General features: G+C 41.9%; 7 protein-coding genes across 8 annotated transcripts; 3 read left to right on the top strand and 4 right to left on the bottom strand.

Annotated features, from left to right (window-relative positions):
- The first annotated feature begins 16,290 nt into the window (after positions 1–16,290).
- Positions 16,291–18,142, top strand: LOC115354224 (nanos homolog 1-like). Its single transcript, XM_030044503.1, has one exon. It carries the CDS (start codon positions 16,398–16,400, stop codon positions 17,076–17,078), a length of 681 nt encoding a protein of 226 aa, XP_029900363.1. The 5' UTR covers positions 16,291–16,397; the 3' UTR covers positions 17,079–18,142.
- A 2,937-nt stretch (positions 18,143–21,079) lies between these two features.
- neff2 (neuronal intermediate filament family member 2) lies at positions 21,080–24,951 on the top strand. The gene is made up of 3 exons (XM_030044502.1): positions 21,080–22,218; positions 23,397–23,521; positions 23,751–24,951. The coding sequence occupies exons 1-3, from the start codon at positions 21,211–21,213 to the stop codon at positions 23,809–23,811; spliced, it is 1,194 nt and encodes a 397-aa protein (XP_029900362.1). The 5' UTR covers positions 21,080–21,210; the 3' UTR covers positions 23,812–24,951.
- Positions 24,952–26,594: 1,643 nt separating this feature from the next.
- On the top strand, positions 26,595–30,374 carry mrps26 (mitochondrial ribosomal protein S26). The gene is made up of 4 exons (XM_030044504.1): positions 26,595–26,966; positions 27,940–28,086; positions 28,619–28,742; positions 29,274–30,374. The coding sequence occupies exons 1-4, from the start codon at positions 26,746–26,748 to the stop codon at positions 29,403–29,405; spliced, it is 624 nt and encodes a 207-aa protein (XP_029900364.1). The 5' UTR covers positions 26,595–26,745; the 3' UTR covers positions 29,406–30,374.
- A 2,691-nt stretch (positions 30,375–33,065) lies between these two features.
- On the bottom strand, positions 33,066–62,882 carry loxl3b (lysyl oxidase-like 3b). Of its 2 annotated transcripts, XM_030045064.1 has the most exons (16): positions 62,665–62,882; positions 57,947–58,315; positions 57,419–57,582; positions 54,289–54,506; positions 50,518–50,583; positions 48,429–48,485; positions 47,312–47,519; positions 46,294–46,474; positions 41,891–42,045; positions 40,593–40,763; positions 37,933–38,092; positions 36,720–36,963; positions 35,540–35,655; positions 34,390–34,526; positions 33,743–33,854; positions 33,066–33,610 (listed from the first exon to the last, which is right to left on the bottom strand). In XM_030045064.1, the coding sequence occupies exons 2-16, from the start codon at positions 58,308–58,310 to the stop codon at positions 33,537–33,539; spliced, it is 2,427 nt and encodes an 808-aa protein (XP_029900924.1). In that variant the 5' UTR covers positions 58,311–58,315; positions 62,665–62,882; the 3' UTR covers positions 33,066–33,536. The 2 variants fall into 2 exon arrangements, with proteins under 2 accessions (XP_029900924.1, XP_029900923.1); XM_030045063.1 differs by lacking the exons at positions 48,429–48,485; positions 50,518–50,583.
- Positions 62,883–63,631: 749 nt separating this feature from the next.
- On the bottom strand, positions 63,632–73,444 carry pank2 (pantothenate kinase 2). Its single transcript, XM_030044350.1, has 7 exons — positions 73,053–73,444; positions 72,177–72,529; positions 71,075–71,328; positions 69,387–69,563; positions 68,952–69,075; positions 66,040–66,165; positions 63,632–65,918 (listed from the first exon to the last, which is right to left on the bottom strand). Exons 1-7 carry the CDS (start codon positions 73,264–73,266, stop codon positions 65,868–65,870), a joined length of 1,299 nt encoding a protein of 432 aa, XP_029900210.1. The 5' UTR covers positions 73,267–73,444; the 3' UTR covers positions 63,632–65,867.
- A 233-nt stretch (positions 73,445–73,677) lies between these two features.
- mavs (mitochondrial antiviral signaling protein) lies at positions 73,678–80,875 on the bottom strand. The gene is made up of 5 exons (XM_030044349.1): positions 80,789–80,875; positions 78,934–79,056; positions 77,479–77,659; positions 76,211–76,944; positions 73,678–75,364 (listed from the first exon to the last, which is right to left on the bottom strand). The coding sequence occupies exons 2-5, from the start codon at positions 79,054–79,056 to the stop codon at positions 74,744–74,746; spliced, it is 1,659 nt and encodes a 552-aa protein (XP_029900209.1). The 5' UTR covers positions 80,789–80,875; the 3' UTR covers positions 73,678–74,743.
- An 8,799-nt stretch (positions 80,876–89,674) lies between these two features.
- On the bottom strand, positions 89,675–91,393 carry LOC115354436 (probable G-protein coupled receptor 151). Its single transcript, XM_030044831.1, has one exon. It carries the CDS (start codon positions 91,215–91,217, stop codon positions 90,081–90,083), a length of 1,137 nt encoding a protein of 378 aa, XP_029900691.1. The 5' UTR covers positions 91,218–91,393; the 3' UTR covers positions 89,675–90,080.
- Positions 91,394–114,296: the final 22,903 nt, after the last annotated feature.

The following is a 114,296-nucleotide window of genomic DNA, read 5'->3' as shown; positions in this document are numbered from 1 at the left end:
TAACAAGTTAAAATAGCACAAACCCAATTAGGGAATTGATTGCTTGCTTTCATTTTCCTCATTTGCATCAGGGTCATATAGGGAAGATAAATTAATGTCTAGTCTTTTGTCCACCGTGTCATTTCTGATTGTGGAGTATCTATTACGAAGAAATGTGCAAGAGAAAAGTCTTTTGTCTACCCTTGAGGAAGGAATCTGCAGCACGTCCTGTGCAGAAACCTACAGCAGATATAAAAGCAAGAATAAGTTGTTCTTGCTTTTCCATGCGGCTCGGGAAATGGCTTTTATGTGGAGATAATTTGATGTATCATTTCAACAAGCCTGTTATCAAGACCGTTTATGTGCATATGGGGCAAGTGCAGTAAAATGATCCTGCATCCTCACTGTACATCCCTGTTTTTGTGCACTGAATCAGTGATTGAAGTGTGCATGTTTTTTTATGTGTGTCTCTGATATGCATACACTGATCAGGGTGACAGGGAGGATTATGGCGGACTGTCTTCGTCTTCCCTGATAAATTGCGGGTTAAAAGTTTAATGTCACATCTCTTTCATCTCCCTCAGAGTTGCACAGGCCCTGTTTCTGCGCGGTGTCGTAACATTTTGCCTCATAAGTGTGATTGATGGAGAAGTAGCCTCCATGGAAACACTGTCATTTACATGATTAGAAGGTTGTAAACAAAGGGCCTCTGGGTTTTCAAGGCACCGCTGCACACAACATGATGTAAAGCTGGGCATGCCTCAACTTGTGTTTTCTTCAAGTATTTATGTGACTTAATGGGGAAGAAATATGTGGCCTGTGTGCATTGTAATCATTAAAAGCTCCAGTCAGGTTGTATTTCATCTGGCTATCGACCTACATTCCTGGAACATGTTCAAGGGCAGGGAAAATGTTACAGCTTGTAAATCCTCTCATTGTTGCCTCAAGGAGTTTGACTTCCAATAATTGATGCCCGTTTCCATGCATCACCAATCTTCTTTCCTCCAAAACTCTTTATGCAAAATCTTAACATGGATTCCCAGGGCCCCTTTTCGCAGATGGTCCAATGGCGAGCTTCCGTTTTGTGTCATTCATTTTTCAAAGCCGCAGATTAACCTCTGCGACACCGAACGAAATAACGCCACCATTAATCTGCGGGTTATTGGACGGACAGTGATTTACAACAGGAGACATTTGTAATAAAACTTTGCCCTCCAGGCTGTAAACTGCCTGCTTCCTGTAGAAATGAAACCTGCTTCCTTTAATACAGATAATGCGGAGTGGCACGAGTGGCTGCTCAGCGATGGTGCGTCGAGTATTGCAGTCAGTTTGGTAAAAAGGACTGGTTTTATGGATGGACAGGGGGGACATCCTTCACTGCCCGTCTTCGTCGCTCACTCCTTAAAGGCACTCTCGTGTTTATCTTCATTACTCAACCGATTTCCGCCACGCCAAGCTTTATTGTTCAAACATTTTTGTGTACCAGCAAGGCTCGGCAAACAAGGCACTTTGCTGTGTAATGTTTACCAGCCATTTGGAAGTATTTAGGAGGGTGTTTATCTCTGTGCCAGCTATAGAGGTTGCATAGCATTCAGGATATCTGGGATGATTTAAGACTTCCTTCTGCTCGCTTGCTTGCTTGCTTGCTTGCTTTCCCTGTTTCAAAATGCTGCAGAGGATCCATCTATTCCTCTCGTTGTAATGAACCTCCCCGGGGGCCCGGGCGCACCATGTGAAGACGCCTTAGTACCAGAGCGATTCATTACCTCGGAAATGTGAGCTTTTGTTCCGTTTTCAGCAGAGCCCCATTAATCTTGGGCTGCCTCCTGGCATGCAGTCCAGGTACTGCTTAGGTAATTACAGTTAATCATCATTCAGACGTGCACATGGACCAAGGGCTCCTCAGTGGCTCCCATGCAGGGGCACATCCACCCCCCTCACCCTGTAGTTTCCTCCTTCCAACGGTAGCTCTGCGTCCCTGTCGCACCTAAAGAGGCCTTTTCCTCCCTGGTAACCGAGCTGCAAGTGTTTTTTGGAAACTGTGTCCGGCAAGATTTGGCTGCAGCTCCGTAGAAACAAGTCAACAAAAAAAAAAAAAAAAAAAACGGGCAGCACCTCGCCACCGTCTCCACCCCCGAAACACTTACACCATCCAGCTGTCACCGTCACACAGTTATTGAAGCCTACTGTTCACCTGCCGTTTATGATTGTGATTAATGGAGAGATTATATGAAGGATGATTTTCATGAGCAACAAGCAGAAAGAGGCCATCTGCAGCTCGGCTTCCCTTAGCGGAGGGCCGCGTTGAGATAGATAACTTCATCAACCAGGGGTTCCGCTGTCACTGAAAACCTGGAGAATTACAGAATATGAAATGCTGCAGTGAATGTTGGACTATCCCAAGCCCCTCAGAACGTTGTGTAAAACAATAATCACATTAAATCTTGGCTGCTGGAGGAGCTAGTTATGTACGGCAATAACAACCAAAATTTCCTGTTGGTATAAATACGACTGGGTGCTAGAGTTTATTTCCAAATGTCCATTTTGGAAGTAGAACATTGTTTGAAATTCATCACTCAATGTCTAAAATAGCCGCCACCAGACTCGTACAGTTTGATGTCACCACTTTGTGACGCTCAGTGTATTCCAGGACTTGTCATTTGCTTTTTGCTTCATTTTTTTTTTTTTTGTACCCACTTTCCCTCAATCTGCTTTTCTTCTGCCAGCAATTTTCTACATTTCCCAGAATACCTTTTGACAACCTCCAGAGAACATGCCCTCGCTCGGTGCATTCGGAAGTGGGTTAAAGCACCACGGCAATAAGAGCAAGAGAACAATTTCTTCCTTCCTTTTCATCACGCTGCGGTCTACTGAGGCTACATCAGCGGAGACGCCGGTATCTTCTGCCTGCTCTGTGATGGATTTCTCCCCCTTTTTTTTTTTTTTTTTTTTGAATGTCCGTGCAAAATGGCGGCTCTAGAAAGCTGACACTAACACCTGCGTAACTGAATAATTTTCTACTGGTATCGTAACTCCGTTGTGCTGGAAATGTCTCAGCATGACATCGCCTCGTCCACACTGGGACAAAATATCGACGGGAAAAAGGAAAAAAAAAAAAAAAAAAAAAACACCACCTAAATTGCCCAGAAGTTCATGATACGTTCGTAAACAATAACACCAAATTTCTTGTTCATTTTCCGCTGAGTCATTTTATGAGTAGGTGTCATTTTTCTATAAGGAATGAAACCTTTCAGTTGCAGTTTACCAAAAAGGAGATGAACCATCCAGTCATCCATTTCACACACGAACAACAACAAAAAAAGCAAAAGAAAAACATTTTAAGTTAGACACTGACATATCGATTTTGGCAACTGAGCTAAATGTCACAGACGAGTCATAGAAAAGGACAGAAATGGAAATCTGATGGTGATAATGTCTTGAATTCTCAACCGGCTCCTCACTGCACATGCCGCGGCACCACCGCCAGGAGCTTTGGGTGTATTGATTAACATTTTAGATATGAGCGAATGAGGAGGATCAATATGTGCTGTTGTCTTTTATTAGCGAGAAGCGCCCTTAGCACTTTGTTGTTGTGCAATTTGAATGAAGATAAAGGCGGCGCTTCAAGGCTGCCACAACAAATGGCACTTGTCTCGTCGACCTTCTTGAAGGAGAAGAAAGCGAGCTCCGACTAACTCAAGACAAGAGGAGACTTATCGTGTTGTTTGCTTACTCTGGTTTGAAAAAAAATATATATATAAAAATGAGAAAAATCCTGTGATCGTAATGATGGCAAAGTGCGCTGGAAGAAGACGTTTGGGTGCTGTCTGCTGGAACCGAGAAATGGATGAGGGCACCGCTCTGTTATCTGATGTTAGTCGAGAGATCAAAGCCTTCCCGAGGTTTGTTTCCCACCTGCTGGGCTGTGCGTCGGGAGGTGGAGAGAGCTGGGAAACACAAAATGTCCCGACAATATCATCACCCAGTGTTGCAGAAACGGCTCTGATTTTTCCTTTTCCTTTTTTTTTTTCCCTCCACAAAGAATCAAGTCTATTCTGTGCATTTCTGTGCATGTCAGCAAAAAGCAATGGCGAAATATCCAGCTGTTGAAAAAAAAAAACCCTTTTCAAAATTTATGACGGCACAGAACAAAAGCTCTTCTGCAGATTGGATCATCACAATTTCGGGCATTTTGAATGATTATCGCTTTGTTTTTACATTAAAGAATGTGTATACTCTTGTGGAAATAAAGTGTTCAGGGCGGTGCGTGATTGATGATCGCATGCAAATACAAGCTTCGAGTAATTTCCGCGGGCCGAACAATGCAATCACAAAGACTTGGGGAGCGCACCTTTCTCGGCGAGGCCTGCTTTTACCTTTGTGCCGGCCGCATCGCTGCCACCTTAAACCGCGAGACACCTGTCCCTTTGTGTGACACTTTTCCTCGCACACATTGAAAATCTCGGGGGGTTTCTGCCCAGTCATTTGGCACATTTTTGATGTTGAATCAAAAAAGACAAAATGAGAGAGAGAGAGAGAGAGAGGGGAGGGAGGAGAGGAGAGCAGGGAGAGGGAGGGAGAGGGAGCAATCTAGGCTTTCCACTCCAGTGAAAGGCACTCTTTGTTGAGCACTCCTGCCCTCCTCCTCCCTCCCCAAAGCCCGGGCGGATTTTTCATTAAATGCTATCAGAAATGTGACTGGTCCTATTCATGGGCAGATGGAGGGCTGGCTGGGCGGCTGGAGACCATACCTTCACTGGAGAATGACAGGAATCTGGGCTGTAGGTGAAGGGCCGCATGGAGAGAGCGAGGAGATGTACAGGACATGACAGAGGAGCACAAAAACAGAGGGGGAGCTGCATCGCCTCTATGGGTTTTTTCCCCCCTCTTCACATTTCCAATGGGAGGCAAGGTGTTCTTTGTGTGTCAGACCCCCTTGTCCCGTACTTAAATATTTCTAAGTTATTCCTTTGGACCAAGGTGTTCTCTTTCCAATTTGCTAAAGCTCCAAGCGAGTCCGACCTTCCCCAATTTTTTATTTATTTATTTTTTTTTCTTTAAAAGAAGTCCCCGCCTTTGCCATATTCACCGGCAGCTCAGTGTTTTCTTTCACTTGGCTCCTCCAACTAAGACCTCCTTGTCCCCGTCTTAAAAAGCTATTTAGGAAGTTAAGAGCACTTTCCCTGATCCTTAACAAAACAAAACAACATATTGTGCCACTGTTTCCCCAGACAAACAAGGTGACCAAATCCGTCCGTTGTTCATTTGTCTCCGCGGGGAGAGATGAACCTCTCACATTGTTGGCGACTAGTCGATTATATTAACGGGGACAATGGGAGCCAGTGGGCTGGAAGAAAACACAAACAATGATTTCCGCAACACCAATTTAATCCGCCGGCGTTAATACCTGACACAAAGTGGACAAAGGCGAGTGGGCTGGTACTGGAAAAAAGAAAAAAAACCTAAACTCTGAAGATTAAGCAAAAAATGAGGATCCTTTGTGTAAAGGCCCTTTATCTGCTTTTGAAGTCGGTGAGACCTGCCAGCCGTCCTCAGCCTCTCTTTGTAACCGGCCCCCATGTCCCACAGCAACCCACCACCTCCCTTTCATCTGCCCGTCATCTTAGGGGGCAATTAATGCCATTCAGCTCCACACTGGCTGCCCACTACAGAGCGAGGGAGAGGGAGAGAGAGAGAGGGAGAGAGAGGGATGGTGGGAAGGCTCATCTACTTGTTGAAGCACAGACTTGACAACAGTTTAGTGTAGCCTAATTTGCCGCATATAAGGCGAGTGACATTTCTTGATCTAACAAAATTCCACAGTGTTCTCTGCTCCCGTTATTTATTTTTTTGATTGGGCCTCTGTTTACAGGCAGGCAGCGTGGAAAGCAGCCAGGCTGTTGCTTAATGAATATTTCACTCGCCTTCGCACAATAGGCCTCCCATGATAGCCCTATGAATAACGCCCGGCTCTGCACGGCAATTTCACCGGTGCAAGGCGCGCAATAACTCCGTTCACTCATACTTGATAAAGCTGCGTGCGGAGGAGCAGCCCTGGGTTTATCATTGACCTTTTCCCTCTCTGCTGTAGCTGCTTTACTCTGGGGACTCCCACTGTTTCTCCTCTGCTGTTTTAATACAGTGGCCCGGGCCTGGTGCCGGTGAGAGGCAGGGGAAATAAAGCCTCCATTTGCATTACGTAATTTCATGCATTATTCAGTACTTCAGAGAATCATTTCACCTAGACAACTCCTCAGAGGGCAGTGAGGAGATAACTGTTAGTGACAGGACGGCCTCATGAAATGCAGAGTGACTTAAACACCCAATCTACAGATATTACCCCAGACTGACTTGGAAATAGACACAGACGCTCTCTCACACACACACACAGATGCGCTCTCATAAAGTACACACTCGCTGTTATTTTCATTTTTTTTTTTTTTTTTTTTTATCGCTGAGAAGAAAGTCACTGAGGAGGAACAAGTGATATCAGATGCACATTTTACAGTATATGTGTTTTATTATACTCTTGATGTTTCGAAAGCTTTTCAAAGACGATGGAAAATGATGGCGGAGATGAACGGTGCTTTATGGGGAGGAGTTGGTCAACCTATTCCTATGTTGCATGCAAGAAAGAAAAAAACAAACAAAGAGGCAAAGGTTTATTGATAGTGGTATTTAAATAATGCTATTGCCTTTGTGCTTGCCTGTGCCTTTTTCAAATGCGGTGTCTTGATATTTTATTGTCTTGGCAGAAGTGTTGTCAAAACGGGTGATATGCTAGGATTTTATGGAGTCATCATCTATTTTTTTTTTTATGGGCTGCTTTAGTTTGGAAGCCGAACTTATAGCAGCATTGGGTCCGCCGTAAAGGAAAGGGAAATGAAAACGGGGACAATTAGTGCAATCAAACCGTCACTGGAGCACGTTAGTCGCATCGCAGAGCTGCTGAGAGGAGAAACTGGACATTGTTGCTTTATTGTCCATGGCTCATATCAGGGTAGAGCATGAAAGCGCTCACAGCTCCATGGTACATTTGTTATCACAGCCTGGGAACAGTGGTACACAAGACCACAGAGAAATAAAGCTTTCTCCTCCTAATCACAGACAATAGAGTGTATTTCATTAAGCCAGATAATGGTGTGTGCATTTCATTACCATAGATAACTAGGAATATTTAGATGAGGGATGAGGTGCTCATAAAGCGCCAGTTGGTAGCCATGGTAACCTGGATCTTGGCAAACAAAAGAGTCGGGGAGAATGTTTGCAAGGGGATCGAAAGAAAAGGGGAAACAGAGAGAGAGAGAGGGAGAGAGAGAGAGAAAGGGAAGGAGGGAGGCTGAGTGGCACCACGGAGCCAAACAACGTCCCAGGCCAAAGGAATCAGGGCGAACACTCGCATGTTATTTTTTATTTTTTCTCCCCCCCACATCTTAAAGAGACTCAGGTGACCACGGTGCTCATTCTCCTCCTTTGTTCTCAAAGTTAAATTTGCTTCTCTCTGTAGGGTACCCGGTATAATCACATGCTAATGTAGCCGCGGGCCAAATAATAAACTTAATCACCCAAATGTGGAAATCAATGTGCGGTAGGAAAAGCTATCCATCCATCTTGCTCCTGCTCTTATGAATATTACAACCCCCACGTGCCCCGCGCGCACTGCCAGTCAAACCTGACTTTATGTCGTGTGAATTTCAAATGAAGACGCTTTTGACAATAAGGAGGGCCTCGCCGCCCAAATCAGCCCGAACCCTGACCTTGACCTTGGGAGATTGTTCTCGATTCATCCTGTTTCAGAGCTGTCACTTTGAGGACAAAGACCAGGATGGTTTATATTACTGTGAATGACACTATGCTAATGAAAATCCATTTCTTTTTGGCAGGATGCAACATTAAGCTGTGCTCCAGAGATATAAGTCTATCATTAGCATTGTAGAAACACCATTTTACAGCTGGAAGATAGAAAATGTGAGGGGATAACCAATCAGCACATCGGATTTGGTATTTGCAAAATATATTGACTGCTCCCATTCTCATACACTGTAATTACAAGCCAATTCCAACTGTCAGTTAACTGATTAAAATACATATTTTGCATCACTTTGTCACCGCAATAAAATATCTAATTTGGCAGACTGTGTTTGAAGAAAAAAACATGTCCAGCCACACCGATGATAGCATAATCCCAACCCCTTTGTTGTCTTTGTTTTGCACGGCTCATGTAATTGCACTTTTATATTGACTTAATCTATCAATTTCTTCTTTTTTTGCCTTTTGTTTGAGCCTGTTTCAACTTCCCCCTCTTTTCCCGGTAGCGTGCGGATCGCCGTTTCCTCGTCCTGCAGGAACACACAACAACAGATGATGCTGAAAACAGAAAATAACTGCAAATGACCTGCAAATGGAGCACAGCCATTAGGTGAAAGCAGATAGCACTCCATATGGACAACTATGTTCCTGCTGATCCCTGGTACTCCACCGTACCAGGAATGTGGCACGGCTGTCAGATGCAGAGCTTGTATGTCAAAGAAAAAAAAAAAATTCAACTTCACTAATCTTTATTTTTACAGGCCTTTGGCAATTTTTAGCTGCACTCTTTGCACTGAGAAGCTGCAGGACTGCTTTATTCACCTTTTCAGGAATCATTAACCAGAGATTCCCATTAGCAACAACAGTACACAGCATATAGGCTGTATACTGTTGTTACTCCCTGACCACATTCAGAAGGAGCAACTCCATTTTTTTTTTATTTTTTTTTTGTGCGAAAATGGAATGTTTCATTTGTTTAAGTTATTACGTAATGGCATAAAATATCAGCTATCAGCAGCTTTACCATAAAAATATTGATATCAGCCGTTAAAAACCCATATTAGTTGAGTCCTAGTTGGAAATATGAGCTGCACCATGTAGCTGGTCACATACCTAACATTCCCTAATCCTGAGAAACCTGAGAGTTTGCTCGGGGATAAGACTTTTTTTTCCCCAGCACAGATCTGATGTTCTCATTTGTTGTCGTCTAAACACAGGAAACCCTTATGGAACATGATTTTTGTGGTTTGGACAGCGATGAAGATGAAGATCCGACACGTACCGCGCAGGTGAAAACAAACAAACAAACAAACAAACAAAAAGGAACAGGATTTCTTTTCCAGGGAGAATCCAGCCTGTGACAGTCAGGCATGATGATGTGGACTCCCCCGATGGTGTGTGTGTGTGTGTGTGTGTGTGTGTGTGTGTGTGTGTGGAACCAGACTCCTGTCTTGGCCCACAGTAATAAGATCAGCCTGCCTGGGCCTGACAGGCTGAGCCTCTCTCAGGGTGGCCCATCTGGCCAGCGCCCAGGCCCAGGCGCCAGCCACCGGCTCCACCGTGCAAGGACCCATCTGTGGTCCTGTGTGGTATCGACCATTACACCACCAGGCCTGTCCTGATCTGCACATGGGTCCACTGGTCTGTGTGTGTTCTGCAGATGGCACAGGGGGTCAAACAGTAGTGGCAAATCACTCTTCATGATTGTTTTAGCCCGTTTCAAGTGCCAGATGGGCGGGATTCAGCCCATCGACAAGTTTCAGATAACATAAGGTAAGTTCACTGTTGCCAGAAAGTGATTAAAAAGTGACTTTCAGCTTCATTCTTGTGATTGTTTTAAGGGAAAGTCTAATCTAAAACACTGTCGCACTGTTTAAAATATCAACTGGCAGTAGTTTCTTGGATTTCTGGGGCCTTTTTACTGTGAACCTCTGATGGCATCAAACCATGTCAACATATTTCCAGTGCAACATTTTTCAGCTATGCAAAGGATCGACAGTAAATATCAAGTCGGGTGCCGGCCCCCGCAAAATCCTCAAAATCAAAGAGCAAGGGCTTCTCTCTGGATTTTGATATTCAACAACCATACAGGGAGAAATCCCCCGCGCAAGAGGCAGGAGAGACTTCAGTTTAATCAGCTCGACATATTACAGTTTGAGCGAGGAAATCCATATGTAATGCCATATGCGATACTCACCTGTGATCATTCTCCTGCTTACTTACCTGTGATACTTACCTGTGTGTTGTTTTTCCGGATTATTCCAACTCAAACATGAACAGACGCTTGCTGCACTGCTGAGTTGGGTTGAATAAACAGAGTAATAATATCTCAAACACTAAATTTATTTCTCATTGTGCCTTATTTTGTCCTGTCAAACACCTTTATCCTCATTCCCAATTAGATCATTTCACCCCGACCCCGTCCTGAGGTCCCGAACCTCTGCATGTATTTTAGAAAGAGCAAAGCGAGCAAAAGCCAACATGCAAACAGGTTTTGTTTCCTTTCTTCTTCGGCTCAGTCACATTATTGGATTTTAAAAAGTGAGTATACTGTCGAATACACACACAAATTGAGAACGGGATTGTCACCGAGCCGCGCGGTACAAGCAGGGGACTTATCTAAATATGTTTCATCAGTTGTCCCACGGTGTGCAGTTTCTTTTTAATTCAGTTTCAGGCAGCTGAACTTGAGATGAGAGAAATGTGGAGTCGATAGCAGCTGCATAGCTGAGAGATCACAGGAGACAGCCGAGCATGCTAATATGAGATGAGACGCTCACATCTGCCTCGGAGAGCCAGAGCTCTGTGGTAGAATTACACGCCGTTCACTGCACATTTTCAGTGGACCACAAACAGCGATGTATGCAACTGGGACACACGGATTTTCAGAATGGAAACACGATGAACGTATATTATGCAAACATTAAATCATAATCGATTCAGCAGGAATTTGTCTTGGCCCGGCTGACACAATGAAAACGTACAGAGTTACAGGGTACGTGCTGCTTTTTGCATAGTTTTATTTATATAAACATCTGTAGGAGGCAGAGCTGCCTTGGAGGAAGACATAATGTGACTGGCTGAGTTAAAAATCTCAGTATTTTTGTTTTGTTTTTTTGTTTTTTTGTGGTAACTTTAGGACAAAGCCCAGTGAAAAGGGCAGGGAATGAGGCAAGGTCTTCCTCATACAAAGTTATCCAGGTTAGCTCGAAACAGTAGTTCACCTTTTCACCTCAAGATCATGGATGTGTGATAAATGAACAAAAACATTAGTAATATTTTTCACTCATATTTTGATCACAGCGCTTTGCTATTGAGGCCAGTTAGCTAATTTGCGATGTAGTTACACAAATAAAAAAACAAACCTTCACCTTGTGTTTAGAAAGAAACTGTTACTTATGAAGAAAACTCAAGCATATCATCATTCATTGAAATGTATTACTTTTCGCGACTTTTAATGAATGCCATTTCCCATAAAACCGAGACCTTTAATGTCGCCTAGCTATCTTGAAGGCCCAAAATCTCTACGTTAGCAATACTTCTTCGAAGTTAAAATACTAATTTTGGCCTAAAGAGGGCTGGCTAACTTCAGTCATCAATGATGTGCTTTTTAAAAAGGCAACTGGATGTTTCCCAATAGCTATTATTTTAGTTTTAGTGTTTTTAGTTTCCAAACCTCCTGGTAAGTGCAGTTGTTGCTAAAAAAAAAAAAATAAATATAGCCTACCTTGGTTATTTATTTATTTATTTTTTTGTTTCATGAAGACAATTATCTAGTATTTAGCTGTGAACATGAGCCAACTATCATACCTCTGCTTTCTTGAAGTGTCTACAAAAAATTGCCTCCTATGGGAAAGTACAGCGAGACAAAGCTTAACAGAGCAAAGGCTAATTAGCAAGTGGAGGTGGGACTGAGAAACTAAAACTGCAATTTATGGTGTGAAAACGGGCAAACAGTGTGTATACAAGCTGCAGCCGGACTCTATAGGCTCTGGTAGTGATGGTGCAGTCCTCCGTCTATACTTCACATGATGCCAACATCAGCATCGGTTTGGGTTTTTCCGCCGCTCGCAGACCTCAACACTCCTGCGCTCCCCTCGCCTGGCTGCACAGTTTAAAAGCTCGACGTGGTGTGTGGGACAATGGCCGCCCTCGAAAGCGCTGTGGTAATCAGGGCCGATGGAATTTCCCCCTGCATCATTAAAAAGGGATTGGTCCGTTCAGTGCGTTCATGGGAAGTGCCGTTAGTTAACCCAACAAAGGTGCTCTCGCTGTGGACCCCCAGAGATGAAGGGCATCATGGGGGCTCAGTGAATCCCGCTCTAATCCCCTCTGCCCCATTGTACCGATACACTCTAAGCCCTTTGACCACTTCCCGCTCTAATCTCCACAGATCTGGGTGAGTTAAACAAGTTTCTGATCCATGGGCCCATAGCTTCCCTCCTCCTCCTTCCTCCTTCTTCTTCCTCCTTCTCTCCCTTCCTTGCAGTGGTGACACATTTGGTGCGAGCAACAGGCCACACGAGAGACTTACAGTTCCTCTTTGCACGTTATCGTAAACATAATTTAAACAGCTCATTTTAAAACGGGGCTCGCAACGTGCTTGGTGAGCAGCACCAGTCAAAAAAAAAAAACAACAACAACAACAACAGCAAAAAAATGCAAATGGAGGACGCTGGCCATCAATTTAAATGGTTTCATGAGAATAAAACAAACAGTAAGAATTAAATTGGCAAGCAAATTAAAAAGCTATCTGTAAAAATGCGTTTCGAGAACTAATTTAACCGGGAAAAGCATTAGACGGGCGCAGAGGGAGCCATCATACTGAGAGATTATCATTCTGCACAAAACCGGTCTCATGATGTTTGTTTTGATGCTACCCCATGAAACATGATGAAACATTAAAGTAATTTTGTGACTGAAATACCGAGTGAGACACTTTTTTTTTTTTTTTTTAGTAACTCAAAAACCTTCTGACTGGTGAGGAGCTCAAGGTTTTCTAAAATGTTTCTAGCATGGATCTGACCCAGATCAAAAGTGGAAAAAAAAAAAAAAAAAAAAAAAAAAAGTTGAATCATTCAGTTTTAATATTCAAGCGTGCACTTTGGGTTTTCTTGGCTTACCACTTGGATGCAGCTCTGGACATCGATCAACATTCCTTTCGGTCCTAATGCTTTCTAAGACGTCCAGAGGATATTGTGTGTGGTGCGTGCGTGCATGTGTGTGTTTGTGTGTGTGTATGTGTATTCATGAATGCGCGGCGGGGGAGGGTGGAGTTAAGTAATAGTGGGCCGCATTCAGAGAGAGACGGCGGTCGTGACAGAGCACTTGACAGGCCACAAGACACCCCCTAATTTCAGGTTGACCTTGGCTTGTTCGGCATTCCCCATTGCTGCTGGTGACAGTGACACGTGTCTGGGGCTGGGTTGACTCTAGGCGCTGAGATCTGGGGGGGGGTGTGTGTGTGTGTGTGTGTGTGCAGATGGCGGGACCGTTAGGGATGCAGTCCTATACTCCCAGGAGAGGAGGCAGAGGTCAGGGATCAAACCCCCGACTGACTCCCCACCCATCTCTGTGTCTGGGGAGGTGCAGAGATCCAGAATTAACCGCTGCTCTGGCCGGCCACATTATGCAGTTTATGCAATTAATGCAGCGACAGGACTGGCAGGGGTCGGAAGCAGTGGAGGGCTCTTTATATAGTGAGTGTGTGTGTGTGTGTGTGTTGTTGTGTGTGCCTCTTGTGCAGAGCCGTTGTCGTCTGCACAAGATAGCAGTGCAGCTGGCACGTGCTACACACATACACACACACACATACACGCACACTTGCACAGTCTAGAGAGGTCTTTTAATTAAGGGATTTGTTAATTTTCTATTCAACTTGACAGTGATGAATGGGGGAGCAGTGTCTGCCCATCTCAGCCTTGGCTGTTCAGCAGCTAAACCTCTGGGTGTGATCATCACACTCCCAAGCCTTATTTACACATGAAGATTTTTAACCCTTTAGAAACCACATTTAGTGTTTCTTTTTTTTTTTTTTTTTTTTTTTGAAACTGGAGAGTGTAAATGGGGAAAATAATAAGATACGGTGCCGATTCCTGCAGGGGAGGCCGGTGAGAAGGGAGGAAGTAGAGTAGAGGAGAGTAGGAGGAAAGCATTGGTTACACGTTGCATGAACAAAGGAAGATTTGTAGCTGCAATTGTCTCGCCGCTGTGGCTTTGACCCTTGAACTGTTGGTCGGCCAGCGACGTATTTAAGCTCCCCCTGTAATCACACTTAATTTAAGTGGCTGTACAGTAGATGAGAAGATCAGCTGAAAGACTAAAACTGAAAGGAAGGGATTCATTCCAAAATGCTACACAATCCAAAAAAAAAAAAAAAAAACAAGTCGCTGAATGTAATTCTTTAGTATTTCAGGGGCTTCTTTCAAAAAACAGCTGATCCTATCAACCAACATGCCCCCACTTTGTGAGAAAGACGTATTAAGTTGAGTCAGAGCTTCACTTAATCCATAACATGCATCGCTTTAATGCCAAAAATGTAAGATGAGCTGGAGGAGAGCGAAATACTTCAAACGTAGAGGCATATTTCACATTCAATACCAATGCTTTCTTTTCTGCGGCAAAACATGTATTGCATTAAGAGCAATATCGGCGGCGCCGTCGCTGCAGAGCCACATGTCATATTGGCCCCCATGCAATTTATCTATTGTGATATGGCAGCCATTCATCTTTTAAATGCTCTCTCATGATTTCCTTTGTGCATGCAGAGCCGGAGGTGACCTTGAAAATGGACCATGTGGTGTATTTTGATGATAATTTATTCTCACATACAAGACTCTGTGTCTCTCTAACATGATTTTCTTCATGCTTTGTGCTATCTATGATCGCTGGCAACTTTAATGGCTCCAAACAACACATGCCCTTTTTTTTTTTTTTTTAAAGGCCCCATTCCACAATTTATTCAGCCATGCACATAAATTGTATAGGCTATATTCAAATTTTTTTGAATAGAGTTGCCTTGACTGAAAAATAAGCTTGTTGTCCAACTTTGATTACCTATTATAACTCAAAATACACATTTGATCTCAATCTTTCCGTAGATTATACTTGTAAACAAACCTTTAGTCTCAGAATACATTAAAAATGTCTCCCTGGATGTTAAATACTGAATAAATATGAGTTTGAATCCACACATACAACACAGGAGCTGTATTGCAATTACTGACTGAGGCTTTTCACATGTAACATAGCACTACATAATGAATCTAACAACATTTCCGACTGAAGGGAAATAGATGCTTTTGCGAGGTCTGTGACAGCCTGATATTGATATATGGTATGAATGGAAAAATCCAGCATAATAACAGGCAGGATCTCAGCCCCAATATTCAAGTATAAGACACAGAAATTACTTTTTCCATCAACTTTGACTGTCCTTAATATTTCACCTGAGTGTGTGACAAAAATAGTAACATCATCATTGTTCCAGCAGTCAGGTCAGTTATCAACCTCGCTCTCAGTGAGCCTGCCTTATTGGACCTTGACTGACACACGCACGCACACACACACACACACACACACACACACACACACACACACACACACACGGCACACTTCGTTTTAATGCATATTAATGAAGTTAAACGGCTCGCTGTAGAGAGGAGACAATGGAGCAGAGGAGGGCTGGTTCTGAGCACAAAGCCCAGGACCCAGGGGAAGGAGAACAGGTGCAGGCAGGACAGGCAGCTCCATGTGGAACGCCTCACTATAGGTTCATCAGTGCAGGAAAGATCTTTTGAAGTGGTCATCTGCCAGATACTGATTTTTTTTTATTTAATTTTTTTGTCCACCCAGAGATCTCTTGTCAGCCAGTGTGTTCAGCACCGTTTCTCCGTAGATTTTCTCTTGATGAACTTTGAATTTCTGCTCAGTGGCTGTCGCTGCTCAGGCTGAGGACCCAGCTCTTCTTCTGTTCGTTCCAGACAAACCCTCTGCTGCTGAAAATGTGAAACACATCACTTCCTCCAGAGGGGTTTTCCCAGGAAGGACCTACTGGACACATGCTGTTTCGAACAGCAAGTGTAAAAGCTTTCAAGAACAGATTATGAGATGAAGCACTGCTGTGCTACACAAAATAGGGACTATCTGAGCAAATAACTGTTGTTGATTACTGCTTTAACTCAACTGGGAAATGACCTTTAACAGCCATAATACTAATAAAACAACATGACCTACAAAAATAACCATGAGGAGAAAACAACAAGGCAGTGTTTCATCAGGCAAGATTAATCATTTACCCCTAAACATCAAAAAACTCTTTCAATGATAGAGTCATATTCTGGGAGGGAAAAATCATTTTCTCAGCTCAATAATTCCCTGCTCTGGCTCAGTAGGCCCTCCTATGGGGCCAGCCAGATAATCAACTTGAACCAAACCACGCCCCCCTTTTTTATTCTAGGGGAATTTATCAGCCCCTCTCCGTTGAGAGCTCTGCACACAAGACCGAGCAAGAAGAGAGAGCAGATCACCTCCACACCCATGCTGAAAACCACATTACTCAAAATCTTCATTCACCTCCGTGGACCCTAAAACTCCCCAAGTCTGACAGGATGGATTTTTTAGACCATGGCTACTTGGACGCGCGGTCGCCGTACGATTACACCTTCAATTTTTGGAACGATTACCTCGGCCTGTCGACACTTGTCGCTAAGAATAAGATCAACAACGCGTCCCTAAGCCCCAACTCTATCACCGAGTCTCTTAAAGCGACCCTGGGTTTGGACGATGCACCAGTTTGCTCCTGCGTAATTGGGCACGGCGGAGACAGCGATGGACACTTGGACTGCTGCTGCGCGCCGCCGAGCTCCCCGCCGATCTCCATCTACGATCTCAAGGAGCGCATCTCGCTTCTCAGGCCGTACGAGCATCTCTCTGGAGACTCGCCGCTGGCGGACAGAGATTCACCTGCCTACAGGGGAGGCTTCGGCGGCCTCGATCTGCTCTCCATGGACAGAAGGCGCAAACAGACTCAGAGAAGCAAGCCCGAGCCGAAGGTCTGCGTCTTCTGTCGGAATAACGGGGCACCGGAGGAGGTTTTCGGCTCCCACATCCTGAAGACGGCGGATGGCAGAGTCCTGTGCCCCATCCTCCGGGCATATACCTGCCCGCTCTGCAGCGCCAACGGAGACAATGCGCACACCATCAAGTACTGCCCGCTTTCTAAAGACCAGCCGAGCCAGAGAGTGGCGAAGGGAGGCAGAGCGATTGGCAAGAGGCTGAAAATATTCTAAGCAAAGAAATTAACGAATGAAGTTTTAGCTGATCTGAGATTGCACTGTCTTCAATTACTATTGTGTATGGCAGTCATTTTGCCCCCGATTCATGCACAGGACAAGTCTGGAAAGCGTCTTAAAGATTTTAAGAAAATGAGATTTTTTTTTTTAAAGGTGTCACTGTTTCATTTGTATTGATTTTCATGGGCACATAGTTTACACCTGGACGCATTGTGCGCAATAGGTTTTCCCTTTAGCATCGCTCTGAGGACTTGGTGATCAAAATGTTGCTCCACACCTTGACAAATGAACCAAAGTACTGTACAGATCGACATGTGAATGACTACTTTCATACTGTAATCGCAAGTTGTTGCGTTAAAGCGCAGTGCCAGTGAGAACAGCCCAGGTTGTGCATGTCAGCGGGCTGGTTCGGTTTGTAAGATGCCAACATATATGATTATGCAGCGTTCCTGATATGAAATGAATGTTAGTCCCATAGTTCATTGACTTATGGATGTGAGTTTGACAGGCCATGCAAAATGCAAGATATACTTCTTTATATCGAGCACATTTTCTCTGAGATAAATGTTTTCTACCAAAGGAGTACATTTTTGTAAAGAAACTTAGCCTAAAGGTAATTTCTGTATTGTTTCTATGTTTGATGTCTTTTATGCTTTATGTGCTTTCTTCTGGATAGTATTTTACAGAATTTTACAAGATTTCACCTGAATGTAAAAGAAAAGATGGCGTGAGATGCAGCTGACCCACACTGTTGCTGAAGTGGGTCTACTTGCAGAGGATGAGCTGATCTCCACTGTTTGTATTCACTGTCATGGATTCACTAACACAGTTGCCTACAGCCTGACTCAGTTGATTTTCAGCACCCATATTTCAAGTGGAAATGTGTATATTTGCAATTCCTGTAAATGTAATAAAGGAGTGAATAATTTTAGCTAAGAAAAGCCTGACATTCCAAAGTCTTTATCTGTCAATAGAAATGTTTTATGTACTTATTTTTACCTTATGTATCACTGGGAAATATATTCACTGTATATGGCCTCTGAATAAACATGTTATTTGCATTTGCTTTGGCAATGGGACTACACCAGATTTGTAAAACTAATGCAAGGCTGACAAATTTCACATCATTTCTTATTCCATATGGTCATTTCCATAAGGTCATAAGTGAATAAGACAGTCTAGCAGCGGCAGTTCTTTTTCTTAGGAAAAACAACAACAACTTCTGATTTGAGATAAACGCATGAAAACACAACTTACTCCCCCCAAACTGTTGCAATCGCTGCAGTTCTCACACTGTCCTGCGATGCAACAGCGCCACCTTGTGTCTCCAAGTCTTCACGACAACGTCTCCAGAGAGAACCTATTTAAAGCTCTCCATTGTCTTTATCTTATTCAGGGGTATCCTGTCAAAGATAAGACATGCCAGAGCTGGATTATAAAGGGGGGGAAATAGCACCTAATTTAATGTGATGTGCAAATCAATTTCAGTAGTGCAATTCATCTGCACACTTGCTAATATTGCAACAAGAGCAGACTGACAGTGACTTGTTGGATAACCAATAAGGCCTAGATTATTTGTAAATGGCTTTTATAATTTATTAAGGCACACGATGGGGGTGTTTCGCCACATAAGACAAGACAGTGAGTACAAAATGCAGGCCATCACAGGAAACTGCCCACATGTCTGAACTGTAAACACACACACAACACTAAACACCATCTCATTTGCCCAAGTGTGTTAAACCCTACGTGTCCGGGACCAAAAGCCAGTGAAAACTCCTTGTTATGCCTGGAGCACCAGCAGCTCATGTGAGGGCAGATGCCCCGGGACCCTGCCTGCACCACATGGAACCCTAAAAGTTCCTGCAAGTTTGCATGTAGATCCATTTCTAACATAAATTAAACTTCCACTCTGATGTAAATTTGCATTTGCAGCTATCGTCCATGGTTATTCACTAAGCAACTATTACTACAATTTGCTTTACTCCTAATTTGTGACCCTTATCGACTGCTATTGGTGGGCTGTAGGAACTGCAGCATTAACAGAGCTGCGGGTTTACACCAGCAGCTCTATTATTGGGGTTCGGGGACCCCCAGCGGTCCTTGAGGCACATCCAGGGGTCCTCAACAAAACGAGCACCCCTGCAAATGAAAATTGAACTGAACGAAACTTTTACAGTATAAAAAAATGATAAATGATTATTTTAACCTCATCATGTCAAATATATTTGGCATTTAACATTTTAACAATTTCATATGAAACAGAAAGCAAAAGACCTTTTTAAATTAGCATCCTTCGGGCAAAATCCCTTCAAATGAAGGCTTGTGGCTTTCATTAAGCCACACACCCCGTCATTATCCACCTCTGATCCGTTGTAAATGTGAGTAGGTGTGTGCGCATGTGTGTGTGGATGTGTGAGCAAGGATGTGCCTTTAAATGCCAGTGGGCGGGGCGTTTTTACTCTAAATCAGAGTATGGGCCAGAAAATGATTCTGAAAGCCAGAAATCTCAGCAGCCGGGAATTATTGAATCACTGGTATCGATCAACAACCCTATCAACCCCAGCAGACATACTGGGGCCATTTTGTGCGATGGAGGAGTAGAAATGTTATTTATCTGAGCTGATGCTTAGGTCCATCCTGTCCCATTTGACTGGACTATATCTAAAGGGTCGGCTGGTGACTGATGGGAGTGCAGCAGGCCAAGAGACCCTGTTTTCCCATAAGAGCCCCTGGTGGGAAAATGTGGGCATGCCAGTTTTTAGAAAGACTGTCCTGTCAACAAAAATCTCACCAGTGAAATCCCTGCAACAGCAAACGCGTCCATCACCTTGAACGAGACTCTCAAGTCCTTCCTGGGCCGCCTAGGATACGAGCATCAAATCAATGTCTATTTTTAAACAAACGCTAAGGATAATTTGCAGGTAGTTTGGTCTGGAACCCAAACGGCAGGAGCGTTTCTCTGTGTCAGCAGATATAGATAGCAGTTTCCTCCTCAGCGGTGTGTGTCTCGATGCCCAGAGTGTCTCCCACACGCTGTCAGGACGGCTGAAGAACATCAGTGACTCATCAATTTGTTAGCTAAATATATTAAATACATAACACCTAAATAGATGCATTGGGAACACAAACAACAGCAGCTATGCAGGGTATCTCTCAGCGATACAGAGAATAATGAAGACAAGGGATGGCAGAAAAGGGAGATGCACAAATAGGAGAAGCATTCTGTTGCCTGTTCCTTGTTTTAACCGGAGCTGAAGTGATAAGTAGAGCACCATTTTTCTGTTTAAATGTCCAATTCCAAGGAAAACAGTGCACTGATGTTTGCATGTAGTCGATAAAGGTAAAGGTTATACTGTAGGTTGAAACCATACCTCATATTAATTCTCAGACAAGGCACTAGGCGTGCACCTATCACATAAATCTGCCTGGGCACTATGCAATCCATGCAGTAATGAATTTATTGCTTTTTAGAGTATTATACCCTTGTGTATGTCTGAGTGTTTTAGATATATACTCCCTCTCTCTTTCTCTATGCATCATCTATCGATTCGCACTCAGGGGGTTTGTGGAAAAGACTTTGTTTCAAGTCACCTGTCACAAGGTTTGCCCCGAGCTTTTTCTCACTTTGATGGATCTGTTCACGATCCGGAATTGCTTGAAATAAATATGGGAACGTGTAATGGGAGTCGGAAGCAAAGCAAAAGACATTCTTCGAAATTAATAATCTGAATGGAGCTATAATTTGCAGGACGATTAGCATGGCAGATAAAAAAAGACTGCTCTACCACATCTACTCTGCTTGCCAGGGTTGAGAGGGAGTCTGAAAACCAACCTCCCGTTACTTCACTGCAGCAGTCTGCCATTGGCTCAGTGGATGCTGACAGTACTGATGTTTCTCTGTGGTGGAGAGTGGTGTGGTGGGGAGGTGTGGTGGGGGGGGGGCTGACTCGCTGTATAAAAGCCGGGGATCTGCAGCATCACTGAGCTGGTGCAGTGCAAAAACGCTCGCTCATCCTCACCGATGGTGTGCAGAACAAGGGGGACATTAAAAAAAACCTTCTGAAACTAAAACATCCACATCCTTTTCTAAAACAAACAAAAAACTCCAACAACAAAAAAATTCATCATGAGCTACGACTCCTACATCTCCTACCGCCGCCCTTGGGACAGCTACAGAGGCTCCCGAACCACCACCAAATCCTCCATGTCTTCCTCCCTCTACTCTTCTCCCCGAGCTCCTCCGACTGGGAAGAGGATCCTGAGGCTGGGCTCCTCTCCCCTGCCAGATGCATCTGAGCGGATGGACCTGGCTCAGGCCAGCTCCCTCAACACAGAGCTGCTGGGCCTGCGCTCCCAGGAGAGGGAGCAGCTTGTGGATCTGAACGATCGCTTTGCCACCTACATCGAGAAGGTGAGGCACCTGGAGCTGCAGAACCGGGCCCTGCTGGCCGAGCTGGAGGCGCTGAGGAGGCGGCAGAACGACCCGTCCCGCCTGCAGACGCTCTACGAGGGGGAGGCGCGGAGTCTGCGGGCCATGATTGACTCGGAGAGCGGGGAGAAGATGCGGATGGAGGCGGAGAGGGACTACCTGCGCGATGTGTACGAGCAGCTGAAGGAGCGCTACGAGGAGGAGGCGAGGCTGCGCATGGATGCTGAGGAGGCCCTGCAGAGGGCCCGGGAGGAGGCCGGCAGGGCCGCGGTCACCAACTGTGACGCCGAGGCCAGCGTGGTCTCTCTGTCCGAGGAGATCGTGTTCCTGAAGAAAGTGTATGCGGAGGAGCAGGCTGAGCTGCAGGCCCAGCTGCAGGTGGCCAACATCAGCGTGGATGTGGAAGTGTCCCGGCCTGACCTCTCCGCCGCCCTCCGAGACATCCGGGCGCAGTACGAGCGGCTGGCAAACAAGAACATGCAGGCCGCCGAGGACTGGTACAAGAACAAGTTTGCAAGCGTGGCAGAGATGGCGAGCAAGAACAACGAGGCGGTGCACGCCATCCGAGAGGAGACGATGGAGTACCGGAGGCTGCTTCAGTCCCGCTCCTCGGAGATCGAGGCCCTCCGGAACGTCATCGACTCCCTCAATAAACAACTGGAGGATCTGGAGGAGACGCAGGGGAAGGAGGTGGCAAAATACCAGGTGAATGAGGCATATCTAGATCCTGGTCATATGTGCGTGAAGACTAGGGCGACAGGAAAAATGGGCACTGATTTACTGTCCCTGATGAGGACATCTCCCATTTAGCATTTTAGCTCCACTATAATTGAAGCATTCCAGACTCCAATCATCAATCCAATCATTTTTTCGTTATTTGGTCCAGCCTTTCCTCAGGATTACATAGTATACCGCGGAAAGTGGCAGGGACGATAGCATGATGAACAAATGTGACCATAAAAGCTGTGATTCATATTTAAAACCATGCACATGCCAGGATGTCCTTGTGCAATCCTGTTGTGAGATTCTTTCTTTGTTTTTTTTTTTTTCTTTCCAGTGGATACTGTATAAACCTGTTTGACAGAGAGGTGAGACAGGACAACTGTCAGGTTATATTTAGCTAATGTGACTGAAAACATTTACAACCAGCAGTCACAATGAGAGGGGGAAAAAAAAAAAAAATGCTCTTCATGTGAAAAGCGAAGGAACAGTCGGCGCAGCAGGACACCGTCTCAGAGCACAGCAGGGTGTTTTTTGCTATGACACAATATGTAAAATATTCTCTGCAGCAGCTGCTCCCTCCCCTACGCATGCACACACACTCACACTCACACACACACACACACACACACACACACACACACACACACACACACTGGTCTACTGCTCAGCGGGACATGATGAGAGGCTCACAGCAGAGGTGAAAGTCTGCAAGGTTACAGTCTGTGAATCAACGAAGGAAACAGCCGACCCACAAAAAAAAAAAAAAAAAAAAAAACCACAAATCGGAGTTTTCCCAAACGCTACAGCAGATATTCATTTAAGAGAAAACACATGCATTACTTCAAGTTCATAGTATTTTGAGAATATTAAAGTCTCCACTTGTAACAGTGGCCTCATTTTGTCCACTAAGAACTGAAGTTACTTTTCCCCATGTGCAAAATACCATTTTTTTGGTTGTAGTTTTGCATTTTTTGTCAGTCAAGATGTCACCGTTTTCCACATCGCTGACGCCTCACTTTGCAGCAAATCTCTTCAAGAACAAAACTATAAAATGACACCACCTGAACGTCTCATGTGTCACTTCCCTGTGCCTAATAGTGTCACACCGGTCCTTGCTATTTTTAGCATCTGTCCCTAACCGGCCTTGTTTCCTACCGCAGATGAGGATAAATGAATTGGAGAGGGATATCTCTGAAGCCAAGCAGGAGATGGCTCGCTACCTGAGAGAGTACCAAGACCTTCTCAACGTGAAGATGGCCCTTGACATTGAAATAGCAGCGTATAGGTAAGGCTCCACCGGCTGCTTTCACTGCCGCCCTGCAAAATCTAACACCAATCCTCGATTTGAACACATCCAATCTATGATCCCGGCTTATTTTGCTGACATTCAGTCTCCGTTAACCGATTTATTTTTGCATATAAGCTGTGTCTTAATCTGTGCATGTATTTTTTCATATGTGCGAGTAGATTAACGGTTAACTGTGGCGTGCTCTGTTTCCTTTTTCTTCTTTCAGGAAACTGCTGGAGGGGGAAGAGTTTCGGCTGGCCTACCCTCCTCTTCCAGTCCTAAACTAAGCTCTAAAGTCGAAATGCCACAAGCCTGGCGTAATCCTGAATACTTCACCCCCCCTTCTTCCTCCCCTACCCTGACCTAAACATCTCCTCCCCGTCTAACGCCTCAACTTTTTTACATTCTCTCCCTCTCCCTCATATTCTCACCTTATACTCCCCCAAATCCTCTTTACTACTCCCGACCCAAACCAAAGCTCATTCTTCCCAAGACAGATGCGCCCTTGTTCTATACAAGAGGTCCACCAGGAAGTCCCCCTTCTTCTACACACATTCTGACACCATACATTAAGAAGATGGCAAACTGTGAAATGCAGAGTGGCTGCACTGCATTAGTTACATAGCTACGCCGGGCAGCAGTCTTCTTTTGGCTGAGTTCCTCCCTGTCGTCTAATGCTTCGGTCCAAGCAGCGAGACCCCCCCCCCCCCCCCATTTGACCCCGTCTGACCTCCACTGAGCAAACATTTAACCAATTGTTTGTGAGGGAGGACAAAAATTCGTTTCGCCTCTTGATGCTTGGACTTTGTCTGTGTTCAAAGTGACACCAGAAACCCGCAGCATTATTGATTGGGAACTCGACCAATCGATTACGCATTGTCCCGCTCCCCTGGTTCTGTAGTAGACGTCACGAGCCAGTAACCTTAAACATTTCTTTTCATTATCTTAGAGAGCCATTTGTCTTCTTTTTCGGTTATTCTTCCTTGGCATTTGCATACACACGAACACCACAAGCTTTGGTTGGTTGAAAGTGGGAGTCGGTTTTGGTCTTTCTATTTGGCCGGTTATTTCTTTCGCAAAATTTCTAATAAAACTGTGCTTTTCCTTCCGGATGTGGAAATGCCATGGAAGACTAATTGTTACTGGTTTCTCCTTATAATCATGCAGTGTATCTATCAGCCTATCTGCATTAGAGTTTTTCTGTTCGGCAAGTTCATTCGACGCTCAAGCTAAGCGATGAAACGACGAAACTGAAAGGGAACTGCGACTTGTATGGAAACAGGAGCTCCATGTTGTTTGTATGCTGATCTTAGACCTAAACGGTGTTTTACACCTGTGAAACTAATACAAAGTCTGCACCTTTACGCTTGGTGTACCTGTAAGAGCCGGCAACATGCTGAATAAATACATAACTGACCTGCAAACCAGTGCATATGTCGTGTTATCATTTGGTGAAACTTTTGTTTAGTCAGTCTCTCAGGGCATATTTATCATGCCTGATTAAAAAGGCCAAATCCTCTATCATCCAAACAGTTGACTGATAAAACACACATATCTTCAGATTGCTTACTACTACACATTTTTGTTAATCAATCATGGGTTTTAAACAGGTTTCACAGGCACTCGAGTAATTAAATTTCCATTTTTAGTGTGCTTTTGCCACATTGTGTTGATGTGCAGCAGCAAAATAAAAAGCGAAAGCAGCTGATGTGCCGTTAGCATCTCATGTGAAACTTACGACTACACCAGCAACAGGGGTGTTTCACTGTTTGAGCCGACATCCCGCTGAATCACTCCTTACCTTCACCTCTCAATGTCAGGTGAGCAACACACAGAGCAGCACTGCACCATTTCCCATGATGCCGTCTTCTTGGCAGGCCGAGTGCAGCTGTAATGTGTTTGTGCCTCGGCTCAGCAGGACATGCAGTCAGCAGACACCCCGCTCACCCGTGCTCACACCCTGAGGACACACATCAAACACACAGGTGGATGTCTGACAGCTTGGTGTGTGTGCAGAGTGTTAACATGAAACATCTTCAACTTGTGCTTGGACAGGAGTGACACGGTCATGAGCTGCTGTAAACCAGCAGGGTCGGGGTACGGGTTGTCATGTTTCTGTCCAAAAACAGGTAAAAAAAATGACTCTGAGTTAAAGCTACTAGAAGTGGGCTGAAAAATACAACCCAAATTCTGGGTTATCAGTATCACCTGGGCTAAAATTACTTATTTTATTTTGATATTTCATGCCACTTCTGCATTAAGAAATGATGAAATTAAATTGTTAGGAAATGTGGAAACGATTAAACAAGCACATCATGTCCAAGCCATTATTTTGCTGCTACAAGCAAAAAACAAAACAAAACAAAACAAAACAAAAAAAAATTAATCACATATTTCCAATCAATCAATTGAATATGTGATATGTGTGTAAAGGGCACAAACTATGAGACGGTTATAGGAGGTAGAAACATCTCCTGTTAGTTACATGGAAAAAAAATCTCCACCTTCTTATTCTTTAAAATAAAGGTAACAACCAAACATAAAATAAAATAAAATAAAATAAAATAAAATAAAATAAAATAAAATAAAATGACACAGCAATGACTTCTTAGAGCTTTCTGTTTTTGTTTTGTTTTTTATGGCTAGCACTATTTTTTCCCCATCATTTTCTTACTCCAGTCATTAAGTGCGGCTTGCACAGTGTATTGCCTACATCCTAGTCTAACCTGTTGCGTCTTTTTAACTGAGCTTTTGCGCACACGGGAGCAGAAAGTGATTAAGACAAACTTTGCCCAACACCTACATGTAACATCAGAAAACTGGTTTGGCACTTGGCGCTGGCTTTAGCCACCTGGCTTAGAGTCCACCGAGGTTTAATGGTTTAAAAGCAGATTGCACTCAGACTTTTTTTAGACAGATAAACAACTGATATTGCAGCTAAAGTGACATTATAAATGCTTTGTATTTAATTAATGTATTTAAAGCTCATACTGAACCTGGGAGGCGTGGATTTGGTGCTTTACCACAACCTAACCTGCAGAGGGCGGTAGATTCCCAGAATAAAATAAGAGTTAAATCACTTCCTGTGGGTCAGGGGTTACCAACATGGCAGCTCTCTTGTAACAGCAAGACTTGTGCCTCAATGTTACACAGTTTAATGTCCGCCTCACATTAACTAAACCAGCTCGTCTGCCCTCCTGTTTGCGCTTCCCCACGCCGTCATGTTCCAGGTGATCAGCGGGAGGAGCGTGTCGGCGCTGCGGCTCCTCGCCCCGAGGCAGGCCGTGCTCGTGGAGGCCGTCCGCGGCAGAAAGTCCCGCAGCGACCCGGTGGCCAAGTCCAAGGAGGGCCGGATCAAAGTGCCTCCGCCGGTCGACCCGGAGGAGATGGTGGTGCTGCGGGAGAGATTCACCGAGTACGACCTCATCATGCGGGCGCTGCGGTACGTCAACATGGACATTTTCAGCTCCAATTTGAACGCCTTTACCGACGATACATCGTTATTATATCGTTATCGTGCGATTAATATCTCAATTGCAACGATATCACATTCAGGATGAGCCTAAGACACTGATTGGTCTGTTTTGATCAGTAAAATACTTTGTGAAGTCACATTTTCCACATCCATTTGGTGTTATTTTTTGCTTTTTGATGCTTAAAACTTCAAATAAATGTGAACCCGTTGTCAAAAATCGAGATATGGCATTGTTTCCATACCCTGCAGCCCTACTTTATGCGAGGGAAGAATATTGCATTGTAATTATAGTGTTGTGGATTCAGATGTTAATGTTTCTCCCATCATAGCAAATGCTGAAATATTTAAGGCTGCAGAGGGATTTTACTTGTCTTGGTGCTCTGTAATTTCATTTCTTTAATACCATGCACTCTTGCAAATTTCTAGTAAATACTGATTAGCCTACTGGTCTACTGGTCTGCTTGTATTTCTAATTTTTCGCAGTTGTAGTGCTGTTCCAATCAGCTCCTCGACCCTTCATGCTTAATATATGGTTGTTTCTGTCTGCCAGCCCACCGTCCCTCCAGATCTTTTTCTTTCTTTCTTTATTAATCAGATGTCAAAGCTGCAGCCTTTGGAAAGAGGCACATGCTGCCTTTGCCAGACAGCTTCAGAAATGGAGCTGGAGGATTATCACTGGCTGACATTTTTAAAGGAAATGTCTTGCAAGTCATCAGTGGAAGCCTAACTGCTGCTTGTATGTGAATAAAAAGACAGAAAGAAGCAAACATGCAATCACAAGGGCTGTGTCTCTGCTTGGTTTGGCGTTCAGTTTGATCACTTCAGGAAATACATTCCTTCCAGCCAGTTGATAAATAATTGAAAATGAACACTCCTTCCGCAGAGAAGGAGTTGTTTTGTCCCGCCCACTGAGTTGATCCTTCTTGTCTGTGTTTCTCAGACTGGAGTTCAAGGAGGAGGTGCTGCGCAAGAAGTACGAGGAGGAGACGGGCTCCCTGGCCGAGGAGAGGGCCAAGCAGGAGGCCGAGGAGCACCGGGCCCTGATGGCCTGGAACGACGAGGAGAACCTGCGCATGCTCAGACTCAGGTGAGGGAAAGGTTTCACAAATTAAAATTTTAAAGAAAACAAACTCTCATGAGGTTCATACAGCAACGAAGGCCTATGCACAGATTTAAACAGCAAAAATGATGCAAAAAATACTGTTTTAGGACATGGACTTTTATTATTTTTTAGTATTTTAATCTCAGGTTTATCTGCCTTTTTATGTCTTCTATTAAATTGATTGGCAAAAATAGAAGCTTTTGATTTTTAAATTTCATGCCATGTCATTCTAGCACTTGTGCATTTTATTAATTTCTATGTCTTGTTTGTTTTTCATTGTTTTTCATTTTTTCCTTTGGTAAAGCTCATTGAATTGACCCTCTGGTCTGAATTTTGCGATACAAAAAAATAAAATTGCCTTTTCCAGAGAGGGAATTGATCATGATCATGTTCATGTTCATGTTTATGTATTTTGTCCTCTTTATGTTAAGTTTCCTGCTGTTGGCTCCATCCTCTATCACTCACAGTGCATTTTAAAAAAGTGATGCTTATTGCTCACTCCTCTGTGCCTTTTTAGACAAGCAAGGATCCAGAAAGAAATGGAGGCGGCCGAGCTCAAGAAAAGAGAAGCAGCTATGCGGCGCGAAGAAGCAACGCAAGAATTTATCAAAGAAAAGGAGAGGGAAGTTTTGCAGCTGCAGGTACGATGCTCCCAAGCTTTGAATTCACTGAATTAACTCAGTCCACTGTGAAGCAGACTGTTTTACTCTGGGTCACCATTGTAAATATATAACATTATCAAACCTCGGGCCAGTATGTTATGGGTGTTTTGTGCTGAGTAAAATTCAGACTTACTGCTCCTTCAGGATTTACTTGGAATTGCACATCCAGTGATAAGATTATAGAAATTAAGCTGTCAGGTGCATTTATAGGCAGAGTTGTTGAAGTTGAAATTATTCAAAGGAGCATTCACTTTGGGAAATTAATACCAGCCAGAATGTGAGGTGTGACAACTCAACCACCTGCAGCATCCTTTTCACTTGAAACTTGAAATTCAGCTGCTGCTGCTACGGCATGTAGTGCAAAAAAAAAAAAAAAAAAAAAAGTATTCGTAAATAATGGCTTTACATTTGCATCACAAATCAAATCTCTGGCTGAGTTTGACTCTTTTTTTGTTTGTTTGTTTGTGGACTTGAGGCTGATGTTATCCATTGGTTTTCATTGTGATGCAGGAGGATGCAAAGAACTTCATCACCATGGAGAACCTGGACCAGCGTATTGAAGAAGCCCTGGACAATCCAAAGAATTATAACTTTGCCATCGACCGTGAAGGGAGAGTGGTCAAGCAGACAGTATTGGAGTGAAACTGTGGGCTGATCTGTGTGTGTGTGTGCCACCGAGGTTAAAAACACCACACAGACGACTCAGATGAACTTCATAGCGCTCTACTCGGCCGTGTGGTCTGGGAAGTGGATTTTCCTGAAACGGTAAACGCTGAAAAACATTTGGTGGAAGGTCGGCGTCCCCATCACACTGAGAAATTTTGGAGAATGAATGCACTTTCATCAGCAGATGAATTCCGGTTTTCCTGTGCATTTTGAATCGATTGAAGTTGACGAGTGTTACTGACATCATGTTCAGACTCTGACCGAAGCTCTAATTTCTCAAACGTGTTTAACTTTTATTCAGAATAAATAGTTAAAAATACAGCAACAAGTTCATCATTTGACTATTAGTAATTACTCCGGGGCTCGATTCAGCTTTTTAAAGTTTAGTGTTAAACTCCACAAGTTCTGTACAGTGAAAGTATGAAGAAATTGTCAAAATTCAATCATTTGTGTATTAAAATAAAGCCATTTTAGACTAATTTCCAATGTGACAGGGCTTCAATGTCACACTCAAGTACACTCGGAGGGATCGCACCTGTGACCTTTCATGTACGGAACGGGACAGTTTAACCACACAGCCACTTGCCTTCATTTCCATTTCTCTGTACGAAAGGAATTGATTAAGCTGCTTTAGTAAGCATAACTATTTTGTACAAGAAATGTCTCGTTTGTCTTCAGTTTAGGTTTGTGACTGTTGATGTGAGCTCATGTTGTGTCACCGTATTTAAAATAAATCATGTATCGTGCTCACGTTTCTACTGTATCATGATGCCTGAGTCATTTTGGTTTCGACTTACATTTTTAATTCAGTATGAATACCAAAATGTCTGTGTCCCAGTTGTTCACCACAGCATACTGTAGATAGGGCATTAGGGAAAATGTTGTTTAATTCTGCCAGTGATGAAAGCTTATACATTAATAAATAGTTAGTTGTACTAGAAAACAGTAATGGTACAGGTTATTCTAAATGTATGCAACACCTTGACCTCGGGACGCTGAATGGATTTAGGAAGAGCAACTTCGAAACGCCTGCAAATGCATGGGAACAGGAGTTGTAAAAACACAAGAGACTAAATCTGGTGTCCCTGAACATTTTCATTCATTCATTTCGTTTACAGACGCTGTACTGAATGCCATTTTATCAGGTTGTGTGTTGAGAAGCATTACATAAGAGAGTTTTTTTTTGGTGTGGAATTTCATAACTGAGAAAATAACAGCTGGATGGGGGAAACTCATGATAAAAATGCTGTTAATCTGTGATTAAAAAAAACAAAAAAAAACAAACAAACTGATTTCTCATTTCATTGGTGATGGGCCCAACCAAACCCTAAGCCACTGTGATATTGAGTTAAATATTGAATCCCCTCCTGCACTCCTGCACTTACAGAATCTGTCCTCTAGGAGGCACCGTGGGCAACTCTTCCCACCCTGTTTGTGGTGTTTACTGTAAGACTGGTATTAGGCCTCTCATGTATGACAACGTGCTGCTAAACCAGCGATAATCCTCTCCTATCAGGCCGGACATGCAGGTGACATGATGATGGAGATCAGCGGTGCTCAGGTGAGGAGCTCAGGGAGAATCCAGCAGGCGATCTGCAGCACGACAAACATCAGCGGTGATGAAGCGAGCAGCGACTCACAGGCCATGAGCTTGTGCAAAGTGATTTTGAAAATCTCCTCGTAGATTTTTTTTTTTTTGACTCGACAGAAAATGACAAAACCTGATCCTGCCTGGACAGATTTACTGGTCACTCGGGACAATAAACAACATTAAAACTCTCCTTTTACCTTGTGAGTCAGCTGAATTCAAGTCTACACCACATCAGCAGGAAGGATATGATATGATACAGGAGTGACTATAAATAATAAGTATGTCTCCTGCCCTTCATCTCTATCTCCTCTTCATAAATGGGATTAATGCATTTTAACTGAAATCAATGAGGGACTGTGGTCATGTCCATGTTGTAGAGCATAAACCAACTCTATTATAAAATCACGAAAAGTAGCATCAAAATCACTTGAATTATGTCAGATTAGGGTGATTAGAGAGAATAAATTCAGTGCAAATGATGGATTGATCCTTTTCTAGGTATAACATCAGTGATATTGTTGCTTATTGGCCGTGATGTTCACTGTCTGGGGGTCAAAGTTCACCCCGCCTTTTGATTTACCCACATCGAGTCGTGCTGCATATTGGATTTGGTGACCTACATCACGGGATGCGAGGTGAGTCGGTGTAATGCCGTGCTCACGGTTAATGTGATCGCTGCCTGGGGTTAATAGGATTGTTTAACTGTGGCACCGAAGGTTGAGATTAGCGGCCAAACGCCCCGGGGAGGCTGAGACGATGAACTCTGAGCTCATCAACAGATAACTGGGAGCTGCTCTTAACACAAACAGGCACTGTAAACATTCATTACTGCCCTATATCTTATTATTGCAGGATTTTAAACCCCTTGAATGTTCCTCATCTGACATTGTTTTATATTCTTTACTTGGTGTGTCTTCAGATTGTAAATTTAAATGGGAAAAAAATATATATTTCCACTGTATAGATTCTTTTTCAACCAAGCAGGACTCAAAACAAAATGCTGTTGTCATGTATGGCCCTGTAGCAATAGGCCTTCAAGTCATTGTGCTTGTCAACCCATGGTTTAAAGGAACAGTTCACTCAAAAAATGAAAATTCAGGCACTATAATCCCCCATGCCAGTCAAAACTCAATTTAAGTTCATAGAAACACCAAACACACAGATTAAAAAAAGGGATAAAATGTCCATCGAATTTCTCCAAACAGCTCGTGCAGCTTAATGAAAGGTTTTTGTGCCGGTTTTTGTGGAGGTAAATATTATTTTAACTTTTTGAGCATCAAGGGAACAGAGGATATGGGCTAGGAATGCAACAAACACAAAAAATGCAATGCTGCATTTCTGTAAAACCTCACAGGGTATGACTTTACACTGTGGATTATTTGTAATAATAATAAAAAAGCACATCTCTTCGATACATCACATTATTTCTTTCCTTTTTATTTGGTGCAGCGGGTGTGATTAGATTGGCGTACATACAGCGATTCTTGAGGGTAATCGTGGTGATCTGGCTTTGCCCTTTCCTACGTCTCGGCCCTGACTGAGTATTAAAATGCACACAGACTACGGCTACAGGTGGTTTCAGACTGATTCCAGAGCAGTTCATACTGATAACAACACTAATGAACAATCACTACCATTGACACGGATTGTCCTCGAGCACCTTTGATATTGGCAATAAATACATTCACAAAATAAATGATTGTGTGAGTGGAGGCAGGAAGGTTATAGCTTGACCAAGTGGTCCAAAAAAAAACAACAACAAAAAACAAAAAATGAACCATTTCTGTGCACGAGATGGCAGTGAACTGAGTAGTGATCTTGTGTGAAAATCTTTCTGAAGCCTTCCTTTCTCCCTCGAGTGACATGCTCATTTACATTTTCAGTATTTCAGTGTGATTTGTCCAGGTTAAGGTCTCGGTGTCCTGCAGGCATCACAGGCCTCCCTGCCTCGTCTGCAACACAGAATATCAACATGTATTCAAGTCCAGGAAGACTTCCACAGAGCTGCACCATCATGGTTTTTGGTTTGTTGTTCGATTTCTACATCTTAATAACACCTGTGATAGTTCTGAACCTGCACCTGCACCTGCGCACTCCACGTAAAATAAAACTGGCTATAAAAAAATAACACTCCATTCATAACTCAGAACAAAAACATTCAATAGAAGGCGACAGGCGTACAAAAAAAACAGACTTTTTAAACTTGGTAAAAAGACGTTTGACCGAGAAAAAAAAAAAAGTTCAGAAAAGGATTAGCACTCGAATATTCAAGTATAATAACTCAGACATACGACACATTCACCGGAGGGAAATAACACTGGGACTCGGCTCCTTCCACGAGCCGTGCAGAGCGTCAGATGACCGGATCGGATGTGATCAGACGGGGTTTTGGGTGGGGATCCATACGGGGAGCGGACAGGGAGGGGTGCGCGCTTCACTTTTTGAGCTGGAGAGGAATGTTCTTCATACATGCGACCCCCACTTTGGTTCTTACATGGTTGTGAAAAGCTTGTGGATTAAGAAATTTGGTTATTCAGCTGTCCGGGGTATTTCTCAAACCTCCTCTCTGCCTCCTCACTGAAGGCATCGCCTATAGGGAAAGAAATAAAAATAACCACACTAATACTAATATCAAACATATTAAAAAAGAATAAAGCAGTAAACAAGATAACTAGAAATGACAAGATTGGCATTAGCACATTGTACTTTCACTGTTTCTTACCAATGTGACAGTTGTGGAGCCAGATGCGATGGCCGTCATATTTGCAGTTACATTTCATGGCGTTGTTGGTGAAGTCGCTCTCGGCCACTTCAAAATTTGGATTTATCACAATCTGAAGAGGTGGAGTATACAAAAGAATATAAAGAATAATATATAACATAACAGGTGGATGGATTTTACTAACATAATAATGGAATATTAACCGGAAGTAACTGAAGAAAATAAAACCTTGACACACTTGCATTTAATAATAAGTGATGGTTTTCCATGTTTAATCAGGACTTTGGGAATAATTTCCCAAACATTTCCTGCAATCACACATATTTGAGAGGTTAAAGGTGCATTGCACAAAACTGCAGAGAGTCAACTGAGGTGAGAACCATTTAGACATTTAAGTAAGCATCGTTCTTTTCCACATTTTTTCCCCCAGTTTTTTGTCAATTAATCCTGAATAATGTTACCAGGAGTGTGTCTTTAAAGCTAAAATTTCTTATCAAAGTGTGTGTGTATGTGTGTGTTCATTAGATTAGGTGATATTCAGTCTGATCGATGCCTGTGAAGCCCTTTATAGTCACACAACTGTATGTTTGGTGTTTGTGACTCCTTGTATTTCTATGTATTTTCATCCCTACCCCCTGGCTGCTCACCTGCATGATGTAGTTTCCAGGCTTGACGTCTGTGATGTCGATCCACTGGCAGTCGATGTCGTGACGGTACAAGTCCCAGCAGCCCACGGTGATGCCTTGCTCACCAAAGTTGGCACACTCGTACCGCTTGGAGACACCTGGAGAAGTATTGTGAATGAAATGCTAGGCTTTGTGCAGGAATGATGCTATATCATGTATTTAGAAAGCTAACTTCAAAAACAAACAAAATTAGTACATTTTTAGAGCATGAATTTGTTATGCATGTAAAGCCAGTTTTTGCATTATTGGCAAAAAGGACAATTGGACTATTTAGAATGGAAAGAGATGGGATGGGATGGGAAAGAGGAATATGACATCAAAGATCCAAGGCAAAATTGAACCAGGACTTCATGACTACATGGTGCACTGTATGGACAGAAGTATTGGACCACCTCCACATCACACCTACAGGAGCTTTTCTGACCTCCCATTCTAAATCCACAGGCATTAATATGGAGTTGTTCCCCCCTTTGCAGCCAGAACAGCTTCCACTCTTCTGGGAAGGCTTTCTACCAGATTTTGGAGTATGAATTTTTGCAATAATCCCACTTCCAGCTGATGGTGGAATATCTAGGAGGGAAGAAACTTCACCAGCTGACTTGTTGCAGCGGTGGCATCCTATTACATGACTATTACAGCAGCACGCTGGAACTCAGTGAGCTCTTTAGAATGAGCCATTCTCTCACAAATATCTGTAAAGGCAGACTGCATGGCTAGCTGCTGGATTATATACACCTGTGGTAATGGGACTGAATGAAACACCTGAATTCAAGCATTAAGAGCTGTGGCCCAATACTTTTGTCCAGGTAGTGTATGTTGTATTTGGTTGTGAAAGAGTATGGATTCATCACCAGGCTAAGAGAAGCACTCCATGGCGCTTTATCTCCATCATTCTTAATGTTTGTTTTAATCTGCTTGATGCGCCTGATAAGTGGACTTTACTATGTGAGGACCGTCCACATTGCAGCACTCCTGTGATTATTTCGACGTTCTGGGACTTCTTGTGTCATGCTGCAAGGCGAACTCCACCCATCTTCTGCTCCAAACACATGAAAACTAACACTATTACTTGACCCAGATCTGACAGGTCAAGGCGACGTGTCCGACTCACCCTCCTGGCAGTCTGAGTCCTCCAGGCAGAAACTGGCTTTGTGTCCCTCGGCCACTTTGCTCCCGTTGGCATTCAGCAGGTCGTAGTGGGTGAAAATATCCATACTGTGGTAGTGGCTGTAAAATACAGAGCACAAGTTGTAATGTGCAACACGAGCTTGGTTCCAAATTAGATAATCCACCACAAAGTTATCGACAGTAGGAAAAACATGGCACTTTTTTATGAAACTAATACTGAATGTTTGTTTTATTTTATCTTTTTTACCTAAACGGATATACAGTCCTCATTTGACATATAAAAAATACCCCTCCTGTCATTTTTTTACTGTCATTTGCTAAATCTCAAGCAGGCTCATATCTACTCCAGGCATTTGAATCTCACCCATCCTCCAGATACTCGGTATCATTTAACACGAAGGCAGAAGCTCTTGCCAGAGCAGCTGTTATACATATTTCTTCTCTCATATCATCACCGTGTTGTGCGAGAGGCTGAGGAATGATGAAGGAGGTTTCACTTTTTTCCTTCCCATTAGTTTTAACGGCCTCTTTATCAGCTGACACACAGAGAAAAAACGGATGGGAGGAAATCTACAGAACAGATTTATGGGGTCGGGCTGGGTCATGCAAGATAACCAGAATGAAGGAAAAAAGTAGAGTAGCAGCTAATAAATTAATTCAATAAAGGCAAAGCGGTTGAATAATTAGATGAGGGAATGGCTTAGGTGAAACTCCTCCAGCAGAAACAGCTGATGATACAGATTTGCACACCATGCATGCATATCTATCTTGTTGCACTGGACTATAAATGTATAAATCTGACAGTGATAGTAGCAGGGATGCCTTCATTTAAGATGAAGAAAATGTATCTTTAATCTTTCATATTTATTAGCTTGTATTTCCAGCTTAATCATTTTATTTTCTGCTGCAATGACCCAATTTCCCCTCAGGGTTGAATAAACTTTATTCTGAGTTTATGATGTGGAAGGAGCTGGATTGTTCTCACTAAAGTCAGGTAGAGGTCAGTTTTAGTCATATGCATGTTTTTTTTGGGGGGGTGCAGAGGTGGACTGAAGAAATAATATAACTGCTTGAGTTAAACATTAGTGTGCAAACAGTTCTTTGTCCTGGATTTAGGTTTTTAACTCCAAATAAAATCACATCCTAACGGATGCGAGCCTTACCCATGGCAGGCGTGCCAGACCCACGAGTGCCGCCCGGCCTTGGGTCTGAAGTCAGCCCGGCCGATGTTGTGGATCTGGGAGGAGAAGCGAAGGAGGCGTCGGTGTCCGTAGGGCCAGTTGGCCTTGGCAGCAGATTTTGACAGGCAGTCCTCTTCGGCGGCGCAGTAGAGCATGTGCAGAGGCCGGTCCTCGATGTAAACCGTCTGCTGGACCAGCGGGGCGTTCAGAACCAGGTCAGACGCCGCTGCGCACAGAGACAGAATTAGTTTTCACTGAAAACCGCAAGGAAGCTGTCCCACATCTTCTGCATCTGTCTGTGCACAACACCACCCTGCTGCCGGTGAGGAGAGAAACGCTGCACCCTGAATGATGATGCTCCACTTCTTCTTACATCAGAATCACAAGCTGACAAGATCAATAAATGTGTAATAATAATTTACAGTGCAGACTGACACAAACGGTATGAGAAGCACAAACTATATACAGCTAATTGGACAGTAATGGAGCAGCCACTTCCATTTTCCAATTCAGATCTGATTTTTCCACCCATGTTATACAGACAAGACTTGTGCAAACTGATGATGATGATGATGCAACATCTGCAAAGTAATAGAAGCCCAAAATAAAATAAAATGCCCCTTTAAGATGATTCAGAAAGTAACAAAACCTGATAACATAATAAACTGCCACATAATACAATAAAATCACAGTATTCCATTAACTGGCTTATGAAGTAAAAATCATCAGTTAATGTAATATTTTTTTTTCTTTTTTTTTTTTTTACATTTTCAACCCATTCAGATGGACATTTTTATTACATTGTGACAAGTTATTACATTATCTGGCAGATACTACAAGGAATCTGACATTTTATGCTTTGGCAGCATGGAAAATATTAGTTTCTAGGCAAGTAAAATAACTGATCTGAGCTGGCAGTCCTGTTGTTTCACTCAATTGTTTCGCTCATATATTTTTTTATTTTTTCCTTTGGAGTGAATGCTTTTTTGAGGCCTGTCTCCAAATACTTTGTCTTTTTTCCTTATTTTGTCACCTTCATTGCAAGAAATGGGACCCCCAGTCTTGGCAGTGTTATTGCCTTGCCTTTATCTATTAAATTAAAGAAAGAATGGAGCCCCTAATTGCATACGACTTATATGAGCGAGTAAACTAAACGTGCTGTAAAACTTTGCTCAGGCCTCCCGTTGCGACTCACTCTCGGAGCAGATGACCCCCGCGGCGAACTTGGCGGCCGCTTTCTGACAGCTGACCGTTTTGTGATGCTGGCACTGAGTGAGCGCCATCTCGTTTCCCGTGCACTTCACGCCGCTCAGAACCATGTCGGTCACGTTGCTGCTGTCCCAGTACCAGGTTTCCTTAGACAGGGACAAACACACAGGCATGCGAGGAAACACAAACACAGCATATCTGTCAGGAGATAATCGTTCACAAATGGAGTGAAAGAAAAAAAAAAGAAAAAAGGTTCAGTGTGATGTCTCGGTCCTGAAAACCAGATGGCCATGACTCATCTTGGCTGTTCGCTGAGGACACAACGTGATGCAGAGTTTACGGACAACAGGGAGCAATAAATTTCTTCATACACAGAGGGTGGCTGAATAATCCTATTAGTAGCTAATGTCTGCTTCTAGTGCCCACTTTCCTGTGAAGAGTCCACTAATTTCCCAGTTACTTTAAACCTTAAATCACCTGATCATGACCAGTACAAAGACACTGAATGAATAATTTTGGTTTACAATTTCTTGCAATCTTCCTTAGAAATAGCAAGTATTCAAACACGTTTTACATTTGAATAGGTTAATTTCCCAAATGCTACATATTCATTTACATACCTACATATTTATTTATTTATTTTCAGCATTTAGTACCAAGTAAATGAAAAATACACCCTTGGTTTCTGTACACTGCTCTGCTTTCTTGTGTGCCCACTCTCCCCTCAATCTGCCTCATCCCGGTAGTGATTTCCTACATTTCCCAGAATTACTTTCAGCAAGCTCAGGAGAACAGGAATGACTGTTTCTTTCAGCTGTGGGCTGTATGTGTAGGTGGAGAAAGTGTTATTGATTGCAATACCAGAAGAAGAGTTTTTCCAGTTGAGAAAATGGGAAAATAGCACCTGTTAATCGTAACACAGCATGCCTAGTGGCTGAGAAATTGATATTTCCCTGTATTTGTGTATGACCAGAAATTAAAGGGCCCAGAAATACAATTTACATCACCAATAGCATTTTTTAAAATTGTTAAATGGTTTTATTGTGGATTTTTATGCTTTAGGAAGTATCTTAATTTGCTTTCATGTTATGCTACAAATCATTTTACAGCACAAAACTGAAGCATAGGTATCATTTTTTCAATATCTCAAGCAAAACTCTTCATTTACTGAACGTCATCGGTCCTACTTACAGTGATGGCATGCATGGAGTAGCCCAGCCCTAGCTGCCTGCAAACCACCATGGCTTCCTTTGTGGTCCAGCCTGCGCTGCACACTGTGCCCCACTTGGAGCCAACCTGAACCTCCACCCGGCCCTCATAACTGGTCCGGCCGCCCACTATCCGGATCTGCACACACGCCCTGCTGGGAGTCAGTGAGGGGACAAACTTCCTGTCCTGTCTCTGAACCGCCTGCGCTCATTCTGACCTTTTTCTTTCTTTCATTTTTTTTTTTTTTTCAAACCGTCCCGAGGGGCGGCGGTGCTGGCATTGTTGTTGTTGTTGTGGAAGCAGCGGTGGGGTTAGTTATTAGCCGAGGTGAACGCCGACATGGTTTCCAGATGAAGTCAGCCGTTGGCTCGGTGCTGAATGGCGTTGGGCTTTATTAGAGGTTTGCTGTGTGGCTGGTCTGTCCATGTGGAACAGAACAAAACAGGATCTGCTCGTCTCATGTAGGAAACCAAACATCTCTTCCATATGGAAATTATGATATACTGTCATGAGTGAATCATGTGCATGCCTGTTCAAGAATAATCCAAAACAATAGCATTTTGGAAGACATATTGGCATGATAAACATATTTAAGGAATATATTTACATGTTTTACCAGTACTAGTAACAGTTTAGTATTAGTAAAAAACATATTGTAAATATATTCAATATATTTATCAAGAATTATTTAATTTAGTCACATGGATGGCGTATTAGGGCCAATGTAGGGATGAATCTGAGATTAAATAGGTAAATTTACAAGAAAAAAAATCAGAAATTTATGAGAAAAAAAGCTTGAAAATTCTTACAATATAAATTCACAAAATTTACGAAAAAATCTGAAAATTTGTTTTTTTCTTTTTCTTTTCTTTTTTTTTTTTGGTCAAGGAGCCAGATGGCTTCACTTTGCAGGGCTGGATCAACAACAGGCTGCAGACGCAGATGCTTGCCAAAAAAAAAAAAAAAAAAAAAAAAAAAAGAAAGAAAAAGAAAATTTGAACCTGAGAGGATTTCTCATTTTTTTTTCACGCAAATTTGTGACTTTAAAATCTCAGGATTTTTGAGTTTTTTTCTCATAAGTTTGTGAGTTTTTTCCTGTTAATCTACCATTTAAATATCAGAAGTTATCTGCGCTTTTTGTAAATATAGGACTTTTTTTCTCAGAATATTACCCACCTACCCGTGGCTCTATAATTTTTCCCCCCTACAATGGCCCTAATATGCTGTCATATTAACTTATGTGTGACTGGCTAATTTTTTTTTTTTTTTTTTTTATATATTTGAACATAGATGCACATACAGTATATGTGTGGTGTACTTGGTGCACAGTACAAGTCGGTGTATTATATTTACATATGTCAGATATGACATATTCTTTGGTCATGGGTGAGCTCCACTGCAGTGTTAGTGTTGCTCTACCTGGGGTTAGTGACCTACTTGCAGGCCGTGGTTAGCGTAGCCCAAGCCCAGCTGCCTGCAGACCACCATGGCCTCCTTGGTCCCCCAGCCCTCTCCACAGATGAGGCCCCAGCTCTGCGTCCCGTTAGAGTCTGAGACCGTCACCTCCACACGGCCCTCGTAACGCGTACGTCCACCTGTGATCCGGATCTGTGATCGGGCAGAAGAGTTAGGAGGCACAAGGCGGAGCAGAGACACACAAGGATCAAGCCGGCAGCTGCAGGGCAAACACTCCTCATGTCTGGGATCTGCTGATAATGCTGGAGATTTTATAGTCTGTTGTACCACATATGGCCACATTTGTTAAAGGAATACTACAACATTTTGGGCAAAGTACCTTTTTCACCAACTAGGAACTGAACCAGAGAACATACAGACGTGAAACTGGTGTTGAACATCTTCTCTCAGTCTGGGGAAGTCGAGAAAAGGGTATCTTGCCCAAAATGTTGGAGTATTCCTTTAAAATCGAGATGGCTGGCATCATGAAAGGTAAGCAAAATCAAATAAGGATTTTTAGATTCCACACAGTGGTGATTTAAAAAAGTGTGTGACTGGAAATAACAAACAGGGGATGAGTGTGTGCCCTGCTACCGTGCCTGTTCATGTGTGTATCTACTGGAGGCCGAGGAGAGTATGACCCGGTCGAATACAAACTGTAGAGCCAGGCATACTGTCTGTTAAAGGCATATTGCTGCTGTCAGGGAAACAAAACAACATATCTGCAAAGAGTCAGCTTTTCAGGACAACAAAATAAAACGCTGATTTTCTCCTTGACACCCATGTCATTTTCAAACTGCACAGTGGGGTTTGCACTGCTCTGTAGGGGACAAAGTGTGAAACTCAACCCATTTAACTACTAAATCTTTCTCTTCATGTTGGGAACAGAAAAGCTGATATGATACAGTTGCTCTTTTTTCACGACAGCAGCGATATGAAGCTCTCTGGTCTAGGAGAAATGCTGGTTGAGAGTGAAGATGTGAGATTTTTGCACACTTGTAGCATACCTGTTAGACCCAAAATCTCACATCTTCATGCAACCAGCGAAGTTAAAGCAGTAAACAAACAAACAAAAAAAGAATGAACAAATAGAGTGATGCAATAAATACAATATAAACATGATACTGTCAAGTTGCTGTAGCTATCAGTGCAGTTCTTAATGAAATCTGATGCTGTAAACCTCATTTTCATATAAGTAGTTCTAAACACAGTAATGAAAATGAATCAAATTTTACAGGAAAAGGAAAAATCATGTGTTGGTAGGCAGGTTCAGATCTGACCGAGTGCTCCAGTCCCATGTAGGGCACGTTGCAGCGGACAGCGGCGTCCTCCACGTGCTGGCAGTCCTCGGAGGTGATGTTTTTAAACGGACAGTTCCAGATGGACTTCTCCGTCCCGAGGCACTTCACCTCGTTCATGTAGATCGGGCCCATACCTGGACAGACAAAGACAGGTGGACAGGGACACGTGGCCCGAAGACGAGAGGTTAGAGAAGGTGGGCTTGTGACTGAAACGATTTCTTAAAGTCTTGATCCTGGCTTAGAAAATCTGGCCAGGGAAAGTGGACAGGTACCCGAAATCAGTGATTCCCAAACTTTTTTCAATAACATATCCCCTTTGAAATAGTTTCTCAGCCAAGTTCACCCTGACCAGTGTGTGAAACAACAACCTGACACTGAGGAAATCCATTTCCTGGATTTTTGTCTCATCTGGCTTCCCGGTCATAATGAACAAATGTCCTCTCTTGACGTCCCACGACAGCAGATTTAAACCACAAACGCACACATTTTACACCTTCGGGAACCCAGAGGGGATCCTGAATATAAAATGTGGGTTATCAAACTTACAGTTACATTTTTATTGAAACTATTATAGCATAGGCTAATTTCACACACAAAAAAAAAACCTTGGTATACACGTGCTCCCATTCGAGAACCAGTGCCATAAACAATACTATTAAGGTGCCTTTGAATTTATCAAGGCACATGGTAAAGGTTAAAATGGTAGTCCATAAGATGTTAGTGTTTTTTATTGTACTGCACTTTAAAGAGATCACCTGTCAGTCAAACAGCAGGTCTCATGTGCAAAGACACTTGCTATCATCTTGTTACGTCGGTGGGAATTTTTCTTTTTTTTTTTCGGGATATATTTTGTCCAAAAACTTAGGCGCCAGCGGACTTTTCCTTGGAAAGACCCACAACTTTTTAAATTTTATGAAGTGGTGTTTATGGTCTTCAGTCACACTACATATACCTCTTAAAGCTAATTACCTATGCATCGTGTGTTTTTCTTTTTTAACTTATCCAAGGGAGGTTTCTAAGCATGCACGCTCAGCTCCACGAGACGATGCATTATATAATTCCTGTGAAAGGAATTCCTTCAGTGGTACAGTTTCCAGCTTCTGTGACGTGTGGAAACATTTCCTGGCCTTGAAGTGCATCAAAATGCAGCAGGGCGGCGGTCTGAGAGCCATTTGGGTGCACAGCAGGTATGCTGCTCCCTCAAAGAGATTCTGTGATGAGACTCCTCAGCCGACTTCCTCTGCGGCAGCAAACATAATGTACACACACGAGAGCGGACATCCCCGCCCAGCTGCCCTTTAAAAGGCTGCTTGTTTCCCCCGTGGACAGGGTCTCGAGGCGGCTTGCCTGAATACTGTACACACCTCAGTGTTTTTGGGGAGAATACATAATGAGGAACACACACATCAAACATAAACACTTCACATTGCAAGCAGTTAGCCGGCGCTCGAATCCCGAGCGACTTACAGGAAGAGATTCAGTGTCAAGCCGACGACCTTCTGGGGACGAGACAACCTCTGTAACCGCTGGAGCTTGCAGCTGCTCACAAGAACCAGCTGACACACACACTCATGTACACACACACACACACACACACACACACACACACACACACACACAAACGTCCCTTCTCACAGGCTCTGCAAAATTACTGTATACAGAAGTTACGGGTGTAATTTATTCACAGGCAGACGTGCCGATGTCTGCGTAGCCACTCACTTACACATGCATACACACACAGATGTGCACACACACACACACACACAAACACACACATGACACACACATACACTACTTCATTCAGCTCTAGGTTTTCCCTCCTGCCTGCTTTCAGCAAGCATTCACCCAGGAATTTGAGCCAGATTAACCTTTCAGAGAAAATTTTAAGCAGTTTCCAACCAAATGAAGGAGATGAATATTTTGGCAGCTCTGTGTGTGTGTGTGTGTGTGTGTGTGTCCAGAGGGGATAACCTAAAAGATGACCTGAGGAGTTTTCTTCTTTCTTCTTTCTTCCTTACCTATATGACTTGGTAAATAACATTTCAAAGGAGATAATAAACTATTTAGAGAATATTAAGCAGCAATTTATTACCAAACTGCATATATGGGCTTTTAGACTGGAGTTTTTCAGCTTGACTTGTCTCGGGCAAAATGACTAGAAAAAGTCTTTTTCATCACAAAAAATAGATTAGCTGTCACTCATGTGGAGGCCAGGCAGCTCTTTGAGGCACACGCTGAGCTTATTAAACGTGCTGCACCATTTTAGAAGTGAAATGATTCGTATCTTATCTTTAATAACGCAGATGGTACTCCACGCTCAGATATGCCCGACTGATGCATTAAAATTAGAAATAGGCCTGCTCTCGCTGAAAATAATGAATGGGAGTATGCCTCTGGAGAGCGGCGAATCAATTTCCCATCTTATAATAAGAGACGCAGTGGAGGATAAACCCAGCTAATCTCAGTTTACGCATAATCTGGTTCACTTGCTATCACAGGATAAGTGATGGGATGTAGCATTAGAGGCAAATAACATGGACACAGCATTCCTTTACATCTTAAAATAGGCTCGAGATGAGGAATCCCTGCAGGAATGTGGGCGTTTTTTTTTTTTTGTTTTTTTGTTTTTGAGGGCAGATGCTCTGAGGAGGAGATGACCTGAGAGATTAGCCGGGCCGCTGATGACTGAGCTGCTCAGTTACGAACACTCATCCTGTCTCAGGTGCTGCATTCAGACGGACTGAATACAAAAGGACAAGCACAGACTCCAGGAGAATATTTTCCCAAACAGAAATAATACAAAACAGATTGTGTTTTTTTTTTTTTTGCTGGTGAAACTTACATAATCAAGTCTCAGCATTTAGACACTGACATTATGACTGGATACACTGCTGCCAAAAGACACTTTATCCAGTTTGCATCGCAGTAACATCTAATATGTATTAATTTGATATTAGATATAGAGCTGACTTCGCTGGCAGGCCTCCATCTGTACTGGAACCACAAAAAAATTAACTGGAAAACAACTTTTTATGTGCCAGTCCTTGTCTATGAGACTTTGAAGTTTTAGTTCTGTAATCATTTCTCAGAGGCGGAGCTTCTGTGCAGATAGATGTAATCTTATTGGCTGAGACAAACGTTCATTGTTTTTTTTTTAGCTGCCAGGTGGGTTAGCTCAGTTTGTCCATTTCTATCCCTTTGGCGGCCACAGTTTTTGACCTAGGAGGCTGAAATTTGGCATGGAGGTCGAGTGTGTCTGTGTGTGTGTGTGTGTGTGTGTGAAGGTGTGAAGGTGTGTGTTTTTGTGCATGCAATTGGCCTAAAAGGACAGTGGCAGTAGGAGTGTCCTATTGCAGAAAGGCACATAACTTCCAAATGGATTCATGTAACATGGCCAAACTTTGTAGAAAGTTTGCTCCACCCCCTATATTTTAGCCACACCCCTTTTTTATGACTTATTAACGGTTTGTTTTAGGCACTTGTGGGAGTCGTCATTGGGGTTTGCTTTTCAGTGGTGTGTGTTAAGCCCCGCTATCTCGTTTCTTGTAGCTAAATGGAAATTGGAATGGCAAAGACAAAACTCTGGTCAAAATATAAATAAACTGAATTTTTTGGTGATTGATTTTTTTTTCTTCATTACCCAATTACCCAATTTCCCCTAGAGGATCAATAAAATATTTCTGATTCTGATTCATGTGTGTACGTGGCTCACTCACTACCTGGGGTGACTTAACCAGGTAGCTGGTTAAGTCAGAAGTTACATGTGTAATTTAGCATGACTAGATTGTATTTTTTAAGATGTAATGAAAAAAGTTTGGTTTCAAAATATTAGCGCACTCCTCTCTTCCTTATTGCCTTTTCCACTTCATTACAATATTACACTGCCACAAAAAAAAAAAAAAAAAAAAAAAAAACTGTGGTTCTTTATCTCCGGCGATTACCATTTAATTAAACCGGCTATTAGTTTAACTTCCGAATAATGTTTGTAGAACTAAAACTGCCATAAGCGACATGTTAATCTGCACCACTTTTCAACTGTCTTCCTAAAACATATTACTTAGTAGCTTATGAAACGATCTGCTCTTATTTGTTTTTGATTTAATATTACCATTATCATTATCATTATTATTGTAACCACTGATTTTAATTGGTCTTTTGAGACTGTAAACAGCGATATTGGGCTTTAAATCAACTTGAAACTTGAATGTGGTCTTCTTCTTCTTCTTATTATTAGAATTGTTGTGGCTTGGATGTCAGAGATGCACTGGTCAGATGGAGTTCAGTTCCTGACATGGTTGGGAAAACTAATACTTCTTTATTAAAATGGATTTTCAGTGGTGGGTGGTTGTTCCCGAGGAGCGTCAGAACCGGACCCTCCTCACCTTGTCCCATGCGGGCTCCGGTCAGAGCCTCCTTGGCGCTGCCAAAGCCGAGCTCCCTGCAGACGACGCTGGCAGACAGCAGGCTCCAGCGGTCGTCACACACCGTCCCCCACTCGCCGCTCTTCAGCACCTCCACCCGGCCCTCACCCATCTTCGCCCCGCCCTTCAGCCTCACGTTGCTCTAAACAACAAAACAGCATCACAAAATACATTTTAATAAGGACGGTGCATTGGAGTTCATCCTCTTCCATTACCATTTTCAGAGCTGACATTGCACCGTTTTTTAATTTGGTGCGTAACATGAAAAAGTAGAGTTTATTAAAGCCAGTAAGTTTGACAGTAGCATTTTTTAAGAGTTAGCACAAGCCGGGCGTGATGCCTGAAATAACTTGGTAAGATTTACAAACAGTGTACTAGCTATTGGCTGATGTGCTGACTCCATCCATGCTTCATTTTATTTTAAACTAGAATTCCACTAATATGAGTATCAACTAATATCAGTTGTGTGTTTTTTTAAGGTTTATTTTTGGAATCAAGCTGTCAGCAAACAGTACTTTGTGGAAAATTCAGAGCCTGTCAAGATGACCATTTTAATGCCAAAATACACACAAATACTGTATTTCCCCTCTGAGTTTTATTCTTGTCAAATCTCAGAAACAGTAATTTTGTCTGCAACTAAATTTACCATTTCAATAAAAGGGAAACTTTTCTTTAAAAAAAACAAACAAACAAACAAACAAAAAAAAACATTTAATGAATTAGTACAAAGTGCAAATGAAAATCATGCAACTGCAATCATCTTATCAGCAGTGGACACATAATTGGCTGATATTTGAATTTAATAAAAGGTCAGTGCCAGCTTGATATATTTCATGATAAATCAGAAAGTTAAAGAAGTTAATGAGGTCTATTTCCTGTGGAGTAGATTAGAAATAAGTTTTTTTCACAGAAATAGCCCAGGGATGCTGACTCCTCGTGGACTGCGCCCTGTCAGCAAGCTGTAGAGAGAGACTTTTACCGAAGTCTTCAGTTTCTTCTTCAGGCCGCTGTTCTGCATGAAGTGGGGGCCTGGCATGCAGCTGACGACGGCCGGCATGCCGCCCTCGCAGGACGAGGTGGCGTTTGGCTTGGCGAACTCCATCGGGCAGGCGGCCAGGTGGATCTCTGTGCCCGTGCAGGCCACAGAGTGGATGTAGTAGTTGTTCTTCTGACGCTCCAAATACAGCCTGGAGGGCAGAGACAGGGGCGAGGAGGGACGATGACTGAATGGCTCCCGAATGAATGAATAAATCCCTCACTTTTATTTACACAGTGAAACGTAAAAGGGAAAATTAAAGGCAGTCAGTATACAGTAGCCTACTCACAGGTAACTTCATTCATTTTCATGGGTCTGTCGCTTAATGAACAAATGAGTGAATGAATAACTAGGTAATGTAAAATGTAAAATGTAAAATGTATGTATTGGGTTGGTTTCAGGTCATTACAACATCCATCCATCAATCAAACGTCAGTCAGGTTCATACAGAATATCACAGGATATTTTCTCACTTTACAAAACCATCCAAAATCATCATCCCCATTACTGCTGGGAAACACAAAATATTCTAATGTCTGAGGAGCCAAAACTATGACCTGGATGACCACCACTGCCTGTGTTCAATAAAGCCAAAGAAAAGAGGAAATTAACTAAATCTGTGAAGCCAATTTTTTTCAGAGTTTTCTGCAGCAAAACGGCTCTTGGGAAATCAGCTGAAAAAAACATATGGGTAATGTGTGTGGTGCATGTGCAAAGGCTAAGTATCCACAACTATTTTAAATTCCTCTGCACAATAATGAAATAAGTGAATTAAAGTGAATGCTGCAGCATGTTTTGCTTTTTAATCTGAAAATTCCTGTGCAGAGTTATGGACGTCCTCCCCGCGTCTAACAAGCCACATGTGCAATTTTTTGGAAACAAGAAACTTTTTTTGCCAATTTAACCAAGTGAACAAGTATTTTTTTTTCATCCCCCACAGTTTCCCATCAGTTTGTGTGTGAGGCACGTGGAAGCAGTACTGTGTGTGTGTGTGTGTGTGTGTGGCGGCTTATTCCCCTCCATATGGATTTACCCGTTGAATTGTTTTTCCTCAGTTTACCTTTTGCCAGAGCCGCTGTGTTTAGACTTAGAGTTAGCTTTAGCTTTGGATGTCTGCCTGCAAGGTAAACACGGGTTAGACTGCACAGTTAGGAAAAGCAAACGAGCAGACAAACAGTGAAACATCTTAGCAACAAAGGTTACATGATGCACAATTACAGACGGCTGAAAACAGACGCCGCGCTCTCGCGGCGGATGTGTCATTTTCAGCACATCCACGTTCAACATCTATCCACAGTGATACCACCTCTCATCAAAAATGGCTGAATTTTAATAACAATATGCTCTGTTGAAACGTAACACTATACTACATACACAGATGTGCTGAAAATGACACAGCCTCCTTAAGAATGCATTAAGACACACAAAATCTGACACGTTATTTTCACACACTTCATCAGCAAACATTTTTATATTACATGTACAGAATATTCATAAACATGATGATTAGTAGTGAAAACTATGTTACCCCGACCGTGCTACAAGATGCAACAAAGTGTCAATGTGAAGTTCGAGTTACCACATCGACTTTGTTCCCTTATGACATTTCTTTAACTTTTGGGTGGGATAGTACAGTAGGCATAGAGCTGGAGGGGCTCTATGAATGAGGACATGATGTCACGTGGTCATATTATAAGGTGTAATGTGTGAAGTCAGTGGGTTCTTAAACTGCTATTATTATTTTTTTTTAAGGACAAGGCTAAAATTCATTCATTCATTCATCTTCTAAACCGCTTATCCTCACTAGGGTCGCGGGGGGTTGCTGGAGCCTATCCCAGCGCACATAGGGCGAAGGCACAAGGCTAAAATGAGAAAACATAATCTCAAACATACGGCCACGCTTGTCCAAACCTGGGTCAGCTGTAATCTGCAAAGTCTTATTATCTTTTATTTGAACTCAAATGGAGCAAAGACAATACAAAGTCCACATGGATTCATAACAATATCAGGCCTGGGAAAGTTAGTAGTTCACTATGCTCTTTTATAAAATAGGAGGGATTTGTATTTTATCATATTCCAATAAGGCATTTTCAGACCTTTGACACATTATGTTGCCAGACAAGGTCCTTATATGCCAGTCATGTGTCTTTTCTTCTTATTAAATATCATTATTTGGGTGTTTTTACCTCCATGGTGCACATGATGGGCAGGGTGTTATAACATCAGAATTCAGATGATGTCAGATCAGGTGTCAATCACAGAAACCCATAACAGATAGACTTTCACGGAGTCTGACCTTTCCTGTGATTGCCAAAACTTTCTGACACTCTTCCTCCCGTGCGGTGAACTCTGCCCGTCTTGCACTCTCCAAGCAGGCTGCAAACGAACGCTGAGGATTACTTGTAAATGCTGCCAGACCCAGGTCTGTTCCCGCTCAGAGGGCTCCAAAAGAAGCATGCCTGTGACCGTTTTGGTTTAAGAACCCAGGATGTACGTTACTGACCTCCTCCAAAAAGCATGCCATAATAGGGAATGGGATTTCCAGCTGTTGCGTTGGGTTAGGTGGACTAATCCACGGGAAATAATCAAACCCCGGTCACTCACACCGCACAGACGGACGACATCTGTCCCATCACAAGGGCATTAACAGGATCCAAATCTAAATCTAATCTGCTTGTTAATGGTGTTAATGATGTTAATAATATCTCTGTCTGCACCAAAGCTACAAACACAAACTCCGGCAGAGTTACTGCTCTTGGTAATTAACGATATGTTTATTCTTGCTGGTTTGTGTAACAGATGCTTGGAAAATTTTGCAAATATTTGGGAATATGCCATTGATCAGTCGACAGCATGTGCAGTCTGTGAGATGTCAGTGTCAATGTGAAAGAAGAAGAAGAAAGAAAACACAAATATAAGACAAGTCAACCTCTAGACAATGCAAACCTAAATTATAACTGGAAAACAATGTATGCAACCTCATTCACATGCTGCACAGAATCATATACCTTATTAGAGAGGGGTAGGGAGGGGTTTACCAAACAAGAGCGACATGGTTATTTTCTACTTCTACAGGAAACCCACTGTCACAAACACAATAATGCAGAGTGAAGAGGATTTCGACGGTGGGTTGTCCCGCTACAATATACCTTCCAGCGGCTGAAACATTAACCTTTGGCTTGGAGACCTTCTCCGCCGCTCGCTTTTTCAGACGTCTGCAACGGTGAAACAGCCACATTCATCACACACAGGCGAGAGACTACAGGCACACACACACACATGCTTCGTGCACACACGCTGGATGCACACATTTTTCTCTACACACAAGTGAGTTACTGTAGGGTCAGCTTCAGTGAACAACATTTTTGGCATTCCTCAGGGCTGCAGAGCTCGTATTACCAAAGCTGCTTCAGGTGACCAAAATATTATGTGCAGCGCAATTACAGAGCGATTTAAGCTTTCCAAAAACCCAGCCCGGCGTTGGCCGCGGCGTCTCATTAAGCAGCTAAAATGCCTCGTATGTAGCTATGCGTGAAATGGAGAGGTAGGGAGACAAATCAGACAAAAACAATGAAGTGACTAACATTTCGATCACCCGTGCAACAAAATCTTCTCTCACAAGTGTCAATTTCTAATGAATTTAAGGTTTTATTTTCAGAACTAATCTTCTTGAACATGAAACACAACTACCTGCGGCTTTTAAAAAAAATGCCTGTATGCTTTTTATGTTATCCCAAACTTCATACTTCTACATGGAGATGTGTCGATGGAGAGATTTGAGCCAGAATGACATGCATGAATGACAGAAAAAAAGGATGTAAAAACATACACACTGATATTTTGCATTGATTCGGTGAGCTGTAAAAAATCACAACATGAATCATACGGAATCAGTTTGGAAAGGTGTCATGCAGCAGGATGATTAAGTGGTATGATTATTATTGATTATTAGGAGTATTATTTGGAGACATTGTTTGGAGAAAATCTATCTATTTCCATCTATTTTCGGTATGTTAGATAGCCGACGGGAAACTGAATATGAACCTTGTATTCAAGAATAGCTGCATTAATAGCAAGGCTGCTTATCTTTTGTGATGCCTGCAGAATTATTTATTTTACAGTTTGGTGACAGTGGACACAGCCATGTACAAAAGATAACCAGAATAACAACCTTTTTGTCCAACTGACTGCCAGAAGTCTTAAATTAAAGCCGGACAGTAACCCTTAAACCCTTAAATTACTATTTTAACCATAAATAATTTCATTAGTTTGGATTTCAGGAGAGAGATTCAGTGTTCAGTGAAGGGCTGACTGCTGACTTAGAGGGTTTCCCACCCTGACAAAAAATAAATATCTGGGGGAAATACTGAATACTTGAAATTTGCTGGCATAAATGTTAAATTTAGAGAAGTCATGGCGCCACATATTAGCTATTAGTGACTTCAGTATGAAAATAAGAACATAAGCCTTTAAAAACCCATAACCCCTTCAAAAATCACTATTATTTTGAAGTCCTGGAGTAAAAACAGCACTTGTAATGTGAGTCATAAAAGGTCTGGGAAATTATGAAAAAGGTTATTTTTCAAGCCGCAAATCCTGATGTTGAAGAACTCCTGCACACACACACGCACACACACATCAGTTCCTGACAATAAAGGAGAGCTGGGTCTTTACAGTAGCTTTGACAGCACAGAACAATTTGACTATTGATGCATGCACGCTGGCTTCTCTCCAGCTGTTGTAGCCTGTGCATTGTTTAACCCCTCAACACACACACACACAAAACCCTCCTGCCTTTCCCCTGAGCTTTAGCCTTCACACACGACCGAGAGAAAACACACATTTCCCCTCGTACTACTGTGAACCATCTGCACGAGATGAATAGAAAGCCTGGGACTGGAGCGAAGCCCAGAATGTGTGCAGTCATACTGGAGGGACAAACTGGGAAAAGGAAGCTGGAGGTCTGAGAGAGAAATCACTGTCCTGACTGTCCTCATCCACCGTGACGTGGCCAAATTTCATAGCATATCCCTCACTTCAAAAATGATCCATCTAAACCCGTCTTTGAGTCTCATATTCGGTCTTAAATGTTGAATTTTCTTCAATCACGTGTCGTTTTCTTGCTACTAACGTGTTGATCTGCCTTACTCTGCCTTGCTGCAACATATTTATTGCATGAAACTGAAACTGGCAAAAATGCAAGTGGGATTATCTCATCCAACAGGCAGATTTTTTCATAAAATCTTAAGAAAAACAAGATTTTAATGCTGAATATGAGACTAAATGACTAAATGTTAGGTAAAGTGGAGATTTTATTTGGCATCTTATTCTACAGCCCACTGTTTGAATCTGTGCAAATCTAAATAAATGAGATTTGACTGTACTCATGGGCAGTTTTACCCAATTCTCCTGTGTAATCTGTTATTTTTACCCCATGTACATGTGTTTCTGCACACGGTGGACTGACTTTAGGTGGTTAAATGTGACACAGTGTCTTAGGTTTTCTGCTAAATATTCATCTGCACAGAAAACAAGCTGTGGTGCATCATCATTCAGATCATGTCTCTGCATTATTCATAGCCTACTGATATCTAGCATATCTAATATTTTCTGCCTTGAATTAACAATCAGCCTGCACCAAACAAAGAAATGCTGATGCGAAAACTCTTCGGGGAAAGGCGCACAGTTGCCGGTAATTTTCCATCACTGCAGGCAGCTGACAGTGGCTCTTCAGCTTCCCCCGCAAAGTCATAAACAAAAACCGAGAACATGAAAAACGTGACCCAGACGGGACACAAAAGAAATGTCCCATTTCTGCTTATCCCTAGAAAAACAAAAACATCCTCCATAGAAACCTTAAAAAAAAAATAATAATAATAAGCAGAGGCTCATCCAAATGCTTATGCTCAGGTCACGTGTGCTGGGCTGCAGATTACAGGGAGCGTCTACATGGGCAGTCCATATCATATCATGTCTTTTCATATCCAGTCTTTATTGAACAAAGACCAAGATCCTACTTGTGGTTTGGTTCCCAGACTGCAGAGACACAAAGGAAATGTCACACAGCACCAACAAGCTGCAGCAGCTCAGTGTCCACTGCTGGCACTGGGAATTAAACCATCAACCCTTCAACAGGAAGCTTCTCTAACCCAGTGGTTATCAACCTGAGGCACAGGATCCCCCCAAGGTCACAAGATACTACACAAATTTATCAGAATACCTATTTTTTCCTATTTTTCTCAGTTTTTTTCTTGTCAAATATTGAGCCGTTTCAGTCCTCAAGTGTTCCTTTGATGAGAAATGAAATTGAAAAGGGAAAATCCTGCTACACAAATTTATTTATGCAAGCTGAGAGCAGACATTGATTTTCGTTTAATCGCTCACAAGCCAAAAAAAAAACCCTGCAAAACAAGAGGTTCCTGCACGTTTTCCATTTTAAATTTCTCTCCTTCTCCAGACCTCACCTTTCACCTTTATTGCTCATTATTTTATCGCTTTAACCGCAGGTGAAGACTGTTATTACTTATTCAGGCATGATGGCATCGAAAGCAGCTTCTGTCAAGGACAAAGCGATTCGCAGAGTGATATTCCACGTGAAGGGGATTTTTCCAGATTTTTTGGAACTTGCTCGACCTTTTGTTAAATTGTTAAAGTCATTCTGCCTGTTTTTCTATTCTTTCCTGCTCAGGAGCCATAGAGATGAGCGATAACCTCTTTTAAAGAAGCACCAGGCACAATTTTGATTTAAAAATACACCTATCTTTGCTTAAATCACACAGTGGGACTGGAACAGAGACACTAATTGAGATTCGTCCCATTTGCCCAAGTGAAATTCTAGTGTGCAGTTCTCTCAAACTTAAAAAAAAAAAAAAATGCAAAATCTAAAGTGTCAGCAGTGAGAGGAGCGCTCGTGCACTTACTTGTAGAAGTTTTTGTTGACTTTCCTCTCGTGTGGAAATCCCAGCATGCCGCAGACAACGCGGGTGTTTTTGGGCGTCCATCCCAGGTCGCAGATCTGCGCCCAGCCGTCCTTGTGCTTCACCTCCACCACACCCTCGATGACGGGCAGCTTCTTTTTCGCCATGGCAACCACGGGACGGAGCCGCACCTCCTCCACCTTGTTCTCATCGACGTGTGCCTTTTCACGGGATCGGGGATTCAAAATTTTAATATCTCTCATAAAAGGTGGATCACATCTATCATGAAATAATTCACAGTCATCAGTGAATAAAATGGATTATCAATAGTCATTTGAAAATTACAGATTACACATTAGCACCAGAGGATGTAAAGGAGGGACAATAAACCTCAATTAATTTCATCTTCTTAATCATACAGGTGGTCATTTTACGATTATTACACAGCTGACCTACCTTATTTACATCACTCCCTCCCCCCAACCCACCCTTTCACCTACACACACACACACACACACATACACACATTTGGATGCTCAAATGAACTGAACCGTGGGTTTCCATTCTCTCATGCTGTCTTTCATCTATTAAACACTTCTGAATGAGCCGAGCAGATTATCCATTGAGTCATAGTCATTACACACGGCTATTTTCGACGCAGCGATCTGATCCCCTCACTTGCAGCTCATAAGTGGTAAACATGACCATCCTTGATTTCCAGATTTGCAGTGAGTCAGTTAAGTCGTGGTTGAGTGGAAAAGAATCTGGCTGCGGTTTCAGATTGTAGTCTGGACGCCACATTGACAGAGCCTGACTCGCAGCAACAGGCAAAAAAAAAAAAAAAAAAAAAAAAAAGGGGGAGAAACTTCCCAATTTGGAAGCCCCTCCCTCCCTCCGACGATCTCTTACGAAATCCTTTCCTTTTTTTTTCTGATATGTAACAGAGGTATGTTATCCAATCACATCCCAGAGCTCAAGCTGTTCCCAGTGAGCCACGGAGGCGAACCCCAGTCTAACCTTGTTCACCTCGGACCGGTCAGTCGTAAAAAAAAAAAAAAAAAAAAAAAAAAAATGGACAACGAGGAGGACAAACAGAAAACCGTGGGCAGCTGGAAACTGCTGTGCTGGAATCTGGCCCAGTGCTGTTTCTCAGAGCAAAAAACTGAATTTTTTCCCTTTAAGTTATTCAACCTTGATTTTTCCAGGAAGTTTTTTTTTTTTTTTCCTGAGCATGCTTGGTCTTTTTCAGCAGCACCCTGCTTCACATTCATTCATTCCCATGTGGGAGCTGCCTGGGTGCGACCACAGGCTTCTGGGCAGCAGCTGGCGGTTTACTAAAGAGCACCAACAGTAAATCTGGGCAATAATCCAATAACATCATGTATCACCTTTCAATGTAATCAAACAATGACTCAACACTGATATTGATTTACTGTTTACTGCACTGAAGTTCTGAATATAATTTTTTGTTTCTTGTCACCCCATTCTGTTTATTTGTCTGTTTGCAGAGAATCTAAAAAAAAATCTGGGTGGATTTGCATGACACTTTGTGGAAAAGAAGATCGGGGAGAAAGGCAAGAACTTGCATACTCATCACCCATAAAGGGGCGTGGCAGTGGGTGTGTCTCCTCAGTGAAAGACACACAACTTCCAAATAGATCAGCAGGCAAAAAAAAAACAAAAAAAACAGGCAAACCCTGCATTACTGGCCCAGTCAAACAACATGCGGTCTGTAGAGAGCTCATGTGCGGTGGAGGCATAATCATTCTGCCAGTTCCTCCAAAACTTGGCACAGTGTACAAAAACAGCAGCCCTAATGATCGCTGCACAAATACAGTGCTGAATGGCCGCATTGTATTGTGATAATTGGCTGTTATACTTAACAGAGGCCAGAGTTTGAACGGACGTACAGCGCCCTGACAGTGAGCGCATCTTGTGTTGTGAAACATGTTGGTAATTGTGCATGGAAGAAAATCCAACATGTGAAACTGGCATAACTTTACATATCTTTGACTCTCTCAAATGCCATTTAGTTTAACATGTGATTTTCAGTATAATTGCAAGTACAAAACTAAACAGTAAAAAAACAAACTGAGAGTTTTCTAACCATGATTGTTCAGTATATTTTGAACTGGGAGGTGAAAAGTGCACTGCTACACCCACATCCACTGTATGAGAGCCACACAACCACACACTTAGCTGATGAATTAATGAAAATATTTAAAATATTTTTGTTTCTTTTAAACAGCCAAAGCAGCACTTTTGCCTTCTGTTGATTTCATATATTGTCATAAAATCTCCATGGAAAAAAGTTATTTTTGCAACTAAAATAAAATACTGTTATTGGAAATGGAGATTTTTTTTCCCTCCCTGATATACAAAACGACCAAAACCAAAGTCGTAACTGGAAAACTCAGTACAAATGGAACCGTTGGGTTTGTTGAACGGTTATACCCCTATATCTTTATAATTTGTCATGATTACAAGGATATGAATATTCATCCACATGGTTCTGCCCTCACTGCCAGTAGCTACTGAAGGAGGGAACAACACTACTCGGCAATTTTTTCAAGTCCAGAGTTTCCCAGTTGGGATCTGAACCGGAGACCTTCAGGTCTTGACCCCACTTCTATAACCTCGAGGCCTCCAGCACATCCAAAGTCAGTGTGTCCGAGGACGCGGTGTTTTATGCACCGGCTGTCAGGTTTAGTCTGTAAACTCTCTGCTGGCCACACCTCCCCGAGACAGTAGACTTGGAAACCCTTCAGCTTTTAATGGGTTCAGACACATCGTATAGACCAGAGCTAATTGACACCATGTGTGCAGCAGGAGGAGCGACCACAGGTGGAGCTGCAGTGGGCTCCTTAATGTCTCCCATGTGGGTTTAAGCATATAGCGTCTATAGGCCGTGGAGCAGCAGGGGCTGTTAGTGCAAAGTGGCAGCATAAACAAGATTTACAGGCTTACAGCAGCTTCTTAGCCTAACTAACTTTTATGATCTATGGGCTTTTACGATCATTGTTGCTGCAATTATGGCTTGGTGTGAGGACGAGAAATAGTGTTTAAACTCTCACACAGACCAACCAAATCATGAGAAAGCGGCTGTAATCGTGCAGTATTTTTGGTAGCTTACATCGATGACGTTTGAGTCCACGAAGCCGGGGATCCTCTCGTCTTTGCACACCACTCCGGCGTCTTCGTCGTGAGTGCAGTCGCTGTTTCCCCAGCCGCGAGACTTACACAGCTCGATGCTCTTTTCTCCTCCGTTGCACAGCACGTTGTCCAGCCAGATTTTCCCTGCAACGGGAAGAGGACAGTCAGTACGGATCCAGCACGATAAATCAGTAAGTGTGGACCCGGAGGACTTGCTTGCTTCCAACACTGATTTAAGCTTCCTCTAATGTTGCACCTAAGAGCATCAGCTAAATGCCTAAAATGTAAAGTGTGGTCTTATGTTTCAAAATATGCACAAAAACATGAGGGTTTTCATATTTCACCATATTTTGGTGAGAGTTTTCCCAATGCTGGAAATCAGGTGGCTGGGAAATCAAATGAAACCATGCTGAAATATGTGAACAACACTGCTCTGCCAAGAAACACCAGCAGGGTATTAACTCTGTAACTGAATCTGAGGAAGTGAAGTGGCTGACATCGCTCTCACCTTGGCCCTTGCCGTACTTGGCACTGTGGGTCCAACCCGTGGCTGAGACGAAGCCCAGCTGGCGGCAGAGCACCTGGGCGTTATTGATAGAGAAGTCGTCGTCACAGATGGTTCCCCACTCTCCCTTGTAGAAAACCTCGATGCGGCCCTCATTGTGTTTCCGGGGGTAACCAGCCAGCCTGAACTTCAGACGCTCCGTCTGGGCCCGGGGGGACGGGGAGGGAGACGGGGAGAGAGACGGGGTGGGCGATGGCGTGGCCGAAGCCGAGGGCGGCGGTGTGGTCTGGGCGAAACAGCAAGGCAGCCACACGCCAAACAGCAGACTGATGGTTACCCGTTGCAGGCGTCGTGACTTCTCCATCATGTCAGCTGCACACAGAGAGGAAAAGCAGGGGCAAAGTCAGACTGAACCCAAGGATACACTCTTAAATAAGGAGACTGTCTGTTGTGTCAGCTTTTCCATGAATCAAAAGCTCTTGGCCACATTTGTGCACATTTTAAGAGATAGATTTCATAGTCATCAGTTTAGTGAGGAACACAGAGCCGAGCCAGGTCGTCATGTGTTTCAGATGCTGCTAGTGAACAAGATACCAGCAACACCAAGACAGGTGACTCCAGGTGGAACCAGGTTGGATCCATGAACCACTTCACATGCTGAATTTGCTTGAACCATGAAGGGAGGTTATAATACACGATACGATACGATACGATACGATACGATACGATACGATACGATACGATACGATACATCACAATACATGTTTTGTCGCCATGGGGAAATTTGCCTTGCATTGTCTTGGATCTAACCAAGAGTTTAAAACCTTGCTTAGACAATTAAGATACATAAAATAAATGTGATTAATATTACGGAGAAAGACATGATGAAGAGGAATTTGTGGGGCCTGTTAGGGATTAATAAAATATTAAAAAGGTGTTGTTATATTTTGTATCAGCGCCAAGCCATAACTATGCGTTTAAATTTGTGGTCAGATATGAAGCAAATGTCTTTGCCAGGTCAGGAAACTAAGCTTTCCATTCACTGATGACTGTGGCAGGGGGACCCAACATTGAATTAGACACTTTTGCTATTTTCAGATCTAAAACAGGCGTTTCGAATAAAAAGAAGAAGCTCCAAAACACAGCTGTCCCCGTCAAAGTGGCTGGTAGAGTAGAATCATTTACCAGGCACTGTGATCATATTTTTGGCTGGTGGTAATCTCCCACCCTGGACTGGACCTTCCTCTCACTCGGTTCAATACATTTTGCAGACAGCTGGAGCGAAAATCAAGAGGGCGAAAACAAAAGGCATGGGCGACTGACTTCCCTCCCAATGTACGATTGATGCAAGAGTGCAGGCCCGCTCCAGCAGTTTGATTCAAACCATCTGGTCAGTGTTTACTTGACTCTAATGAGGGGAAGAATAACAGAGAACATTTAAAAAATACACAGGCCCGAGTGACCGCAGAATTAACATGATCATTACGAAGGTCATCTCAGTGTTTACGATTTCTGCGAAACCGACAGCTCCGTTTTTCTGCTCGTCCAGTTCCAGGAAATTAAGGAAAACTGACAGCTCTGGTCAACTTTTTGCATAATTTTCATGGATTTATCAGGCCATTTTTAACAAATTCTGTTATTTTTTCCAAGCATTCTTTGATCCTGGGAGCCTTAAATTCACTTTTAGAGTAAATATAACACATTTGCTTGTCTGCATGGTGATGAAATAGCCAGATCTTTCCAAAAGGCTGATCATCTGCTGGTATTTCTGATCTTCGTGACTGAACAGCGCACCCGTACCCTAAAAAAATTATAAAATGCTGAATCTCTGTTTTCCTGACCTTTCCTGTGCAGCTCTATCAGATCCTGAGTGCTGCATAGACTTGCTATTGATAACCTGATAGCTACATTCCTTCTCCGAGGCTCGAGCTTTTAGCGAGCGGGGGGGTTTTTCTCCTCCAGACACACAAATACAGTAGTGTGGAGTGTTTGTCCAGAAACCACAAACTCAGGTTACACTTTCCAAAACATGTCTGAGACTGACTGCATCGCCTGAGTCCAATTTCACACGTATGGAAGGACACACACGCTCACACTCGGGGTTTTGAAAGCTAATACAAAAAGCTGTATTTCTGGGACACAGTTGCAGGCAGTTGATGTTTTGTGCAAACAGTCAACATCTTTAGACTTGAATGTTTTAAATTCGTTCAGCGTTTCCCCAAGAATTTGATTCTTGGCAGGGTGGAAAAGCCTTTGAAAGTGTGTAAACCAGCATTTAGAGACCAAAAACCCCCCACTGAAAGCCAGGTTCATGAAATTCCTTCAGGGATGGCAGCTCATTAAAGGAAGAATCCATCCAAAAACCATCTAGCAGTGTTTTAAAAAAAAAAAAAAACAGCTAGTATTATCTCCATTAAGCGGCAGCCTGGAGGGGATCATGTGTTCATGGTTGTGTGTGTATATGTGTGTGTGTGTCTGACCACAGCTAATCTCACATACTCCTGGGCCTATCAGCCTAATAATATAAGTGCACAGTTATGACTATGATTAAGGATGTCTTGTGGTTGCGGTGAGTAAAGACCTTTGAAAAACCTGTTTTATATCAAAATGAAGTGCTCACTCCTCCAAACACTGGAGAGAAGGAGATACGCCGGTGGTGTGTCTGTATTTTCCAAAAAAAAAAAAAGGGTGGTGGTGTCGCCTAAATCTGAGCACGAGATACACCTGGTGGGGATTTGCGCTCTCTTTCTTTGTTAATTCTTGTGGGGAAAATGTCCAAATGTTGACAATATGACATCACTTTGAGACATTTCCAACAGCCACAGTGGAGTCTGATGGCAGGAAATGTTTCAGCCATCTAAAACAACAACCAAAGATCAGGGCCTTCTTTCAAGAGCTGCCATTTTTCACTGACATTTTTCAACAATCACACAGGGACAAATCCATCGCAGGTTTCGCAGCGATGGTAAATCAACAGACCAGAATGCAATGCAGCCAGAAGACGCTGCATTTTGGGTAAGGGGTGCAAACGCAACCACTGACATAAACCAACAGTCACAATAGCAATATATCTATACCAAACAGCCCAACTGTGATTGAAAGCAACAAGTTAAGGCATTCTGGGAAATGTAGGAAATCAGTAACTGAGGTAGAGTTTTCTGTGGCATGACGAGGGAAACTGGGGACACCAAAAATGATAAATTGCAATTTTATTTCAGCATAACTCCTGGAATTCACTGAACATCTCAGATTGATGATACTGTATATAACAGTGGAGACGTAGTGACCCTCCTGAGACGGAAACTCTGGGACACATTAGACATTTAAATGAACTTTTGGTTTGAAGAAAACATTTTCAACATTCAATCAAATAAATAAAATATATGATTTTGGTATTGCAGGTTTTAGGAACTGTTTCATCCAGCTGTGGTCAGGGGACAAACCTCCATCATAGCAGCGGTGGCCAACGTGTGATTAAATAAAAGGCCAATATCAGCAGACCAATGTATCAGTCTATCTCTAATTCACAGAGCTTCTCTCTCTCTCTCTCTGCCTCACACTCAACTGTTTCTCTTCCTCTCTCGCCCCTCGCTGAAGCAGAGACCCTCCATAACAATGTGCTCATGGATCAGGTCGTGTGAAAGGAGCCGGAGGCTCACCCACTGCCCTGCAACCCCAGTCTGTCCACACGTTTGCTAATCAGCGCCAGGAGGACTCTGCATCTCAACGTTGTTTGCTTTTGTAAACTGAAACCAAAATTCCTTAGTGGGACGACATCTTTGACTGCCTGGCTGCAGCGTTTGGTCCTCGAAGGAGGTTTCTGTAAAAACCGCCTGTCACGTTTTCATGCACATCAGCCACATCCTCAGGAGGTGGATGATGGAGGAGCATAAAGGAAATGTAGATCGGGATGCATCAGCTTTCAGACAAATAGGAGACCAGGAGAGGGCAAAAAAAAAACTTAAGTAGCTCAAAATAGAAACACACAGTGACTTCCCCAGAAATTCCCAGATAATCCGCCTATAGTTTTAATTTTTTTTTTTTTTTGGCTTTTGGGTGCAAGAAAGTGAAGCAAGCATTTCTTAAAATACAAAAAAAAGAAAAGGTTCAGATACAGATTCTAAAGCCGAAATGCAAACATGAAATCCTTTCCCAGGCAGCAGTGAAGTTTAATCAGTTGTCATTTGATTTGCACAGCCGGTCGCCCTGTCAGACACACCAGGTAGAGCAGCTCATGCTTCTCTCTCAGGTCTGAGTCTGGCTTTGGCAAGATTTTTTTTTTTGTTTCCTGTTACATTCCTCACATTTTTATCTCTAATATTCTGCACCAGAGAGAGAGAGAGAGAGAGAGAGAGAGAGAGAGAGAGACTGTCTGTTTAAGTAGTTGGCTGAATATAAAATAAACCCTGCTGCAGATGGGAGTTGGATTTTACATGAAGCATCATTATGAAACGATGCTGAACTGCCTTAGCCTGTAGTTACCAAAGCCCTGTGGTGATATAATGCTGCTCTTTTTAATAACCAGACCCTGGGACGTGCTTATTATACTGTATCTGTCTTGTTGTAACTCTTTTCTCTTGTATAAAGAAGTTTCAAGTGCTGAATCATACCGAAAACAACTGTGGGAAAAAAATTAGACAAACTAAATCACGACTCCACCGTGCCAATTCGCGTCACTTTGATTAAATCTGCCTGAATAAATACCCAGTTTATTCACTTACCTTATATTTCCAGTATAAGGAGGTTATAACGGTTCCACTGAGAAGGGAAGTTTTTTTTTTTTTTTTTTTTAGTTATCCAGAGGTTCGTAAAGGAAAACAAACCCCAAAGACAAGGGGAAAATAAATATCCCAAATTTGCGCTAATTCATCTCCCCAATAAAAAAGGGTCCAATTTGCGGGGCAGAGGTCCACCTAACAGTCAATTACGCCTCGCAGCCTTTTTTGTCTGTAAATTGCCAGCTGTACAGCCCTCAGTGAGGAGCAGGAGGAGGAGGAGGAGGAGGAGACTTGTGGCCTACAAGGGGGCAGGATTTATTCCCTGGAAAGACACTCGCTTCTTTCATGCACGGTTCTGTAACAGGTTTTCTTCTTGCATAACTCAAAACAAAAGCAGAATTTAACGTGTTCGACACGTATGGTGCCCGAGAAACCATTCAACGTGTCCGGAGGCGAACATTTGAATGGAAAATACCCGGAAGGACTGTGTTAAGTAACTTCTTTTTTTTTAATGCAGTTCCGACATGCAGCATCAATATATTCTTGGGGATTTAATGGTGGATAGTATTCTCTTCATATTCCCAGAAATACTTTACTGTGTACCTGAACTGGTACAAAATGTTTATAGAAGTGTTTTTTTTTTTTTTCATTGTGATCAAAAATCATTGGAATAAAAATCTGAATTTTGAAAATGTTGCATGGTCCAAGAAGCAGTTTAGCGATAATGACCCATAGTTAGTAGTCACCCAAATTCACAGTAGAGGTGTTCATTTAAAACTCAAATCATGTGTATTTGTACTTATTTCACCGAGTCTTGTGTCATTAATGGAATATCCTATGATATAATATTCCCATACCCAGATTATAGCTTTGCCAATTTAAGAGTAACTTTTAACCTTTTTTTTTTTTAAATTTCCTAGTGAAACTCAAAAGTCTCCTGAAAAACAAATGAAATGGCCACACACAGTCACAAAGTTAGGAAAAGTCTGTATTTAATAAAGAAACTTCAGTTACAAAGTTGAAAACTGTCATAAAAAGACAGTTTTCTTTGCAATGTGCAGACTACCAACAGAGGGAAACCTTGAGATTTACAAACTGTCCACATGATCACATGAATGTTTTAAATACAAAAACATTACAGGCACTTTATTTAAATCAGTTTCAACTTAAAATCCAAGTGCACAACCATTATCTTTACTAAGTTGACAAACTGTGTCCTCTTGACTGACTGACTGACTGGTTGACTGACTGATAAGACATGGTCCCCAATATCCTTCCATGGACTGTCCATTGTAAAAATGCTAAAATGTGCTCTATGGGTTACTGAAAACATAAAATTCGTCTGGACCAGAAATATTTCAATTAAAATGACTGGAACACATCAAACAACACACTGATATCACACACACATACACACTGGAAACATGGGGCTGAATGTCAAGTTCTTTCTGTCCTGATAAACTTTTCTTTGTGAAAAGCCTGAGAAGGGATTACTGACCATTAAGGAAGGAAGGAAGCACGATATCACTTTTCCACCAATAACACATTTTCTAAGAATACTAAACTATAGAGTGTAGTACAGTCTGATGAACAGCACCTCTATGATCCATGGACTGATCTGGTCTGGAGTGACCAGATAATGTGTTTTTTTTTTTCTTTACTGGACGAATGCATTGGACCTAATGTATCTGACACAACTCTTGGCACTAAACTTTAGTTCTGGGTAAATAAAGCTATATAATCTAACTTTTTAACCGTGGTTTCTCTGTGTGTGTAAGGGCTCATCTTTTCACCGGCTCAAAGAGCAACAGCAGCCCTGGAGCTGGCAGGGATTCAGTGTCGTGCTCAAGGACACTTCAGCAGGGCAGATGCTTGGGGCTAATATAGGATCAAATGTAGCAATCCTCAATCACAGAAAGATCTCACTAACCACCCTGCTACTGACTGTCCTCATTTTAAATACCAGCTCTTGTAACAAATGCAAACCAACAAAGGTTTGGAGCAGAGGGAGAAAAAGTGGAAACAAGGTTTGTAAATCATGAAGGTGATGAGATTTCAGCTGGGTGGGTATTGTAACAGTACAGAAAGTCTATCTTTGATAGAAGCAGAAACAATTCACAAATATACAATCATTTCATATGAATCAACTAACTGTGACCTACTGGTGATGGAGAGTGATTATTTTTTTTTTTGTCAAAGTTTAAATAAAAACCACCACCCAGGTCTGAAAACTCACTCACTGTTTGTAACAACTCAGTGTTTGAACATCATTTCTCATTCACATCCATCCTAAAATTTCTGAGAATGGATATTAACTCACAGATAAAAGCAGACCTTAGTGGTTGCAAGTAATGCACAGTGCTTGTTTCAGCATACCAAGAGGGGCAGATGGGTGGAGCTTGCAGCATCAGGATAATGACAATTTGCCTGGAAAGACTGACAGTCCAACTTTGTGGACAAACTATTGTGACTATATTGTCTAAATCTTTAAGGAAACAGTTAAACACAATGTTTAGACTGATTGACCGAAAGTGTGTCTGCCCTCTTGAGCTCTTAGAAGCTCCCTGGCTCTTACAGTCTTAAATCTGGTTTATATTCTGATGCTTACAGTATCATCAAATTCAGCAAACCCCGCCCAGCTGGGACCTTGGTAGGACAAAACCACAGAAAGTATTTGTACATATTATTTGTACCAGGTCCCAATACCCACTGAGGGGTAAGTACAGCTGACAAAACTGTACAGTTACAAGTTGTTTTAAACTGAAGCATTTCAGGCAATCATGGTGAATTTCCTTGAGAGAAGACTGTGTTTGGCCTGGCTCATTTCCTCAGTCGCTCACGCAGTAACACAGGCTAACAAATGTGACACACAGCGGCTTGGACCAGCTGCAGTGGCTGTGAATACAAACTTGGTCAGGGAAGGAAAACACGTGTTGCTTGCTGACCACAATGACAGACATGTATATCAACATTTAGAGGCCATGTTCACTATCTTTACTAGCTTAGCCACTGATTTCTGAGAATTGAATAAGACTTCCAAAATATTTAGAGTCTAAGATACCAGAAGCCTGGACAACCTTACCAGCCACAGCCAAAATTTACCAGTTTGGCTTGTGAATGGTGTTAAACCTTGCCTCGGTATTGATTTTAAGCAGTCTAAAGTGCTAATGATTTGCAGCAGATAGGAAGTGCTTCTCTGGATGCACTTAGGATGGATTCAGAAGCTCCAGCAGGGCTCCGACTGCACCGAAGTATCCCTAAACAAGACCAAAACACAACAGAGAAAACAGGATTTAAATTCAGAAGTATTCTACCCATGATGGTGCAAGGACATTTTTGGTGTACAGTCCGTGGTGATTGCGGGACAGAGCTGCTCACCTCATGCCGGAGGAAAAGGGCCTTCAGCTGGCCTTTGGACCAGTAGTCCATGGCGTAGGCCAGCAGCTTCATGGAGAGGGTGTTCACCCGCAGGAAGTTGCCCACAAACACCACTCTCTCAATTTTCTTAGTAAGAGAACAAAACACAAAGAGTTGATGTAAAAAATCAGGGCACATGCTCTCATCCCTCTAAAACTGGTATACATATCAATTACATGAAACAGAGCCAATACACTGCGTTACACAGCTAGATCTACCACACTCAAGTTTATAAAGTTATAATTATTTATAATTTATAATTTAAAGTCAGTGGCTCTAAAGCTCTTGTGGTAACTAGAGGACTAGAAAGTTATCCATTTTATTCCGTCTCTGTAAAAGCTGTGTGTGCCTAGCATTTTAACTATTGTACCTAAATATTAGTAGGAAATAGCACCCTCTTCAGTAGACGTGTGCAATATTGACAAAATCTAATATTTGTATTTGTGTGTGCCGATGGCAATAATTGATATTTTGCATCCCGTTGAAAATGCGACAAAAAACTGTCTTTGTAAAAGTCTTGTATTGCACTAGCTTGCTCTTCTTAATAGTATATTAGATGCTGTTAACTCAAATCCATTGCAAAATATGAAACCCTCTGCAGTTTATGCTCCAGAGCTTGGCGACATGAATTATACAATTTAGGCAGAATATGTGCAGCTAGGCAGGATGTCCAAAGAATTCAAAGTGGTTTGAAAGCATCTCTCTCAGCCGCTTGAACAGACACCATATCCCCTGCAATGTAACTGGTGACAGCGTTTTTTCTTGCCATCTGTCGCCCCTCTCATCCTAAGGTGCTCTTTTGCCGCTACCTTAGCTGGTCGGTTTGTGCTCGACTGCTGACTCCTATTCATATTCTGTGCCCTGATTAATTTGCAGATGGTGAAACAAGTTAGTTGCGGAGCTGTCTTTAATGGAAACCGCTTTCCAACATACACTGCAAAAACGCAAAATCTTAACAAGATTATTTGTCTTATTTCAAGTCAAAAATGTCTTATTTCTAGTCAAAATATCTCATTACACTTAAAATAAGACATGATCAAATTGTTTTTAGACAATTTTCACTTGTTTCAAGTGAAAATTTACTTGAAACAAGAGAAAATTTGCTTGTTTCATTGGCAAAATTTGCCAGCGGAAAAAGTGAAAATTCACTTGAAATAAGTGAAAATTAGCTAGAAACAAGAAACAAATTTTGCCAATGAAACAAGCAAATTGTCACTTGTTTCAAGCAAATTTTCACTTGAAACAAGAGACAATTGTCTAAAAACAAGTTACTTCTGAGGTGATCATGTCTTATTTTAAGTGTAATGAGATATTTTGACTAGAAATAAGACATTTTTGACTTGAAATAAGACAAATAATCTTGGTAAGATTTTGAGTTTTTGCAGTGTAGTTTGCAGATTGGCATCTTGTGCGTAATATTTATCTTTTCGACGTCAAACCTCCTCCATTCGAGTGGGGATGATCCACATCTAGCAGGTAAATCTGACGAGGTCGCTGGTGTTTGTGTTTTGTCTCCTGACGCTGTTTGTTCACTCATTTTTCACTTCAGCCATGCAGGCAGCTCAGCCTGTTGTGAAGTGTGAATGCTGCATGCATTTTCAGTTTCATGTGCACTAGTCTGTCCTACCTGGCTTAATCATATGCAGTGAATGTGTGCAGAAGCTCAAGGCGTGTTTTGATTGGTTTTTGCAAAAGGAGTGCCTTATTACTCGAGTTTGTTATTTCACACACCTCCTCTTAGCTCAGTGTTCAGGCTTTAGAAAATCTGTGACCAGAGACCTTAGTCAATCACTGGTCATTTCAGAGAGAAGGCGTTCCTATTGGCTGTTCGACAAATGCAGATGCACTTGTATGCGATCTAGTCGCATCTGCCCTGCCCTGTTTTATTTTATTTTTTAAAAAGGTCAACAAGACTGACTCAAAATGGCTGATTCATATGAACAGTACTGGTGTAACTAAGAGATTTGCTGTTTTTTTTTTTGTTTGTTTGTTTTTTTTAACATGGTTGGATCAAAAATTACTATACAAGTTTCAAGAGTCTTGCTTTGACATTTCCTGGCATGTACTCATCCGGTGGGACGGGCTGAGGACAGAGAGCTTTGGCTTTTCCAGATAACTGCCAACCCCAGCTTTATAACACAGTATCATCTCTATTTTGGCTAACACAAAACAGCTTTGTCTGGATGTAGTGTAACTATAAACAAATCACCACACTGGATACACTTATTAAGAGTTACATTCTGGAAATAAGTTCATATGACTGCTGAATAAAGACATCCATTATCCCTGACTGCTATTTATCTGGTTTATTTTTTAATTATTTATTCTTTTTTCTTTTTCTTTTTTTGGTTTTTGAGCCTGTTTTGCTCTTGACTTTGTTCTTCTTCGATTTTTAAGTCGGGCACCTCCTGCTTCCCACTGTAACGTAACGATACATGGAGTAATGCAGTGGACCTCCTCTACGCCTTCATAGCCCTGTACAATGCTGCTTGATCAAGACGCCACAAGGCAGCACCGTAAAGAGGCTGAACGCAAAGAGGAAACTAGAGAGCAGGGACTCTGGAGGGAACCGATGGCTGGATGGAAGTTAAATACAACCTACTCAAAAAACCTTCATGTCAGTGGTGTTACAGCCCTACCATTTTTGGGTTTTTTTTGTCTTTTTTTTGGGTTAATTTTGTGATGTGCGATATGGTAATGAATGATACAACTTTTTAATCATTCCTTAAATACAATGTCACTCTGCCCCTCCCTGCACACTGCTTTGGCATCATTCCTGTCCCTGTGCCACAACTAATGAGTAAGAAATGCCATAAAAATGAGTGCCAGACCAATATTAATAAAACAGTAATAAAAAATAAACTAAAACTGACCTCGTTGAGCGCACACATCCTGGTGATGGAGCCGATGTTGTTGGTGATGGTGACCAGCGTTGCTCTGGCCAGGTCCTCTTTGGATACCGACTCCCTTTTCTCTTTGAACATCATGTTGCCAAAACTGCCAGTACAAATAAATAGTCAACAGCTTCAAATGGATGATCTCTATCTTTTTTATGCACTACGCATAATTATTCCTACTGAAATATCCCCAGTTTTCTGTTTGGACTCACGGAGCCTAGCAAAAAAATCTAATTGATTATTTCAGCCAAACTGCCTATAGGATAGGAAATTAAAACCAGCCACCGTCTAAATCCTGGCAAAGTTTGACTGTGGTAACATTTTTCTTTTCTCCAATGCATTCTGGCAGGTAACCAGCCACCTTCCTGAGGCTATATTCCAATTTCATGGTGAATAAGACATTAACTGTACCTTGAGGCCACAGCCCAGCCCGGCAGCCCAAACCGCTCGTAGTCTCCACCATAGATGTCCCGCACAAGTTTGTCCACGCGGGTGCTCTCCCCCTGAGAAGCCATCTCCAAGGCTTCCTCAAAAGTAGAGCAACCAGTCAAGAGGCAACACAGGCCCAGGAAGGTCCCACCGCCGAGGCTGAGAACACACACAAAGAGACAGACAGACAATAATATGAGATCTACAACCCAACAAAATAAAATAAGCAAATAACATAATCTGTAATAATAGCTGGCTGCTCTACAGATAATTCCCAAATCAACAATCTTAAAAAGATTTAAGTGTACTCTTCAGTGTCTCAATTAAAGTACACTTATCCTGTACTTCTCTGACAGCACAAAGGACAAAAGGCCATTATGTCGAGGGAGGACTAAGCGTTCATGAGCCAGACAGACAAAATCAAAGGATCCCTTTCAAAGCCTCCAGACAGAGAAACCACCAGTGAAAACAAACCAGTGGCGAGAGCAGGTGGAAAATAATATCTGACCAACAGTATCAACAGTGAGACCTTCAGTTGAACTAACTTAATTCAAAATTCAACCTAAACCCAAATTAGAGTATGAGAGAGAGCGCAAACAAAGGCTGCGGCTCCTAAGCAAACAGTTGGTAAAGGAAGTGGTCTGGACACTGACAGCTTCAACAAATCCTGTTACTTTTAACACCACCGCACCAGGGAGACACAGAGGGCAAACACTGACCGCACTGTAAAACCCGGCATCACCTTCACCTGGACTCGCCCTGTGTGCTGAACTCGTACTGCAAGATCTCTGGAAAGTTGAGTCACATTAATGAAAACTGTGACCTTTTGCTCTCATTTTGGGCCACTGATGTGTGAAGCTGGTCAGTCTAATAACACTGTAATATTTTCTGACATTTATGTTATTTATTGCAGACTGCATCCTTATCTTGTGTCAGTGTTGGGTGAAGGCTTGGGCATCACAACGGCTTTATTTATCAAGGAATAAAGTGATATTGCTCTTATTTTAGACAAGGTCTCATGTTTTACAACTGATTTGTAACTAGGTTGCGCAAGATTATGACATTTCTTCTTCATTACACACTGCTTATGCCACCAGAAACGTAAGCCGACACATTTGACATACGATGAGTCTTAAACTTTGACACAGTTAGGTATTACGAAAAACATGAGGCTGATTTTACCCGATTATCCAAATATACACATTTTATCTTCACATGATGCTCATTTTTACTTAAATAAAGCTTGAATGTTTGATTGAAACAAGGAGCCAACGGCAGGGGGGAATGTCGTTACCACATGGACATTTCAGAATTGCTCACAGGTTTCGCGGCTCAGTCAACTGAGACGATAGGCAGTGATTACTAACAACAGCACCAAGAGAAGAGACGCACAGTTGTAGTCGGTGCCTGGTAGTGGAACACAATGGTTGTAGCTGCTATATATGTGCAGTCCACTCAGTTTGTCATTTTCTATGTGACAGGCATTATAATAATAATGATAATAAAATCCAGGAGACACCATTAGTCTTGAGCCCTGGACAAAAACAGATAAATTTCAGCTACTGCCATTGCCGAGTGTCATTTTATTGGCCGTTAGGTCGATGACAGTCAACAAGGTTAAGATCAGTCAATACCAAGATTCTACCAATAAATCAGTGAATCCATATTACCTGGTCCCAGTGACTCGTTTGTAGTTGTTCTCAGAGTAGACGGCCAGGATGCTGACCCCGGACCCTATGTTGACCAGCAGCAGAGGGTAGGGGTTCTCCAGTGTGTAGGGCCTCTGGACGCAGCGCTCCGGGTCTGTGGGGTTTTCAAAGTAGTAGCACTCCGACGGGCCGCTGGACACCACCGAGTCGATGTACAGCACCCCGCGGATCAAACAGTCCAGCTCGTCCAGCTTGTGAAGCTGCAGGTCAGCCATCTTTATTCAGACGAGACAAAACGCACAAAAGGATTCAGGGGATGTGGTCAGGACGGCACACAGAGACAGGAAATAGTGGGAGGAGGGAAAGACCAGGGGGAGTAGAAAAACAGGAACCTTCATTAGAATTGAATGGGAGTTGTATCTTTCATAAGAAAACTCTCCGTGATCACATCTCTGAAATATGAAAGCTGCCTTTTCCTTAATTATAGTCACTGGCACTGTGTTTGTTTTTTGTTTTTTTTTTTGGTATTTTCTTTTTCATTTATCAGATACATTCCCTAGTTTCATGGGAAATTAATGGAACAACCATGATTTACTTCCCTTCAATCATTTCCATAAAGATGAACATATCAATAACATTCTGTTAGGGGATGAAAAAAGGGATATTTAATGATGTGTAAACAAGTAAAAGAAGGTGCTGCACTTTCTGACACATTACACCCAGTTCTTTAAAAAAAACAAACAAACAAACAAACAAAAAAAACAGGGCACTAGTGCATTACTATTTTTTTCTTTACATTTTTTGCCTTTATTCAGGTCATAGTAGACAGTGACAGGAAACACTGGGGGTGAGCGGGTTGTGCAACAAAGATCCCTAACCAGAAGCAAACCCAGAATGCCGCAACTGCATGGAACAAGCCAGCTCAGAGTCAGTTTTAAAGAATTATACTACCAATATCCATACAGCTCTTACTGTGCATTTGGGTTGCTCTAGTGGTCGTGTTAACTACTGCACTAGCAGCTATGCTCAGACTCCCGCTATCAGACTCATTCACCATTCTCTCTCCTTTCCTTCCTGTCTATCATCACAGTCTAGTCTGTAAAAAGCACAGCTGCAAACCCACCGTGCGGAAGTCAGACTCAAACTTGTACGCCCCGCCTCCGGTGGCGCAGAGGGTGGTGTGGAGGCTGGAGAAGTGCTTGTTGCGGCCCATCTGCAAGAAGGCCGGCAGGTCGTGCGTGGGGAAGCGGATGAAGTGCAGGTTGCCCGTCCTGCCGCACATGGTCAGGTCCTGCAGCTCCAGGTGCACGTCCCTGATGCCCGTTTTACCGTAGGCAATGTTGGAGGTCAGGTACCTACGGATGCTCTTCAGGTTCTCCACCTCCTCCTGCTCCTCCTCTGCTGTGATGTCTTTAGGTTCAAAGTAGACCAGCTTCACCAGAGTGCCTCCAATGTCCATCCCAAACCAAGGAAATGCTGCATAATGTAAAATTAAAAAAACAAATAAAAAAAACCAAAAAACAAAGACATATATCACTGTGTAACATAATAGCCAAAACCTAATTTTTATAATGAAAAATAAATAAAAAGTCTTGGATAAAGAGATGCTGAGAGACAGTGAGGACAATTAGCACTGATGTCTATATGCTGGCCCAGATAATGGCAAGCAGCTACATCCTTAAGCAACAGTACAGTGTGTACTACAAACGCCATCTTGTTGCAAAATAGGTCCTGGCTATTTACTGACACTACTGCTCATTGATAGTAGTGTGATGCCGATGCAAAATATTTTTTACTGCTTGAGAAATCGTCATAGCATATTAATCAAATCCATTTTGATTTCATCCTGTAGTGTTTATGTGTCCCACTACGGCGTTTTTGCTCCCGGTCTGCCTTTTTGTCAACTGTCTTTAGTGGTAACGCCTTCGCCTTCTGTAAACATGCAACGGTGCCCTTTCCACTAAATACACTACGCCCAAGCTGGTAACGTTACACATACGCGGCCTGCTTTTCTTCCCGGAGTCCATCCGATGCCTCGCGGTCGAGTTGGAGGTCGGCCGGTCGGACGTGGCGCTTCCACCGGGCGTGGCTGCCTCATTTTCGGTGTCGTTTCTCAAGTAACCGGGCATCTCCTTCACGGACCGCAGCTGCTTCGTGGGCGTTTCACCGTCGTCGGAGGCTTCATCTTCGCGCTGGTGGCCATTGTACGCCATTTGAATTCCTAATTAGCAACATACATGCTGTATTTTGGGCTAAACTAAATCGTTATAACATTGATTATTTATTTAGATGATGCTACCGACGCTCGATGAACTGGCTAATTAGCGAAGTAGCCGTGTCGTTTTAACGACTGTGGGTACATAACGGTTCCGATAATGCCCAGTCAAAGCCAGAGTGGGCGGGGCCAAAAGATGATTGATGGAAATATGAACCAATCGGAGTGCGATTACGCTCGTCAGTCAACCCTTCATGAAAGGCTTTAGTGGAGATTTTCCCTCTCGACATTTTTTTTTTGTATTTTAGATGCAGAAAAGCAGAACCGATAGTCAACAACTTTGCATAACTGACTTGGTTTCTTTACAAGCAATTACTCAGCAACAGCATAAGAGGAAGCTCCCGCTCGATTCAATTTCATTCAGTTTTATTTATTAAACTGTCAAGTGCATAGAGACAGAGCATTGAGATTTAAAAATCAGCATTACACTCACCACAGTGAAGGCATTGCGCCTTGTACTGGCTGTCCAAACATCCCCCTTGACATTCCTTGTGTACAAAACATCCTAATTTACACTATTATTTTCTGACATTTCTTGTATAGACAATGGTTTACAATAAAATGCATAATCTCTCACCTCACAGACCTCATCACACATACACCCTTGGTTTTTACTGGAAAAAACACATCTAAAATATCTCCATCGGATAATAACCAGACATTTCTATAAAATAATTTGAATAATTCTGCAGAATTTTAAATGAAATTATACAATATTTGTCTGATTGGTTCTTAATGAATGTTCTGATTATAATTTGGAATAACATGACAAAGCTTGAAAATATCGCAGATATATCACTTTTGTAGGCATTATTATGAATACATTTATATACAAATAAATACAAACAGTGCATTAGCTATTACCTCTAGGCCCAATTTCAACTAACCACAGGGAAGCTAAATTATGGCGTGCTATGTGGTTAATTTTTCTTTCACAGTGCACATCCAGTGAATTTCGTGGCCTTGATAGGAGTCCTTTGCTGGAGCCTACAGCCTTATCGAGAAAGTGCTTATCAGACAAGTGGACACATAAATAGTGCTATCATCAATACACAGTACCAGTGTACAAACTACACATGTGCAGCAAGTACATACATGACCTGAGATCTTAACCCAGTTTCAACAAGTTCCTCAAGTGAACTAAAATAAAAAAGCATGTGTTTTTGGTCTTTGCTCACTGTAGGGCCATCTCTATTCAACATTCAAGAGACAAAACATAGTCCAACTTAACAATGAGCTGATAATCAATTACATAATCAAAGTTCTGGAAAGTTAGCTATAACTATGGGTAAATATTTAACAGCTACCTCACGCCGTCACAGTCCAGTGACCACGATAAGGCATTGCACCCTTATTATCCTCTTTCAGAAGCCTTAAAACATAATCTTGCCTTCCTTTTAAGCAGTAAAATCCCCTTACTTCTTGAACTTCCACGCCATCATCAGTGCACAGACACCCACCCCGGCAGCTGTCAGATAGTACTTTGTATTATCTGACATGCTGGTGGGAGACGTCTTGACCTCTGACTCATGCAGTGCAGACGCAGCGAGGTGGCAGTTGTCGCCGGAGGGGCCACCAGGTGGTGGTGCAGAACCGGGTTTTGTGGTGGCCTGGCCGTTGAGGATTTGAGCGGATGGTCTGAAGATTTGGCCGTCTTGATTCTGGATGGACGGCTCCTCGGCCACCTGAACCACGTTCACCAGCACCTCCTGCTCCCCCAAGGAGCTCTGGCAGACGGACTCGTAGTGGTTCTCCTCCGGTTCGTTGTGGTGCAGGGGCTCCGCCGCCACGCCGTTCTCTTGGCATGGCAGCTGAGGCTCACTTATTTCGAGACGGTCACTGTTCCCTGAGTAGGGTTGCTGTTGGGAATTGGGTGCAAGGATGGTGGGACTGTGAAGATTTGGTGCGACGCTGAGCAGTTGGCCAGGCTTGCTCAGGCACACGTCGTCATCGATGAGAGCGGCGGCCGTCCTGTCAGCACCAGCCGCTGGGGAGGGTGTGCGTCTGCTTTCTGTCTGCTGAGTGTTGTTGATGGCCTGCAAGAAAAATCAATGTCATAAATTTTTTTTAGCTTGACAGTTTAGATTAATTTTTAAAACATATCTGTCCCTCTAAAACATAGATGGCACATTATCTGTTCAAAATTAGTCAGGTGTCAGTTGAAAACCTTGTGATGCAATTTTTTTAATGTGAATTAAAATTTTGCATGATTGTGATTTTTGGCCTTACATTGTTGGTATATTTCTATCTCTATAGATAAATGCCAAGACATCAAATTGAGAAATTTCCAATGGAGTTTGACAGTACATCAAGTTTTATATATCAAAAACATCAACATAAACCATTAGCTTCTTGCTTCAGTCCCTCAGAGTCAAAGAGATTCAAAGAGGATCAAAGAGCAAGAACTTCTCTCTGAATCCGCCTTTTTTTTATCATATCATTTAAAAAATTTTTTTTTTTTTATCATTTTTATCATAGAAGAGGCAGAGATACCAATTCCTCCTAGCCTCAACACACAAGAGTCTAATGCAACTACAAGATATGTTGCAGTTTTAGTAAGAAGCATGTCAAAATTCTGGGAAACTAAAAAAAAAAACAAAAAAAAAAACAAAAAAAAACTTAAAATAACAAGGCAGTTTAAGAGAAAAGTGGGTATGCCAAACCAACAAAATTCACTGCTCTATCACATAAGTTTTACAATGCACTGAACATCAAATATTGAAGACATCTAATAGTGTAAGAATATGCATTGGTGGATATTTCCTTTACATAATAAAATGCATGGGTTTCAATCAGAAAACCTTACAAAATAAATAGTTTTCACCTGCCAAAGTTTTTTTTTCTTAAAGTAACATTAATTATCTTGACTTTCTGAGATTTACCTGTGCGGCCGTGGGATCAGACATTTCTTCAGGCTGCAGGACAGCAGGAACTACTTTGTCCACAGGTGGGACTGTTTCCTGGACTGGTGACCTCTCTGGGGTGCTCATGGTGAAAGCAGCTCCAACTGTCTTAGCCGGGCTTGCCTGAGCAGGAGCCGGACTCTGTGGTGCTCTGTCTTCTCTGGTTGCCGTTTGGACAGGATGAGGCGAGGATGGAGCAGCTCTGTCACCCTGCTGGACGGGAGGTCCTGCATCAGTGGTCACCTCAGAGTTGAGCCCCGACACCTCTCTGTCTGCTGCGTTTGCTTTGTCAGAAATTGGATCCTGGTCACCGGAGCCCTGCTGGAGATCCACCTCCGAGTTTTCCTCTGGCTCCATGTGAGCGTTAATCCCTTTTTGTGTCGGTGGTGGTGTGGCGGCCTGACGGCTTTGGGTTTCAGGAGAAGGAGGAGGTGTTGATGGAGAGGTTTGGAGTGACGGTGGAGGTTCTGAGGAGGATGCAGCCTTGGGAGCTTCAGTGGCCGGGCTTGGATGTGCTTCTGGCTGCACAGTGGCTTTTGGAGGGGGTGAGGCCTGGGAGGTGGGTTGCGGAGGAGCTGGTGCCTCAGATGGGGGAGAAACAGCAGCTTGAGTGTTGCCATTCTGCTCTGGAGTGGCCACCGGGCGAGCGGCAGGAGGTGCTGGATGGACATGTGCCTTGATGACGGTGGTCGGAGGAGACGGTGGTTTGGGATCTAGGATGAAAAAAATAATGCTATCATTTCAATCGGTTTTGACTTTACACGACTAAAGCTAAACAGGATAACGAATTCTCTTTAAGGAATAGCTCACTTGAGGTGAAACTTCAGACATTATCTACTCATCTTCATGTCAAAGTTCACTATTTTTTCTCCAAAAAACATATTTCAAGTGTTTTGTAGGCAAGTGACTGCATTTTGGGTCAAAAAGTAAATTATTTTCTCCTATAAATTAGAGTTTTGACCTACAGAGTGTGAATTATGCTGCAAAAGCAGTTCGGAAAGCTCTAAAAAGATGGACAATGGTGGTCAATAGTTTGGAGAAAAGCAGACTTTATCACAGTTACAGGTGATAAATCACTGTGTAGTTTGGGTAGTCCTCAAACCCCAATGGATTTTTGACCGACATGCGGGTGAATATGTAATGACTCAATTTCTTTAACACCACACCCAGCAAATTAAGCACAGTGTTTCTACCTTGTCTACTAGATCCTCTACATTACATTAAACGAGGTCATAGCCTTGACTTACTGTTGGAGCCTTTCAGAGAGTTGTACTCGGCTCTGATCTCAGCGGCTATATCGGTATGCTCGCATGCCTCCAGCGCTGTGATGAATTCCTCCGGCCAGTTCTGCCTCTTCCGCAGACAGTCCAGGAGTGTCTGCATGCCAGTGTAATTCCCGCTACTGTCTCTTTTCGCCTCTATTTCCTCCTAAAGACAGTGTGTTTGGAAAAGATGGGTCACAAACAGATAAATCAACCAATAAAGGTCATAGTCCTGACACCTAAACAACATTAAGACCATATGTTGTTATTAAGCAATGTAATATGTGGCAACTCATTAACTAATCATGCTGATAATTAATTGTATGACTAACTGTGATTTTCTCTTGTGACAAACAAGGAACTACATCACTGTCTTTCTTGTTTTCTACTGGTTCTTATTCCTCTGTGTTTCCACTACACTACAGTAAATTGTTCAGTAAGTGCACTTGCATTAACAACGTATTAAAGCCATAGTACCCATCAGTGTATTATCTGCTGTCATTATGAATACTTTAATGATGCTGATGGCCAGGGTTGGGTAGAAATGGAATACTGGTATCCATGAATAGCTTCTAGTTTTAGTAATAATGGCACTATTATAAATACAAAAAACATGCAACTGCGCATGTGTTAACTGTGTTACCTGTTTTTTTTTTTGGTTTTTTTTCTGTTTTATTGTGTGCACTGCCTTGCACCCCTTTTTTTTTTTTTTTTTTTTTTTTTTTTTTCCCGGGTTAGGGATGGGGATGGAGTAGGTTGAGGGGAGGGGGGGACTGCAACAGGGGACACATACCAAGGGTAACTTATCTTATCCGACATGTACTGTAACATCTACTGCCCCCTGTGAAAATCTCTTAATAAAAAATTGGTCAAAAAAAAAAAAAAAAAAAACATGCAACTGTATTCTGTTATATTAACTATAAATGATGCACTCTTGTTGAGGACACATTAAAAATATAGGGTTACTTCTGGGGGGAAGAGAGAGCGAAAATGAAAGTGAGGAGCTCAGAAAGCCGTTTTTAAAGGTGGCAGGTGCATGCAAGAAAATCTGTGCCTGCATGCAGACAGGAAGTACATTTCCTGAACGTTGCCATCTTTCGGTTTTCTGATTTGTAACATACTATCTTACCTCAGATTTCACAAAATAAGATGAAACGCATAAAAAAAATCAGAATACATGACAGTGTTTTGGCACTCCCTTGGATTAAGTTACTGACAGCAATATTTGATTAAGTAATGACTCACTGCAATGAAATGTTTATCTGGGAACGAGTTACACCCGTCAGCACCCACCTACACTTTGTATCTAATGCGTCATAAGTATATACTTAATCACAGTACAGACCAACACTTTGGTAACATAAAACAAATCATCCAGAAATCCAATTAGTGTATTACTGTCAGAGCAGGTATAATCAATAATGTCCCAGTGAAGCTCACCCTGTCAGTCTGAGTCAGGCAAGGCAGGTGGGGCACAATTTCTCTCGTTTTGACGTTGCTCGCCAGGAAAGGCATCTTCCGCCTCAAGAAGCCGTTGTACAGTTTATCGCTGGCGAACGACATCTGCGAAACAGAAGAGAGAGTGCATGTTTTAAAACAAAGAGGCAATAAACTCTGTGACACAATCTGAGATTATTCTGCAAAAGCTGTCATCAACTGTGTAAGGACAAGTTTGACTACTGACATTCACTTTCTTGAACTGTACCACTATTCCTTGGCATTCACTCCATGTGAGATACACTGACAAGGAATGAACATTTTCATAAAACTATCTGGAAATTCCAGTGACGAAATCGTCTTAATAGAGCCACTGATTTTATTTTTTACACTCAACAGAACTAGAAAGTGAAAGTGAAAGTGATAACTGGCCAGCATGGCCTGGTAGCATTTCCTTTCTCTTTAGCAAGGGAGAGTTGGGGGATTACCCATTTAAGGATAAAAGCTCTCTAGTCAACCTGAGACTGTCTGCACAATCACACCCATTTATTCTCTTCGAGGGGAGGAAAACACCGCTGCATTTCAAGGTTGTGAATGCGGCCGGTCTGCAGCAGGAAGAGGCTGAACTGGCCCTGACTAGTAACTGATTAATGATCTCCAGACCGTGGTTTAATATCTACAACTGCTCAGGGAGTTCCAGAGGCTCAATTTCAGTGTCTTCATGTTACTGCAAAGACACCCCCAGCATATTTCAGTGGCCTTTCAGGGCCAAAAGGAAAAACAAGGGCACATTTTGTATTGAATACAGGTTAAAGCCCTCACTCTGTTGATAGGTACACAGCCAGCTGGAGTAATCTGTTGTCAAGTTCAGTCAGGGGGAACTTTTTCCAACGGGATATCATTTCACTACCAGCCTGCGTCAGACTGAGGAGCCGTGTTAAAGTTTAGTATGATGTGAGACAGCGGCAGTCTGGCTTGCGGTGACTCAAGACGAAGACGTGAATGTCAGAAGGCAGTCAGCAAGGAGCAAAGTCTTCCTCATTGTGTCATTACGGGCCTAGAAGCTGTGACTTACGGCTTCACACACATTCTTCCAGTTATTGTGAAACAGATATTTGAAGTGTTATTAATTCTGACAGTGGAGTGAAGTGATGACAGATTGCAGATTAACAGGACAGATGAGGTGGTGGGAGGGGGGAAAAATAGAAAAAAAAAAAAAAAAAAAAGAAAAGCACCTTGACACAAGGGCAAATGAAGCACAGCTCTGCCAAAAGAGTGACCTCTAAGCGGGCAGGTCATTAATGCATTTTCTTGCCAGACTGCTTGGCATTTTTTACACCTTAGATCATATTTCATGCATAGCAGCTCTGTTTGGGTCAATTCTTACAGCTCCTGCTCCAGTCTTACTCTGACTTTACCTATAATAAAATAATAACCTTCCAGTAAACCAACAAGACAAGACAATAAACTTGTATATGCGGTATGAGGAAATTACAGTCATAACTTCTCAAGCCTGTTTTAGGGAGGAAAAAAAAACATCTGACTAAGAAAGTTGGCAAGAAAGCACACAAAGCTGCACACAAACCACAAAGACGACAGGGAAGTCACTGTAGCATGTATGTCACTCAATAAAAAGTGCGTATGGAAAATTGTACCCACTTGTGCAACTATGTTTAAAGCTATTATCACACCCAAAGTTGCTGCGTGCTATTTAAAATCAAGTAACACGATGCAAAGTTGCCAATGTCAGTGCTATTTCACAGGCTGGCGGGCTATTACTCATTATAACATTCAGTTGCACACAAACTATGTGTCATTTCGCACAGGATTTAGTCTCAAATGTCAGTAGTGGGCTCACCTTTCGTGTCTCGGGGCGTCAGCAGGTCGTCTTTCCCTCTGAATCGCTACTTGTTCTTTCGCCAAAGCCTGTGCACAGCGGTCTGTGTGGCCGTGAGTGCAGCGCACATCTGCGCAGTTTGCTTCACCCGCAGACCGGGGGATCTCGATTGCCATTGGACGACCGCGCTGTCTGTCAAAGGAGACGACCAATAGGAAAGCTGTGGTCCCCCTGCTGGAGGCGGGAGCTGCTTAATCCCAACCACAAACGTGACTTTTCCTCCTCGGCGCTGAGATGCCAGCTAAACCCCCAATAGAATTAGACTGGAGCGCGACTTCTGGTTTACATCTGTCTCTAATCCCTAATCTCTATCCCTTCACATGCAGGGTGTGTGTGTGTGTGTGTGTGTGTGTGTGTGTGTGTGTGTGTGTGTGTGTGTGTGTGTGTGTGTGTGTGTGTGTGTGTGAGGCAAAGTGCAAACTGCTTTTTCCTGGCATAAAATAGGACATAAACCAGATTGAATAGATGACCAAGTGTATTTTTAGTTGTTTGTGAAAAAAAAATCTGGTATTTAACAAACAAACAATTAAGAGGCACTCAAGCAGATTAGCAAAGAGCCAGCATTTCCGCGAGGCCTTCACTATTTCATACTGAATATGTTATATATCATATATCATCATATATGTTGGCCTATACACACATTTATACGTCACCAAAATTGTTTGCATTCTATTTTAATGTCTGATAGTTTTATTGTTTCATCATTTATATATTTTATAGCTTATTTTACATTGTATTCATGTTGTTTCTTTGTTACTGCTTATATGACATTAATACATTATTATTACTTGTGCATATATTTGATTCTCACCCTATGTTGATCAATAAAGTTCCATCTTCACCTCAACCTCATAAATTAATATACTCTGTGTAGCGGTCATCATTAATTATTAGTATTAGTACTGCATTATTGCTGTTATATCTTTGAAATGCTCATCAGTGGTTAAAGGCAATGGGTGGGGCGCTCATAGGCCTCTTACATCTGCAGTTTTTTACATAGTTATTGAATAATAAAAACATAAAAGTTAAGTGAACTGGAGCGAGGCACAGTTTTATAGCAGCTGAGCGGCATAAACACATGGAGAATGTGAGTCATAATAAACTGGGACCATATTCAGTGCAGATCCTGGCCTGTTCTTATGTCTAACCAGAAGATGGCGCTATTCATTCATTCTCTCAGGAGTGTGCAGAGCAAATGGCCAGTCCTTGTGACCCCCTCAAATAAAATGACCCCGGTGATGTGCACTAAGAGGACATCAGTCTTTGCATGACAATAATCTTATTTAATGCACAGGCCTGTTAACCAGCTGTAACGACATGAACGGGGCCCCAGTGATCTGCGTTATTGGAGGATTATGGGAGGATAATGACATCAGCGGGATCAGTCCTGTTGCTTCATTATACTGTAGTTCAGCTAAACAAATGCATTACGAGGATCAAACAATGACAAATAGTCGTTGAATATAGAATATTTAGAATTAGTGCGATAGTGCAGTATTAAAATATGCAGTATGCAATTTCTTTGATGGACTGATAAGTGAAAACTGTGTATTTTTAACTGCAGGTGATTGTAGATCCTGGTCAGTTCAGTTTAATCAACTGAACATGTAAACGGAAACGGTGGTTCATTTACTAATGGTGTAGCTTTTGTTGTCAGTGATTTCTCTGGGCTTTGTGCAGACATACAGCGTTTTTGTTTTTTTCTGAATCTGAGCTGGATTCTCCTCCTGATTTAATTGCATTAAAAGTATCATGACCGTCGCTGTTCAGGTTATCCTTTGTCCGCCTGACATTACTGTGTAATTCCAACTACGGTGTCTTTGTCCTTGCAGTATGTTGCTGTAGCAATAGTTTTAAGGTTAAAGAGGAGAAATTGTATTTAAAAGTTGGCCATTGAAAACGCTGAATGATTCAAAGTGATAATGTCATCTTTTTTTTGTCTCCATCTTTTTTGATAAGCGCTCACTGCTGTGGTGTTTCTGTACTGCACCTCCTAGAGATCACCTGTCATTCAAACAGTGTGGGCAGGATGGTTACATCTCTGTCTTTGAATTTTATTTTTTGATTTCTTTTTTCTGCTTCATTAGACAGTCACACTGGAGAGAGGAAACACAGGCCAGAGCGAGCCATGGTGGCTTTCGCTGCTCATGTTAACGACCAAGGTCTTTTTGTCAAACCAAACAAACCAGGAACATAAAGCACATCGCTTCCTGTGCAACAGAGGATATACATCAGGAAAGACTTATCAGTCACCGGCTATTTAGAGCACTAAAGCCAGGGCACCCTGGTGGTTCACCTGGTGGCTCACCTGATCCGGCCTGAACTTGTGCCATCCTCACAGCCCCACCCCGTCATCAAACACAGCAGAAATGTCTCCCAAAAGAAAAAAACTCTGTATAATCAGTGTTGTATATCTAATGGCAATAGAAAGTAGTGAGACCGAAGTGTATTTATATGAAAATATCATTCAGTTTTATTATTATGATGATGATGATTCATGTTGTTTTGCACAATTTGAATAAGAAAACTGTCTTGCTTCTGTCAGGATTTCTGTCATTCATGTGTGTCTGCTGAAAGGAAATGACAGATGGTGTAAAAATGCACCTGAAGCGCTTGACTCAGATTCTGATTCAGGTTTGCATGTAAAAACCAGACTTGGGGTCAAGTGGTTTAGTCTGTTTCAGTGTCAGACACCGTGTGGTTCGCCTCACATACCGAAACAATGAGCACCATTAGTTCAGAGAGTCACAGGGAGGAAGATGAAAATCAAAGTAGCCAACTTACCTGGCACTATCTAAACTTTCCAGGATATAATGACACCCACTTTGAACATGATGCAGGTTAAAACAAATGCTGAGAGTCATTTGAAACCTGTTTGACCCATGTCTGCTATAAACCCTTTATACCTTGCAGGGCGAGCTCTCCATGCCAGGAAAGAGGCTATGGCTGTCAAGTGAAACCTCAGTGGTGCCTCAGGCAATGTGAACAAGCCATCACGGTTGAGTGGGGAGAAAAAAAACACACCATCTACAGCTGAATGAAAGAGCAGGACTGCACTCTTTACATTAGCCTTTGGGGTTAAAACTACTGGTCAATATACATATACAAATATAATGCTATGCAAATGTTTCTGAGCGTCGCCTTTATCAGTGAATTATGTTAGTCTGGCTGATGACATTTTAACCTGACTCCTCTGACCTAACCCTATAAATCCCGTATGCATATTCCCCAACAGCAACATCTGCTGCAGCTTGTGGGATAAAAGAAAGTAATCTCTTACTGTATGTGAGCCTATATTAACCATCATATCACTGCTTGTTATTTTTCCCTGTCTTCTGCTAATAATGTTTATTTGGTTCTCAAAGGTGCATATACGAAATATTAAGAGCATTAAGAAGTTCATATGGAGGGCAAAAAGTAGGTGTGGGATTTTGCAGGCTTGCTTTAGTTGCTTCTTTAAAGCTTTTTTTTTTTTTTTTGTTCACCAGATTCTTGAGTTATAAAGTTTGGTCGACTATTCCAGTGAGAGGTTGCTCTGTACACAACAGTTTTTTCATTGCACTGATCCTCAGTTGAGGTGCTGTTATGTGACACCTTTTTCTGAGATAACATTGCAACAAGTAACATAGCAATTGTGCTACTTGCAGCACAAACCAATTCACAAACCAATCTTCCTTGTGTTTCTCGGTGTTTTCGCCTTGCTTTTGCCTCAATCTCCCCTGTCTGTCTCACTGTGTCTGTCTGTGTTTGTGTGCAGCGTGGGTGTGGTTCACTCCTTCCTCCCCGGCTCCTGCTTCACCTCCTCACCTTTTAGAAATCATTTCATCAGGATGAGAGCCGCAGCACTCCTTACACTCAGGCTGTTTCTCTCTTGGCCATTCAAGCACAAGTTTCTCAACTTATATTCTCTGATTTAAACTTTCTCTCTCTGTGTTTCTCTATGTTGAAGATCCCTCATGCTCTCCGTGTCCCCTCGTCCCCCCGGATGTACTCTCCTTCCTCCTGACCTTCATTATCTCCACCAACATCTTCCTGCTAACTGCAATAACTCTTCATCATTTGCCTCCAACTCTGTGTCAGTGTTTGCATTTGTGTCCAGAAAAAAAGAACACAAAACAACAAACAAAATAACATAATACAATTTACAACAAATGTACAGTATATACATATACAGATATAGACTGTACATGTTAAGTATAGCAATTTATAATACTGAAAAATCATTTCTGCACCTGCTCAAATTGAAGACTCCATCCTAACGCAAGGAAAGATAATCAAATAACACCGGGCGAATGGCATTTATAATATAATAATCATAGCTCTGCACCCCAATCCTTCAATATTATCCGGATCTCCTGTTTATTTACCCCGGAGCCTTATCATTTCTGAGAGCCTCGGAGAGCCTCTTCACTTGATTTGCTTTCATAATGAACACCCCAGTGTGAGTTCAGAGCTTGTTGAGATCTCATCAGCCGAGGCGGAGACGGATAACCTTCACCAACAAACTCAGAAATCCCCCGACTGTACGAGGAAGATTTCTTGCCCTTAACTGTGTGTACACTAAAAGAAGGTCTCCGGCATTCACTTTGTGTAAAGCGGCAGTCAGACGGCACAGATCGGAAATGGGACTTTATGGACTTTATCCCCCAAGGCAACTTGATTACTCTTATGCCATTATTATGTTTATATGGTGAAGTAAAGCAGAATGTATTAAGCATTGTAGTTGCATTGCACAGCATTACATAAGAGGCTGCTTTAAATGGTTCTTAGAAATTGCCATCATATACATGGTGTATTGCCAGAATCTTGTAAAAATGTTGCATACAATTTACTTTCATGAGATCTGAAGAGATATTTGGCAACAGTTTTCTTTTTTTTTTTTTTCTGAGTGTGTGAGTGTGTGTGTGTGTGTTCACCCAGGGCGGTATCTTACAGTGAGAGGAATGGGAGAGGAATCTCCTAGGAGAGATAGCTGAAATGGTTGACTTGTCGCAGATTGCTTTGGGTTACAAGAGATTTTCTTGGCCCGGACCCAATCCACTGATGAATGCCTAAAAGAAAAGTCTCTGCTTGAACCTTTACAGTAAGTGCACAGGATCCAGGATATTGAATATTGTAAGCCCATAACCATAGTGAGTTATGGGCTGTATTTCTTTTCATTACCAACAATGAAGATGAGGTAGAAATACAGTAGAGCACCACACACATATTTATGTATACTTGCTGCACCTTTTATTGGCTTCTTTACTGACACGCCACATCAGTGGGGGGTAAATAAATATTGAAGAGTTATTACCATAATTGAAGAAATAATTATGTGTGAGCTGAGTGAACCCAGCCTCCAAACCATTAATGATGATCAGCTGAGCAGAAAGTAACTGGGTAGGTAACTAGATAGGAAACATCACCCCTACCTCTCTCCCTATAGGTATAGACTACTTTAGCTAGCAGTATACTAATTAGTATATCACTAACAGTATGACATACTAATTATTAATGTTATAATTCCTCCACTTGCTCCCAAGATCCAGTTTCATTCATTTCTTCCTGACTTTTTTGCAAATGCAAGATGTGAGGGAATGCCTAGGAGCAATTCATGGTTTTAATTTGAAAATGTTCTTTTTTTCTTTCTTTCTTTATTAATTTAATTGTTTTTTTTAATGATATTGTCAAAATCTTTTCTAACAATGAGCAGTCTACATAACTCCATGTTTGAGAACAACAGCCTAAATCTAACCTTTCTTTTCTTGAAAGGACCCTTGAAAAGCTTTTCAATAAGGAATGAGTCTCAATGCATTAAACGTAAAGAGGTGTTATATAATCTACGGGTCCTATCAGCCTCTATCTGTGAGCCGTAAGGCCTGAGACAACACGGACTCGTCCCTGGCACACTCACATTTTCACACTAGAGTCAAATAAGCTCGCTAATTAGAGCAGAGCTGCAAACTGAGACATAAAGATTTTTGGCTTTAGAACGAGACTTTAAAATAAACTGTTTTGTGACTCTGGTTGCTTGCTGGTAGCACTTTGAGCGCTGATGGGGAGACTGGAAGGCTCTAGAAATGCCAGTAGGGAAGTAAGGAAAACCAAAATAGTGAGTTTTGAACTGTAGAAATCTCAGCAGCTTGAGGTGAATCACTGGCACTGACTGACCAACAACTCTTTTACTGTAACACCACAAAGGCATTGTGGTCATTTCATGCTCTGAGGCAGTAAAAATTATCATTATTGACTCTTTACCTCATCACTAAAATCTGATTAATAATTTCATCTTTCATTGTACCTGGGGGTTTGAGTCCTGTTAACTCACTGGCTGAATACCAAGAATACAAACAGTCAAAGGGAATACAATGAGACTGTACAGTGAGATGCTTGTTTTAGACCAAATTAAACTACAGATGAAAAGAACAAAGCTTTAATCTTAAAGCCAACATGTTTTGGCTACAATAACCTTCATCAAGATCAAACACAGCAGCATCACCAGAGCACTTTTCTGCAATTTGAGAGGCGTTTCAACAGTCTGATGTTTTCTGTGAGAGAGAGACTCTTAAAAACCTGTTGTCTAATTACGGGTAGATCAAACGACTGTAGCCAAACTGGAAACAATGGAGCGGTTTTATCAATAATGTAGATGAAGGCAAGAAAAACTGAATACAGTGCACCCGATTTGTGATGGCACAGGCCTGCGGTAAGGATCAGATTTGACTTTATTTCTGCTGTTTGTCTACAAAGCTCTAAATGGTCCAGCACTACAATGCCAAATATCAGCCAGTGTCTTTCAGGTCCTCTGCTCCTCTTATTTTATTTATTTATTTTTCCCAAGGATTAAGTCAAAATTAAATCAAAAGCTTGTGAAGCTGCTTTTGCTGTCTGAGTTGTTTGGGCTACCAGAGAAAGAGAAGAAGAAGCATGCCTTAATAACTAACCTCTTTTAAAAGAAGGATGAAAATTTTTCTCTTAAGCCTTTGTCTCTGGTTTTTCCCCGTGCATAGGAGTGTATGTGTGTGTGTGTGTGTGTGTGTGTGTGTGTGTGTGGTGTACATTTTCCCTATATGTGATATATATTTTTATCCCAGGTTTGCACTCATTTTTTTTTTTTGTTTCTTTGTTGTATTTATTTATGTATTTATTTTGTTGGTTAGTTTAGCTTTGTTTTGTTTTACATGAAGCACCTTGGGTTTCCCTGTGTGTAAAATATGCTAAACCAACTTGACTTGACTTGGCTGGAGGCTAAATGTCAGCTCATGGCCCCCTGAGATGCTGCCCATGAAACCGGTCATTAAAGTCAGATCTGCATCATGTATTACAGGCAGATATTAAAAGCTTTGTATGATCTTATGGCACATTACTGCTAAGGCCATCCTTCATACTTAAGTGATTTATTATGTCTTTAATCTAACAGTTAATTCCCTGTCCTACAGGAGTAAATATAATGCTTGTGGCATGCTATTAATAGTCTTAGTCGACTTAGACATTTTTAGTAAATCAGTTTAATGGTTTTCACATTTATTTTCCTCCCCATTTATTTTCTTCCCCGGTGTTAGGACAATGCTGGTCACCAAGCCTAAAGGTCAGTTTGTCAAATGTATTTTTGCAAGGTGCAGTAATAGATTTGTATGTTATGGGTTGCACAATAGGCTGATATTTAAAATATATATATATATCATTAAATGATGTAATTTAGCATCCTGATGTGGAGAAATACTTTAAAAATACTGTGTAAAATAGAATGAATAATTGAAAGGATGGAAAAGTGTACCAACAGTAGGTATTTGAAGACTTGGTCCATTGTTAATGAATAAATTATGTCCAAGAGCACAATCACGCTGAATAGCCTTAGAGCTTCACCTTTTTGCCTTCAACATATAACCTTTCTCTCCGCTCTGGCAGACTAAAATGTCAAAGCAGCTGGGGTGTCAGAGCCACGGGGGGCTGCTGCTTTGGTGGTAAACACACAGACGACTAAAAACCAGCGAAAGGTTACATCATTATCCCTGTTCATGCCATGATGGCCAGCTGACCATGCTCTATACACTGCACCCTGTCCAAATGCAAGCCAAATCAAGCAAATCTAACTTCTTATGACTTACAAAGCCTGATTTTGACATTTTAACTGCTTTGAAACTGTGAAGGAACTCATTCACTAAGCTGAACAATGCAACTGTTTGATTAAAAAAAAAAAAAAAAATGGCATCAATCTGAGAAAGGTGCCTGTTCTGAATTTTTTATTTGGACTAAGACAGTTTTGCATTGGGTAAAAATTGACTTTATAGAGTGTTTTGACCTTCTTGACATGGAAATGAAGGATGTAACAGTGAAAAAAGCAACTCCAAACCACTTCAAATGTCATTTGGTGACAAAAAAAGTTGTGAACTTGCAGTCTAATCCAAGTGGGGCTGCTGCAGGGATTGATGCAGGGATAATGCAAATACACAAAGAATACAGTGGCCGAGTGATGCGGTTTTATGGTCACTATGCCTGCATCAGAGCATCTTTGTCTGTCAGAGTGCCTGAGACACTGTCCTTAAGAGCAGTGTGTCATTCATAATGATTTTTTAAAAAATGACCAGGTACACTACTAACCTACTTGCTGGTGGCATACTACTTCCACTAAAACATGATTATTGACTTGACCTAAAATGCAGCTGGATTAGTTGTGAATTTAATATGGGAAAATGATTTCAGTTTTTTTTTACAGCACATGCCATCTCAAAACCTCCCCTGAATTAAATGGAGAGCTTTGCCTGTCGCATTGTATTTTATCCGTGATTAAGGTTGGGTTAAATGTTTTTATAGCCCTTGGAGGAAAAAAAAAAAAAAAGAGAGAGAGCAGTCTGCGTTTGAAAATGTTTTAATATTCATGTTATGCATCACACACAGTCACAACAAACCCGTTGATGCTCAAGTGTCCTGAATACTTACATGTAGGCCTACATAAACGAGTTGTAACAAAATCATGTAGCATACACTTCCAGCGTTGTGCTATGATACATTTTGCAGTGGCCCGCTATAACAAAGAGTCAAAATCCATAGAAATGTACGCATATTTGCAGTAACAACAAAACATAACACTGTACAAGTTTATTATATAATCTCACATATTATCTCATTTAAGCTCACGACAGCAAACAGGCCTCTACAGCCTTTCAACAAGGGTCTGCACTGAGGGTCAACAAACTGGAACCAACTGAGAACAAGCTGAATTCTGCTATATAAAAAAGAGAAGACACATTCACGTGATACATCATGTTCATTATAACATTTTCTCCTCTTTTTCCCACGGGATTGGATCTTGCTCCTCCTCGACGTGCGTATCCCTGCGCCCCGTCCAGAAGTGCTCCACGTCCGGGAAGGTCTTCTCCTTGTCTTGACAGTTGGCATTGGCGATGGCGTTGGCTCCGACCTCAGCTCCGTTCCCCTCCGTTTTGAGGCAGTTGTTGCTCGGGATCTGTTTTGAGCCCCTGCAGGTTGCGACGAACCACAGGGTGATGAGTCCTTGGCGCACGTCGTCGTACATGGTCATGGAGATGACCGGCGAGAGGGAGCTGCATGCGTAAAGCAGGACCTGCGCGAAGATGACCAAACCTACAGGGGGCTTGTTGTAGCCAAGCCTAATCCAGGTGAACGTACCCCACTCCGGCAGCAGCATGATGGCATTAGCGCCACTTAGACACAGTAAAACCAGGGTGACTTTGCTCTGTTGTCGAGGACTGGGTGCGTGGTTCACCGCAGTGTGCAGGGATTTGGTGTAGTAGGCAAGCGTGAAGACGCACGGCAGCACAAACGTCGCAGTTGGATAGATCTTGTAGAACAGATTCATGAAGTTAGACGCGCACACTGGCATCACAGAGACACAGATGGCAGCGTCGCGGTCGTACGGCTGCAAAGAGGCGAACATCATCTGCGGGATCGGGAACATCATCGACACTATCCAGATGAGCGCCAGGGCGCCGTGAATCCACGCCGGGCTGTAAAACGGTCCTTTAGCGGTGTTGGAAACCAAGTTATGTTTCGCTCTTGTGGTGGCTGCAAGGATTAAAGTTTTTGCAACTACACAAGTGTGCTGGAACCAGTCCGCCGTGCTGCAAACAAAACTCCCCAGCGTCCAGGTCTGCTTGTAGTAGGTGACGGCGCGCACAGGGGCGCACAGCACCAAGATCACCAAGTCTGTTGAGGCCAGAGAGGCGAGGAGCGCTTTGACTTCAGAGCCTCTTCCATTTCTGAAATCACGGATGAAAATGAGCGAAACGAGCAAATTCCCAACTGCTCCCGACACGCAAATTCCTATCAAGATGACAGGCAGGGCTGTTCTGGTGTCTTTCCCCTGGAGAAGTTGAACTCCCCCAACAAAATCAAAAAATGTGACATTTGTTGGTTGTTCAATATTCATTTTCCCCCCGGCGGTTTTCAAGTTGAAGCGTCTTGAGATTAAACTTATCACAAACCTTATTATTATTATTTTTTATTTTGGTTGTTTTAATTCCACTTTTCGGCGCAGATGGAAGTCCCGGAGGAGAGGCGGTGGAGCTGTCCAGGGCGCCGTGGTGCTGAATTGCTGCTTATGGGTTAGTGATCGCATCAGCAAGTGGGTGAGCAGGCTGGCAGGTAGGCTATTTCAAGTGCTGCCATTTAGTGTCGTCAACCACTCACGTCATTTTACCAGGGAGGCTCCAGGCAACAACCAGGCCAAATGTGAAGGCAGCATGACGCGCAGCACATGTAAATCCTCCGAGGAGCATATCTGGATATCAAATGATATGCCTGAGCATGCATAACCAGATAGACTGCAACCAAGAGGAGCTGATGGTAAAGATTATTCATCTTGCACCGAGGTCACTGAAAAACACCGTAACATCAAGTATGCAACATTTCCACAATGTTCTTTCACTGATTTGATCACTAAACACTAAAGATATTAATCATCTTAGTGTTTAAATGCATGTAACTCTTTGATGTCTGTATTGATGCATTGAGAAAACGAACCATTTTAAACCATTGCATCACCTCACATTTTTGGACTTTGGAAAATTAAGTTTACAAGAACTGAATTGCATTTCAATAAACCAAAAGTGGTTTAGCATGAAGTAGATATTGCAGAAAGATATGACATAGTGCGTACTTTTCCATGGCATTGAAAAAAAAAAAAAAAGATTAGGACACAAAAAATGAAACCAACCCACTTCACACCTAAAACCTCAAAAATGAACTTGCATGTGACATATCATTTGCCTTTCTTTGATGTTTTCTCTTTGGAAAATAATGCATTTGGGCACAAAATATGTCATCAACCCACTGAATACCGTAATATGAATCCTTTTACCACAGATATGTTCATGTCGTGGCTCTAGTTGGTCAAAATAGTTTGCCTTTACATGCCAAAGAGCAAAGGAAATACCCATCCAAAGTGCCTGTTAAAAAAAAACTCCATTAGTGTATTAAAAAATGTCACCAATGCACTGCATATCTTTCCATGAGTCAAACCATGAGGCAAACCATTCTGTACTCCTGTTACTATAGAATGGTTTGCCTTCACGCTCCCAAGAGCAATGGAAATACTCATCCAAAGTGTGTAATTACGCTCCTCTCGCACCTCTTTTGAAACCTCTGACCGAGTGCATGGGGCAATTTGCAACACAAAGTGAGATGTGTCGGTTTGAAAAGCATCCAGAGGGCGGAGGGTGGTGGTGTGCATGTGTGTGTGAGTGCGCTGGGTGGAGTGGGGTGTATGTGGAGAGGTGAGGGTGCCCACTCAAATGCTGTCACCTCCTCTAAGAGGGCTGGTTGCTAGGAGACCAGAGCCACCAACACAGTGTGAGGTTAGGAAGGAACGAGGCAGCGTGAACATGAAGTAGTGTGAGACGTGGACGGGTAAACAGAGGCTTGAAGTGACTCTTAAACCACAGGTCCAATGAATGAATCACATCAGCACAACGTCACAATCATTGAGAGGAAAAAAGGCCCCAGTGGTATTTAGTACAGAGCAGACAGGGACGCTATCTTTAGTACCCGTGCTGATCAGGGATAATTGACATGTGGGTTGTGTGTGACTGAGAATGAGAGTGTGTTGATGCTTCCAGTGCTTTTGCTCCCAGGCAGCAAAGGATTCACACTCAGACTCGCTGTGTTTCCACTTGGTGTGACATTAGCAAATCACTCGTTTCTTAAATGCTTTGGAGATCATTTGTGCCATCAACTTCTCATTTCACAGAAGCATAAATTTATGGATCGCAAATATAAAAGTTTGTTCCTTTGCCCATAATCACATTTTACATCTTCATTTTATCTGATATCCAGTGGTAATGTCTCCACATTTGGTTTTTCTGCAGACGTCAGTGATGAGTTGATTGAAAGTTGAGGATCTGTGCTTTTGATAGCACCTCTCCGTTCGTTTCTGCATCATACAGGACAGCAGTTGTTCATCAAAATATGAACAAAGGTGTTTTATTATTGTGGGTGACGACTGCATATCCACAGGGGTTACCGATGAGCGGAGACACAAACAGAGATGCAGGGCTGTTTTTTTCTTTTGCTGTCTGCATGACCACCAACATGTCTTCATGAGCTTTGGCTCTTTGCAGGTCACTTCATATGAAGAGCTTTATTGAATTTGCCTCATAACTTGATGATCCTGTTGAAGGCGTTTTTTTTTTTTTTTTTTTTTTTTTTTTGAGGGTTTTTTGTCATTAAAGGTTTCCCTAGTTTACTGCCAGGACCTGCAGAACACCTTCCACTTTTCTAATTTTTCCTTTGTTTTTCCTTTGTTTTTGTTTTTGTTTTATTTTGTCTCCTGAGGACTTAAGGTGGCCATAGTTTTACAATAGCATATACATTAAATAACTCAAGAATACAGACACTTTTTTTTCAAATTTTGCTTTTCTCATTTTGTAGCAAAACTCATAATTTCTCAGTCATGCAAAGATGAAAGACCCTTTGAGTCTTTCATCCTCGCAAGACCCCACTTTGTGAATCACCATTGTGCCTATAGTGTCTGGTACTCACGTTGTAATTGTGTGGCTGTTCCCTGGGAAACTGCCAAGACCAGCTGAGTTCTCAGGCAAAAGAGCAAATGCCCAAGGTTTTTTTTTTTTTTTTTTCCCTCCCCTGCATCCTCCACCGCAGCCACGGCTGTCAGAAAGGCTGAATCAGTTTCCCTCTTTGTGTGAGAGACTCCAGTTAGCTCCCCGACATTCCCTAAGGCTCTGAAAGATAGAGAGAAAAAAGAGAGAGAAAGAGGACGAGGTAGAGAGGGAACGGGGGAACAAAAACCCAGTGCCCTGTGAGGGTCTGAATGAACTCTCATAATGTTCCTTTTGGAGACATTCCAGGGTAAATAAATGTGCATAAAAAAGAAGATGAAGTAGTTTTTCAACCACAGGGATATCTTCCTTAAAAAGCCATGATAAACTCCTGCCCCAAATCCCTTGATGCAGAAAAGCACTTACAATATCAAAGAAGCCACGTGCAGGTTTGACATCACCATCAATCAAGAAGATAAAAGGTAGAAAGGTCTCTCTGGGTAAGCCGAGACATAAATCATGTTGTTATTATGGCCTCTTTATTAATGTTGTTGTTTTTAGAGGCGGAGAAGTGATTAGCGGGGCATTGTTGGCGCGGCGGATCTATTTGCATGAAAAGCAACTCCTTTCAAGTTCCTCCATCAAACAGCACAGTCTCAAGATGGGGAGTGATGACTGCTGACATCAAATTGCTTCTGGGAGGCGAGAGTGACAGTTGCCACGACAACCTGTGGATGGGACTGCGTGTGTGTGTGTGTTTATCTGCAGCCAGTCAGGCGCCAGGTGACTTTAACCTATTTACTTTGATTAATCAAGCCGTTATAAAGTGCATCACCACTGGGCAACATCAGCAAGCGTTGAGCTACAAGACGTGCGGATCGTGATCTTTATTATTGCTTGGCTTATTTCATTTTGACATTATGCAAAGGGATAACAAGACTGCCTTTCGCAAAAGGGCAGACTCCCTCCTGCAAAATAGCAAATAATTAATGTCAGGCTTTTTCTGTGTCAGGTGTGGGAGGGGGAGCGGATGAAGGTGTTGTTGTTGTTTTTTTGTAGTCATAAGTAAATAAAAGGCTAGGCACTAGGACTGTGACAGTTACTGCTTGATAATATGATAACCTGCATGCATATACTGTTAGGTTATGGATATAAGTGCCATAACCTCCTTTTGAAAGATGTATCATTTGTTTTTCTCATTTTACAGATGGATGTTGCAACCAAAAGTAAATGCATTGTTAAAAAAAAAAAAATAGAGCCATTGTTCAGCTGTCAGTTGTGTATTCATACTGTCTGCCATGCTTGTTATTGGCTTAGACAGCAGCAGAGCAGAAGGTTGCATTTTATATTTTATTTTAGGCATCTGTCTCAAGTTGTATCCAAATTTCTCTTCAACAAGTGCAACAGTTGACGTTATCTCACATTCCAAGATTATTAACATAGCAAGTGACCAACAGGAAGGAAAACAAACTGCACTCAGAACAAATGCCCGTGCTCTGCGGGCATCAGCCTCTAATGCTGCTAAATAACTTTGAACGACACTAATACATTTCTTTGTCTTCATAGTCTGGAATATTCCAGGATTGCAGGATAAGGTTAAAGCCCCCTAGCAGATTCTACAGTGCAGTTTTAGTGAAGAACATGGCAACCAATGCAATTTATATTCATGAAAATTCTACCTTCACATTGCATTAATGTAGATTTTAGGCCTATAAGCTAAAACAGCATGTTATTTTTCAGAAGGGAAAGAAGAAGAAGACAGCTGTTCCTTTTCAATGATAATATAAAAGGTATACAGTGGATGTGTTTTTACTATGGCTTAGTCCATGGCTGTAGTTACACCACATCATGAAGTTTTAGCAAGTTTAAACAATACTTCATTTTACTTCCAAGGGATCCCAGGGTTGGAAAAGCCGATAGCTACAGTAGTAAAGACTCTGTGAGGCAGAACTATGTGGCCTAGATCAGCACCTATAGAAGACTGCCACCTTGTGACAGAGCAAGGAAGAGCAAACTTCCCACCAGAGCAAGGACAAAGGTAATACCAACATCATGTAATGACAAAATGCCCAGTTTGTCACTGTCTTGATCCATTTTCTCTGTCACCACACATTTAGAAGTACATTAATAGAATTACTTTACATCATACATAAGCCTACATATATAATACTGAGTGGCTCTATGAAAGTATTTTTCCTCATATTTATTTTATGGCAGAAAACCAGTATCTTTGTATTTTCAGCAGACTGTATTTCAAAGAAAAATAACTTTTATTTTCTGGGCAAAAACACTGTTGCCTTGATATCAACAGTAGATGGCAGCAGAGGATATTTTGTGTAAAATTGTCCTAAATGCCTTGCAGCTTTTCAGCCACTAGATGGGGAGTTTGACACATCAATTGTCTATCATGCATCAACACTTAATGTGCATATTTTGTTTCCTTGTGTTGATCATGTGTCTGTTTTTTTCATAAAATGAACCCCAGCGTGTTTCTAGCCACCAGGGGGGGAATTTGTTCCATCGATGGCACTCAGAGCCAACAATCTGAATGAAAAACCTCATAAAACAGGGGTGTCAGACGCCGGCTGCTGTGGAAATCAGCCTCTTGGCTTTCCTGTGGTTTAGAAGTAAGAATATGTGCTATATGATCCCCAATGAGGAGTGGTAGACTGTGTTTCAGTTTATTTTTCCTTTAAATTATCAAATGGAGTCAATAAAATAACCATCCTCCTATATATAAATGTTGGCCAGGGGCCCTCGCTTCTCATGTATTGTTGCCAGGATGCCCAGTAACATTGTGAACCTGGCAATTAAGAAATCAATTGCACAGTTAAGTAATTTTAGCTGAATCCTGTCCGAGATCCAAGTTGGTTCAAATCCAACTCAAGACCCAGTACAGAGACTGTAAACTGAAATGCCTTTTACTTCAGAAAGCCACATGCAATGTGACTGCATCCTGCATCAGAAAGACAATATCTTTTCATATGAGCATATGACCAAAACGTTGCTGCTTCATCACCCCTGACCTCCTGAAAAAAAAAATGAAGAAGAAACAGCTGCCTCTTCCTGCACAACTATACAGTCAAAGTGCCCTTGAGCAAAGCACACAGCCCCCAGAGGAGACGTTCAGACAGCAGGAATGTGCTGTTGTACAGCTTGTAAATGTGATGGACTGAATCACATGGACTGAATCACTGTAACTGAATCAGTGTGTCGCTGAAAAATCAACCTTTGCCTCATAAATAAACTTCAAAAACAGTTAAAGTGTTGTGGTTCTGTATTTTTTTTCATCATCACATCATATTCAATTTTACTTATGAATCACCACCGATAGAAGTGAGGATATAAGGAAAGGCAACAGTGAGGAAAATTAAACTGCCATCAAAATACTCAAATTTCCTTGATTTACCGTCTCATGGCACCAACTTGTATTATGTGTACATGCATTTTGCACAGATATGGGTCTTATCATAACATATTTTGAAGTTACCTACATCCCACTGACAGTTTTACATGTTTACATTTTCATGATAAAATGTGATGTAAACAACTTTTACAGGAACTTTTTGGTGATAATCAAATGAATAAATAAAATATTCTGATAAAAAAAATGGCATCACAGGGTTAGAAAACTGTGCAGCTGTGGTAAAAAAAAAAAAAAAAAAGAAAGAAAGAAAGAAAGAAAGAAAAAAGGAACCTCCATCATACGGACAACACAAACAAGGCTGCCTAGTACAATATCAATATCTTTTACAAGCCAAATTAAACTGATGCAGCCCTGCCTCTCTCGGCATTCTGCTTTACATCTCAGGATCCTGCTCCTCCTTTTGCCTGCCGTCTTGAAATAATAATGAAGTCAAATTACACTTCATTTTGCCGTGAAGAGGACCCTCCTCAGACCTCTCACACACCCCGAGCACCCCTGCCACAGTGCAATACCCAGCTCTGCCAAGAATTGACCATTAGCCATCACTCTGATTAATAATTAACTCAAATTTGTCTTTGAGTCATGTTTTTTTTTTTTTTTTTTTTTTGCAAGAGATTAGCAGAAAGGAGGAAAAGCCCACAGCAGTCAGTAGGATGCAGTCTTGTGCATGTTTGTGTGTGAGCTGTGATTCAAAGCAGACACAGGTGCACACACACACACCTTTCCCCGTGCACGCACACGCCAACACACACCCACACACGGTCCAAACTGATTAAAGTTGAAGTTTTAATGCACACAATGAGAAACTAAATGCGTTTTGTTTATGGGCCTGTGCCTTTTTATTATTATTTTATTTAATCTAGATGACTTGTATGTTCCTTATGCATACAAGGCTGCGTAATCTTGTTCTCCATCGGCCCCTGTGCATAATGAAAAGGGGCTTATCATGATGCTGGCCTCGGGGTGACGTCGACTTTCTCCATTTCCGCCGAGAATAAGGTGAATGCCACTTCAACCACGTGACCGGCGGAAATCTCCCCGGACCCAAAGGTGCGCATCGCGGCTGGAATGGGAACAATAACTCGCCGAGAATAAAATGAAGAGTTCAATTGGGAAGCGATTAAAATGAATAGAAGCCTCGACTAGATAAGACACATACCATTTCCTCATCTATTTAACATTCATTGAATTGAATAATCCGGTCTTATTATCGTAAATAGTCTGCATATTTACCCTGAATATGCTAATTTATGTTTGCTGCAAGCGCTCTGCGACTTAATAATTTTTTCATCAATATATGCATATCTCTGGCTTTCTCCTATAGCTATTTGTAAAGAGGAGTGGAGAGAGAGAGAGGGAGAGAGAGAGAGAGAGAGAGAGAGATGAACACTGTCATATAGTGCTCATTGTTTCTGTAACTTTTCTATTCTTTTTTTTTTTTTTTTTTTTGCACTTTGCCCAGGGCCAACCCAGTTACATTTCAATCAAAAGATTCATTGTAAAGTCATTATCCCAAACTAGGCCCCGATAATTGGCTGTCATTTTGCATAGTGGTGGTACTCTGGCTTTAGGGCAAATGACTGCGGTCTTATCTTTCACTTTTAAGGAAAAATAATGGACAATTTATCATTAATCTTCTCTGGGAAATAATAACAAGTTAAATGTCATTCCCCGTGTTGCGCCTTACAAATAAAATTCTGTTGCTTTGGGCTCCGGCTGATCACTGACTGACCTATCCTCTTCACGGTGAAGGTAGAGGAGAACTTTAATACAGACGAGCAACACAGGGTGAAGGCCTGTCGGGCTGGAAAACATCACCACAGCCCCTCTGCACTGCATCAACACATGTAATATGAGATATAATTAAATCTTATTGTGTATCCTTATTATTATTATGCACTGTAGATCTTTCTGCTTGGGTCATTGTGTGTTTCTTGAATACAAAAGCGCCTTATTTTCCTTGTAAATCACAGAAGCAGCCGGCTGTGGCTTCGGCGAGTGACCCTGTTCATTTCGCGAGGCCTCCGCGGCCTCATCAGTAAACAATATGAGATAAATAGGAGAGTGAAAGGGGGACATCAGCAGAGGACGACACTCATTCCCATTCGTTTATCGGATTAGGCGCCTGCAAAGGACGAGGCTGAATGACTAGCTTGGCATTCAAAGGCAACTGAGCCAAAAGAGGGCCTGTTTGAACAGGGATCAATTATCAATCAGTCTATAGGCGAGAGGGGCAACACGGAGGATACAGAGATTACCAAAGCTATCCCAGTTGTGTTGACAAATAACCTCGGAGATCCTGTCAATGAATGCACACGGACAAACGCCTTTGGCTTTGACACTGGCCACTACTGATGCACAATTCAGATTAGAGTCCATCACATCAGATGCAATAGATTAGGGCCATTATGTCTGTTCAGTCACTGGGCAGCCTCTCGTGTCCCCTCGTGTCATTTCACTGGTATTAAGCTGCTGAATGGCTACTAGGCAATCATGTCCTTTTACTTACGGCTTAAAGGCCACCATCACTTTGTCAGTAAATCATTTCTTAAAGTACGATTTCACCTAAAATCAGACTTTCTTTCCTGCTGTGTAACCTTCTCATAATTCCATGTTAATAATATTAGCAATGCATGAGCAAAACAGTCTCATTCACAGAGTTAGTCCACACAAAATGACGCAACATGGCGGTGTCATTTTCAGCATAAATGGGTGTTTGTTATACCAAACTAGAAAAACTTTAACCCTGATTTTCTTTTTGCTGCTGTAATTCTAGATTGGAGGAAACATTCATTTTTCACATGTGGAAATTTGTCTTCTGCTTCACAAGCTGTAAAGAAATTTGTAAAAACACACCGGCAGATAGAACAGCAAATAAAAACATGACATAAAATAGGATATAATATAACTCACTCAAGCTTTATAACAGGCCCTCCTTTAAAACTCACACTTTATTGTCACGTTTTACCCGTGTATCAAGTGTCAGTCAGTGTGACAGCGTGAAATATGCTCAGTCTGGTTAATCACAACGCAGATGAAGTCATAAAGAGGGACATCAGTGTTTAAAGAGGGGACAGTCATCTGCAGCTGCTGATTGAAGCCCCTGAGATATGAACTCAGTCACAGCCAGGAAGAACCGGTGGCCATAAGTGCGATGGCATATGTGTCTCGTCATCGAACGCTATAAAATGATACTAATAGCAAATTATCCTTGCTTGTCAACGATGCATCAGACAAGAATCTTGGCGACAAATATGCTGGGCTGCTTAAAATGCAAAAAGCAGCTGGTGTGCCAAAAGGGAACTGACATACCAAACATTTTCCCAGATCTAAACTGACCGCTAAAGCTGCTCAAAATAAATGCAATTATTTATAAATGAATCTGTGTTTCTCTCTTTGCCATCCACTGCCATATTGGCAGGTGGTAAAAGGGCAACAGGTCATGAAATATAGAGCAAAAGCACAGAGAATTGAATAGAATTAAAAAATAGCAATACGCCGACCTGGAGAAGAGCACATTTTGGCCGCAGTTTTGACCGTCCTGCCACAGCATCACTCAGCAAAATCACCAGATTATTGTCATGTGTTTTTGTTTCCTCGCATGACTGTATGTCTATTTTTGTCCTGGACCTCGCTTTGTGAGGCATCGTAAAGAATTTCCCCTTGGGGACAAGTTATCTACCACCTGTTAAAATCCTTTAAAATAATGATAAGCCTTTATTACTCTGTGATCACACCACTTCCATCAAACTCTTGCAAATGCAGTTTTGATGACTTAAAAGTATGTTAAAACTGGATGAAGTCCTTTACCATATATTCATGAGCCACACATTCATGAACACTGAAGATAAATTACATATTATTATTAGATGCAGCAATCTGCTCACTAACACACTAGAAACTACATGGGTTTTGGTTCCACAAAATGTAACAGATGAGGAATTTAATGTGACCAAATGCTGCTGTTTGCTAATGATAATGTTGCAGTGAATGAGCAGGATTGCAATACTTTCACAATGGATACAAAAGGGCTTTGACAGTGGTGTGTCCCTCATGGCTGCATCAATAGCAGCGGTCAGTGTGTCCATTTGGAGGTCGCTCACCTTGGCCTCGGTCTGTCTGTGAGGGCAGGCTGAAGGCCAGCAGGCCTCGGGGAGGGCGAAAGGTAAAGGGCAAGGCTGTGTGTGTGTGGTGTGTGTGTGTGTGTGTAAGAGGGGGTTACAGAGAGCAAACAGCCTCTCGTAATCCTGACCTTCCCTTTCTCCAGCAGCCAGGAGTTGACCGTGACAGTTAAGAAGCGCTGGGACTCCCCCGGCACGTCTGGACCCCCCGCCCCCTCCTCGAAGACGAGTAAACAGGATGAAGGCAGGTCGGTGGCAACATGATGAGCCTCTGGATACGGAGTTATATACATTTATGTGCCGATATATTGCTCTCTGATGCATGGAGCTGATATTGAAAATCAGATATTGGCGGTTCACGGTACAAACAGACCGAGTGAGTCAGCTATTAAAGGTTGATGGGGTGAAAACCATCCTGCAAAATTCATGTCAGCAGCCGTTTTTACAGCTTACCAAGATCTAAAAAAACATCTTGAAGTGGCACCTTGGCCTCTGTCATCATGTCTTCCAGCACTTAAGCTGATGATGCTCTTTACCAAGACGGAAGTAACTTATTACATTTACTCACGTCGTTGTAATCGAGTAGCGTTTTTGTGTACTTGAGCCTTTTTGAGAATTTTTTTTAAGTAAGCATTTTTGCTTGACTATTGTACTTCACTACATTTTAAATATCGTATCCATTACAGAGAACAAATGATCTGTGGCAGATTTCACAATAAAATGAACAGACTTTGAGCAAGGATGACAAGAGGAAGCTGCTTCTACTTTGTCGGCTCTACTTTGTGTCATTTCTAAATTTCACAATAAAAGCTGCACGATGAAAAACTGCAGATTGCTGATGGAAGTGAGGGCTTTTTAGACTAAACTGGCAAAAATGTGGAATGAGTGTGAATAACAGGGAAATAATATCAGTGAGGGCTAGAGGTGCACTCTGCAAAATGGTCACGGTTAACACAAGTGAGGACTGTTTAGACTCAACTGACAGAAAAATGAGGAAATGAATGATGAATGAGTCTACATGGTTCTCACTGTTGTGCATATAACTGTTTATGCATATAATCTCATCATTTATATGTGGACATACATACATGATCAATGTTACTTACAAATATACAAACATACAAATATAGGAAACATGACTGGTTAATGCGATGAAAGATGTGAGAAGGCAAGTGCCACTTTAAAGTGTTTTTTTTTTTTTTTTTTTTACATTTCTCCCTGCACTTGTTAAAAGTTATTACTATAAATGATATTTAAGTTTGAATCTTTCACCGTGTTAAGCAGTAAATTATTAAGTATTTTTTTTAAATAATAAAACCTATAAACTTTCCAGCCTCTTCTTTTTCATATGAAGGCTACATTTTAGTGTACTGTGTTAAGTGAGTGCACCGTGCTAATTCTGCTTTAATAAATTAGAGTGGGAGTTTTGAATTAAATTGTTTTGAGTTGCTTTGTCCCCTGATTTATCATATAATATGTTGTATATTTTATTATTACTACCCAGGTGTTACACAACAGGCTGTATTTTAAGCTCTGTTTCTATATTTTCAGTCAGTTCTGTAGAGTACTGCAATGAATTGTGATGCAAATTGTATTGTGACCCATACAGTCTAATACAGTTCAGTGCAACAGCTCTGCCATCAATTCTGCCTTTTAAGAAAGTTTGTAATGTTCAGTTTTTGTTGGAGAGTGTGCAGATTTAATTCTTTGTTGTAGTTTGCAGAGGTGATATTGAGAGGTGTTTCTAGTTTTTTGTCTGCCCTATTTATATTTACATGAGGGGGACAGAATAGTGGAAACAGCTTTCAGTAAAATGAAGTCCAGTACAGCAGCACTAACTGTGAGCTTAATGCCAAACATAGAAGTGAATGAACACCTCTATTACTGTGACAAAAAGAAAAGCTGAGCATTATAGGCAGCAGGAAAGTAAACTTTATGCCACAACAGCTGTATTGGATTGGATTAAGTTGCACAGGTGGACCTAATAAAGTGGCCACTGAGTGTATCCAGCCCTAATTTATTCTGAACAAGCAAATGTAAACGCTTTCATAGACTGGATAATCACAATTATGTCATTCATTTGCTTTACAATGTCAGATTACATCTTTAAGAAATTCTAATGAAAAGAAATATTGGTGAAGTGTTTCCAAAAAAAATAGTCTCTGTCTTCAGGCATTTAAGTAACTTACAAACACACACACACACACATGCACACATGCACACGTACACACTCATAGACGATCCTGAGGGGTGTATGGTGCTTTTCTGTCCCATCTGCAGGGGGTCAACGAGAGCAGCTTTACAAATCCAGACTTTATAAAAACACTGGGAGCAGATCCTCATGGGAATTAACCCTACCCCGGCAACCCCAAACAGTAAATTACAGGGGGCTTACATGATTTCTGCGTTCCCTGGGGACATCAAACAGCCAGAGAGACCCACTGACAGGCTCGGTTAAACTCAAGCGACCAGCCCCACTTAGATCTGCCTCTCTCTTTTGTTCCACTGTATTAGTTCAATCCCTGAAACACTACAGGGAGGCTGCACGGTCCCTCGTCTCTCTCCTCGTCTCCCTTTTCTCTCTCGTTCTCGTGCCGTTTAGAATACAATGTTAAACCGCCTCGTCTTGGCCGGATCTTGAAAAAGAGACTGCCGATGACCCCGAGGCTGAATAAAAGCCTAATTGAAGAAAAATAAATATATCAAAATCTGTTTTATTGGGAAAAGAAGTTTGCTTTTGACAATCAGCAGAGAACAGGCCTTACTTTTTGCATTTAGCTGTGAATTATACCGGAGAGAGCAAAAGCAAAAGCATGTAGGGTTTTTCACATTCAAGAAAACTCTAAATGCAACATGTCGTATAGCTGCATTGCATTCTGGTCTATTGAGGCCACAGAGGTTGGAGAAATTGCTCTCTCTTTCTCTTCTGTGATGGATTTTTCCCTGCATGATATTTAAACATCACTGCCAACTGGAGGCTCTAGAAGAACAGCAAAGCTACAAAAAAATTTCTCCCAAAAACTCCCATTTTAGCTGCTGATGATTTTTGGCCAGTTGTCAAAAGGAATAAGAAAAACACACCACCAGACGACAAAACAGCTCAAAAAAAATGCAACATACATGACCAAAATCTGCTTTTTTAAGCCATGTTAAGGTGTTTTGGGGTGGATTTTTCCTTTAAACAGCTGCAACTGAACTAAGAAACCCTTTAGCTTGGGTTTTAACTGAGCTTTGGTTCCTCATGGTCTTAAATCTGGGCAATACAATGAATTCTTCTTGAAACTGATTTTTTTTTTTTTTTGGCATGAAAATGGTCAGATTTATATGTACAGCACAAGATACCGGCTATGAGCAGATTCCAACTCACATCCTTCAAATACTACATGGCATTTTGGGAGTTGCTCCCTCCCTGCTGAAATAAAAGCTGACCAGCCTGTATTGACTCGGGAACAATAGCACATATGTCTGAGTGTTTGCCGGCGCTGGCTGGATGTCTTCATTCGGAGCGGCCCTGCTGGGAGCAGATTAGCCTCTTCACAGGGGGGCTGCTGGGATGTGACGCCGAGAGAGGAAGTATCAGAGGAGAGGGACAAATCATCTGGCCCTCAGTCACTTAATATTCATCACAAACAGACAGCAGGAGAGGGGCTCCTTTGAGCTGGGAGTGGCTGAGAAATGGAGACGGTGTGCGTTATTATGTGTGTGATTGGGCTTTCCATGGCTTTCTTCTTCTTCTTTTTTTTTTTTTAATACTAAGATCTGTACTAGTTGCTATCGAGATGACTGCGAGACTTCCAAATAAAGGGTGAATATCCCAAATTTTTGTCCAACCAATATCCAACCAATTTTTGTAAATAAGTCATGAGATGAAGTTAATTCCATAAGTCTGTGTTTTCATCCCATGACTTATTGTACCTACAATCCTTTTAAAAACTATCAATTTCCTCTAATTTTCTCACTGACACTTATTAGACATTTTTGTCTATAAAGCTCAGATGAAGCACTTTATTCCAGAATGCCTTATTTAAAGAGAAAATGATGAATGATAAGTGATGAAGAAACTAATCAGCACCTTAAGTTCACTAAAGGAAACCTGGTCTTTGTAAAGTGGAAATGCCCTCCAAGTTAATGTTTTACAAGCCCCTCAGAGCTGCACCTAAACACCTCATGAGCAATTTCTGGCAAATCTGTTCTCTGGTGGGACAGATAATTCAAATTGCACATCCCGGTGTGTGATAATATGTAACACAATTAAAGTTTAATACATCTCGAGGCCGGTGTGTTGAACAAAACCAAAAGCTGGACAAGACAAGTGGACTCATCTGCACTTCAGAGCATTTTTTTTAAAGAAATTTATTATACTTAATTGATTATACTATAAGCGAACAAAAAGAGCATACATCCTTTCTTTTTTTTCGTTTTTTTTTTTTTTTAAGACACTCTCTCATCAGGTTTTTGTCAGGGATGGATTACATGACCAACAGATGGCGTCAAATGCAAACTTTTTTTTTTTTTTTTTTTTTTTTTTTTTAGATGTCAGTGATACGTAAAGACAGTACATTTGAGGCAGTTTAGGTAAATGTACAGCAGAAAACAAAGGCGTTTTATTATTTTAGCAGAAGAAAATGCCTCAGTAAGAGCTTCTTATGAGGATGCAGCATGAATTTAGTCCAGAATAACATGACACTTGAATAAAGGGCCTTGAATAAAGATGTGCTTTTACCACAGACCTTGAACATATATAATAATATTTAAAATAAAGATGCATTTTCTTTATGTGTCAAGCTGATACACTTGACATGCAAAGCCAACGCCACTCATGGCTGCCCGCTTCTCTATCATCCTCCTCCTTTACTGAATGATTGACATGTCCTGAGGTCAAACCGCTGCGCTTTTCCCACAAGGCCCTCCACCGCAGTTTAGCAGATAATTAAAATATAAATCGGACAAAGACCACTAAGTCCCTGGTTAAGCGTTACAAAGGGAGAGCCCACATCCCCGGAGCTGGTAAACCAACACCGTATTATTAAGCCCAGAAAGAAAAACACGCCGCTCTCTGCCAGCTGTTCGGGACAAGTGTTGGCCGCGCCGAGACGTCCAGGGTCCCGGGACCGGTGCTGCCTTCACGGCCTGCCGCAAATGTGGGAACTTCATGGGACGCACCACCGGTTTCAAATTCAATCCAACAGCTGGTAATATCAATACTGATGGGCTCTCATGGACTGTAGGTGTTTTTACTGAGGTTATTGTTATTAGGTTCCTTTTATCTTGGAGACATTTTTGGAATATAAGCTTTGATGACATGAATACATCTGATGTTAGTGCTCAAAAGAAGATGCCAGAAGTGGCCGTAGGTTAGTGATAAATAACCCAGAAGAATGTCAATATGAAGGGAGAGATGTGATGTTTAGTGTTTCTTCAGGGGAAAATGGAAAATAGGTACAAAGCCATGTCAGCTCCTGTGGTTAAAATGATGAATTGCTGGATGTCATAAAAAAAGTTAGTGTTAGTGTTACATGTTTCTATTATCACTCTTGATTTAAAGCGGCGCTAAGTGAGATTTTTATGCTAAATACACCCAATGTGAAAACCTAAGTAGGAAATTGGAGCTGCAACAGTGAAAAGTGTAACTGAGACACTGCCATCATTGTATTTGCCCTGAGGGAAATTTTGTGTCTGGTTTGACACGAGTGGGAAATCCTCTCCATCCAGAGGAAGTGACAAATCAAAGCTTCAAAACAAAATATAAATCTGTCTCCTAAACAAACAAGATATCTGTCCAGCAAAATTTGCACTCGGCGTGTTCGATTTTTTGCCCCTCTTGTCCTTTGGCAACCCGTCTTTTAATGTGGAGCAACACAAAGCGGCTGGCCTGGTGACATAAATGCACCGTGTGTGCAGTTCACCAGCATTGCAGGATTTCTGGACATTGAAGCTGAAATAATTTTTAAACAGTTAACTCTTGCTGCCATCTGAAGCTTCATCATCTTTCATCATCTTCAGTTAATCTCTGGAGCAGAAAGTTGCACCATAGCACAAACTGTTATGTTATTATTTCCAATTATTTTATGTGCCTGCATGCAAGGACATCTGGGAAAGGAGATCTTTTACCGGGCGCACATGAACGCAGCAGGACGGTGCAGGGCAGGCTCTGTGGGCTATGCTGTTTGGCGCTGAATTAATCTCCTGTCTTGTTTAGATAGGATAACACTCATCGCCCATCAGACTATACACACACACACACACACCCGCTCTGATTCTAACAGATCTGTGTGGAATTTCAATAACTCCCAAAGCTTAACATGACTCACAAACACTGACATTACTCTGATTAATAGCCCCATTGTTAGAATAAAGATTTTTTTTTTTTTTTTTTTGTAATAAATCTAACCTGATTTAATTTTAGTTCCCACTGATGTAGCAGTGACTGCCGTTTCCTATGTGGAATCAGCAGAAATTTGGCTGCATGTGACTTTTTAGGATTTTTAGTGTTTTATAAGTGAAAGACGGCAGGATCAAATTGTCAAAACAGATAAAATCACATTCGTAGAAAAAGAGATTGTCCCGCTGGTCATCCTGCTGTACATGTTAAGTGTCTGACACACACAGCTAGCAATGCAGAAGTGAGGAAATGGGAATTTGTGCCAACTCTAAAGCTCAGTGGCTGTATTTGTAGAAGATGTGCAACTAACTCTGGTAAACTGTTAGATAAAATTTGATATACGAGGGACAACTTTACCTGTTTGGTGAAGGTGGTGGGTGAGGGAATACTATGTGCATTTAAAATTCACTGCACAGCAAATGAATATGTGGTAGCTGGGGTTGGGTGGTCAGAATTTCCCCACTTCCCACTGTCAGCCACAACAACCAGAGATTATTGATATAGTCATTGTTGGTGTGACAGGGTTGCTGAGCAAAAGCCAAGAGAGACTCAGCAGGGAGATAATTCTCTGATTTCTGTTTAGAAGTGGCTGAGATTACCACTAAAATGAGAATAGCTGGCCCACTTTAAAGGCCAGTCCACTTAAGTGAGCTTGGTCCGGTTAATTTAACTCATTGTCACTTATTTTGGGGCTAAGAGACGGTTTTGAGGAGCTGTAGCATTTATTCACTGAGAGACAGCCTGAACAATACACACACGCTCTCTCAGCCTCACTGTCTCGGTCGCTCTGTCTCTCTCTCTCTGGACAGCACACATGCCACACATACAACCTACGCATTGAGCTATTCACTTGTATTAAACCAAAAATTGAGAAAAAAAGCAATGGACTCAGCCTATCCACAGTGGCCAATATCTTTGTCCAGTTGCCCAGTCCTGGTGGTTACTTATCTGAAATAGTGCCAAAAGTAAAGCCAGCACTACAGCACTACTTACACTAAACTGATGATATTTCTTTGTTGAATGTATGAACCCACAGGCCATCTAATTAAAAGCACTTGTATTGGATAATGCTAAGAGCCCTGCACTCAGCATAGTTTATGCATCAGAGCCAATGATCTACCAGGGACATATGGATGAATCTAGTCTCCATTTTCTCACCACTAATTGAAGAGGTTGACTAACCTACAAAAAAAAAAAAAAAAAAAAAAAAAAAACTAACAAACTTGTTTTAGGAGAGTAGAGGAGTCCCTCTTCCTTGGTTTTGTCAAGTGTTTTGAAAAGGCACAGTGAGGGAGGATGGAAAGCAAGAGACAGAGACAGATGTGACAACATAGTCCCGGGTCACCCAGCTGTGCATTGACACCACCTGGCAAAAACACCGGTTTGAAAAGCTCTCTACAGGTAGAGGATAAACTCTGCTTATGAGCTGGAATTATCTCACTTGACCAGAAGCACTCACTGAACATTTTAAACATTTGGATCGGTTTGGTTTGCAGATTTTCCTTGCATCTCTGCTTGCATAAACCTCCGTTTGTACCGCTGTTCCCTCCAGATAAAAACTCATTATGGCGCCTCGGGCCTCTTCCCAGTGGACACCTGATCTCCTCCACACAGCCTAAATATTTGGATTCACGTAAAGCCCAGTAACACCAGTATAACCAGTTTCCATCGAGCCAACATCCCCGTCACAGCTGCTGCTCACATGCAGCACAAAAACACAGACGATAGTATGCATCATAGAAGATGATGATGACATGGAGGGTAAAAACTTGAATTTACTGATGACTTCTTAAGTTAACTGTCACCTGAGCAGCTGACATTTATTGGGCTTGTACACAGCAAAACCTTTTTGGTGCATTATAGAATGTTTTTTTTAGAAAGGTTTTAACCCAAAGAAAATTTTAAGGAATGCTCCACATCAGTATTGATAAAGTATCTTTATGTATTTTTAATAATTATTATTATTTTTTAATTAAATCATAATTGTATGCAAAAAAGTCCTAAAATAGATTTTGTCCTCCCCAAATATATTTTGAAGGATGGTCCTGTAGAGGCACACAGTAGAGTAGAGTCCTGTAGAGGCAACATTTGGGGCCAATTTTTTAAATGTAATTTTTAATGTAAAAACTAAGAGTAATAACTAAATTAGTAAGTGAGAGATGTTTGTACACTAAAGAGAAGTCCAGTGACTGTCAGATGCTCAGATTCAAAAATATGGAAAAATCAAGCCAGCAACAACAAATATTTCACTGAAAAACAAGAAAAAATGTAAAAAAAAAAAAAAAAAAAAAAAAAAAAGTGCAAAAATGGACTGACACTTATTTGCATATGGTACAAAAGCTGGTCTCTTTGGGACTTCTTCCTCTTTCTTGCTGGGTTCTTTTTGAAACACATGCCTTGACATATTTTGATATGAAACGTGTTTCTTTGAAGTACGGACAGTCGCAGCTGCGGCGGCCCCTGTGAATCTGGGCTGACAGGAGAGTCACATACAAGGACAGGAGCCGGGCATTTCATTACGTCCAGCGGGGTTGAGAATGTGAGCCCTGATTAGGTATCTAATTACCCAGTTTAAACTCTAAGTAGGCCATTTGCACTCTGGTGCTTGAACTGGATCCATCTCAGGCTGGATCTATCTGTTTCTCTTGGCTCCACAGAAAGTGCCCTGTGTGGCAGCTGGTGTGCCTTATTATCTACCAGTGTATGTGTGTGTGAGCGCGTGTGCACGTGTGTGTTCAATCACAGCGCTCCATCTTACATGCAGGATTAGCTGTGGTTATGTAACAGCTGTCGGTGTCAGCCTCAGCCCTCTGAAATGAATCTTTGGGCTTGATGAGGCGATGATTGGCAGCTCTGCTCCCAGAATAGACGAGGAACAGCCAAGGAATCCGCCTTTGATGAGGTCCAAAGCCTGGGGGGGGCTTGATGTCTCTATAGAAACATACACTGTTCTCCTCTTGATTGGCGGGGATAATAACTTAATTAGACAGATTAGTTTGTCAGAAAATACTGCTAAAGATTTCAGCCCCTCATTTAGAGCCTCGAAGATGCCTTTATGTCTCTAAAATAGGTTTTGTCCCCTGTTCTTGGTCCTCCATGGCACATGATTGCACCGTGCTGCCACAGGCTTGTGTTGCATAGAGGAATAATACAGTTCCCATGAGTCATGGAATTCCCGGAAAGTTGGGGAATTTTTCAAAATGTATTCCAGACTGGAAAACTGATTTACTTTAATAAATTCTTGGGGACAGGTAATGGAATATTGTGGAATTTTGTCAGCCTTGGTTGAAAAATCAAAAGCTAAGTTATTCAACAAACATAGAATAATAAACATCTGAATCAGGAGCATGTTTAACTTTTTGTGTAGAGGAGAAAAAACATGTTAAATTTACGTAGGTCATGGAAATTCAACCTCTTAGTTATGGAAAGTCATGGGAAAGCCAGGGAATTTTACATTTGACGTAGAGTCTGAAGCCTGATAACAGGCAATGAGGATTAAGTCAGCCAACAAAGCATGAAAAAGGTCTTCTGTAAGGAAAAAAAAAACATTGAGTCTGACATGAAGCGAGGTGACTCCACACAATAGGATGATGTCAGCCTTGTCAAACAGGAGTTAAGACCCAAAGTTTCTATCTGCAGTGACCCGTCATGCCAACAGATGTCGCTGTAGGCCTCAAGTGGTGACTGCAGCCTCTCAGCGCCCACATGGCCTATCTGAAAACAAACACCAAGACTTGTGTTTACAAGAATGGTGGGATGAAAAAGACTAAAAGACACACACATACACACACACAACACTGCTTCACGCTCTCCGGGTGTTATTAGTCTGTCAAAACGAGCTGGTGTGTGGGTGAAATCTCAGTGCACCCTGATAATGTGTGCAGAGTGTGTAAGCAAATCCTACCCACTCACTGACTGCACTCTGCTTTGCATGGATACAGTGCATGGGTTTCTTCAATGTGGTGTCGTCAAGGCCACATGCAGGTATACAACACATACGTGCCTCTTTCAGTACCTGTCTCTCTCTGTCTCAATGAAATAATCAGACTGGGGTTAAGTCGTTTTTGCAAATCATTTTTTTTTTTTTTTTTCGGAAGTCATTTTACTGTACTTTGAGCTGTGGATGTGTGGGAGTTTACTGTACCAGGAAATGTCCGATTGCACCAGACAAGTTGTGCAATTGTAAATGTATTCATCCCCAACTTTGTGACATTTGTTATTAACCTACTCCGCCCAGCTGGTTGTTCAAGCAGCTTAAAACAAACATTTACTTTTCAGTTACTAGTAAGTGCCATTCTATGCAGGTCTGAGTGTAGCGCAGCCACGACAAGTGATGGAGTCACTGCATGTGTCAGAGGATACGCTGCAACTTTAGGACACCTACGCAATGACATGTTTGCCTTTATTTTTCCACCGATAAAAATCTCCTCGATCTCTCTCTCTCTATCCACAGAACTCAGTTTCCAAAAACCCTCGACTCCTCCAACACAGCCTCTTAGCTGCTACAAAACAGAGTTGTTATGACCAGATTTGTTATGACCAGTTCCTCATATCTAAACCAATGTGGCCACAATGAGTGACTTCAGTCTATGATCAGATTAAATGTACATATCAACTGAATGTAAGTCAAAATGTTTTCTACTTTTTCTAGTCATTCATCTTGTCTCTGTGTGCTTTCATACTAAACATTTGTATATTGATGCAGTTATACTAATTTTGGAGGAGGAAATAATCCAAACAGGACAGATAAAGGATGAATTTATATTTAAAGGAGCGAGTTTTGACAGTGAGAAGACAGTTTCAGTTTTTCAGTTTTTTTTATATATATATATCAGAAGGAAAAATACTGTAATAATGGATGCTATATTACCCAACTTTTCAGCTTCTGCCTCACCACTGATGTAACCTAATAACACTGCACTTAAACTTTCATGGATATGAGGATTTGTTAAGTGGACCATGCTGCCACCTCATAGCCGGTCTGTTTACTCAGTCTTTACCTGAGTGGAAAATCTCAAGTGCCTCTGTCAAAATACCCACTAAGAAAATCCCCAGGAAGAAAGAAAGCCATCCGTCTGTCAACTCAAATTTACAGGTTAATATTTCATATGTGGGTGCACAGCAGCTATTAGTTTGAATCCTCGTAGCAGCAGGGAAGATCTCAGCAGGGAAAGTGGGCAGGTGATGCTCTCTTTTCCTTCAACAACTAACCAAGTGCCCTTGAGCAAGGCACTTGGCCTCTAGCTATTCCAGTGGAGGAACAAATGTCTCAAATCCATGAACATGAAGCAGAGATTGCTTGATGCTCTGAAAAAAAAAAAAAGAATAAAAAAAGTTACAAGTGGTCTCACAAATTCATTGTTTTGCCTTGTAAGATCCATTATGCACATTAAAAAAATAAAAAATAAAAAATTTGTGCTTTATGTTAGCAAAATTGACAATAAGAGGATGAAAAATCACTTCTGAAAAATTATCTCTTGCAGTTGCTTAGTCACAGCTGGTATATTTCTGTTATAATGTAGTGACTGGAGGATGTATATGTGTTGCAGAAGTGCCTTTGAGCAAGGCAGTGAAGCTTTATCTGCTCCTGGGTTGCTGCTTCACTTGCAAACCGGCACTCTGGGTTGTCTGAGAAATTGCACATGTAAGGGAAAATGGATGTTTACATCTGCCACAGGAGAGATACGCATAAAGACAAATTCCACCACGGCTTGTAAATGGGCCGATGAAGACGAGTTAATCTTAATTAATCATCCTCTTTAAGTGTTTGCCAACCGCCAAACCTGGGATATAAAGTATAAATATACAGTGAGGGCATCTCACTTTCTGCAGAATAAGGAGTGGGAAATTCTTCACTACGTATTGATTTTCTCACATGTGAGCTGAGTTCAATTCGGCACTTTATCACTTACACCAGCAGCAACATTAACAGGCTCTATTCCTCTCATCAGTCACCAGGGCAGTGATAAAATACCGTCCTGGTCATCTGAGGTCTGTTGAAGCAGCAGGTTAAATAAGTTCAGGTTTTCTGTAGATGTAACAGCTTTGAAACCCCATTTAAAGAGATCCAATATTGCTGCACTGTTGTACTTAACCTTTATTTAATCAGGCAAACAAAATTGGCCAAAAAAACTCACAGAAAGGGGCAAGAGGCAAAAGGCGCCATGATGGTGCACTGTGAGATAAGAAAAGAGGGCTGACAGTCTGCAGATGGACACAGATAAAGCAATAAAAACAGTAACTTGATGTACTGAGACAGTGACAGGCACACGTACAGATACGGCATGAAAAATGACAACAGCAACAAGGACGCCAAAATCAGTTAAACATATGGTTGCACCGACGGAGAAGTTAGTGCAGTCATTTTGCTGAGAAACAGTCAACTGTGCGCCTGTAAGAGACTGTGATAAGAGTCGACTGTGTGCAACTCCCAGGGGAAATTATTTTGGAAGATCCTGTGACGCGTGATAATCAGAAGTCTAGATATTTGCACTGGTGATGTTCTGGAAATAAATAATACTGC

This window comes from Myripristis murdjan, chromosome 22, assembly GCF_902150065.1.
Source record: "Myripristis murdjan chromosome 22, fMyrMur1.1, whole genome shotgun sequence".
In the NCBI taxonomy this organism is placed as follows: Eukaryota; Metazoa; Chordata; class Actinopteri; order Holocentriformes; family Holocentridae; genus Myripristis; species Myripristis murdjan.
This window is presented reverse-complemented; position numbering and strand designations above follow the sequence as displayed.

Bases quoted from the DNA above. Each gene is read 5' to 3' on its own strand.
- LOC115354224 (XM_030044503.1), top strand. From the start codon at position 16,398: ATGGATTTTTTAGACCATGGCTACTTGGACGCGCGGTCGCCGTACGAT.
- neff2 (XM_030044502.1), top strand. From the start codon at position 21,211: ATGAGCTACGACTCCTACATCTCCTACCGCCGCCCTTGGGACAGCTAC. The intron at 22,219-23,396 runs GTGAATGAGGCA...TTCCTACCGCAG, and splicing joins AGGAGGTGGCAAAATACCAG to ATGAGGATAAATGAATTGGA. The intron at 23,522-23,750 runs GTAAGGCTCCAC...TTCTTCTTTCAG, and splicing joins ATTGAAATAGCAGCGTATAG to GAAACTGCTGGAGGGGGAAG.
- mrps26 (XM_030044504.1), top strand. From the start codon at position 26,746: ATGTTCCAGGTGATCAGCGGGAGGAGCGTGTCGGCGCTGCGGCTCCTC. The intron at 26,967-27,939 runs GTACGTCAACAT...TGTGTTTCTCAG, and splicing joins CTCATCATGCGGGCGCTGCG to ACTGGAGTTCAAGGAGGAGG. The intron at 28,743-29,273 runs GTACGATGCTCC...ATTGTGATGCAG, and splicing joins GGGAAGTTTTGCAGCTGCAG to GAGGATGCAAAGAACTTCAT.
- loxl3b (XM_030045064.1), bottom strand. From the start codon at position 58,310: ATGATGGAGAAGTCACGACGCCTGCAACGGGTAACCATCAGTCTGCTG. The intron at 48,486-50,517 runs GTATATTGTAGC...TTTACCTTGCAG, and splicing joins AATGTTTCAGCCGCTGGAAG to GCAGACATCCAAAGCTAAAG. The intron at 40,764-41,890 runs GTCAGATCTGAA...GCCCGATCACAG, and splicing joins ACATGGGACTGGAGCACTCG to ATCCGGATCACAGGTGGACG.
- pank2 (XM_030044350.1), bottom strand. From the start codon at position 73,266: ATGGCGTACAATGGCCACCAGCGCGAAGATGAAGCCTCCGACGACGGT. The intron at 71,329-72,176 runs GTGGGTTTGCAG...GTCTGAATAAAG, and splicing joins TTGAGTCTGACTTCCGCACG to ATGGCTGACCTGCAGCTTCA. The intron at 66,166-68,951 runs GTCAGTTTTAGT...TCTCTTACTAAG, and splicing joins GGATGTGTGCGCTCAACGAG to AAAATTGAGAGAGTGGTGTT.
- mavs (XM_030044349.1), bottom strand. From the start codon at position 79,056: ATGTCGTTCGCCAGCGATAAACTGTACAACGGCTTCTTGAGGCGGAAG. The intron at 77,660-78,933 runs GTGAGCTTCACT...CACTGTCTTTAG, and splicing joins GCCTGACTCAGACTGACAGG to GAGGAAATAGAGGCGAAAAG. The intron at 75,365-76,210 runs GTAAATCTCAGA...TTTTTCTTGCAG, and splicing joins CTGATCCCACGGCCGCACAG to GCCATCAACAACACTCAGCA.
- LOC115354436 (XM_030044831.1), bottom strand. From the start codon at position 91,217: ATGAATATTGAACAACCAACAAATGTCACATTTTTTGATTTTGTTGGG.